The 144179-nt window shown below is 38.2% G+C and overlaps 4 protein-coding genes and 1 long non-coding RNA gene across 17 annotated transcripts in view; all 5 read left to right on the top strand.

Moving 5' to 3' along the window:
- The window catches only part of fpgs (folylpolyglutamate synthase), a 17028-nt gene extending 14251 nt beyond the window's left edge, over positions 1-2777 (top strand). Inside the window, exon 15 of the mRNA XM_079586988.1 lies at positions 1528-2777. Within this exon, the coding sequence (XP_079443114.1) occupies positions 1528-1904 (377 nt within the window). The 3' untranslated portion in view covers positions 1905-2777. The remainder of the gene's footprint in view (positions 1-1527) is intronic.
- Positions 2778-2951: 174 nt separating this feature from the next.
- On the top strand, positions 2952-9608 carry cdk9 (cyclin-dependent kinase 9 (CDC2-related kinase)). Its single transcript, XM_079586879.1, has 8 exons — positions 2952-3061; positions 3424-3537; positions 3665-3746; positions 3842-3932; positions 4522-4688; positions 4784-4955; positions 7896-8044; positions 8565-9608. The coding sequence occupies exons 1-8, from the start codon at positions 3021-3023 to the stop codon at positions 8928-8930; spliced, it is 1182 nt and encodes a 393-aa protein (XP_079443005.1). The 5' UTR covers positions 2952-3020; the 3' UTR covers positions 8931-9608.
- A 17388-nt stretch (positions 9609-26996) lies between these two features.
- On the top strand, positions 26997-109187 carry fnbp1b (formin binding protein 1b). Of its 13 annotated transcripts, none has more exons than XM_079587182.1 (20): positions 37657-37787; positions 63938-64053; positions 67438-67488; positions 67626-67773; positions 74348-74410; positions 75871-75975; positions 79952-80080; positions 80313-80459; positions 82721-82915; positions 87433-87528; positions 93794-93808; positions 94083-94118; positions 95698-95718; positions 96524-96633; positions 97701-97833; positions 97921-98054; positions 98859-99010; positions 99471-99629; positions 101867-101902; positions 106021-108521. In XM_079587182.1, the coding sequence occupies exons 1-20, from the start codon at positions 37740-37742 to the stop codon at positions 106026-106028; spliced, it is 1902 nt and encodes a 633-aa protein (XP_079443308.1). In that variant the 5' UTR covers positions 37657-37739; the 3' UTR covers positions 106029-108521. The 13 variants fall into 13 exon arrangements, with proteins under 13 accessions (XP_079443310.1, XP_079443309.1, XP_079443314.1 ...); XM_079587187.1 differs by lacking the exon at positions 37657-37787 and adding an exon at positions 61355-61533; XM_079587188.1 differs by lacking the exons at positions 37657-37787; positions 95698-95718 and adding an exon at positions 27468-27858.
- A 3112-nt stretch (positions 109188-112299) lies between these two features.
- On the top strand, positions 112300-122337 carry cenpt (centromere protein T). The gene is made up of 13 exons (XM_079586987.1): positions 112300-113068; positions 113529-113628; positions 113716-113851; positions 114706-114802; positions 114875-115017; positions 115870-115978; positions 116172-116320; positions 117061-118068; positions 119756-120061; positions 120386-120485; positions 120566-120709; positions 120800-120904; positions 121943-122337. Exons 1-13 carry the CDS (start codon positions 112980-112982, stop codon positions 122070-122072), a joined length of 2616 nt encoding a protein of 871 aa, XP_079443113.1. The 5' UTR covers positions 112300-112979; the 3' UTR covers positions 122073-122337.
- A 4893-nt stretch (positions 122338-127230) lies between these two features.
- LOC306984505 lies at positions 127231-129057 on the top strand. The gene is made up of 3 exons (XR_013794557.1): positions 127231-127284; positions 127318-128034; positions 128932-129057. It is a non-coding gene; the product is annotated as an uncharacterized lncRNA (long non-coding RNA).
- Positions 129058-144179: the final 15122 nt, after the last annotated feature.

Genomic DNA, 144179 nt, shown 5'->3' with positions numbered 1-144179 from the left:
GGGCCATTGTCCTGCAGTGTTTGGCTCCAACTTGCCTGGAAGTTTGTAGTATGCCATTGCCAAGTAAGACCTTGATTAGCAGGTTCAGGTGTGTTTAATTGAGGTTGCAGCTAAACTTTGCTGGACAGTCAGTTGGCCCTCCAAGAGCAGGATTAGGCTACGTTTACACGTGGATGGCTATTTTCATAAACGGACTCCATTTTCAAAAATAACATCGTGCACACCTGTCAGTTTTTAGAAAAGTGGTCGTTTACACGAACCCGTGTATATTCCGTCAAGAGCATGCCAAACCTGTAGGTGGCAGTCTAACGAGAAGCTCAAGCCCACGTTAGCCAATAAGAATCCAGAAAATAGTCACATACTGTGATGTCGGCTGCCTAAAACTCTTTTTTTTGTTTTTCTCAGTTTACATGCAAACCTGCAAACAAAGTTTTCTAAAATCTCCACTCTGGTCGGAGTTTTTAGAAAGGATCATTTTCAGAGGCGAATTCTCCGTTTGCGTGTAAACGAAGGGCACAAAAATGTATTTTCAAAATAACCATGTACGTGCAAACGGGGCCTTAGACACCCCTGAACTAGTCTATCAGAAAAACAGGTGATGACTATAAATGTTATAGCTGGATCAGCTGGACCATTTATGTACTTTAATCAGGACTGCTTAAAGAACTGTGTTTGTGTGTTTTTAATCACCACAGCTTAAGCACTCTTTTATGCTGTCTACCTAAGCCACATGATTGTTTCTTTCCTAATGCTAATAGTGAGCAACAAAATGATGCCATTTAGGCCCAGAATGTGCTGCACAATCAGGCAATCCCATAATGCAATGAAATGATATTGGAGATTTCCATTAATATTATGATATATGATTTAATATATAATAAATTCTAAAATAATAATAAACTTTATATACATTTATTTTGTATTATTTTATATTTATTTGTGCTTTTTTAAGCACTGTAAAGTATGCAAGCTTGTTTTCATAACGGAACAAAAAAAGGTAATTGCGACTTTTAATGTCCCGCATTTGTGAATTTACATCTCACAATTCTGACTTTTTTTTTCTAAGAATTGAAAAGTTGCAATTGTGAGTTATAAAGTCAGCAATAAACATGCAATTGCGAGAAGTTAGAATTGTGAGTTTATATCTCACGATTTTGAGGAAAAAGAGATAAAAAGTTGTAATTACCTTTTTTTTTATTGATTTTTTTTTATTCCATGGCGGGAACGAGCTTCCATAGAAAAACATTCATTAACATATTTCAGTCCAAATTAAAATGTTCTTTCCCCCCCCCCCCCCCCCCCCAATATAGTTTTTTGCTTTTTAGAGCATCAGTTTTTTTTGCTGAGCAAAATGTCAACATCAGACTAGTGAGTTTTAGTTTCTCATGTGCTGTTTTTTGTACGTGGCTATTAATATTTAAAATGAGTCAGTTGTGAGGTTTTATGTCAGTTACGCTGCCTTACAAAGTCGTTTTTGTGCTGGTGTGGAAAGTTCAGTGTATTTCACTAACATATTCTGTCCTTCAGATCAACAGAACTTTAACGTTTCCGTGGAGAACATGCTCACACGTTGCCTGGACAACCAGCAGAGCTGGCGCGTTATGAATGGCCAGGAGAAGAAGCCAGAGGCGGAGCTTCTGATTGGTGGAGGTTTGCCTTTAGTGGCAGAAAGGCACAGCGACACACTGGTGTTTCCCTGCATCCTCAGCGCCCTGCAGTGGATCAGTCAGGGAAGAGACTCGGTTCTGTCAGACCCAGACAGATGCGTCATACCCGTTAAACCGAGCATAAACTCGAAAGCCGCACCGTTACGAGAGGCCGTGAACATACACGTCCTCATCACAGGTAGCTTACACCTGGTGGGAGGGGCTTTAAAACACTTGGACCCTGCTTTAAACTCATAATGGACAAATGAGCATCAGACATTCAGACAAACACAAGTGCGCCACCTAGTGCCTAAACCCTGTCACACTACATTTCAGTCTGAGAAGATTTACTGCCCGCATGAAATCATGACCGCTTCTTCTAGAATCCATGCATTCATTGGACCAGTTCATTGAGCATTCATCCGTTTATGTAAAGAGCACATAAATTCAAAACTTCTTGAGCTTTTCATGTTTACTTTGATTTGAAGTGCATTCAGTTCATTTTCTTTGTAAGCTTCTTTGTTTTACATTTCAATTTTGATGTTTTTAACCGGATCTTTCCATTCATGAAATAGAAAGTCAGGTTACTTATCCATCAGTGTTTGTGTTCTTTTTTGTATTGTGCCATATATAAAACACTGTTACTAATAATGTAATATTAATGTGTAATTTCTAACACATGTATGGGAAACTTTGCATTCATACATTCAAGTGGATGCAAAACGATGTTCAAAGCATTTCAACACTGAGGTGCCCACATCTGTTCATAGTAAAATGGCATAAATCATAAGTTAAATGTTTTGTGTGTGTGTGTGTGTATACATCAGAGGACTGGTGGTGTATAAAAACAGTTTTCCATTAAATATGCATATTAGTGTAATCATTTTTTTTTTTGCATTTTTTGTACTGTTGTTAAGACAGGAGAGTGTGTACTAGTCTAAATAGCAGTTTTTCTATCTTTCATTTATTTGTTATCTGTGAAAGATTTGATAATAATATAAAAATATGACTAACTATTTTGACCAATAAAGATGCCATTCTTGTCTTAAAGTGCCATAGGGTGCTATTAAAATGATCTTAAAGTACTGTACATACCACAGATGGAAACTGAATAAAAACAATATAAAGATATTTGGTCTGTATTGTTCAATCATATTTTACCTACGGTATATATTTTTAAATATACGTTGTTTAATTCCCAGTTGAGCTAATGAGATATAATAAATGCACACATGAATATATAGTACAATAATTGTAAAATGTTTTGAAATATATTTGACTGTAAAGCGCTGTGACTTCCGGACGGCAGGAGGCGGTAGAGTTTTTCTTGCCGGGTTTGAATCCGTCCTGGGAATCCCCAGAGGAACAGCAAGGATGCAGCGCGACAAAACCGGAAGCTCCGCCGGCGCGGAAAAGTACGAATATTTTAATAAATTTCTATCTCTAATCAGTCATTTAAAGTATTTAAACATCACTTTTGTTTATATTGAACATATCAAGCACCCAGTTGTACTGGTTAGATATATTTAGTCTTTTAAACGACGGCTGTGAAGCTTATATGTCTGTGTGTGGGTCTGGTTTTGTGTCTGTCAGGCCCGAATGAACAACATGAAATCACCAAAACAGCCTCATAAAAGGCTAAATATTGCCTTAATTAAAACAGAATTCTGCCTAAATGCGTCTGTAAGAGTATGGTTAAGTAATGATCTCAATGTAATAACGGCAGAAGGCAATGAGAGCTCCTCGCCGTGTTTAATAACAATCTTGTGTGTGTTAGGCCGGACAGAGAGACGGCCATCATGTCTAAATACTATGATGGAGTCGAGTTTCCCTTCTGTGATGAATTCTCTAAATATGAGAAGCTGGCGAAGATCGGCCAGGGAACTTTCGGGTGAGTATGTGATGCTTGTGTAATGACTATGTGGGTCATTGTGATTAAACCTCTTGTTATATGTGATTGCTGGCTGGGTTATCATCAGTGAGGCTTAGTGGATCTCTGATGTGTTGTCTCTCTGTAGCGAGGTGTTCAAGGCCAAACACAGACAGACTGGGAAGAAGGTGGCTTTGAAAAAAGTACTTATGGAGAATGAGAAAGAAGGGGTGAGAACATGCAGCTCCGTTGTACGGTTGCTTATGCAGATGTCACACACTTAAGCATCTCTTTTCATCCTGTGTTTTGCTGCTTTTCTCCTCAGTTCCCCATCACAGCTCTGAGGGAGATCAAGATCTTACAGCTGCTGAAACATGAGAATGTGGTGAATCTCATTGAGATCTGCCGAACAAAAGGTGTGTGTTTAAGTAAATGTGGCATTATAGCATTGATGTGCTAATCTATAAATTCCCACAGTCATAGAAAACCTGGGAATGTCAAGGAATTTTTATATTGGTGGGTTTCAGACTAGAAAAAATGATTTAAATTACCGGTAGTCAAATTGAAATTAATAAAACTCATGGGCATTTTTTTTAGTTAATGTTTATTACTGTTTTAATCCACTGTCAGCTAAGGTTCACACAAGGTTCTGCTGAATTTCTTTCTTTTTTTGTTTAGACAAACTGGTGAAATTAAGACCCTCAATGGACAGACTGAAGACATTTGTAATTATTATAGTTGTGGTGTGAAAGTGTCTATTTTAAAAAAATTAGATAAATTATTAAAACTTCATTGTTATAGTTATTGCCCTTGGTGTGAACGGTAATGCAGTAATCATAAAAAAAAAAAAAAAACGAATGAAAATTAATGAATCAAAAAGTGTGGGAGTCTATGACTCAAAATATATCAATAGACGCTATGTTAAATGACCATTATGTCTAGGTTTTGATTGAAGGATTATAACGCCAGTAACGGAGTTTATTGTGCTCACCTCTTTCTCTCCAGCCACCCAGTTTAACCGCTATAAGGGCAGCATCTATCTGGTGTTTGATTTCTGTGAGCATGACCTCGCTGGACTGCTGAGCAACGCTAATGTTAAATTCACCCTGGCTGAGATTAAGAAGGTCATGCAGATGCTGCTGAACGGACTTTACTACATACACAGAAACAAGGTAAGATGTGGCAATTTACATGGCCAGATTATCCGGCACAGGGTTGTCATGATGTTTATAGGCTCAGACTGAAGTGTTTTGTATATTTGTGTCAGATCCTCCACAGAGACATGAAGGCTGCCAATGTCCTGATCACCAGAGATGGCGTTCTGAAGCTGGCTGATTTTGGTTTGGCCAGAGCGTTTAGTTTGGCCAAGAACAGTCAGGGGAACCGCTACACAAACCGGGTCGTCACGCTGTGGTACCGACCGCCTGAACTACTGCTGGGTGAGTGAAGAAAAACCCTGTTGAGATTCATAAAAGATGTAAAAAACATTAAAAATAAGTGTAGGCGATTGTGATTGTCAAAACATTTGATAGCCTAACTATCACTAACATACACATAATTGTATTAAGTTTAGTGACAGCATGGGGCAATAATTGGTATAGGCTATTGCTTGTATTATTGCTTGATACAAATTTTACAATTTCAATTTAATTCTTGTGGTTTTATTCCGATCTTGATTCAATTTGGATACATATTAGGTACAGTAGATGTTAATTTTTCTCAAGAAAGAAAACCTCACCTAATGCTGTAAACATAGACTTCAGAGAGCCCTGTCAGCTTGTTAAAGGTTAAACATAACAACTCAAAGTAAATATAGGCCTAATGCGGTTTTATTACAACAACTTTATAATATTTTAATTAATATTTTAATGATACAAGTAAAAAATGGAATAAATATGAAATACAGTGCACATATTTAGCAAAATACTAATTTATACTAATACTAAATATATTATAAAATAAAATAAAAATTCTAGCCAACTTACGTGCTATGGTCATTAAATGGCTTTCCTGAGGTAAATGTAACATTGTAGTCTACTCCAGCTATTTTATTGACCTCTTTCCGCAGTTGAAAAACACCAGTGTTTCCGCTACATTCATTCAGCCGTGGTGGGCCGCCACACCAAAAATCCTCCCGCCACGGCTGCAGCTTCTCAGTGAGGTCAGATATTGTGCATACTAATGTGTTATTGTTAAGCCCCACTAAAGGCATAAAAAACATTGTAAAGCACCATAAAGTTTTCGTGCACTATATTCCAAGACTTCTAAAGTCATTCGATAGCATAATGTGAGGTAAAAATTTATATTGAAGTCGTTAAGTTCAAGTTAATGAAAACTCATCTCTCCTCAGTCATTCTCCATTCAGAACTCAAACAGCGCGTCGCGTTCGGTTACGAGTAACACGATGACACTCTCCAAGATCAATGTTCACATTATTATACTTTATTTGTAGATAAAGGTCTATGGTTTGCATAAAATGACTTTATCTTACTGTTTGCTGGAGTTTATTGCGTTAGTTCTGTTAGATTACAGCACTGGAGTAGAGAGCACTATGAATTGTTCTTCATGCGCACTGTAACTGAAATGTAAAACTGTTAAAATAAAAGGCTCAATAAACTGTTGCATAGATATAATACAGTAAGCATCAAATATCTCTTCGCTTTGTGCTTTTAACTTTTCAATGCGACGCGCTGCACGCTGTGACTTCGAGTTGCTTCAAGTGCATCATTCGGCGCACGGGATGCGCATAATCGCATTGCCGCTGTAAATTGGAACCTTTCATATTATAACTAGAAAAACTATTTTTCGATTAATCGTTTTTTAAAATGTGGTCAATTCAATATCGATTCTCAAAGGCTATGAATCGATTTTTTCCCCCCATATTTATGTATATATCACTCAAAAGCCAGTATTAGTTTTCCTACACTTCATAGGCTTGCAGCCTCCATGTTACTCTAATGCTGTGAGATTTTGTGTTTGTTTTATCTTAAACATAAAATAACCTGATCCTGTTTGATCAAGGCATGAGACACTTCTGACTTTTTCAATAATTGATTTTTCATCTTGCATCAAAATCCTGTCTCTTCATTGTATGCATTTGATATGGTTGGGTTCTCTTTTAATGTACCCAAGTGTACCTAAAATAATAATAGTTTAATATACTGGCTCTTAATTTCTTTTTATTAATTAACCACTCGTAAACTTAAGTTCACAGTTCTTTTTTATAAATATAGGTTTTGTGTTAAATCTATATTCATTGAGTCGAATCGAGAATCGAAATTGAATCGAATTGAGAGCTTGCGAATTGAAATCGAATCGGAACATCTGAATCGATACCCATCCCTAATTATAATACTTAGGGGAGGTTTAAACACCTGGGGCAAGGGGGCGTGGCCCATGGGAATATCACTCATGAGCGGCGCCCTCTCCCCCTGGGGAAATGGGCCTGCCACCACAGCTGTAAAAAATCCTAGAGGAAACACTGAACACTGATTGGTCGATATTATGTATGAGGCATATATACATTTCGGGAAGTTGTAGGCTACTGTATCTTTCAACACACGTTACACACCTATTGATCATTCGTGTTTATTTACTATTAAGTAGGCTAGTAAAGAGAGATGATCGGTTCACGTGCCATTTGAACTGAGGCGCTACAGCGATCTGTCACATTTAAAAGCGCCAAAACAGTATTTATTGTTTAAATTTCGTAATAAAATTGACAGAATCTGAGAGATGAGAATTTGTTCCACATCAAAAGTAACCTTCTCTGTCTAGTCTGTCGGTGTCCTCTTTGCTTTGCGATTTTTCTCTGCGTGAGAAAATGGATGTGGCGTGAGCGTGTGAAAAGGGTCAATGCGTGAGAGTTGGCAGCTCTGAGATTCTGAAGTGTGCATACGATAAACACTTTAGTATCCCATGAGGCCACAGCAGAGGATTTATGAATGTCAGTGAAGCAATGTAACTGGCGCTGTAGGTCACATGACAATGACAACATGATGAATGTAGTACGTCCAGATTACTTTCGTACTACACGCATTCATACTATATAGAACATACTTTTTTAGGTTGTGGTGAAGTAATTACTTAAAATAAGTACCTACTCAAGCGAGTATGCAATTTCGGACGCAGTCGCTGTTTCTGTCACATACTCGTGTGCATGCATGTGATGAAGAGAGAGGCCAACGTAACAAATAAAGATAAAGAGAGTTGACAGGTGAACTTTTCCACTGTTTATCAAGTGTGACAGGAAATTATATAATTCTTTTAAAAGGCTACTCTTCCTGTTTTTGAATAGAATTGAACTTATTGTTTTCCATTTTTTTGTGGGATTAAATTGATTGTTTCTCACTTTGTGTATTTGTTTTGTTTTTTTTCAGGGGAAAGAGACTACGGGCCTCCTATAGATCTGTGGGGTGGAGGGTGTATCATGGCGGAGATGTGGACCAGAAGCCCCATCATGCAGGGCAACACAGAACAACATCAGCTCACCCTCATAAGCCAGCTGTGTGGCTCTATTACTCCTGAGGTAACACACACACACACACACACACAACATTAGAGGTCCATTAACATCTGTTGTGGGTGATCAGATCACAAATAGTCAACCGAGAACGATTACTGTTTTATCTGATATTAGCATGTTTCAAATGTGTCTGAAGTGTCCATTTGTGATCTGGGGCCATATGTATAAAGCCACTTAATCCTAGATTTAGGAATAAGTTTGATTCGTAAAGCTCCATAAGTATTAAAAATGCTCTCAGCTCCTCGATTAAGAAGTATCCTAACCTAGTTAAGAGTTGTAGGATGGCTGTATTGCGCGCTCATAGGACCTAAAAAGTTTTATACATACAACCCATGATTTTGACAAGATAGCTTCACATTTCATTATGAGACACAAATGCTCGTTTTATTTTCTCTTTCTCAAGTTCTAGTTTTATTTCTTAATAGTTTCCCTCCAAACCATGATTCACAGATTCAAAACTTGAATCCATAATAATTTATGTATTTATTTGCATATTTTTAACCTGTATTCTGTGCTATCTCAGGGTTGGCCCGGTGTGGATAAGAAGTATGAACTCTATCAGAAGATGGAGCTTCCTAAAGGTCAGAAGCGGAAGGTGAAGGACAGACTCAAGGCGTATGTGAAAGACCCGTACGCTCTGGATCTCATCGACAAACTGCTGGTTCTGGATCCGGCTCAGAGAATCGACAGCGACGACGCGCTCAACCACGACTTCTTCTGGTCCGACCCCATGCCCTCTGACCTCAAAAACATGCTCTCCACGCACAACACCTCCATGTTTGAGTACCTGGCACCGCCACGCAGGAGAGGTCACATGCCCCAGCAGCCAGCCAATCAGAACAGAAACCCGGCCACCACCAGCCAATCAGAGTTTGACAGGGTCTTTTGATTGAATTAGTCCCGCTCGGACAGTCTGATTGGTCAGGAAGGAGAGAGAGACTTTGGACTAAAACTTTAGCGGTCTCACTCAATTATGAAATATAATACTTTCCCACCGATATTGCTTCCTCATAGTGATGTGTTGGACATCTATGAAGTAGGCAGATAAAACTCCTGTTGTTTAGTGTTTGCGCTCACAGAAGCTTTATTAAGATTACAAAAAACTCTGATCGAGGATGAGATTAATTGATGTGACTTGATGCTTTACTACCAGAGCTGATCAAGGAACAGCTTCAGCACTGAGATATGAGTGTCTTATTGTGCTGCCAGTGCATTGTGGGAGAGAGGAAAAAAAGTGTTCTTAGTGTTTTCATGGTCAGGTTTCTGTTTTTATGCACAGATTCAGTCCTGTATTAGATGTAAGTCTCCTGATAAGATGATTTTGTATTGAAAAGCTATACTGCTTTTTGTGTAGGAGACTATTTGACATTTATTTAAAGCCCTAGTTAACTTCTCTGTTCAGATTTTATTGTTAATTTACGTTCTTGTTATTTTTAAAGATGGTTTTATTTGTAAGATCGTGTGTTTGGGTTCTTGGTGTTTAAGTTACTTGTAAGTATAATACACCAATAAAACATTCACATTTCCTACCATTCTTTTGTCTTATTTGGGTCATAAATAATACTGGAAACAAACAATCTAGATTACTCTTGTTGTGGTTCTAACAATTATTAGAAAAGCATTGACAAGTGATTTAACTCTGACTTCGCTTTATATAAGCATACTTTTATGGAGACATACTGTGGTAACACCTTAAATTCTGCTACTATTTTTGGTATTTCATAAAAGATCAGCTATGTAATCATAATTGGGCAGATGTCCATAGTATGAAAATGGTTATGAAGGAACTCAATCAGGGCCAGTTTGTGGGGCTTTGCAAAATTATGAAAGAGTGCCCCATGGTTAAAAAATTATCATGACCAAAAAGATCTGTAAACCCACTGCAAATGTGACGGCCATTTTCCTCTGAACCCTTTAAACACCAGATAAACTATTACATTGGTTCTGCTGTAGGCCTATAACATAATTTGTTTTCAAAAAATGTTCATGTACCGTGGTCTGACTCTTCATTGTGCTCATAAATTGCAAGTACAAATATAGCCGCAAGCAGCGATGACAGACCCAAGCCCTAGTGCCACTGCCGCCCCAGTGTCTTTCTTTAGGAAACTGTGCACGACGGGCAATATGAATTTAAACCCGGTAAATGTAAAAGAACGAGACACAACAGTCGTCTGAAAACGCCACATTTACTGCAGAAGATGGTGCCACTATGGCCCTGTCCTAACTGGCACCCTAAAACACTCGCGGTCTTCCTACGAGTCAGCACATTCGTGCCGTGACGCCGCTTTGACTGTCGGGAAGATGTCTGCTGCGGAGCTCACATCAATGCGGGCTCGGTAAAAGTCACTGTCTGTGGTAAAAGTGCGCATCGAGGGCGCATATCGACCTCACAGGGGGCTCTCGCGAACACCCTTCTGAAACCTAAAATGACAAATAATGAGACAGCCTACGGCAGGGGCGGAGCCAGACGATGTAAACATCCAAGTGGTTTCTAGATGCAGAACTAGTCCATTGGAGGAGCTAGAGCCAGCTCCGAGATTGGTCTGTAGTGGGCGTAACTTGAAGTTGTCCATCACACAGAACCACGCGATATGTCAAACTCAAAACGAGATGTTGTCGCTGTCGGCATTCGGCAATATGCCAGCTCGTATAGAGCTGGTAAGTCCCGCCCCTCCGTAAAACCCCGCTGGACCTCAAAGTTGAAAAAGCGTCAATGCAAGTGAATGGGAGAAAATAATTATTTTCTGGTCCCGTTTGAATTGTGCCATGAATGTGAACATATGTTGTCTGTGAATTTTTTATATAATCTTTCGTGTGAAGAATGCTACAATTTAGCGTGTAGAAGTTTGATACGGGTAGACTTTGTGTGAGAGCACTTTGTGGACTACAACTCTTCGCTGCTTTCGACGCGTTTGAAACGTCAACACCACTAGCTCACGGCTCTAGCTCACGGATCCCGCTAGACATGGCTGTGTCTTTGGTGCACTTCACCGCCTTCTTTCAGGGAGAGGACAAAATCGTTGAGGTTGGCGAAAATCACGGGTAAGTCAACTTTATGGGGTGACGTCACATAGGCGACATGTAGTCTTTCTCGTTATGTCTTTTCCACAACTGCTAGCCGACGAATCATACCATATACTGTCAAACTTGTAACATGAAAGATTATATAAAAAATTCACAGACAACATATGTTCACATTCATGGCACAATTCAAACGGGACCAGAAAATAATTATTTTCTCCCATTCACTTGCATTGACGCTTTTTCAACTTTGAGGTCCAGCGGGGTTTTACGGAGGGGGCGGGACTTACCAGCTCTATAGAGTCAACGGTAATAATAGTTTCCAGAGGTATAACCGTGTAAATCGAAGTGTATAAGTAATATTGCTGCCTTTAACATTGCAGCAAGGGCAGAGCAAAGCGTCTGGAACTTTGAGCTTGTCAATCTGTCTCGCTGAGTGTCACACAGATGCCGTCATTCTACAGAAACGTCCACTTCTATGGTAAGATGTCTTAAAATTTATATATTTTTCTAACGTTTAAACGACCATACACCATTTTTTGTCACTGGTGTTACCTTACTTATTTGTTAAAATCAAGTAATGATGCAATCCTTTAAATCTTAATTTTTGAGTGTAGCAGAATTAAATGGATGTAAAATTAAAAATAATTTTACAATATGTAATTTTACAAATAACATTGTTTTGTTTTCAAATGTAAAGAAATTGTAACCCTAAAGTGTCTTTTAAGTGTAATATTTCTGTAAAGGCTAGGGACAGAAAATGGATATTTCCATAGAATGACCCAGTAGTAGATTGCCCTGGAGTGATCGCTTTCCGTTTAATATTATATTATTATAATGCATGGGTAAGATGTCACCTAATAGATGTAGCCTACATGCATGGGTCGCCTAATTTATTTTTTGTGCAGCTGTGGTGCTTTTGAGGTGACAATTATTCATTGTCCTTTAACCCTCATTGTGTTGCCTTTCAATTAAAATATTTTGTTATGGGTGTGCAGTGTGCTTGTTGTTCATTTGTCTCAAAAGTATCATACGATTTGTTTGTCAGCGGTGCATTTAGCTGTTCATTGGTGCTGTTGATATCAGTCAACATTTTGAATCATCTGCAAATCAGGAATACAATAAGACATCAAGAGATGTTTAAAATTATTTATTTAAAAAAGGAAAAGGAAAAAAATTAGAGTTTTCAATTCCAACACGATATATTAGAGCTTGCTCCACACTTTAGTTGAGGTGGGAAGAATAATTGATAGAACGATTGCAATATTGTTTTCTTGCAATACATTATCAGTATCTGGCAGGCACTAATGCAGATTACAGCTTGCTTTACTGTATACCAAAACAAGTATTTCGGTTCTTGAACAGCTAAGAGTCAGTTTAATCAACTCTACGCGAGAGCGATTCAAAAGCATACGGATCTGTCTGTTCTCAAATCGCTCTCGCGGTACTTTAATATCCGACCAGTCTGTGCAGCGCTGCTTTAAGTCGAAAAAACAGTGAGCAACTTGAAGTGGACGTAACTTGAAGTGGCCGTAACTTGAATTGACGTAACTTGAAGGGGCGTAACTTGAAGTGGGGCGTAACTTGAAAAGGCGTAACTTGAAGTCTTGCAGGATGCAGACAGATACTATTATTGACAATTCCTCCTTTGCTGGCTCTAGTTTCACCTCGCTGGCTCTAGTTTCACCTCGCTGGATCTAGTGTGCGCAGGCGCAGGTATAGCCTAGTCCGTTCGAAGTTGAACTACCTCATATCTAACTTATATCTCACGGTAAGAAAACTCTGTACTTTAGGGATAAACCGAACTTTGATATGTATAAAATCTTAATCTTACATGTATTGCTGTCTTGACATGACACTATTAATGTTATTGTTTCTGACTCCCTGAAATATGAATCGGTAATAGGGGAGACCAGGGACAGTTGTAACGCTTTTAGCAATTTTTAGCAATACATCAAAAACCATTTATACTGGAATAACCAATTTATTATATTATAAACTTCAATCTGTCAACTGCTGAAACAATGTATTTAAGTGGTTTTATGAAATATGTACAGGTTGTAAAATTGATTTTAATACAGTCTCTCCACTGTTACAACTGTCCCAGTGTACAGGGACGGTTGTAACATGTCAGGGACGGTTGTAACATGTCTAAAATATACATAGCCTAATGAATCAATCATATACGCAAAATGGAAAATATTATTTATCAATCATGTTATTGTGACTATTAATTTCATGTTTTTAAGTAATGATTACCTTTTTTTCATGCTACATGGCAAAAAAAGAGGTGCAACCGTGAAATTATAATGCAAGACAATGATTTAATGGGTAGAACACCTCAAAAAAGTTTACATTTAAACTTTTACATTTAATTTGCAATGCACAGTGCTCATTTTACTTTTAATTAGCAAATTAAAGGGAATTTTTTTTTCTTGATTAGTTTTTAAAATATAGGCCTAAATGACACTTGGTTGGTGATACTGGGACAGTTGTAACGGGGCGTTACAACCGTCCCAGTAACACCAACCATGTTTTCATCTCATGTGAGCTAGCTTGACTGCAAGTTTGACACTTGTTAGCTATTTTTATTTTTAGCTTACAAAACAGTGATTCTAAATAATACTTGTTTGAATTCATAGACATTTGATCTTATAACAGTATCCAAAAAAGTACATCAGAAAGAAAAGTATTTTTTTTACTCAAAAACAACCTTTTGTAGATAACTCTGTCAGGAAGTTTCAAATGTGGCTCCCTTTTTGGCAAAAATGGAGGGAAACTAACTAAGCATGAGCACAGTGAGTGTCATCACTCTAGGTTGTTTCTGATGGGAGGAATTCAAGGTGTTACAACCGTCCCCCGTTACAACTGTCCCTGGTCTCCCCTACTCAGTGGCGGGCCGTGCATTTCACACCTAGACCTTCAGTGATGTCCACCCTGAATTAATAACTGTTAATAGTGTAGTAGCAGCGCACGCACATAGCTACTCTCTATAATTGTTGTGAAATTCCTGTTTTTATTTTGCACCGGCAGTTATAGAGAGCCTAAGTCCCTCCCCTTCCGGTCGACCACCATGGGACCTTATTTCGGAAAAATATTGTATGGTAGTCAATGGCGAGAGACAACAAATATTTTGATCTCGTTTGAATTGTGCCCTGAATTACACATATGATGTTTGTCAATTTAAAAGATACATTTTAAAGTCAAGAAAGTCGCAGTTTGATGTAAAACTGTTGAGGTATAAGACTGTGAAAATACGTAATTACAAAGACTACAAACCCAGAAGGCGCACATGCGACGTCATACCTTTTCTCTCAATGAATGAAGCTAACTTTACTGAAGCTAACGTCTGTCATTTTTTCTATAGTCTTACATTATAATCCTAACGTTACGCCGTCATGCCTGACTCGTGTTTTGAGCCAGAATACACACATACGAGCAACGGATCTTGTGACGTAGGCTACATAGTGCGAGACGAGAGATGTAGTTCATCGAGCGATTTTCACATACAACTAAACGTTACTCTTCTGTTTTATGACAAACTGCGACTTTCTTGACTTTCATATTTACCTTTTAAATTGACAAACATCATATGTGTAGTTCAGGGGACAGTTCAGACGGAATAAAAAGATAAGTTATCTCTTGCCATTGACTTCCATACATATTTTTTCCGAAATAAGGTCCCATGAGCCGGAAGCGGAGGGGCGGGAGAAAGGCCGGGTAGAGAGAAACGAGCGAGTCAGTTCGGCTTTTGTGTTCAGTGGTTCTTGCGTTCCGATTATAAATTCAGAAACGGATCCTCCCTGTCTTATCCTTCAATGGCTACAATAGTAAATGTTTGAAAAAAAGAAGTTGTTTCGATCATAAATTTACAAGAAAAATAAGGAAGAAAATCATATTCAGCACGGACAAAAACGGGGGCAAAAATGCATTAGCCTACTCTCCAAAACGGATTATTTTTTACACAAAATCCATCCTAATTTCTTTCCTCAAAAAGACTTGAATTACTTGGTTGTTGTCTGTGCTTTTCAGTCCCAACAACCTTTTCTATCGCCATCGAGGTTAATGTGCTGAAAGTTGAGTCTGTCCCGTCGTATTTCTGTCATAAGTTTTAATTCGCTTTAGTGCTGAGAGTGTCTGCTCGATAGAAGTAGTAAACAGGGAAAACACCACAAAACATGACGATGTGTTGCCGACTTTAAGCCCCCTTAGCCCACCCCTAGCGCCGCCCCTGCCCTACGGTCTCATGGACTTAACGGACACGTGCACGCAGCAGCCAGTTCACAAGACTGAAGGTGCATAATGAAGTGTGCCATTTGGGACAGGGCCTATGAACGTGAACCACAGCCACATCCATGGGCTTGTCTAGGGGAGGCTGGGGGAGGCAGTAACGTGTCTCATTACTCTGAGAACTAACGTAGGCTACGCTCGCTGGAGAAGAACGTAATCAACACAGGATTGCTCTTTCTTATATAAAACTTACTAAGATATTGGCTGCTAATTAGTTATAAAGCACATATAATACCTTATTCTGCATGACCATGTTTTACATCCCTTAATCCGACCCAATTCCTAAATTTAACAACTACTTTACTAACTATTAATAAGCAGTAATTAATAGGCTACTTAAGCAGATAGCCTATAAACTAAATGTGCATTTCTCTCCGGCGCGTACTGCGAAGATCACGAGTCAGCATCGTCAACTTCATCTCTGCAGCCGACAACACACTTGTTTATTAATAATTAACTATTAAAATGACTCCCTGCTATATTTGACATATTCATAATCATTACTTTTGTTGGTTCTTTGTGACAGCTTTTAGGTGCTTTATTGGTAGCGCCACCCTTACGTTACATGAACAGGTCACCACTACTGCATCAGCACTGAAAACATGGAGATTTCTTTTTAATCCCCCAAAAAATCATTATACGAACCGAATCGTGGGTCAACAATCGTGATACAAACCGAATCGTTTGGTGTGTCGTTACAGCCCTACTAGCAACCCTAAAAAAGTGGTGGGTACAAAATGACTCATGACGAAATCGTACTCGGTTACTAACGTAACCTCGGTTCTCTCTAGGAGAGGGAACGAGTACTGCGTCGAAGAACGCTACGGGAAAGATATTTCTTTGTCGAGATTGAAGCCAAAAATTAATCCTTAATTTTGTAATATTGTAAAACGCTTTTCTGAAGCATACAACCTAGGCGGAGCAATACAGCTCACCCATTGGCTGCTCTGCCAGAAAAGCACAGCCTATGCGAGGCCAGGACGCTGACCAATGAGGACGCTTCGCGCCCTTCTGCGTCACCTCCCGCCCAAACAGGCGTGGCCTAGGCCTATAAATACGAGCATAGCTGTCTAACACGCCGATTTTCGTCAATGAAGCGACGCAGCGTGGACACGCACGGCATGAGACGCAGTACTCGTTCCCTCTCCTAGAGAGAACCGAGGTTACGTTAGTAACCGAGTACGTTCTCTTACGTAGAGTTCTCTCGTACTGCGTCGAAGAACGCTACGGGAACCCTATGCAAACCGCCGTGCGTGTTCTTGGATCGACACAGACACCTAAGGGCGCGCGCGCCCTGGTATACAAGCGCCTACCCCAAGAAGTATAGGGAGAGCGGCTAAATAGCATCATCCCTTATAGTAGTGCCTCTTAAGGCATAATAGCATATATATGTAAATATAGATATATATGAAGGGTAATAGCATGCTCATGGGACACATTGTCAGTGAGTGATGCTTAAACATTGAAGTGACCTGGGCCGCAGCGCGGGGCAGGAACACTTATACATATTAGGCATTGAAGTGACCTGGGCCGCAGCGCGGGGCAGGAGCACTTGTACATATTACCATTGAAGTGACCTGGGCCGCAGCGCGGGGCAGGAACACTTATACATAGTCTTCTAGACCGAGAGCAGTTTAGCCTGCAACGCAGGAACCTCTAGGTTACAGAACCTAATAAATGTAGACGGGGAGGCCCAGCCTGCCGCCATACAGATATCATGTAACGAGATTCCGCTATACCAAGCCCATGAAGAGGCCATGCCTCTCGTGGAATGTGCTCTGATGCCCAAAGGGCATTACAAGCCTCTAGATGCGTAGGCTAGCGCAATGGCGTCCACTACCCATCGAGATAGACTCTGTTTCGTTGCGGCTCGTCCCTTGGAGCGCCCGCTGAACGAAACGAAGAGCTGCTCCGTCTGTCGAAAAACAGCGGAGCGGGACACGTAAGCTCTTAATGCCCTGACCGGGCAAAGGGAGCTATTTCCGTCCTCTGAGGCCGGCATGGCCGACAGGGAGATGACCTGAGCCCTGAACGGTGTGTTGAGGGACTTAGGCACGTACCCATGCTTCGGTTTCAATACGACTATAGAGTCGTTTGGCCCGAACTCCATACAAGAAGCTCTCACTGAGAGCGCTTGCAAGTCTCCCACACGCTTCGCTGAAGCGAGAGCCAAAAGAAACACGGTCTTGAGAGACAGGTGTTTCATGTCAACTGAGTGAATAGGCTCGAAAGGGGCCCCTTTCAAAGCGTTCAACACTGTAGAAAGGTCCCAAACGGGGACTGAAGGAGGCCTTGGAGGGTTTAACCTCCTGGCGCCTCTCAGGAAGCGGACCACCAGGTCGTTCCTGCCTAGTGAACGGCCAAGCGTTGGATTAACGAACGCTGATATGGCAGCCACATAGACTTTGAGCGTGGATGGGGTTCTTCCCTTATCCAATAGCTCTTGCAAGAAGGAGAGAATCTCCGGTTCTCCACACTGAAGTGGTGACAGACCTTGATCTGAACACCATCCAGAGAACACCGACCATTTGGAAGCGTAGAGCCGTCTAGTAGACGGAGCCCTAGCTTGTTCGATCGTGTCTAACACTCCTCTTGGGAGGTTAGCGGGTACCCGTTTATGGCCCATACGTGTAGGGACCAAAGCTCGGGGTGAGGATGCAGAATCGAGCCCTTGGCCTGTGAGAGGAGGTCTCTCCTCACTGGAATCGGCCACGGGGCAGTACTTTTCAGTCGCATCAAAGCTGGGAACCAGGTCTGATTCGTCCAGAATGGAGCAACTAGCAGTACTGAGCATCCGCTCTCCTTGATACGCTCCAGCACTTGAGGCAGGAGTGAGACAGGAGGAAAAGCATAGAGCGGGCGGCGGGGCCAGACTCTGGCCAGCGCGTTCGCGCTCTTCGAAAAGAATTCTGGGCAATGAGCGTTTTCCTGGTTTGCAAACAGGTCTATTTCCGCTCTGCCGAACGTTTTCCACAGCAGACGCACTGTCTGTGTGTGTAGGGACCACTCTCCCGTAGGAACGTTGTTCCGTGAGAGTCTGTCCGGGCCTACGTTCAAGTGACCTGGCACGTGCATTGCTCTTAACGAGCGCAGGTTGTGCTGGGCCCACACCAGTATGCGTTCCGCTAACCTGAATAGGTTCCGGGATCTCACGCCACCCTGGCGGTTTATGTAGGCTACTACCGACATGTTGTCCGAGCGGACCAGGACGTGGTGTCCTTTTATCCGGGGACAGAAGCGCCTCAGCGCAAAGTCCACTGCCATCATTTCCAGGCAGTTTATGTGCGGTAGTTCGGCTCGCTCTGACCACTGGCCAAAGAGCGGACTGCCGTCGAGCAGTGCTCCCCAGCCTGAGGTGGACGCGTCCGTGGACACCACCTTCAGGCTCGAGGAAGTCCCCAGGCTTACACCTGACCGGTACCAGTCTGACGCTCTCCATGGTGTCAGGGCTGAAATGCATTCCTGAGTGACCTTGAGGCGATAACGACCGTGTAACCATGCTCGGCGCGGTACGCGCGCTCTCAACCAGAACTGTAGTGGGCGCATGCGCAGCAGGCCCAACTGCAGCACTGTTGAGGCTGAGGCCATGAGGCCCAGCATTTTCTGAAATCTCCTGAGTGGCACTATGTGGCCGCTGAGGAAGGATTTCGCCATTGCAGGGTATTTTGCCTGCGCTGTGATGACAGCTGTGCTGTCATAGACAGTGAGTTCAGATCCAGTCCTAAAAAGGAGATCCTTTGACTGGGAAACAGTGAACTTTTCTCCCAATTGACTCTCAGACCTAAGCACTCGAGGTGATCGAGAATTAGGGTCTTGTGGCGGATGCGTTCTGAAGGTGATTGAGCTAGAATCAGCCAATCGTCCAAATAATTCAGAATTCGAATGCCGCGGAGTCTCAGGGGTGCCAGCGCCGCGTCCATGCACACTGTAAATGTACGAGGTGCTAGAGACAGGCCGAATGGCAGGACTGTGTACTGATATGCCTGGCCCCCGAAGGCGAATCTCAAAAATCGCCTGTGACGTGACGCAATTTGTATGAAAATACGCGTCTTTCAGATCTATTGCCATAAACCAGTCTCCTCGGCGAATCTGCGCGAGGATAGCTCTGGTCGTGAGCATTCTGAACTTTCGCTTTGTCAGCGCTTTGTTCAGATGCCTGAGATCTAAAATGGGTCTGAGACCCCCGTCTTTTTTCGGTTCCAGGAAATATCTGCTGTACAGACCCCCTTCGCTCTGAGCTTGAGATAAAGGCTCTATGGCCCCTTTGCTCAATAGTTTCGCTATTTCGGCTCGAAGTAGATGTGCTACTTCTGTTTTCACCGTAGTTTCGACTTTCTCCGTGAAACGGGGAGGGCGTCGATGAAACTGTAGCGAATAGCCTCTTTTTATAGTCTCTAGCACCCATTCTGAGACCCCTGGAAGTCATTCCCATGCATCTGCACGTGTGACTAGGGGTTGAATGTAATCTGGGCCCTGGTCGCGAAATGGCGGCGACACGAGAGCAACCGTGTGCTGTGACATGGACGCCGTGGCGTGTGAGGCGGGGGGCATGTTTAACACAGTATGCATCCCGCGCGCGCTCAGCTCTCTGTGTCGAGAGAGAGCGCGCGGGACGAGTCCCGTAGGGCTCGTGATGTTTGTGAATAAACGTGGGCGCTTGGTGGCGGGCACATTTATAACACCGGGAACACTGTTTTTGTGTACTGACTGACCGTTCGTTAGTTTCGTTTTTACAGAAAACCGCGGAACGTGCAGTGTGTAGTGGTTGTGGGCACTTGGCAGTGGGTCACGCTCACTACATGTAAAACACAATCGGCATGAGCCGATTTTATGTGTGCAGACCCTGTGTTGTTCAGGGCTGTGCTTGCACGGGTTGAAAAACCGGGCTCTGGTCGCGAAATGGCGGCGACACGAGAGCAGTCGTGTGCTGTAACATGGGCGCCATTGCAGCGTGATGCGGGGGCGCGCTTAATCGAGCGGGCAGCCCGCGCGCGCTCTCAGCTGAAAGAGGGAGCGCGCGGTGCGAGCCCCGTACGGCTCGGCATGTTTGAGAATAAATGTGGGTGCGTGAACGCGGGTACATTTATAGCACTGGGAAGTACTGTCTATTAGAACTGACTGACCGTGCATAGGTTTCGTTTCATAGAAACCGTGTGACATGTAGCTTGTAGTGATTGTGGGCGCTTGAAAACGGGCACGCTCACTACATATAATGCACAATCGAAATTAGTCGATTTATGTGTGCAAGCCCTGTATTGTGCGGGGCTGTGCTTGTGTGTACAGATGGGCACTGGGTCGTGGGCATACAGTTACACACATTACATCATCGGCCATGGCCGGGACACCGTGTAGCACAGAGAGTACTGTCTATCAGAACCGACTGACCGTACATTCGTTTCGTTTTTACAGAAACCACGGGACATGCAGTGTGTAGTGATTGTGGGCACTGAAAAGCGGGCACGTTCACTAGCTTACATGTGAAGCACAACCGACACGAGTCGATTTCATGTGTGCAAGCCCTGTATTGTGTAGGGCTGTGCTTGTGTGTACGAATGGGCACTAGGTCGTGGGCATTACGGATACACACATTACACCATCGGCCGTGGCCGGGACACCAGTAAATACATTTTCAGATTTACCTGGGGCGTCGTGAAAACGGCGTCTGTGTGCAGGCAAACGGGCATTGATGCCGATTTGGTGACTGCAAAATACACTGGCACGGTCGCGAATGTTGGGACTGTGCGAGCGAGACATTTTAGTGAAATCCGGCCGCGGCGGGATTTTAACACTGTAGCTTTCCTCGAAGCAGAAATGCGCATCCTGGCTGAAAACGGGGCTTTCCGGGACTCCGCGATTTCTTCGTGAATTCAGGAAGAAAAAGGCGCGGGTCGTGAGGACGGTAACGTACGTTCCTCTGCAGAAAAGCAGCCATCCAGCCGGTAAGCGCATCGATGCTGGTCTTTCTCCGTCGACGCTCACGAGCGGCGGGGGAGGGGAGATCCTCGGAGCTCGCCCATCCCTCGCTACCCGAAGCGAGGAGAGAACAGCAGTCGTCCTTCACAGACACGGCTTCATCTTCCTCATCCATGACGGACGCGGCGGCACACAGCGGCCCTTGTCCGTCGGTCAGAGAGTCCAGCGAAGCGGGCGGAGGAGCTAGCGGCAGCAGCGGCGAGCACCTCGTGGTGAAGGGAGGTTCCGGGCTCCGCTGAGCACGGCGCTTTTCACGGCGCGGCACTACAGCGGGCGGAAAAGGGTGCAGCTTCAGTAAATGAACGCCAGGCGAGTCCGCAGAGTCACCGTAGGCATCAAATTACAGCGATGGCAGCCGCCATCGACGAGAGCTGAAGCTGCGTGATACTCACAGGCAGGAAACACAGCACGTGGTCCCTGTCGCTGAGCGGGGCTCTACACGAGCCACAGGAGGTGCGAGACATCTTGAAAAAGACGCTCGGCTCTTTTAGTGTGAAAAACTGTGTGACGCGACGGCGAACACACACACAAAACACACACACATAATGTAAAGGATATTCCACGCCGGAGAAGCGCAGCAGGGAACGGCGGCTGAAGGCGGCGATGACCAGCGGCTTCAGGTAAGAGGCGCGTCCTGCTGAGGTGCTTGTATCCAAACGGCTGTGGTGGCTCGAATCCAATCCAACGATGCGTGCAGCTTCGTGAATTTAAGAAAATCGGCGTGTTAGACAGCTATGCTCGTATTTATAGGCCTAGGCCACGCCTGTTTGGGCGGGAGGTGACGCAGAAGGGCGCGAAGCGTCCTCATTGGTCAGCGTCCTGGCCTCGCATAGGCTGTGCTTTTCTGGCAGAGCAGCCAATGGGTGAGCTGTATTGCTCCGCCTAGGTTGTATGCTTCAGAAAAGCGTTTTACAATATTACAAAATTAAGGATTAATTTTTGGCTTCAATCTCGACAAAGAAATATCTTTCCCGTAGCGTTCTTCGACGCAGTACGAGAGAACTCTACGTAAGAGAACTGGTGGGTACGCGTCCGCAGTCCCACCGTCCCCACCGAAATCGACTCCTATGGTTACCATTAATAATAGTGCATTTATTAATTTTTATTGGGAAATATATATTCACATGAAAATGGGCTCTTTGTAAACCATAATTTTATAAATTAATTATTCATATTTATTTTGGTCCATAAACTTAAAGCCATAAGATAAAACAAGAAACTGTATACAGAGGCTTATCACCTACACATCTCAACTCTCAATTTCAAAATGTACATTCAGTCAGTCTTAATATTTTAGTTATCCACTCATCAAGCATCTCAGGCAACAGAAAACGGCCACTTAACAATTTATCATCAACAGCTTTAATAGATCGGACACATTTTCTTATCGGTCTGATAACGATGAAAATGAACATATATCAGCTGATACCGATATGATGGCCGATATATCGTGCATCCCTATTTTAAATACAACAAATAATATATATTCATGTTCAACATGTAAACAGATTTATTGATGCACATGATACTTTCTTACCTCTTTTGCTTCTATTGTCAGAATACACTGACATGCAAGAGAGATATGACTAATAATAATGACTGCACACGCATACACTCCCACAAAATTTAATTCTTAATCTTGCATTTTATGTATATTAATCAAAAAGTAAATTATCTTTATAAATTGTACAGTGAAATTGTCAATGGAAAGAAGCCACTGCAAAACTGGAGAGGAGATGGAGAACAAACAGGAAGAACCAAAAGCCAAAGAATCAAGAGAGACAATGAAACTCCAGAGACGTGGCAGCATGGGGCATTCAAAACCAAACTGTAAGTATTTTATTACATTAGCTCTCACTGCTCTGATCAATTCATGATCTCTCTGTTAAATAACAGATATAACTCAACTGTAAACATACAATGTGCATGTAAATATGTTAAAGGGGTTATTTCATTTTATCTTCAGTCTCTCTTGATCCAGTTAAACTTGAGTGTGATGTACCAAAGACAGTTCAAGATGAGGTGAGTTTATGTCACTGACAGATTTATGACATGATTTAAACTGATCACCGTGTGGTAGATACATATTACTTTGCACTGGCTAATATTTGTGTTTGAATAATATGAATAATTAAACTCTGCTCTCTCTTTTAGAGATAGAGATCTCAACCATTCCCGTTCCTCTGGCTTCCAAAGCCTCTGTCTTTATCGTTTGTGAGAATGGTGATTAATGGCTGGGATCATCTCTGAAGTCTCTCATAGACCCGTTTGCACCCGCCGTTTAAGTAGATCTCAGGTGAAATAATAACTGTACTGGTTCTTTGCTGACTACTTGTGATGGGACCAGTCGAGTCCCACAGAAGCTGTGGTGTAATGGGCTCAGTACAGGACTAGCCACTTTATTGGATTTTTTTGTTGCATTTATTTCCACATTTGTACTGTTTTCAGTATGTATACTTATGTATACAATTAATTGTACTTTTGTATTGATACAATAAATAATGTTTATTAGAGTATAGTTTTGCTTCCTATTGTTGTCATTATCACAAGTACACATTTGAGTTACCACAGCTGGTAGAAATGCCCATTAGCAGGCTTATGTTTCCATATGATTAATTGTCATGTGATCTCTGGTGATCTCTTGATCTGATTTTTTGATCTGAAACTGCTTTTGTGAAACCTCATTTGAGTGTAGGCTACATGATTTCAAACATAGCTTTCAAAAGTATTTTGTTTGGTAAACTTCTGTAAGTGAAAAACATTGCCTTTCACGTGTTGCATTTAACTCATACTGCATATCATGCGTGGGTACTACTGATATTATTATTAAAACGGTAATTAATTACCATAATGATTTACTTAAATAAAACCAGTCCGTACTGACTGAGGGTGGCAAACACAAGGACCTAAAAACAAAAGCAGAGCCTTAATCGAGTTTGTCACTAGATGGAGCTGTAGCTGATCTTTTATCCTGCAAGCATGAGCTGCAGCCGTCAGTATTCAAATTCTCCTGACAAAATGATATTACATCTTTGTTCATGAGAGCGCATTTTTTTAAATTCAGTAAATGTAAGTCTTCCAAATTGGAGGAAGCTTTAGTGTACTCACCCAATTACTCCTGATTTGACCCGAACAGCTCAACACACGAAGACTTCAGAGAACTACATCAGTGTGTGTGACTGATATACACTGATATCAACAGGCCTAGACAGGCTGGGGGAAATATTAAGATATTTGATACCCAACTGGAAATTGACCCAGTGTCATTGCAGTGACCCAGTGTCTTAATTTTTGCTGCCAGAAAAAAAGCAGTTTCTAGCTGAAAATCCTCCTTAAATTAAAGGGTGGCATGAAGTTATTTTTCAATTGATTCCACTAGAACATCTTACTAATGGATTTGAAAACATAAATTCTGTAAGCTTTAGACCCACTTTCTGGATTATTTAGACTTATTTAGACTTTACCAAAACTGAAGAGGAGACAGAGAACTAACAGGAAGAACCAACAGCCAATGGTCATATTGATCATCTTGTATTGGTCATCTTGGTCATAGCATACAAGGAGCCACAATCACTATATAGGCATTACTGCGGTAACATTTGTGTAATTTTTGAGCTATGTTTTTTTTCTTTCCTTGTCATATGCTGAAGTTCAATATCCTAAATATAATAAGTAGGCAAATATAATAACAAGAAACACAGAGTAATGCACATCTGAAGTTTGCTTATAGGCTCTAAGCCACCAAATTAAACAACAGACAATTCATCACGCTTATTAAAGGGATAGTTCACTTTAAAATGAAAATTCTGTCATCATATACTCACCCTCAAGTTGTTTCAAACCTGTATGAATTTCTTTCTTCTGCTGAACACAAAGGAAGATATTTTGAAAAATGTCAGTAACCAAACAGTTACCAGGTCCCATTGACTTCCATAGTAGGAAAAAAAAAAAAAATACTATGGAAGTCAATGGGACCTGGTAACTGTTTTGTTCCTGACATTTTTCAAAATAGATTTTACAGAAGATTTTGTCTGCAACTCTGCATTTGTTTATATATATGTTTTTTAGTTAACCAACAGACAGTAGCAAAGCTCATGGTCATTTATTTTATGTCACACTCTAATAATCTGTGGTAACTTCATAAGTCCCGTTTGTGAGTCACTTGAGTTGGCACTTGGCAGATTCTACAGCTTCAAATGACAGATTAAGAGTATAGTATTGTATTATCACTACTGTCTCTGTTTCACTATTATTTAAAGCAGGACATTCATTTCCAGTGTCAATAAATGCTCAAGTCAAGTGTTCAAAAACCTCATAATTTAATAAAAAAATGTTTAGAAACAATGAAGCCAAAACCCAGCATGCTTACAAGTTTCCCGATTCATGGTCATTTTATCATGCTAGCCACCATGAGAATGTGATCAATGCAGAAATGTGTTACATATACATGTCATTTTATTCTGCATATCATTTAGCATTTAAAAAATACTGTTTAACCCGAATTATAGTAGTTAGTCAAATTCAGATTAGTAGGTTATCTGCTCAAACCTTCAGCAGCGGCCATAACTAAACTTGGCCTGTGTATGAGGCATACGAACTAAAAACAGAAACAAAATCTTTGAAAAAGTGAAAAAGAAAGTCTAAAGGTCATTTGTTTCAGTACAACTAAATGCTACCATCTAGAGATGAAAAGAAGACACTGCCACAAACAATTACATACTATAAAACTATAAACTGTACTGTGCAAAAGATACATTTTTATAGCGCTGCAATTTAAATATTGTTGTATTTATAATTCATGGTTACACATTAACCCTTAATTCAGAACTATACTTACTTGGTACAGCACTTTGGTCAGTCTTGTGGCTGTTTTTAAATGTGCTATATCGGCCTTAAATAAAAGCTTGAACTTGAATGAACTAAACACACATCATTAAAACGCAGGGACAATTGAATGATTTAGGGTTTATTAAGCCGGTGTTTACAAAGGTTGTGGATGAAGTGGATCAATATCACTCACTTGAATACGTGCTTCAATACATTTGTTTGGTATTAAAAACAATAATTTTCTGTAGACCATGCATGCGCCATAACGGCCTCTGTCCACTAGATGGCGCTACACGCTCGCCTTGACCCTGAACTCCTCAGCCTCAGCTGTCATCATCCACGCGCTCCTGACAAAATCACATTTCATCAGTTTATCAGTGTGCACTGCAGAGATGACTGCAAATCTCTTCATTCAGTTATGTAAATCTTCCAAACATTTATAAGAGTTTTGTCATAGTGCAAGAGTCGATCTCTGAAATAATCTGACACAATCCGAAATTAATTCACATCACACAGCTGCAATTATAATTTACGCGGGTTTTTTTTTTTACAGTGAAACCTCTCCATAGTGTTTTAATTCCTTAATTACAGTGAGCCATTTATATCAACACCATGTTATGCATTATATTATTAGTAAATATTTATGCTAATATGTCACATAATAATAATCTCACAATATTTTGTAGTCATTGAAATCCCAACATTATTTGATATATTTATGAATTATTTATATATGTAGTATAACACACTTTTCAACACCCAAATGGAAACATTGGATACCACGAGAAATAAAAACTAGCTCTTATTGTTCCGAACAGGCTCGCCATCTGTCCAGCGAGTGAATGATCATTTATCGATTTTCCCCTCCGATCTCTTCGCGTTCTACGGCGTGCGCGCTCCCGCCAGTGCAGCTGTCACCGGGGCCGTGAGGCGCGTGGCCGAGCTCTGCGTCTGTCTCTCTGAGAGTGTGTGTGTGTGACTGTGACTGACGGCGGTGATCCACTTGTCCGTGCGACACTTCTGTCGCGCTGCACTCCACTATATTCCTATGGGTGACGTCAAGCGACTTTGACGCGCTCGCAAAGCATTCCGGGAAGGCGGCGCTTCATTTGAAAAAATGCCGCGCGTCAAAAAGCTGGCCGATGCCCATCTTTATGCAAATGAATTCCGTTGAACGCGAGGCGTCTATCCAATAGAAGCACGCACATGGAGACGGAGGGAAGTCTCTCGCGGGTCCTTTGTTTTTGACTGGCCGCTGGCTCAAAACCACGCCCATAGCGGTAAACTAGAAGAACGCCCATCAACGTTCACATGTGGGGAGGCGTTGCGACACCACACGACATTCGTGTCGGACAAGTGGATCAGTACCGTGACTGTGTATTTGAACATGATGCTTCTGCGGTTCTGTGCCATTTTCAGGAAACGAGCGTGAAAAGTCGCCGCTTTTTAGGCGCCCTTCTCATATCAGGAAGAACTGAGAGAGGCAGTACTCGAAGCCTCCGGAGACACACACACACACACACACACACACCCACCCCCCACGCAAACACACGCGCACGTTCATTCGCGCAGAAACCGAGGAGCGACACACACGGACTCTGTGCTGCTGCTGTGCTTTGGAGTACCAACACGCATCCGAACGCACGAATCGTGGATTATTACGCGAAGAACGCGCGGAAACCATGAGCTGGGGAACCGAGCTATGGGTGAGTTCACACCGCGGGGGTCGAGTATCTCGGCCAAGGGCTCAGATAACGGGTTCACGGGCACCAGTGTATATGTGCACTGGAACTGCATCTGTACACATCTTAAATTGAGCGTGCGCGTGTATAATAAACAGAGAGTGCGCGTGTATATATTACATATATAATGCTCAGTAACTCAATATATGTTGTGCTGTATATTTGCATTGCATATATATAGGCTATATATATATATGCAAATATACAATGTGTGTGTGCATTGGCAACCCCAATATATACAAATATATGCACTTTTAAGTGCGGTGTTTGTGTGTAGCTGTCATTGCTGTGACATTGTTGCAGATGTTTCGATGTGTTTCGTGTTCTGGTGTTGTTGGATGTGACCCATCTTGGCTCATGGCTGAGGGTTTCTCTTCAGCCTGCTGTTGCTTGTTATCACACTGGTCTGTCTATCTCTGCAGGCCTGTTGTGAGTGTCCATGTACCTCAGGGTATTTTTAGTCCATAGCGGCCGTGGAAAGGAAATGTCAGCCTCACCACCTTGTGTGTTGCGAGTGAGGCAATGCTAATTTCGCCATAAGAAAGCAGCTTCTGTAACAAAGCATGTATGAGATGAGAGATCATATGTCATAGAAGCCCAGAGTGACTGTATAACTGTAAGATAGTAAAATAGTTATATGCAATTCAGTTTATGAACACTAGGACAATCTGACGTCTTTTTTCAATGTTTTAATTATAACGATTTTAAAGATATCTGAAGGCTTGGCCTTGCTTTTTGGAAAGTACTAGTTTGTTTAATAATAACTTGCAATAGTATGTGAAGTATATACTATATTATTTGGCTTTTGTCTGAGCTCTGAGGGGGAAATATAACCCTTATAAAGGCCTATACTTTCTAGTTTCATTATAGCAAATTACACATGCACTTAATTGCTGATTTATTGTTCATTAATTAGTCTAGCTGATATATTTTAGTGTGTCGCCACTCACTAAGGGTTTGTAATTTGCTTTAGAGACATTTATAGTATGAAAAGCACTGTACAAATAGATTTGAAGGAAGTATTAGATAAGTAGAAGCACAAAGATAAAGATGTTTGTTTCAAGAGTCTGATTTAAAGAGATAATTAATCTAAAAATGATTTTTTTGTCATCATTTACTCACCTTCATGTTGTTCCAAACCTTTATGGGGGTAAAACATTTCTGCCAAATGCATAAATGAAAATGTAAAAAAATGCTATGGAAGTCAATGGGTTTCATCAACTGTTTGGTTACCCATATTCTTCAAAATATCTTCTGTGTTCAGCAGAATAAAGAAACTCATAGAGGTTTGGAACAACTTGAGAGTTAGTAAATGTTGAAATAATAAAAAAAATTGGGTGAACTGTCCCTTTAATGCAGGTCAGGCCGGAGAGACCCCTGATGCCGGGGCCCGATTGATCGCTAACTGAATCCTCCCAGTCTTTGTTGGTATTGATCAGCGTTTATAGACTGCATGACAGTGGCTCAGTGACCGGCACTGGAGGGTGATGTGATTATTATACGCAGGGATGTTGTGCATTTTACTTCTATTCTTATCCACAGCCACAGGATGACAGTCGGCTGCATCAGAAGCCTAGAACTAGACTGAGATGATTCTAGAGTAACACACTCACGGTTGAGCACTACAGGGATTTTACCACAGATTAAGAGGGGGACATGTGGCTCATCCAGTCAGGTTTAGAGTCAGATGTATAAACATTACATTAATTTATCATTTAAATAAATAAATGTTCATCTAGAGCCTGCGTTTACACTTTGGTGCTTAGAACATGTTGCATACAAATATAGCTGTGCATTTACTATCTGACTAGTGCATCACACACACACACACACACACACACACACACACACACACACACACACACACACACACACACACACACACACACACACACACACACACACACACACACACACACACACACACACCACATTCTCTTTCCTCACTCACTCACTCATTCTCTCTCTCTCTCTCTCTCTCTCTCTCTCTCTCTCTCTCTCTCTCTCTCTCTCTCTCTCTCTCTCTCTCACACACACACACACACACACACACACACACACACACACACACACACACACACACAGTACCTGAGGGGGCCAATATCATGCGTCACGAACATAAGTTGCCGTCTGGCATGATGAGGATGTCCACTGGCACCAAACCAACACACACACACACACACACACACACACAAACAAACACGTAAACAAACATGCACCGCTTTCTCTTAATCACACGCAAACGTTCTTTTAATTGGTCTCTGTATTTTTTCCATTCAGCAAACTTAAACTAAACCTTCAGCAAACACATGATGACCCTGCCTAACAATCAGCAAAAAAATTTAAACCAGCAACATCCTTTTTGCTGGACAGAAAGAAGACCAGCTGAATACTGCTTTCATGATTTCTGCTACATAAAGATAAGATAAAAATAGGAAGTGTATTAGTCTATTTTATTCCAAATTCAGCTAATGTACATGTGGATCTATTGTTCAGAATAACATCTAACACACTAATCTTACTATCTCTGCCATCTATAGGAAGTGTGGTAAGGATTTACCCTATTAGTGATTTATACAGAAAAGACTGAATTATGAGGTGGATGCTTGTTCTTCTTTCCCCGAAACACTCGATCACCTGTTCTTTTACTGTGAGGTTACTTCTAAATGTTGCTTTGATATTGATATACATTGCTGGTTGTCAGTAAATATGAACACGATTCCTTCTATTGTTCTACAAAATATCCTCTTTTTTTTTTTTAAAGTGTGATTTAAATTCCCTTTTCTCTAATGTGGTAAACGTTGTTTTATTTCTGGGTAAATATCATATTCATTCATGTAAATGGAAAAAATGCAAGCCCTCCTTTAATAGCTATATTTCTATGCGAGTTTGTGAAAATATTTCATAGCTTCAAATGTTTTAAAAAACTAAATAGAAAGTCTATTAACTTTATGTTCCTCTATGTCAAAATATGTATTATTTTAGTGTCTTAAGTTCTAATGTCTCTATCTGCCTCCTGTTTGATCCTTGTTCATCCTGGTGGATGTGTCTTACATTTCTTGAATGTTCCCTGTCTTGTGTTATACAATCTGCAATAAAAAACAACAAACAAACAAAAAAACTTAGGACATTTTATGCATTTAATTAAAAAAGCAAAATAACTGTAGAACTGTACAAACATTTACGTGCAACACGTGACAGCAATGTAGCATATTACTGATTAAAACATGGTTTTATATTGCTTACTTGTGCATAAAATATAGTATACAGTGCATAGTGTGCAGTTAATAGCACACTAGTTTCCATTCTGAGCACAGCCGGTATTTTAAACGTGGAACCGTATGACTGTTGTGTTATTGGATGCTCAGTGAAAGCCTGATAAAATCTTATAATGACTCTAAATTTTCCCTTTCCTGCTTGAATAAACACACGCGCACGGCTAATGAGATGTTATCATTTCAACGACTAGTTTCTCATTGTCTTTAATTTCCCTGTTTAAACAGCAGGTCTCTTTAGCAGGTGAACCGCATTTTCAATTTTCACCTAATTTCATACATTCTCCCATTCTGTTTAATGTTTTCCTCTCTTAAGTTTTTCTTCTTTCGCCGTCAGACTGTGTGTGAGACTCCCGCTGGGCTTCAGCTCCACAGGCTCGTTGTAGGAGAATCAGATCAAATGATTCATCCCTGCTGATCGTTTAATCTCAGTGATTCAGAGGTTCATCCCTGCTGATTCGCTAGTGTTGACTCTGTGAATCAGCAGGAAGTCCAATAATACAGGAGAGCAGTAAAAAACAAGTGGCCGCACAAAGACGGCGAGGAATGCTGGAACGCAATTGGCCACCCGGTTACAAAAAGCTGGAGCGCTATTGGCTGTTCGAAAGAGGAATGTTATTAGACCTCTCTTGCTTATTACAGCTGCAAAAGGGCAATCCATACCCTGTAATTTGACTTATTAGCTTTTTGTGTGTATGTGTGTGTTGCATGTCTAGTTTGTCTTACCCAACGCACCACAACCACAACAGCTTGACCAAACTAGTTCAGCAGCGACCACACTTTTTACATTTTTTTAATCAGCATTCATTATTGTGCAGAATCCCAGTTTCACTTTCATTAAATCCAAATATGGACCATCAAAACGCAGACAAAGGCGACAGGTAAATTTAGTTAACATAAGCTTTCTGTATGTTTATGTTAGTACGTAGAGTATATGTAAACTATGTGTTTACACAGCTTTTTAAAAATGGCAGGTGCCGGTGTTTCGTATGGCATGTTTTCAGCCAATCTATGCACACTTAAAGTCGACATGAAATCAAAATTGACCCTATTTACTTATTTAGCACATATTACTAGTCTTGTGGTGAACAATTAATCCTTGCAAGTTAATACACAGAAAAAATAGTTTGCTGTGGTAATCTTTAATCAAAGTCTGAAAAGTTACTTCCGGTCTGCAATGGCGTTCCTTTTCTGATGACGTCAGTTTGACGGCTAAACGCTTAACCACTCCCCTCAAACCGTTACTCTGCTATGAGCAGAGATGGAGAGGAGGAGCGCTAGAGTAAAACCCTGCCCTCTGTTCAATATTCCCTTTCACTTGGAAATACGTCACCACACTGGAGAAAAGTCGTTTGCGACTTCCGGTTTCTGCGGACTTTAATGGGCTTTTACACTGGGTTCGTGTGCTGCCGTTCGAGCCCGAGAGCCTCGATTGTTCCCGGCGCCCCCCGCAGCGTTGGTCTGGTTTCACACTCGACTTGATTCTATTGGATCCTGGTGCGTTTGCGTGCATATTACGTCATCGCAAACGTGCACGGCGCATGATAGAAAACAGAACGCGGGTCAATATATTGTGTTTTTTATTAATTCGGTGCTATTATGCGCAGCTGAGTGAACAAAGGTTTACTGTGTGTGTGTGTCGCATAAGGTGGCCTTCTGCTGCTTGCAAACGGACTCTTCTGAGGAGACAGTGGATTTCCAAATTTGTTTCCCTGATTCCACGCGCTATGCGCGAATACACTGCAGGCTCACTCTCGCTCATATCCAAGGTATATCATCAACACTATCATCCCTTACATCGTTTTATTTAACTAAATGCATAATAATCCGCTAAAACGCATGCGCAGGTCACTTTACTTCCTGAACAATCGCGCACCCGAGTCCATGTTGCTTTCACATTCATGCGAACCGCTGCATGGTTCGGGAGAAACCGAACTCAGACCACCTCCTCCAGGCAGTCTCGAGTTCGGTAGCCCAGTGCGCAGCCGGCTCCGCATGACAGCGTTCACATTAGCGATTTTTCATGCGAACCGTGCCCCGTTCCGAACCAAACTACCAGTGTGAAAACCCCCTCAGTCACTGGTGGTTGGTTCCTATTGTCCTGGGTTAGACCCTAGTCTGAAGTAGGAACTAATTTAGTCCTCCCAAAAGGTGTTCCTAGAACTAAAATCGTTCACAGTTCTTGTGGTGCGAACATGCCAAAAAGTGGATTCTTCCGGCAATAGTTATAGGGACTACGGGAATGTTCCCCAGTGCAAAAGCCCCTTTTGATGCACTTGCAAAGGATGACGACTCGAAGCTCGAATTAATGGGCATTTTGTTTCTGACCAATCACAATAGACTGGGCCATCTGACCAATCAGAGCAGAGTAGACCAATCACAACAGACTGGGCCATCTGACCAATCAGAGCAGAGTAGACCAATCACTACAGACTGGGCCATCTGACCAATCAGAGCAGAGTAGACCAATCACTACAGACTGGACCATCTGACCAATCAGAGCAGAGTAGACCAATCACTACAGACTGGGCCATCTGACCAATCAGAGCAGAGTAGACCAATCACTACAGACTGGACCATCTGACCAATCAGAGCAGAGTAGGCTCTCGGAAAGGAGTGGCTTAGAGAGACTGAATCTTCGAATGAACCATTTTTCAGACTCTGAGGAATGAGGTGATGCTGCAGTGTGTATTATGAGAAAATGAAAGTGTTTTTGACACTGGATGCATGTAAACCTGTAGAAGCCTTTAAAAGCCTGTAGTAATCTTTAAAATAGCATAATAGGGGCAGTTAATAAAGGTTAATAAATGTTATAAAAATACATTGTTCATTGTATGTTAATTTTAATTAATGCATTAACAAATGAGACCTTATTGTAAAGTGTTACTGTAATATGTCACTGTAAAATAAAAAAAATAAAAATTAAAAAATCATTTTAAGGTACAGCATAAATGATGCACTGTACCTTTAAAACACTTCTCCCTACTTGAGTGTGTCATCCTGCAGTGGCTCTATAATGAAGAAAGCTTCTACTGTATCTGCATCCTACTTTACAGTCCCTGCGGGTGTCGTGGATGTGTGTGTGTATGGAGTGTAAGTCCTCAATCTCTTCAGTGTATGGTGAATGATTAGCGTGCGGTTAAATCCAGCGAGGGGGAAGGGCTCGACGTGTGAGGAGACGCAGGAATGTTAAAAGGGATGATAGATGGATATGTTGGATGTGAAGACGCTGTGTGTGTGTGTGTGTTTCGTCTCTGCGGGGGTATTAAAGCTACGGTGGAAGGTGAACGCCGGTGCAGTCATGCTTTAGCAATGACGTCATAGCAAATAAGCACACACAGTTCGTTCTCGGTGTCTGAACGCGTACATTAGGGAGAGTAAAAGTGCAGCTTTTGTCTTTCTTTATGTGAAATCCTTGCAAAGATAAGAAGTCTCACGGATGGTGATGTGTGTGTGATTCATTCAGGAGGACACTTACTATAAGCCAAACTGAAAACATGTTTGAATGTCATTTCATTAGATAACAAAATATCAAACCATCACTTTTCCGAAATCACACACGGATTTGTTATCACTCGGATGATATGCACTTGAGGCCCCTGTACGTGCGAGGCCCCGTCACTCTGTGCTGACACACACACACACACGCACACACGCACACACACACACACACACACACACACACACACACACACACACACACACACACATACCCTGAACTATATCATGATTTCTCTCTGGTGAGTAGTCATGTTAGCGGAAGGAAGTGGTATGACAGGAAGTGATGTCGTACATCCTCATGAGAATCTGCCTTGGTTTCACCCGTTGTGAAGTTGTGGAGGCCCTGAATGACTCTCAGACTATTGCAACGGAGGAGGTTTAACTGTCGGGCTCTCTGACGGCTGTATTATAGGTCCAGCATTTCCTCTGTGAGCCACACTGCTAAAGAATGTTGTGCCGCCGAGTAACAATACTCCTCTAACAACACATAATGACTGTTTTCGTCTCTTTTTGTAACAGTAAACATGAATCATGTGTAGTCCTTTTGGCACCAACTGATGACATCATCTCCGATACAGTGGCACTTTCTAATGACATCACCCGTTTGGAATGCTTGTCTGTCTATCTATCTATCTATCTATCTATCTATCTATCTATCTATCTATCTATCTATCTATCTATCTATCTATCTATCTATCGTTCTATCTATCGTTCTATCTATCGTTCTATCTATCGTTCTATCTATAGTATCTATCTATCTATCTATCTATCGTTCTATCGTTCTATCTATCTATCTATCTATCTATCTATCTATCTATCTATCTATCTATCTATCTATCTATCTATCTATCTATCTATCTATCTATCTATCTATCTATCTATCTATCTATCTATCTATCTATCTATCTATCTATCTATCTATCTATCTATCTATCTATCTATCTATCTGTCCATGCATACTGCATTTCAAGTAACGCGAGTTATGTATTTACAGTAGATTACTTTTTCCAAGTAACAAATAAAGTAAGGAATTATATTTAAATGTACAACAAAATATCTTTTACTCTTTCAAATAAGTAACGCAAGTTAACTTGTTTTCCCATCTATTGATTGACAGCTCTCCTGTCCCCATGTTGAGGGAAATCGTGAGTGCAGAGGCGGTGTGTGAACATGATGGTTATTGTAGTTCTAGACTAAAAGTGAACATACTTTTACTCATCTCACTTGCACAAAAAAAGATTCAGTATTCCTCAAAATGAATAAAAAGAGTGAAATGCAAACTCACCACAAACCTGCAATAATGAAATGTTACATTTAAATTAAACACAAATATTTATATACTTTGTGTATTTAGACTTACTTTAATAACCTATGCCTTTGCTCTTGACCTTAAATACTTATTAGCAAAAAATAAACATCACATTTTGTTTTTTATTGCTAAAGTAAGATTGTGGAACTTTCTTCTCCTGCGTCCTTCATTTTTTTATTTTATTATCCAGGCTTTTTCATTTTACTTTAGGTGTGAAATGGCCTTTACATTAGCCATAAATATAAGTTTTGTTTGTTGATTTGTTATTAAAAATCAAACAAGCAAACCCAGCTCAGATGAGAAAAAGTCATGCAAAATAACTTTCCATTAAAAGTAGCTAACTAATGCAATTAGTTACTTTTTTAGGGAGTAACGCAATATTGTAATGCATTACTTTTTAAAAGTGACTTTCCCCAACACTGTAGGTTGCACTGGATCATATTAGTTCAAATCTCAGAAACCAAGTATGCTTCAGTTTTGAGAAAGAAAACAAGAGCTTTCCAGAGGAGAGTGTGTGTGTGTGCCCCCTCCGCCTGGGACGCTCACAAATGCATCCATTCAGAGAGGAAGTCAAGTGTGGCTAAACATGTGATTGTTTCAGAGACACACACACACACAAAGAGAGAGAGAAGCATATTTCATAACTGCAGCACATTTGAGAAGCTCCCGCTGAAACCGAGTAATAGGATGAGTCACGTCACTCACATTTTTGGCAGATCAAATCTATACCATAACCTATAATCCATATCTACTACATCATCATTTTTCACATCTGAGTGGTGTTTTCCTGTGCAAAAAACTGTGAAGATGCTTAGTGGTTTTAGTTAGTTGCTAGGGTATGTAAACTATGCGGTTGCTAAGGTGTTCAGAGTGATTTTAGTCCAGAGTTGTGGTTGCCAGGATGTTGCTATGCGTTTGCTAAGGTGTTCAGAGTGATTTTAGCCCAGAGTTGTGGTTGCCAGGATGTTGCTATGCGTTTGCTAAGGTGTTCAGAGTGATTTTAGCCCAGAGTTGTGGTTGCCAGGATGTTGCTATGCAGTTGATAATGTGTTCTAAGTGTTTTTAGCGCAGAGTTGTGGTTGCCAGGATGTTGCTATGCAGTTGATAATGTGTTCTAAGTGTTTTTAGCCCAGACCTATGGTTGTCAAGGCGTTGCTATAGTGCTATAGCTCTGTGTGATCATAGGGAAGTTAATTGAAATAAAGCTGAAATAAAACAAAATATAAATATTAGATGAAAAATGTTGCCTTGAACCAAAAAAAAACAAAAAAGCTAGGTCAGATCGTAATCATATCTAAGTATTAAATGAAAGGCTGTTAAAGACCTAAATCTCTGTTCTGCTCTGAAACAGGAAATAAAACAAAGAAAAGCATTTATTACATAACCGATAACCTTTACTGCAACCTTTACGGCTTTCACTTCTATGTGCATGTAAATGTCCATACGTGTGAGAATAAGACAAGGCGGACACACACACACACACACACACACACACACACACACACACACACACACACACACACACACACACACACACACACACACACACACACACACACACACACACACACACACACACACACACACACACACACACACACACACACACACACACACACACACATACACACACATACACACACACACACACACACACATAGTCATAGTCAGATTTGGACACTGATCGGACGTCTCAGCTGTCTTGCTCGGGTGTGTAGTAATAGCAAAGGCAATCAGACTGTTGAACACTTCGGGAAGTCATGGACGCTATTAAAGTGGAGACGCTGATAAAAGTCCAGCAGTTACGGGTGAGTTAGGCTGGAGTTGAGTGTGTGTGTGTGTGTGTGTGTGTGTGTGTGTGTGTGTGGGGGGGGGGGGGGGGGGGGGGTTGTATTTGGAGCGCTATGCTATATTTTGATATGAAGTTATATAGTCATATCAATCAAAGGCACATTGAACTGACTGATTGAAGCATGGTTATGACTTATAGTTTAGATTTATAAGAAAAAATAATAAATGTGAGTTTTAGCAATTGATCTATCTATCTATCTATCTATCTATCTATCTATCTATCTATCTATCTATCTATCTATCTATCTATCTATCTATCTATCTATCTATCTATCTATCTATCTATCTATCTATCTATCTATCTATCTATCTATCTATCTATCCCGCCCCCCCTCTCTCTCTGTCAGTTTTTCTGGAAGATGTGAGCAGTTTTTAGGGAAACCGATTCGAAAACAGTATTATTTTTGCGATTCACTTTCGTGACACTAACGACAAAAAAATTTTCCCCCCAGTTTTATTAAACATACAATAATTTTGGTTATTTACAAACTTCAAAAACATGATTTTTTTTACAGTGTACCTTTTAAAGTGTTTAAAAGTAGGGATGCACTGATTTAAATTCTGAATAATACATATAATTATTCAGCATTAACGAGCATAACACGCTTTAAATTTGAATCAATGTTCCGATGTGAATTTAGACTTAATCTCAACATTATGTACAGTATGAAATATGGATAATTTTTCATTTTGACATGAAAAAACATTGATGAGAAAGTCCATTTAATAGAGATTGGATATCTATGGTAGGAAAGCGCATTTCAAAAAACATTGTTCTTAAAGAGTTAAATCTTTGACATAAAGTTAGCACTACATAACAACAAAACTAATCTAAAATCTACAAATAGGCAACATCCATAATTAAATATTCAATGTCCCCTGATAGCCGATGTGGTAGATATCATGCATCCCTAAGTGAATGTGATTCCTAAGTGGAAGTGTTGCAGGAATGCAGGCATGCAGTGCATACTTGGTGTGTGTGAATGAAGTGAGAGGTTTGGTGTAGCGATCAAGTTGTTTAACTAGCCACATGCTTGCAGACCAATGAAATGCATGGCCAGACGTGCATGACGATGTGGAGGTTAAATTTGTCCCGTATGGTGGACGTTTGCTTCATCTGGATGTTTAGTTTCCGCCGAGGCCAGACGATTGTTTCTGAAGACGAAAGATAAAAGATTCCATGCGGCTTAACACGACCTGCAAATAGACTGCGAGTCTGGGACAGGCCTTCCCCTTCCATAAACACACACACACACACACACACACACACACACACACACACTCTGTCCTGCTGCTGGGGTCACTCTCTGCCCTGTAACTGGAGCCAACATGTTTCCTGCTGCATGTGTGTGTATGTCTTGTGTGTGTGTGTGTGGGCATGTGTCTATGGTCACGCACAGACAACTCAAAAACAGTGCATGTATGGGAAATAATTAAACACGTTCCCAGAATGCATTGTGGAGCTGTGCTAGGTCATGAGGGAAATGTGCACCTGAAGTTGGACACCTGATCGGAGAAACACACACACACACACATGCACGCACGCACGCACGCACACACACACACACACACACACACACACACACACACACACACACACACACACACACACACACACACACACACACACACACACACACTGTGGTGATGTTTTGCCTTATCTGTATGAAACTTGACACTTTTAAAGATGTAGCTTTTTCATTTAAAGAGATAGTTCACCAAAAAAAAAAAATTCTGAAGTATAATTCCACTGACTTAAATTTTTTTCATTGGAACATGAGGAAATTTTTTTTTTAATTCCTCTTAATTTTAGATTAAGTTTAGTGAATTTATGTGCTGTCGTCATTTTTTATTATTATTATATATTTTTTATATTTCTATTTATTTTTATTTTCAGGTTTTAGTTTTAGTATTTTAGTTTATTTTAGTACTTCAACTAATATATTTATCTAATGTTTATATTTTGTTTTATTTCAGTTTTATTTAAATTAACAAAACATTATAGAATAGTTTTAGTTAGTTAGAATAACACATACAATGACAGTGAATGGGGACTGGGTCTGTCTGGCTCCAAAAATGACATAAAGCACCATACAAGTTTTACAAAAGTACTATATGACTCAAATTTAAATATAATATATGTTGAAGCCAAGCCACACAATAACTTTTATAGGAGGAACATACAGAAATCTAAGACCCTATAGCTAGCTGGAAATCTATTTTGAGATTATGATCAAATATGCATCATGGCACGTCAAGGAACTTTTATTCTATTGTTGTTTTTTAAATGAACATTGCTGTCAAACCTAGAATGGCACATTTGAGTTATGTTCTACTTTTATATTGAGCTCTCATGCTGTTTTTCCCCATTTTTAATTTTTGGAGCTCGGCAGTGCCAGTCCCCATCCATTTTCATAGAATGAAAAAGAGTAATCTATAAAGAGTCATCTTTTGTGTTGTTCTATGGAAGAAACAAAAGTCATGCAGGTTTCAAAATACAATAAGGTAAGTAAATAATTAATGAGGTGATTTTTTTTTAGGTTTTTTTTGGAGAACTGTTCCTTTAAATGTGAGTTTCAGCCGTTTTAACTACCGCAATACTGTGAAATAATCCACCTAATGCTCGACTGTTAATGCTCTTCTGTTTTTTAATAACATTTAGTCGAAGGCTAGACATGTTTATGCACATATTTGTTCGTGGGACTTTTTGTCAGGACATTTTAGACTTCCGAATTCCTTAAACATCTAAGTGTGTGTTGCAGAGGCTATTTACCTGTAGAAATTACCTTTATTTTGGCACCTCAAATGTGTGTGTGTGTGTGTGTGTGTGTGTGTGTGTGTGTGTGTGTGTGTGTGTGTGTGTGTGTGTGTGTGTGTGTGTGTGTGTGTGTGTTAGAAATGACAGATGAGACAAATTACCGTATTTGACATCTTAATGCCACATGCCGTCGCAATGCCTTTAATAAAGCCTGGACTGTGTGACTCCTTTAGATAATGTGTGTTTTACACCTAAATGCATGACTGTGTGTTGTTATGCTTCTCTGGAATGTGTATAATTTGTCAGTTTTCAGAGATCTTTTTTTTATTGTCAATAAATCTTGACATCTGAAACGGGACATTAATGTAAATTCCTGAGAGAAATGGCCACATCTGATTTGTGAATGAATTGTTCTTTTGATTTGAATCGGTTCAATGAGTCAGTTGATTCAGTTCTGAGTGATTCACAAATCATTCCTTAGTTTAAGGCTAGTTTAAGAAATGTTTACTTCTTCCTTAAAAATAGTCTTGGTATTCAGCCAACAGAATGTCTCACAGTGCTCAATCTTTTCTTTTGTGTGTGTGTGTGTGTGCAAATACCATTTGCATAACAGATTTTGAAGCACCGTTATCAGCGGTGTGTGTGTATCAATTTGATGTTTCCTTCTTCCTTCGCTGTTGCATAGCAACCCTTGAGGTTGCAAAATAAATATTTGTGTGCGGTGTGAGCGCTGCTCCTAATATATGCAAAGGTGAGAAAATATACATCACTGCTTCGAATTTAGGAAAGTATCTTGAACTCTACAATCAATGTTTCAAAAAGTGTTTGCTCATGCAAAAAATGTGTTAATATGAAAACTGTGAACTGAGATTAGCATGCAAATTTATAATCAGAGCTGTTGCACTCACAATGGTACCATGACATTACCATGAAAAAAAAATTAAAAAAAGAAAAAAGTATATTCCATGGCAATACCCTACTGCAGTACAGTCTTTTTTTTTAAAGTAAGATTTTATTTTAAAGAAATTAATCTTTTATTAGCAAAGATGCCTTAAATTGATCAAAAGTGACAGTAAAGTTATTATATATTTACAAAATATTTATATTTCAAATAAATGCTGAACTTTCTATTCTATTCATCAAAGAATGCTGAAAAAATTAAGGTTTTCACAAAAATATTAAACAGCATTGATAATAATCAGAAATGTTTCTTGAGCAGCAAATCATCATATTCAAATAATTTCTGAAGGATCATGTGACACGTAAGACTGGAGGAATGATGCAGAAAATTCAGCTTTGGTCACAGGAATAAATTACATTTTAAAATATGTTCAAATAGGAAACAGTTCTTTTAAATTGTAATAATATTTCACAATATTGCTATTTTTATTCTATTTTTTAATCAAATAAATGCAGTCTTGGTGAGCAGAAGAGACTCAAAAACAGGAACGACTCTCACCAACTTCAAACGTTTGAACCATAGTGTAAAATTCGGCAACATGGTGTATATCGAAGTACCATAGTTTTTAGATTATTGGACGTTTCATGTAAATACCTTGTAAATAAGAAGGTATATGTAATATATGAATATGTTATGCATTCAGTGCCATGATATATCGATGTACTGCAGTTTTTGTGGGTTTTCAGAGTTCAGTTTGTTTCATTGGCAATGATTGAGTTTGCCCGCTGCTAGCATTACTATAAACCTACTACAGTATCTTAGATTTGTTCAGGTTGATAACGCAGTGTAATCTTTCTGACGACACACGTGAATAGTATGTATGAATAGCAGCTTTGTGAGTTGAGAAAGTGTGGGAAACTCTGATAAAGCTGTCAGTTCCTCTCATTGACGGTGATCCCACCTTCTTATTCCCAGGCTGCTTTTGATTGGTTCATCATAATGTCAATCACTCTTGTCCTGTTGCTTGGCTGGGTATATACTGGGTAAATACTGAGTCAAAAAGATGCATAAAGTGCATTGCATTATGGGATACAGTTTTCCATGCAGTTTGCCTGGTTGTTTACTGCACATTTATGCATGGCTGTGCAATAACCATTCCACTTGGCTATTCAATACAGTATTGCATGCATACTGAACATTTGCATACTGTGCACACCTTACATAGTTAAGTAATAGCATGTACTTACTATTTCTGTAGTGCACACTAAGTTAGCATGCTATTTTTTGTAAGGGTTGTCAAGTGCACTAAAAATCAAGGTATGACACGTGCACGTTTCCACATTTGACCTTTGTCCATTTTTTAAGAGAAAAACTTCTCGTTTCTCAGTTCCGTGTTTGTCCTTGTTGTGGACTCGATGACTTCCTCTTTCAGAACGTGGCATTTTTTCCATCTTGCCGTCGTCCAATCATAAAGCGCTTCGTTACTTTGGAAACCGTGCCCGTCATGGCCATGGCAACCATGCTTGTTTTGGCAGTGCCAATAAAAACAGCGCTAGTCAATTTTTGTCATGCTTAACTGACACAAAATATGGTATTTAGATTACTGTGCAGTCTGAAAAATATGCTAATATTGTTGCACCTCTTTATAAGTTTTGTCACTGTGGATTTCAATATTCACAATGATTCTTAGTGGGTTATTCTTGATTTTGCAGCCAAGGTGGAGATTATGTATTTTTTTCGTTTTATGTATTTTTCGTGTCGTTTTGAAAGAGGAAGTGAGAGGCAGAAACAGGAAGTAGTTACAAGCACCCGTTTCAATGAATTAGACACAAAGAGAAGGCAAGAACGAGACAAGAACTAGAACACAAGTGGTTTATGGGCTTTCGGCCTTAATGTGATGTAGATTTACAGGTAAACTTTCTAAACGTGAGAGAAACTGTTCGTCGATCAAGAAAAACGTACCCTTAGCCATAGTTTCTGCCAGTGAAACTGTGGTAAGTGTTAACCATCGGTGTCATCAAAGAAAAAAGAAATGAAAATGACTTAAAGTTTCGATACGAATGTCACGTAACGTTACATTTACCTCAGCAAAGCCATTTAATGACCATAGCATGTCAGTTAGCTAGAAAAATTTGAGAGGATATATTTTGCTGCAGTAAATATATGCACTATATTACATATTTTTATATTTTTACTTGTCATTAAAAAAAATTATAACGTTATTATTATAAAACAAACGCATTATATTAATTTGAGTGGTTCATTTGAACCTTTAATAGCAGCTGACAGGACTTCCTGTTTGTTTACAACAGGACTTCCTGTTTTTTTATTAGTTAGAGTATATATAGAGTTATATAGTTTAGTAATAGTAATAGATTTTTTTCCTTAAGAAAAATTAACAAGTAGCTTCTGTACTGTACCTAATATTTATCCAAATGAATCGATATTGAATCAAAATAAGAATCAAATCGCAAGCTTATGAATTGAAATCTGTGAAATTTGTGCCAAGCACTAACAACATCAATCATTTTACCATGTAAACACAGTAAAATGTTGCTGTAATTAAACTTAATAAAATATTTTTGACCATCACAAATACTCTTATTGTGATGCAAGGTTTCTTTTCAACAACGTTTACCATGATAAATCTGTTTTAGTCCCGTACTCAGTCACAGCAGTGTGTGTGTGTGTGTGTGTGGGGGGTTAATAGGGTTGCCAGATGTTGGTTATTTGATGAGCGAGTGGATGGATGGAGGTTTATTGATTTGGCTCTGTGAATTCAGCACAGTAAAAAACTAAAAGACCATTACATTTCCCTTCACTAAAAGCAGCTGAACAATAGATTACCTCACCCTACATGCCTCTCTTCCTTCTGTCTGTCTTATCCCCGCTTCCTTCTGTTTTCTCTTTTACTTTTTATGTCATTCTAATTAGTACGTTAGTTGATAAAACAATAAGGAAGTAATTAAATGAACAGGCCAGACTCCTTACTAAATAAAAGTATTCATTTAAAAATCTGACCCCAAACTTTTCGCAAGTGAACTGCAAGTGAACTGATACAACAAATACAACAAACTGATGCAACAAGCCTTCTTCAAAAGTTACTTTTTTTTCAAATTTTTTCTTTGTCATAAACATCAGGCAGTTCTGCATATTTCTGGATTGTTGGACTAAATTAATTTAGAAATGCCTATTTTGTTCAATTTACATTTTTTACACATATTCTGTTCAGCAGGATGCAAACAGCGCCCTCTCTGGTCTGGGGGATTAGTGTTTCTTTCTCTTTTTTGCAGTGACATCTTCCATTCAGCATTAATAAGGATGCATTGCTGTTCTCTTAATGCATACTCGTCTTTAAATCTGATTACTAGCTATCTATATCCTGAGCGGAAGAGGAGTTTACTTCCCTCCTTCAGTATCTAAGTGCTTGTGATAATCTGAGTACCGTGTTTGTGTGTGTGTGTGTGTGTGTGTGTGTGTGTGTGTGTGCTTGTGCTTGTGCGCGTCTAATTTTAGTTTTTCAGTCCCACCTCTTCAGGTCTGTGAGCTGAATCCTTGGATTACCATCCAACCTTTAATCTTAAAGCATTCCTGCCTAAATTCAGTCCACGCCACGGTCATTGCTATCAAATGAATGTTTGTGTGTATGTGTGTTTCAGGTTGTGTGTGTGTGTGTGTGTGTGTGTGTGTATCAGGTTGGAGAGCTGAGAAAAAGCTGAGAAGGCTTCTCTTCTCACACACCACTGAACATAAGCAATGCCCTGAACATCACACTGAACAGACAGCAAGGAGTGTGTGTGTAATGAATGTGAATGATCAATAACAATTTGTTAGTTTGTCATCATGCCAGAGTGCAATTGGAGCCGCAAGATCTGTGTGTATCAATTTAAACTCTTTAATTGACTTTAGGGTCAATTCTGATGTCATGTTGATTTTATTCACTTTTTCTCAGCACACGTTCATGGTCTTATCGTGTGCGATCCGTTGCGTATCGTGTGTCCAAAGAAACAAACCATTGTATAAGGGTTATTGTAGTTTTAATGTAGTTTTTATTTCTATTTTCTTTTTAATTCAGTTTAGAATTCCCTCTATCTTTGGTAGATTTTAGTTTAGTTGTTCCCTCAGAGTTATATATGTATGTTATACATACAAATGCTACATATATATAGGTTTTTTGTTAGCATTTTAGCCAAAGCTAATGCACAACTTGTACCATTTTAAAATATTTATTTGGGGTTAAATTTTCCACAGTGACATTTTCATTTTCATTAAGTGGGTTGTAAAGGTTTCAAGTTGTATAATACATCAAGTATCTAAATATAAAATAAACATTAGTTTTAGAGTCATGAAAATGTTAGTTTATTTTATTCTAATATTTTTTTTTTTTTTTTTTTCAGATAAGGAAAATGCTTTCATTTAGTTTTAATTTTAGTTTTCGTTAACAATAATATCACTGGTTTGTCATCATGATCTTTCATCACTAACTTGCTCGGCCACTGAGACGACTTTCCTTTTCCACTGACATCATCGAGCCCTGTAATGTTTAAGCCCCTCCCCTCAAACGGCCTTTTCATATAGAAACACTTTATGTCCAATCAATTCTCAAACAAATCCTCATAGAAAATCACGTTCACTTGTAACTCTGTCACCTTACGGAAGTAAAATGAGTTTCAAACGTTGACTTAAAATGCTTCACCTTGTAATAGTTGAGAACACATGTAGGAAGTTTAAAAGTGCCCGTGTATTTGGCACATGGAGGTGTGTGTGTGTGTGTGTGTGTGTGTCTGGGTGAGTGTGTATCAGATTTCCGCTGGCACACATACCGCACATAACCAGTATAGTTTTCCCTCTCACTATTAAACACTCTCTCACACACACATTCAGGCTTGCTGTGTTTCCCCTGTTATAGAAACACACATAAATGTGCACTATTCTCGAACAGCTGTTAGTGTGTTTGTAATTCCTGAAGGCTGGGCAACCTCCTATAAAGATGTGTTCTCAGAGGCAACCCAAAGACGACAGGACAGATACCAGCTCGCCGCACACTGTCAGAGCAAATCATGAAGTCTAGACGATTCTAGTCTTGCCAAGCCAGACTTTTAAGTGTCAAAGTAAAGTCTGGGCCAATGTGATGCTTATTCTGGCCAAGAACTGCCTTCTTAGACACAGGAAGACACTGTCTGTACGATTTATCAACATGTTAAATGACCAACCACTGGAGTTTTTTGTGTGTTTATGTACATTTACCGGTCAAAAGTGTGGAATAATTATGATTTTACATTTTTTTGTCTCTTATGCTCACCAAGGCTGCATTTATTTGATCAAAAATACATTCAAATCTGTAATATTGCGAAATATTATTAAAATTTTAAATGACTGTTTTCTATTGTAATTTATTTTAAAATAATATATTCCAGTGATCATTACTCCAGTCTTCAGTGTCACATGATCCTTCAGAAATCATTCTAATATGCTGATTTGCTGCTCAACAAACATTTCTGATTAATATCAATGTTGAAAAAAGTTGTACTGAGCAATGTTTTTGTGCAAACCGTGATAATTCAAAAGTTTGGGGTAAGAAATAAACAACAACAACAGAAGGAGAAATTAATACTTCTTCAGTAAAGATGCATTAAATGTATCAAAGCTGACTGTAAAGACATTTATAATGTTACAAAATATGTATATTTTAAAAAGTGCTGTTAATTGAACTTTCTATTCATCAAAGAATCCTGGAAAAAAAAAATATAAAAAAAAAGTGTCAAAAAACAAAACAGAAGAACCATTATTAATAATTATATACACCAATAATATTTGAGCACCAAATCAGCATATTTTTGAAGGATCTGAAGGGCCAATATTTCACAATTTTACAGTTTTTACTGTATTTTTTCGAACAACAGCCTTGGTAAGCATGAGAGACTTCTATAAAAAACAACATAATTATTCTAAACTTTTGACTGGTGGTGTATAAAATCAGGCTATGGCCCACCACATCTTCTTAGTTTCATTTCTGAGTTTCACTACCTGTGAAAATCTCAGTTTTAAGATCCTCAGAGATGAAGTCAGAACTCGTGTTATGTAATGTAATAAAACAGGATCATTTGACACGGAGAACAAAATGGATGAAAGCTGTAAATGCAACAGTAGGCTATACCTGAACAATGAGGGATGTGTGTTTGAGTTGCACAGATCAGCCTGAGGATTGTGTGCGTGTGTGTGGAATGGATGAAAGTGTATTGTTGATGCAACTTCTCAGTGTTTGTGTGTTTCTTCGAGCTGAGTTCTAGCTGGTAATCGGCTTAATAACAAAAACGGCATCAAGCAAAGTTCACTGCGTCACTTAATCTCCCAGTGCATGATGGGTAATCACGCACATTCCACAGTGGATCAAAGCTCATTTCTTTCAGTTCTCGTCAACTTTTTAGACCATTTGTTTATCAGTCCGTCATAGAGAAGTGTAATTATTAATCTCCTATTTCTTAGTTTCTCGTAAAAATTTCTCATTCTTTGCTTTCTGGCTGCATTTGTGCATCTGGCTCATGATGATGCATGAAGAGCTGTTTGATTACTTGAACAAACGTCAGTCGATGGGTTCGCTCCGCTGGTTCCTGGAGGACCCGGACCCCCCGACCCCTCTTCCTCTCACCCCGTTTCAGGAGTACCTGCAGAGGCTCCTGGAGATAAAGATGATCAGCAATGTGAGTAGTCATAGTGACTGCATCCCTCATAGGGCTGGACAAATTTTTTTTCTTTCGATTAATCGTTTTTTAAAAAGTGGTCGATTCAAAATCGATTCTCAAAGGCCACGAATCAATTTATTTCCATAACTATTTATCTATCACCCAAAAGCCAGTATTAGTTTTCCTGCACTGTTTGTAGCCTCCGTGTTACTGCTAATGCTGTGAGATTTTATGTTTGTTTTATCTTAAACTGATCCAGTTTGATTAAGGCATGCGACTGTTGTCCAATTTTCAACATACATTTTTAATCTTGAATCAAAATCCTGTCTATTCATTGTATGCATTTGAAATATAGAGTTGGGTTCTGTTTTAATGTACGTACCCAAGTGTACCTAAGATAAAAAGAGTTTAATATACAGGTTTGTGGCTCTTAATTTCTTATTATTAATTAACCACTTGTAAACTTATGGTCACTGTTCTTTTTTTATAAATATAGGATTTGTATTAAATCTATTCATTGAGTCGAATCAAAAATCGAATTTGGAATCCGAATCGAGAACCGGAATCGGAATCGAATCGAATCGAATCGAATCGAATCGAAATCGAAATCGAAAATCTAACCGAGAATCGAATCGAGAATCGAAATCGAATCGAATTGGAACATCTGAATCGATACCCAGCCCTGATCCCTCAGTGACAAAACTTATATAGATTTACTATTGTATATAACATATCAAACGGCTCTTTGGAATTCTTGATTCTGATTGGTCAGACATGGCATTCTGCATTGAAATATATTTGTAAATTGGCTGCAATGCTATATAATTAACCATTGTCTCAGACTGATGTCACATGCCTCTGCACCATTTTTAAAGCAATATTTTGTTTGTTTATTTGGTACAAAAAAACAAATTGTGTAAAAATGTCCAGTCGGCTTGAAATAATCTTAAGAATTAAATTCTACATATTGTTTTCTTCTTCATTTTAACATTAAGAAAATGTTTTGTATTGCCCAAAAATCACTTTGTATTCCCTTAAAGTCCTAAGAATGAATTTGTATTTAAAGAAGAATTCAAATCTTTGAACAAAACCATTAAAAACCTCTTAAAACCATTCTAAATAGCCATTCAGTAAAGTATTATAATATTAATAAATTATAAGAAGTTTGTAAGAGTGTTCCTAAAAACCCTTTCTTAATAGGCTTTTTTTAAAACAGGAGTACTTACTAAAACCATTTAAAGACAATAGAGTTTATAATTTTACAGTTTTGGCTGGAAACAAATGATATTAGCTAATGGAAAGATTTCACTGGCTTGTGAATGTTTCTTTTGCAATGAAATTGCCACACTTTTCCACGAAGGCTTTAATAGACAACAACTAATTGAATTTTATTCAGTTAATTTTTTTTTTATTCATCGGAATAGATTAATTGTGTTCTAAGTGAATTTCATTATAGATCTCTCAGGCTAGTTATCAGGGAGGTTAGTCCTGTGTCAGCTTGGACACTTGAGTTTCCAGCACACATCAGCAGAGCTTGAAAGTGAGTTTGTGTGGCTGAGATAACACAGGATGAGTGTGTGTGTGTGTGTGTGTTGATGTGTCATTCTTCCAGTCAAAGTGACTCAAATTCCAGCTTTCACTTGTGGGTGGGACTTTCAATGTGACAGACTCACTCCACCCAATACCACTTCATTTTCTTTTTTTGAAAACTGAAGCTGCTAGAAATGTGTAAAAATGCAAATTACCTTCAATCTATTCTCTCTCTATCTCTCTCAAATACAGTTAGAGGAACCCTTGCAACCACCCAGAACAGCCTGATAACAGTCTAAGGCTATGTTCACACTTAGCGTCTTTTTTCAAACTGCCAGCGTCTGTTCTACATTAGAACCCTATGGAGTAAACCGTTTTTTCAAAAAAGTCCTGAGCGCTTTTTTAAACGCCACCGCCGGCGTCTTTTTCTGCAGCTCAGAGCGTCTTTTAAAGTTGAAAAAAGTTTAACTTTTCTGAAAAGAACGCCCTACGTCAAGCGCCTTTTTGACAGCAGACCAATGACAAGCGAGAAGCGAGACCTGTCGTTTCCATAACAACAAGAAAAATGGACACGGTGCCGGTATAAAAACTAATCGTCCTTGTTTCGGAGCACAAGGAGCTGTTTGATATGAGTACACAACTCTATCATAACATACATCACAAAGAGGCTGTGTGGGCACACTACTGTTGCAGCTGTTGTTATAGCAACAAAAGACGCGCTCGGCTGCTATTTGTAACCGAATGCGCAGCGGGTTTTTTTTTTGCTAAAAAAACGCCGTTGTTAACTTTTTTTTGTCAAAAAAGACGCTAAGTGTGAACGTAGCCTAAAACACTCTAGAAGCCACATAGTAACATACTAAAAACAATGTCCACCCAGATTACTCCAGCAACCACATAGCAACGCCCTGTCAACCACCCAGATCACCACATCAACTGCATAGCAACACACTAACCAATCAGATCACCCCAGCAACCACATAGCAACACCCTAACAACCACTCAGATCACTCCAGCAACCACATAGTAACGCACCATCAACCATTTAGATCCCCCCAGCAACCACATAGCAACGTGTTAACAACCACTCTGATCACCCCAGCAACCGTACAACATGCACTCAGAATGCCCTAGCAACCTTACAAAACTACATGGCAATCACATTGCAATGTGCTAATGTACACACATACTCAAAGCGGTAATTTCAGAACTGAAGTCTAAAAGCCCACCGTTTTTGGTTGTGTTGAGCATTTGTGTATGTTTATGAACATCTGAGACCTTCTCTCAGAAGCGGAAAGGGATTTTCGTGTTAGCAGTAGAGATTTATGATGCTAGCAGTGTTTATGCAGCGGTTGTGGTGATGTTCTCTTGGTCGTTTTAAATCGGAGCAGTGTACTTGTTATGATGCACTACTGTGTGTAGTGAAGAGGTTTAAGTTCATGTTGGACGTTTTCATGTCACAAAGACAAATGTTGGTGATAGGACCATCCAAGTGTGTGTGTGTGTGTGTGACCCGTCTGTGTATCATGACTAAGAGGTTACAGTAGCTCTGTTCTGCCTGTTTCTGCAGCACAAAGACCCTGTGTGAAAGACCAATGGATTGGCATTCACACACACACACACACACACACACACACACACACACACACACACACACACACACACACACACACACACACACACACACACACACACACACACACACACACACACACACACACACACACACACACACACACACACACACACACACAGAGAGAGAAAAGCACACAAACTGCTCGACATCTCACACAAATATTTCTCCCTGAATGCAAACCGCCTACGAGCTCCAGCCACAATGAACAACAGAGGCTATTGAACAAAGAGAGATGATTCTATTTTCCACAATAAGCATAACCTCAAAACATCTCATGATGATGATGATGATGATGATGATTAAAACCCCCTCCACACACACACTAAGTGCACATAATGCACAATAGATATGTTTAAATGCGAATCAATGGGAATTAATCCAATCTGATTTCAGATTCTGACAGTAATGTTTATACGAACACTAAACATTTAAATATATATAGATATATATTTGTTGACATGCAGTATATATATATATACCGAGCAAAGGTCTGGTGATAATTATACAGTGAGAATAATTGTCGGTTTTGCCTTGATGACATTTCTAAAAAGATTATGAAATATTTAGTAATTCATTAACTTTAGTAATAAATAAATAAATTAATTTAATGACATTAAAAGACTGAAATATGCGGTTGTTCTAAAGACATAAAAGTGTTTTCCAATCGTTCGGACTAGAGATGCTAACGATTAATCGACAATCAATTATATAAGGGATAATATACATCCAGCCGGTTGTTATTGCAGAATAAACCCCGACGACAGGGTGATCAGGATCCTGCATCACCCTGAAGGGGTTTATTCTGCGATAACAAGCGGCTGGATGTATATTATCCCGCTTATTACATGCACAGCTACTTGCAACATAAGTAAATAATAAGACACGAAATATTGACTTGAGTTTAAATATTTTATTAAGTCTTTGAATGCAAAGCTTCCGCGGAGAGAGCTGTTGCTAGCTTGGCAAGTTCAAACGAGACGGACATTTAAGGGATACGGTATTCAGTCATACCACTTAATACTACGGCATTTCGCCACATGAATAAGAGCGAGACTACGACACCCGGTTGACATAAATAATTGTACACAAAATATTAATTCGAGCTTTAATATTAATAACTCCCCAAACGCAAAACGTCCACGAAAAAAAATAGTTCCTAGAAAGCGTAGAGCGCTGAAAACTGTTATCAGTTTTTACCGGCTGTTATCGGGAATTATACCATGGTCTGGGTGAATACTCGATTCTGATTGGCTGCAGGGTGTCCATTAAAAAGTGAACCGTTAGATTTCGATTGTAAAACTAATTAAAATATAAACTAATGTTTTAAAAATGTGTTATTTGGCAAGTGAACATGGTATAAGCGGGTTAATGCCCTTATACATAATGCTGCCATCACATGCTATTGGAAATCTTCTACTTCTGAAGTCATGAATACGACCTCATCGCATTAAAATTTTGACTTGAGAGGGCGTTCAAGTCCAATTTTTTTAACTTGGAAACTAGTATTTATGATAATTCCTATTGCACGTGAAGGCAGCATAACATACTGCTGTATGGCGTGATTGACCAATCAGAATCAAGTATTCCACAGAGTCGTGTAATAATTGTTGATAATAGCTTAATCGAAAAAACTTATCGATGGCTGCTGATTAAGCTAGGTCATCATAAGAGTGCGTAGTTTTGAGGTGCGTGCGGCTCATGCGCAATAACACGTACAGCAGAAACACGAAGAAAAATTAAACGAACGTATGCGTGTGCATTTATGTCTTCAAGAAACCAGGCAATGGATTAGGTTGGGTTGCCATTTATTTATAAACATAATTAACCAAGGGTCCAAAAAAACATCCAAACAAGTGGTTTTCCTGAACATAAGAACTTCTTACTTGTGTAAACGGCACAATTAACTTACATAGAGTAAACAAGGAATACGATTCTGGATGATGAGTGATGATCTTCAGCGGTGTTTCAGCGGTGCACTCCTATTCAATGACGCATGGATTGGTTTGATCGCTCAGATTGACTGGTCTTGATTTACCAAGTGCTTTCCAGCTGTAAAATGGTCTCTACACATGGTCTCTACCAACTATACCCACACCCAAGATCCAGTTTCCATTGGTTGAACTTTCAAATGACGCTGGAAGTCCTATAGCTTTAGCCAAGAAGCATGTCATGTCATCTACAGCATTGGCTTATGTTGTGTTTGGGCTTGTTCGAGACCACCTGCTCTATATTAACATATGCTATCTATCTACGTTTTACTAATGTTGGGCGAAGCTACAAACCACAGATCACGTTGTCATGTGAAGCACTTGTTAAATGATGACCATATTCACTGTAAAGACAAGCTTCTTAGCTTTAAAACGACTCCTATTTTGTGCAGGTTAAGCAAGTGGCTGTTAAGTAACATGGTAACTTAGTAGCGGCCCTGCTTCGGATTTAAGAGATTAGCGATTGATTGATTAATTGATTGTTAATTTAAACAATGATCGATTATAGGAATTTATGTATATTGACATCTCAGGTTCAGACTCCTGTTGACCACGCCTGTCAATCTTATTGAAACTTCGTTTGGATCAAGCTCAGTCGGAACGATTTATGTGTTTACATGAAGGCTTTTCAATCCAATTGAGCCATCTAATGGATTATTTGGTTGCATGTAAACATAGCTAATGTGTGCATGCGACTATAACTGGACTAACTTCTCAACAGGCCATGGCGTTCGAGGTTTCATTCGTGTCTGTTTGAGCAAAAGGCACTAATAAGATCATCACACTGACCTCATGTGTTAAAGAGCCCATCCGTCACCACTGACACACAGCGCTGAACATCTGCACCATCTCAAAGCCACTTCCTGTGCCAGCTGTTTTTAGGTCAGCGGGATTCTGCTGAGTGTTATTTTAATGTTCCTCAGAGGCAGAAAACTAAAATAGAACAAATTACTAAGTGCTAATTTAACGTGATATCAAATTCTGACTGAAAAATGAGCTGATATAGTGATGTTATAAGGTGTTATAAGGCGCTCTGATGTGATGCTCTGGGTTGCATGCATACATGAAAATTATGTCATTGTTAAGTTCACTATGTTAGTATTGTTGGATGAGTATGAAACAGCCTTTACACATGGTATTGTGTGCGTGCACACTGCACTTTTTGTTCCCTTGAAGCAGTTTTTCACAGTCATTTGTATACCTGTGTGAATCAGACTGTGTGAATCAGACTCTGTATATGAGGGGTTTTGAGGGGAATTTTGGGGGAATTGATGAACAAAACAGAGCCTTTGAGTGTGTGTGTGTGTGTGTGTTTGGAGTTTCGGAAACTTTCGGTTTGTTGGTAACTAGGCCTAAATCACAAGCTCACATCAGAGATTATCTTCTAGATTATTTTGGTTGATTGATAGTTCAGTGATGTTAAAAGTTGCTGTCTACTGCTCCAAGAGTTCGGCAGTGGAACTGCAGGTGTCACAGACATTTCCTGTTTCCCAATGAGCAGACTTAAGGGTAAATTCCTTTTTCTTCTTCTTTTTTTTTAACTTGTTTACCATTCACTATATATTTTTTTCACAATATATATTTTTTTATATACCATTCACCATTTCATTTGATTTTATTTTATTACTTCCTAGCAGTGACCATCATATGTACCCTACCCTTCACTATTTTATTTTCATTTTATTTTTTAGCTTCTTAGAAGTGACCATGAAATGTACCCTTGCATATATATTTTATTTTTGATCTTAACTTCCTAGAAGTGACCATCATCTAATGAGCAGCCTTGTGTACAAGAGATTCCTTGCGGGATTCATTTGCTGTTTTGTGTTTAGTACAGGGTCGATGTGTGGCGTCCCCAGTGACCTTCAAGAATCTCATTTGGTATCTGTCCTGTGTTAACCAAATACACTTATGACCACTGTCTGTAGCACACCTGTTTGTGTTTGGCATACACAGCCACATTCCCCCCCCACACACACACACACACACACACACACACACACACACACAAAAGAGTGTTGGCTTATTAGTGCTTATATCTGTCAGTAGCAATATTTTGTGTAAGTAAACACGCATGTCTATCATCTCAATCAAATGATGGCATAGATAAGATGTTGTTCATTACAACTTTTTATTCTCAAATGAGCAAGAAACACATTATGTAAATAAATATGATAAATGTAATGGGCTTGTGCATACGTTATTTTGGAAGAAATACTGACCTGTGATCAGATCGCTGAAACTGATCTGAGGTCAGTAGTTTGGGATCATACATCCAGATGTGTTCAGCTTTGCATTCTAGTTCAAGTTTAAAATGACATTAATGTTCAGAAAGTGTCCGCCAGTGATATATTCGGCTCTCCGTGATGTGTATGAATGAGTGGTGTTCTTCATTAGCATCGTGGTTAATTGGACTGTACCAAAGTAACAAAGCAGAAGCCTGATGAGTCCCGTCCTGTAAGGCTAAATTAAGGCCAGATTTCACAAGGACCGTGAGTGAATCATGTTGAGAGTTTGCTGAGTTCATAGCAGGAGGGTAGATTAAAAACACATTTACGTATTTCAGAAACGATGAGAGAATAACACATGCTTAATGTACAGTTTCCACCAAGAATACCGCAGTTAGTGTGGTAATTGTAAGTCTCTGGTAATAGTGATGGTTGTCAGACTCGGCTGTGTTTACAGACAGGATCTCAGTGTCTGACTAGTGCTCTGCTCTTCTGAGTTTTTGGATTTAATGAGTTCATGAGAGACGGGTGAACTCTAGGATTGCTCTGTGTCCCATCAGAGCACGCAGTGCCTATTTATAGTGAGGGAGGAGGCGTGTGTGTGTGTGTGTGTGTGTGCATGTGTTTCTGGATGATGAAATACACGCCATACAGCTATTCTCATGCTCGTGTTCTTGTGCAGCTGTGTGTGTTTTATTTCAGGCTGAATTGCAGCCATCTACCGTGCACACAAGAATAATTCAAATGAAAAATGTTCATTTCTTCCATATATAGATTATGACCTCATTTTTTGATTCAGAATCCACAATGACATCATCACATCGATTATAAGTGTGTGTGTGTGTGTGTGTGTGTGTGTTAGTGCATCTTAAAATAAAAATTCTGTAATTTTTTTGCTCACAAGTAAACTATGACTACTAACCTTTCAGGTATGTTCATGCATGAAAGTGTGCTAGTGTTTCTTTGTATTGAATATCAGACGTCTTTTAAATTCCTTTCTTTGCCTCCCTCTTTCTCTCTCTCTGAGTCATTCTCTCCATATTTCCCTCCAGTTGCTCAGTCACCACCTGGCACGGCTTTGATTTTTACACGCGTGCAGCTCAGACGCCTACAGCCGAGTGTGTGTGTGTGTGTGTGTGTGTGTGTGTGTGTGCTAAACCTCTCCCTGATCCCTCGTTTCCATCCAGTAGACTCGTTCACAGCGGATGCAGGTGCTCTGCGATCTGTTCTGTCTCTGTCCAGACTCCAGGGTCAGCTGGCGACCCTTCGTGACCCTCATTAATCCACACAATAACAGACGTATAACGGACATAATGACTGTATGTTCCTCCTTCAACTAATGCAGAACTTCACAATGCAAACAGTGTGTAAATGTTGGGATCAAACGTTCCATATGATGCTAATAGTATTTTGATAAATGTTCTCACAGTGCTTGGAACATAAAAAAAATAATAATAATAATAATTTGAATGTCCATTATATTATTTTAAGCTGATAATGAAATTGGCAAATTAGGGCCAAGTCATGAAACATGCAGAACACATTTCTGTGTAAATTTTTGGTTAACTCTTTCCCTGCCAACGTTTTTATTTATTAATAAATTTTTTAATAAAACTTGCTCCAGCATTTTTGATTATTTTCACAAAACTTTCATGGCCCCCAGAATATTTAGTTGAGCATATGAATACCTGAAAATATTATATAATAATCATGCATTTTTTTTTTTTATCAACACTTGAACGTGGGTAAGTTTCATTAAAAAAGCAACATTTTAAACGAAAAGCTGAGAAAATATAATTTTTGTCAAAGACTATCTCCAGATCGGATTCAGAACATATATGATCAAATGATCAAAAGCATATATTGAGTAGATTGAGATCCATCAACACCCCCAAAGCCTGAAAAGTCCAATATCTCTTCATGGGTCGACATTTAATTCGGTAACATTAGGCAGTTTTGATTTATGTGCTGTTTAATATTTGATGATCGCGTTATTTTACATGAGCATAAGCAAGCAGTGCTTTTATCACTTGTTTCTGCTTGTTTTTGGATCCAGAGATTCTGTACTCTTTCAGAAGATGCGTGATAGCGCCCCCTATCGTATTACAGTGAAAATTACAGAAAATTCCCTCAATGACGGAGAAAGAGTACTTATATACTATCTTAAATTGTTACATTAAATTCCATGCAACAAATGATAGTTTACACTGAAATTCTTTCTGCATGTTTTAATGAGCCACAATATTTTAAGTGCCATGTTAAAAGAACATACTTGTAAACATGGAATTTTTACACTTGCCAATATAACATAACATAAAAAATTTGTTAAAAAACGGCACGTTTACAAAAATTAGCACACGTAAAATGAAGCACACAGAACGTTGCGAGAACTTATAAATGTATAAAATACTTCAACTACGATGTACCATTCGAAATATATTGTTATTATTATTATATATTAGTGTTTGATAGATTTTCACTTTGTAAATGTAGTTTTTTTTCCCATGAAACTGTAGTTCTATACATTAAAGCAACACTAAGGAAGATTTTTTTACCTTAAAATAATGTTTCCAAATTCGATTTAGTGGTTCATCAAGTGTTAACAGGGTGAAAGGCACTTCTGCCTCCGCTTTGCGGCCCTTTATCTGCTATAACCACACGATGTAAGATTGCCAGATCGGGTCGCGTTTCTGTAGTTCTAATGAGTCATGAGAAAACTACAAATTTGACTTGCTTTACGGCAAACCTTACAATAGTCATTATTTTGTTTTTCTTCGTTTCTGATGTCACAATACATCATATTTTCATAAAACCATGCATCATACTCTACCTTGTCTGTAGACGTCGTTCATTCCAAAGCCGGTGCTGGATAAACAGCGAGCGTGCGTGCGACAGTAAGCGGCGGTAGGCTAAATTATTTACTGCAGCGGTAATGGACAATTCCGCTTCCAACCTGTAGGACGACCGCAGAGGAAAAGTTCCTTAGTGTTGCTTTAAACAACACAATTTGCAATTTGACCATTACAAATCAACGTTACAAGAATGTTAAAATGTTTGATCCGTATGTTTGCGGTTTTAGGAACATTATGGTATGCTTATGTAACTATAACACATTAAAAAATGATATTTTAACATTTGCACAGCCCAAGTGGAGTGTTTAGAGAAAACGTTTTAATGCTTAAAAAATGTAGAACTCAAATTCAATGTAACGCTACACCAGACGCTGTGAATGGCCTGTTGTTGTTGTTGACCTATTCCTAATTTGTATGTAGCTTTAAATAGAAAGTTCAGTTAAATACCAGGATGTAAATATGAATGGAAATTTGCCACCAGGAAGTGTGTTGCATTTATCTGGTGCTTTTTGGTCATTGCTAATGTCTGGACTTGAATTAAGTAGCAGAACTACTGTAAATCTGGCGCCCAGACGCTCATTGGATCAGCTCCAGATGTGCAATATATCTGCATGGTGTTTTGAGGGGTTTAATCCGTGGATAAAGACAGAATCTGGATTATAATCCACCATTATCATACTGGAGCAGGCAGACGGACTCCGACTGGTTTGGACTGGAGAATTGTGCCGGTGGACTGACCGACACTGGTTTGAACTGGACAGGCGGTTCTGACTCAGTTCTGACTCTAGGATTTGTTGGAAACTGGCTTGAGCGCAGTGGAGATGGGGGCCACTCCATCATTCAGAAACATGTGGACTAATATGTTGTCGACTCAGAGGGTAAATGAACTATGCTAATGCTTTTGTACTGCATTACTACACTAAATATGATATTATGTTGTGTTTTAAGAGGAAACATATTTTTTTATTTACAATAAGGTCCTATTAGTTTACATTAGTTAATGCAACTACATTTGTTACAGTGTTTATTAATCTTTGTTATAAAAATACAATCGTTCATTGTTAGTTCATGTCTATTAAATAATATTAACGGATACAACTCTTGATTTGAATAATGTATTAGTAAGTGTTGAAACTAACATTAAGAAATGCTTTAGAAGTTTTTTAAACTGTTAACAAATGGAACCTTATTTTGAAGTGTCTGCAAATTGTGTATAGTTTGTGGTTGTGTTTATAGTATTTCTAAGTGAAATTACTCGGCTTGTTGTTTAATGGTAGTGTATCTCTATCAATATAAGTGTGATATCATTATCAACCTTAAAAATATCTGCTGTTTCAATATTTTTTTCACTTTAACATGTATAATTTGACTTTTTATTGTACCTTTTTCATGGATGACTCACTTTTGTTGTCTCTTTGGTTGAAGTCACTTTGGTTAGAAGTGTCTGCTAAATAAATAACTGCACATGTAAACTGGATGATACATTACAAACCCTAACCTTCTTTTTTAATATTCAACCAACTGAGTAAAAAATACATTCTTACTATTTTTAGATGTAAAATAACAAAAATTATGAAAAAAAAATTCCACGTGGGGACGTCCCCCAAGTTTTGATGTTTTTTTTTCTTTTTCTCGAGAATGGCGAAACCTGCCCACATTAGCAGCAACATAAATATCTTCACTTCTGGGTACATCTTCAAAGAAATAGTTTGTGGATGGACTAGTTTTTAGACAGAAGGGGCGGTCTTACAGAAACACCCTGTCTGTTTAGGAACCATGGTCATTTTACTTATTAAATTTTAAATCAGGAATTAGGATGGGACGTTTCATATAGCCCCAGATGCACTTGGAGCACCTCATAGACGTCTTACTTTGCATGGCTAAAAAAATGTTAGACACCTAGACATCCGTTTATTGCATAATACGCAATCTCACTGATCAAAACCACAAGACTATATACGTTCAAACAGGAGATTTTGGTTTTGCTCTCTTTAAACCTTCAGCTGCTGGGGTTCTGCTGCTTTTGTAGTGTGTACTAAAGACTGGGTTGTGTAAGAGGAGGTGATCTGTGTTTAAATGAGTCCGGCTAATCGTATTAGGTAATTTGAATTACCCAGATGCTGAGAGGGGACTTTGGCACTTTGTGTGTTTCTTAGCTCTATTCTTCCATTGCTAGTTTTAATAGCCTTAATGGAATAGCTAACCAGAAATGAAAATTCAGTCATTAGGGGCATTCGTTGTTATAGGAACTCAGTTACGGGAACTAGGCTCCCTATGGCCATTTTCCTGGTTGCATTCGCACTGGCAGTATGGACTCTGAATGAATGAATGAATGATTCAATGACTTACTCACAAATACTTCATTAGTTACATAAGATGTGCTCTGTTTTGATCGCTACTGCAGACATCAGTGTTTATATCCAAGCTGTAAAGCTATTCTGTGTGATAATTTGAATATTTGTAACAGAAATAGTGATACTGTTTGGTTGAAAAGACAGCTAATGAAGCAGTTTCATACCTATCGAGATCGTGATCTTTTAACGATTAATCGTGCAGCTCCAATTTATAATGATCACAAAAAAATAATAATAATAAGTTGGTTTGTTCCTCACTCACATTACTTCAGAAAACATGGAATATAGCAGTCAGGTCGTATGGACTACTTTAACTGTACATTTATAATACTTTCTTTGGTTTCAACTGCTGTAATTTAAAAAGAGCTACGTAAAGATTATTGAAAAATTTCTCCTCAGATGAAATTAAATTCATATGGGTTTGGAACGACATGAGCAAATTACCTGGTTTCATTTTTGGTGAACTATACCTTTAAATAATCGATCTTTTTTTTTTTTGTGGAGAGCAGAAATCAGCAGATCATCACCCACATGTACATCCTGTGCACACAAACACACACACAAAGGTTTGCGCGCTCATCCTGTCTGCTTGCTGAATGCATGCGGACGGTTTGCACGAACATGAATTAAACTAGTGTGTTCTTACACAAGGAGAAAGTGAAATGTTCTTTTGAGTCGAACTCTCACTCGAGAGTGTGTGAGGGGAAATCTGGCTGAATTCTTCAGACTTCGAGATGGTTGAAGAGAAAATGGGGGGATGCTGGAGTCAAACGAAGGTGATTGAAGCTTTACTGCAGTGCCACTTTGGTGTTTTATCTAGTGAAGTTTCTATCTAAGTTCTGATGGTGTGATTTTATTGTGCTGAGAATGGGTTTTTGAATGGTTCTTTGATTCGGCAAAGCAATGTTTGGTTTTCAAGACGCATTTTGGATGTGTAGGATTCTTAAGTTGCTTTCTTGAGCTCTTTATTTCATTATAGGTTCTTCAAACCAGTGTTTTGGTTTCTGTGTTTTCATTACATGGATTTTTCTAAGGAATTAGAAGTTCATTGTTCTTAAACGGGCTCTTTTATGACATCAGGCTGTAAAATAAGTTTTGATTCGAATTGGAACCTTTATTTTCCATAGTGATGTGATTTGAAAAGGATTCTGAAATAGTTTAGAGGTACATTAACATAAAGTCTAAATATTTTCTTTACCCAGCATGCATCAGGCTCTTAAACTGAGCATGTCACGTCTCAAAATATGTGATCCGTTTTGGTTGAGGTAAAAATGGACAACATTTCTGTGGTGTGTATTTGTGTGTCGCAAAGAGGTTTTTACCGGAAATCATCTGCAAAGGACAAATTAAAACCTAACACACTCCTCCTCATAATATATAATCTATAGATGACCACAGCATATTAATACATGAAGAAAACTTTCAGGCCCATTAAGTTAAACACTACTGACGTAATGTGCCACTGCCTCTGATTGTGGTTAGATAACAATTAAAAAAAATATATATATATATTATTTACGTATCCCGGGAAAAATAATAGCACCTGTATTGACAAGATTTCAGTTGTATAATAAAACTTGGACCGTACAGTCTATAAATCTGGTTTCTTGTGTTTTTATGTTAGGAAACTATCAGAAACATCCCAAACATGCAGTGGATGATCCAAGCTAGAAACCATTTTATTTGGTTGTATTTACACTGATTATGCATTTTACAATTTATCTGTACAATCATTTGCTCATAAAAGAGTTTTGCTTGTAGACCAATATGGGTAGGTTGTTTATGTTTTTACTAAAAACCTGGAAATTTGACAACTGCATATAAAACCAATAAAGTGTAAACACATTTTTTTATAAGAGCTGATACAGTTTGCACTTAGTACTTTAGAAATATCACTTCAGCACATCAAGTGAACATACAAAAATTATAACATACATTGAAAAGTTCATAATTTTTGACACAGTAGTATTCACTTTCATGTCAGTATAAAGGGGTGGTCACAAGTAGGCATGCTGCGGTAGTCGATGGTCGATAGGCCGAACACCGATTACAATACTTGCCCACCGCGACACCGCCACCACTGTCATTTTGCTTTTTTATTGAAAGAAACACCATTTAGTTCAGTTGGAGAACGGACGCTATAATTATAAACTGAAAGCGTCTTGTCTCCATACAGCATGAGCTGCAGGAGTCAGATTTCACTGATCACATGACATGAGTAAAGAGAGATGACTGACGGATGATTTAGTCAATGACAAATATCTTATTTTAAAAATCTGCGTTCAGTGCCACCGCTCCCGACATAGAATATGCGTGATTGCGAATTCAAAAGTGAAAAGCAAGCGGCTTTGATGGCGACATCTTCATTTTTGGGTGAACTATCCCTATTAAAGGGGTGGTATAATGCCCTTTCCACAAGATGTAAAATAAGTCTTTGATGTCCCCAGAGTGTGTATGTGAAGTTTTAGCTCAAAATACCCCACAGATATTTTTATATAGCATGTTAAAATTGTAATGCAAAACGGAGATTAACTGCTGCACAACTATGAACAAAATTCAATGACGTCAAGGCTGTAATGTAATTGGTTATCAAGGCACACGGGGGTCTAAGTTAGCTGTTATGCTTTCTCCAGTGTCTCCACTAACCCTTGTATCTCCCAATACAAAGACCATCTCTGGTGTCGCATTTCTCTGCGTTCCAAAGTTCAAGTTGGTGAACTCTGACCTGCGAATTGGTAGACGAGTGGCCAATAGAAGAACAATAAGCCACGGCTTGACCTCTGATTGGCTGATTTAAAAGAATGCAAATTTTCTCAGTAAAATGGACTAGATTGTATATTTTTACTTAAAATGTTGAATTTATGTTTATAAAAAAGATGCCGCAGAGTGTGACGCCATGCCATGGATGATTGAGGATTTCACGTACTCAAAGTCCAGTGGGTTAAGGGTGGGCTCTTCCTGTGTTACTTCCCGTTGACCTCAGCAGAACGACGCCTTTGCTACTGACCCCGTGCACTGGCTGCTGTCATCAAACGTGTGTTGTTCTGCCTTTTTGGTGAACCTTTTTTGGTGTGGAACATTTTTGGATTTCAACAACTGATTCAAGGTGTTGAAACATCAGTTTTCACTGTTATTGTGCCAACTTTAACATAGTTCTCTCTCTGTCACTCTCCCACTCAGGATCAGTTTGATAACCTGGAAAAGCACACACAGTGGGGAATCGACTTTGTGGAAAAATACACCAAATTTGTGAAGGAAAGGTCAGAGATCGAGCTTAACTATGCAAGACAGATCAGGTGAGTATTACATTAACCTCACTGATTAATTAGGTGCACTAAATCACTAAAGACTAATGTGTGTGTGTGTGTATATATATATATATTTTTTTATATTAGAGTTTTGATGCATATTGTATTGATTATACTGCAAAATGAGTAAGAATTACTAATTCATTTCTGCAACATTAGTTCACAGTGCAATAATGTTAACAGATACAACCTTTGATTTAAGAAACGTATTATTAAATGTTGAAAACATTAACAAATATTATTAAATGCTGTAGATATATTGTTTGATCTTGTTAACAAGTGAAACCTTATTTTAAAGTGTTACTGATGTTTCTATCGTGCAGATGTAACAAAACATACCAAAAAATGGCATTGCGCACCTATAAATAACATTCATAAACGTAACAACATATATTCATGCTTGTATGTGTGTATTTATCTAGCTTTCTAGTGAATATGTTGCCTGGTGTAAAAGACAGATTATGCCATTTTAAGCTGGTTTGAGTTGGTTTAATCTGGACTCTCAGCCTTTCCAAGCTGGTGAAAACCAATTTAAAACCAGTTAACAGACTACCGGTAGACTGATCAGGCTTGGAGACCTGTTTAAGCAGTTTTTTTAACATTGGAAATTAGGTGGAATACTTTTTTGGGGATTAATAGGTCAGAGGTCAAGTCTCACCTCGCCTTGGGCACCAGGATCTCCACCAGATCTTAGGGTTCGACTACCACCAAAATCCCACTGTAACCTCTGCAAACTAAAGCGTGTGTTGTGTGTCTGTACAAATGAACACAGGTGCAGCTGCTTGTACTTTATAGTGTACTCGTGTGAAAATAAAGGCCAGACAGCTAAACACACAAACACACACACACTAATTACAGATGTGATCTTGCTGCTGACAGCTCAAGGATACAGGAAGGAAGGGCAACATTTGTATTTTCTCTCTGTGTGTGTGTGTGTGTGTGTTTAAATTTGGGAAGAAAATGCAGGTTACCGTGGTAACAAGGTGTCTGCATGGTTTTCCTCGTTGGTGACCTACATTTGCACGGGCCAATCACGCGCCTCGACCCCACCCCCCATTCCAGTGATAGGATTTAAAGCTCTCAGACACTGGAGGACACACATCCACACACACTCACTGTACATCAACCCCCTCCAGATAACAGTGGGAAACCCCTTTAATTCCCAGACGCAGCAGGGGTTCAGCCGTCTAACACACACACACACACACACACACACACACCGGTCTGTTACTGGATGTCATGAACTGCACTTATAACCTCGAATACACTGTGTGATAGAATTGCGTTCTGTGGGCACATTCCAAAGAAATGAACAAATGAATACATTTTAATCATGTACAGAAAAAGTACTGTGGCAGTACCTTGATTCTTTTGATGCACCACGTTATCTTTTGAGCATCTTATTTATAAAGGAGGGTCTTTAAATTGGGCTGTGATGGCATTTCCAGTATGGTAACTAAATAAAACATAGTTTTGCCCCCCCTATGATTATTTTTATAGAAATACCATGGCACTATTGTATGGGATACAGCTTATAATTGTGTCTATATACATGCACTATAGCACTTATAGCTTTTGACAAACATACATGCATGATGTGTACACACACACACACACACACACACACATATTAAAGCGAGCAAACACAGACACGGATATCCCAGATATCCCAATCCAGACAGGGACTTGCATGCATGGAGAGAGAAAGAGAATAAGATAATAGTCATTATTGTGTGTGTGTGTGTGTAGGACAGGAACAGAGTAAATATCCAGGGAGGGAAATTGCAGTGTTGCTGTAGCAGAAACAGTCACATAAAAATGTTGTGCAATAGAAAAATACATGAATATGAGATAGATAGATAGATAGATAGATAGATAGATAGATAGATAGATAGATAGATAGATAGATAGATAGATTCAGTAGATAGATATATAGATAGATAGATTCAGTAGATAGATAGATAGATAGATAGATAGATAGATAGATAGATAGATAGATAGATAGATAGATTCAGTAGATAGATAGATTCAGTAGATAGATAGATAGATAGATATACTAGCAGATAGATAGATAGATAGATCGATAGATAGATAGATAGATAGATTCAGTAGATAGATCGATAGATAGATAGATAGATAGATTCAGTAGATAGATAGATAGATTCAGTAGATAGATATACTAGTAGATGGATGGATGGATGGATGGATGGATAGATGTTACTTGTAGGTCATTCATCACATTGGAAATGGAAGGTGAAGTCGAGTGCATTGCATTGTGGGATGCAGCACTCTATGTAGTGTGACAGTTGTGCACATTTTGTCAAGAGTAGTACGTCACCAGTGTGTGTTATATGTGTGTAGAGAATGCTGTGCAGTAACAGAAGCAGCGTGTTAGTGTGTTATTCTGGACACAGCTGTAGAATATGTGCAGAAGACACACAGTGACAGAAGGGCTGATGGGGGACGAGCTGTAGGCGTGTGCGTGAGTGTGTGTTTATTTTAGTGTGTGTATTTTACCCTTCGGCGAGGTGCAGTATGAACACAAACACACATGCACACATGCATGCAACACACACACACACACACACACACACACACACACACACACACACACACACACACACACACACACACACCTTCCTCGAGGCACTGATGACGGGCTTTATACATGCTGATAATAGAATACAAAGAGAATAACATCTGGCTGTGACGAGAAAGGCTACAAAGAAACACGGCATCATTTGTGTCAAAGTTTCAACACACTGGCATTGAACCTCACATTCATTTTAAATACATGTACAAAGGCAAAGACAAAAAGTTCTCTGAAGTTCATATTTGAATATGTTGATTGGTTGTTAGTACTAATATATAGTTTTTGATTGGTCGCTTTTCTTAATTGAGCTTTCTGATTGGTCTATAAACATTCCAAACATGCTTGTCTATTAAAATGACACTGAATATGTATTTTTATAGTGTGTGAAACAGTATACATGGTATTTAATTTCAAACAGTAGTATGCTACTGCACATTTATATTATGCGGCATGCTTTATTCTGCAATGTATCATTTTTAATTAATTCGTATGTATTATTTTCTTGGAAATAAATTGATTATTTTACTTTTGGTTACTTATGGTTCATTTGTGCATTTAATGAAAATAAAAAGTCAGATTGATCACATTGCACTTTGGGATATGGCAGTGCACAAAGCATTTGCTGGTCATATACTAGACATAAAATAAATAAAAATAAAAATATCACTATCATATAATATTCCTGAATGTAGTGAACCCCATAGCAGTACTTGTAGTATGAGAAGTATGTTAGTATTTCAAACATATGCAGTCATTTGCCTCTCTTTCATTTTGTGCAGGAACCTGTCCAAGAAATACCAGCCTAAGAAGAAAGAGGAGGACGAGAATAAGTATGTTTAACTTTTGATATTATATTTGTTTGGTATATGTCCAGATGGATGACATGTACCCGATGTCTGAGTCAGCATTTTACTAGTCAAGATAGATTCATGACCTCTTATATCGATGATGTCACTTCCTGTCGTAGGTACACTTGGTGCCGCGCGTTTTATTCGACGCTAAACGAGCTGAACGATTACGCCGGCCAGCATGAGGTGATCGCAGAGAACATGACGTCACAGATCATCGCTGACCTCACGCGATACGCACAGGACGTCAAAACAGAGAGGAAATCGGTGAGTGAAGGATCGCTGTTAAAGTTACAGCTGTGAGATGTGCAGTTTGGTTAAAATCCTGTCTTCCGTTCCAGTTTAATAAACAGAGACTACTTGGTTGGGATGACTTACTGAAGGATGTGAATAATGCGGCACCTTTAACCACTTATAAACACACACGTTCCTCCATTTCTCATGATATCACACTTTTTCATCCTGCTTGCCTGCAGCAAGTTGTTTTTTGAATGTTTTCCTCGCTGATTAAGTGAATAATAAATAAACTATTCATTTTAAAAGTAAATTGTGATCAAATGATAAAATTATCTTTTGGTTCAAGTAAAACCGTTAATATTTTAATCACTCAATATTTATAAATCAAATTATATAAATACATTTATTTTATTATTTTAAACTATTTGAGTAATTCCCTTGATCATAATAAAAGATCAAGTATATATATATGCGTGTACACGCACGCACGCACGCACGCGCGCGCACGCACGCACACACACACACACACACACACACACACACACACACACACACACATACACACACACACACACACACACACACACACACACCTTAATGATCAGAGAAATTACTCAATGTATATAAAATGTAAATTGCTTTATATATAAATGTAATTGTTAATACATTAGTATATTATTATTGCTTTAGTATAATTATAATATGTGACCCTGGATCACAAAACCAGTCATAAGTCGCACGGCTATATTTGTGGCAATAACCAACAATACATTGTATGGGTCAAAATTATAGATTTTTCTTTAATGCCAAAAATCATTAGGATAATAAGTAAAGATCATGTTCCATGAAGATATTTTGTAAATTTCCAACCGTAAATATATAAAACATGTATTTTTGTGAGTGAATGCCGCAGAATCGCGAACATAAATGCACAACTTTAAAGGCGATTTTCTTAATGTTTCGATTTTTTTTTGCACCCTCAGATTTCCTAATAGTTGTATCTCTGCCAAATATTGCCCTATCCTAACAAACAACACATCAGTGGAAAGATTATTTATTCAGCTTCCAGATGATGTATACATCTCAATTTAAAAAAAATGGACCCATGTGACTGGTTTTGTGGTACAGGGTCACATGTTGGTAATATCATTTATGACTTTTAAACAATATGTTTATATTGTTTCATTGAGTTTATAAGTTCATCATCAGGACAGTTTTCTCTTCTAAAAGATGATATTTGTCAGAATTATAGCACACATCTCGCTCGGCTCCCTTCACTTCCATAAATAGAGATGCTGTTGTGTGTTTAGACTGAAAGTGTCTGGGTTGTGTATATGAATTACTCTCATTTGCGTGGGTTTTCATCATTACACACACACACACACACACACCAGAATGACACTGAGCTCTCGTGGTGGTCGACTCTATGATTTATGTCCAGACAGAGCTGAACTAATGACATGAACAGTGTCAGAACACAACGTTCATCTTTCATTTATCAAATAAGATAAAGGCATTTTAGTATTAACCTGAAGAACGCAGATTTCCCATAATTCAACACACACACACACACACACACACACACACACACACACATACACACACACACACACACACACACACACACACACACACACACACACACACACACACACACACACACACACACACACACACACACACACACACACACACACACTGAGCAGGGCTCCATGGTGTCTGTCTGGCCGTTTTCCCAGAATGCTGCTTCTCTCCTGTTTTATAAACCTCTTCTTTCACTCTCTTTAATTGTCTCTCTGTCTATCTCTCTTCCGTCTACCTCCGTTCATCGGTTCATTCTGTCGATTTGAGACACACCTGCCATCTTTGGATGTGTTTGTGCATTTAGATATATGCTGTATATATATGTGTAAACCTATTATTTATTTTGTCGTTTATGCACTGTGCAATGGAGAATTAATTAAAAACAGTCTTGCTCAGATTTTTCACGCTTTTAATCCAGACAGCATATGGTCTGGTACTGTAAATCTCTATTAAACCCATTGTTGAAGAAGCTGTAGACTCACTGGGCCTGGACCGTGTGTGTGTGTGTGTGTGTGTGTGTGTGTGTGTGTGTGTGTGTTTGAGACAAGCTCCATCTGTAGGCGCTGCACAGTAGTTCAGGTTATTATTAATCCAGAACCGGAGAGGTGCTGCTTCAGTTCCTCAGACTGATCCAGAGACAGGCACTAGCAGAACAAGAGAAGAACGGACACAAGAGCTCTGCGTTTCAGGACTAAGGCCAGACTGGTTTTGCACAGCCAGACTTTGACTAACAGCATTAAGTCGTATTCAGGCCAGGAACGCCTTCTTAGACATGAAGAGACAACTGACGGACATGCAAAGTGACCAACTTCAGTTAGTTTCGTGTTGTTTATCGGTTTATCTGAAATTGAAACCCAGAAGTTGCAGTGAATTTAGTTAATTTCAGTGCTCAGTTCTTTTTCTGAAATTAACATTTTATTTTATTTTATTTTATTTTGTGTTTTTAGTTAATTTTATAATTTTTAATTTAGTATTTTTTATTTTGTTTTTAATTAAAATTTAAAAAATATTGTATTTTTTATTTACTTTTATGTTTTAATTTAATTTTGTTTTGTGTTTAGTTTTTTAACTTTTTAAAAAATATTTAAACTTAATTTTTTATTTTATCTTATTTATATATTTTCTTATCTTATTCTGTTTTTAATTTTTATGTTTTTTAATTTAATATTTTATTTGATGCATAATAGAAGAGTTATAATGTCAGTGCATTTGCTATTGTTCAAGATAGATCAGTTGCTTTTTGTTTTTCTTTTGTTCTGTTTTTGATCCACGGGAAACAAGTCTGCATTTATCTTCAGTGTGTGTGTGTGTGTGTGTGTGTGTGTGTGTGTGTGTGTGTGTGTATGAAGCATAAACGATTGAAATCCTCTCTGAAGTAGCACAGTATTGTTCAGTCTAGTCTCTTTCATCTGTTCATCAGGTCATATTTTTCTCTCTGTTATTTATTTTCTTTTTCTTCTAACAGTGAAGCTTGATCTTTTAAATCAGCCAGAGGTCAACTTCCTCTTTGAGAACAGGTTGACTTCCTCTGACTGGATGAAATAGTAAAGACGATAGAAGAAGATTTCCGCTTCTACGTTTATTTTAATGGGCCGCAGCTGTTTTTGTGTGAATTGTCACGTTTATCCGTTTTTAGAAAACTGAGAGAGTCAATACAGGTCGAGCACAGTAAGAAATGTTTTAAATACCATAATAGAATGATAAATATACCTTCTTGTGTGTGTGTGTGTGTGTGTGTTTGTGAAAGCACACTCTGAAGCCTTGATCGCTATGCTAGACACAACTGGACTCCTTCACTATTGACTGACTGTGTGGTTTTGTACCCATGATGCTCTCTATAGAGGTTTTATCCGCACGCTGCATGCCTGCATTTCTTATTCAGCCAAGATTCTCAGTGATGAATACTGATCACATTCACACTCGTTCATTCATTCACTTGTTTTCTCACTGTCATTCTGAGCCGTCAGCACAGAGAAACAGCAGCTCGTGATACACAGATCCAAACATCTTCCTAAAGTCCTCCTCAGTTTCTGAAGCGTGGCTTTACTGTGGACTCATGAGATTCAGAAATATGAGTGTTTTAATTTACATGAATTTTTGCAGCAGTATTCTAAATAAAATGTGTGTGTATATATATATAATGTAAAATACTTATTTTATACTTAATGACATTTTTATTTTGGTAAGTAATACTTATATATATATATATATATATATATATATATATAAAAAATCATAAATATTTTCAGGAATATTCTAAATAAAATTATAAAATTAATTAAATAAAAAATATATATACAGTGCTGCTCAAAATTTTACACAGGAACTTTTACTAGGACAGTACTAAATAAAAATAACACGCATTCTGTGTTAATCTGTATTATCCCTCTTATTTTGGAAAAATATTCACATTTTCACAGATTCTGCGAGGGGTGTGTAAACTTTTGAGCAGTACTATATATATATATATATATATATCATTCAAGAATACTCTATATGTTCTCAAATAAACAGATCAGTGTTTTGAAAGTGTCACAGAACCACAAAATGTAGCCTACAGTCTTCAGGAAGTCAGACACCACATGATTGGTAGTTGACACATTTAAAAAACTGGAAAGTACGTTTGACATTTGTCAGAGGAACCATATACACTGTGCTATTCAAATACAGTAAAATATTCAACAACAATAACCTATAGTCCAGTGGTAAAGGACAGTGACGTGCTGTGTTGTGTGGTAAACAGGATATCGAGTGTAATCTGACCGTCTGGCATTCAGTGCGGGCGTCAGTGTGTTTTACACACAACATTAGACTAGACTAAAACTTATTAAAGGGAATTCATTTTACAGGAATTTCTAAGGATTGTTATTTTTTATTATTAAAATAAATCATTTGTTTTTAATTAATGTCATACATTTATTAATTTAGCAGATGCTTTTATCCAAAGTGACAATAGAGGAATATTTATATTAACTGATTATACGTTATATTGAGGACATTTTGAAGGATATCTGGTTTATTAATGCCCTTTTTGAGCATTTGAGCATTTGTGTTTATAGACATTTAAGAGGCTGTTGTTTTGATTGCAATATTGAGATGTTCAGTTTTATTTAGATTTCTAGAAAAGCAACATGTTGATTGCTCTCCTCACACATCTAGAAGCGCTGTATTCTGCTGCCAGGCCAGTAGTTGGCGATGTATACCATTTTACAAATGTAAACAACACTGGTCCAGAAACACTTCCTGTTTCAGTTTGTAACTGGTTTCTTTATTTCACATGTAAAGAAAACATCTTAAAGATGTTTGTTGAACTTTTTGATTCAGTTTTATATGTTCTGTTGGTTGTATTTTATCCCAACGTTTATGTAGTGTTAAAAAACTGAAACAGGAAGTGCTTCTGGACCAGTGTTGTTTACATCTTGCAAAATGGTCTATACACTGAACACGTAATAAACATGAGCATGAAGTCACGGTTTTCTCACAAATTCATGTTTTTGTAGTTTATACTGAGAGGATAATGGGATCTTTTTCAAAAACCCGTTTTCAAAAGTTTTCAGGCTCCCACAACACGTTGTTGTGTAAATGAACGGCCAAAGCACATAAAACGTTTTCTGTTTTTAGTAAGAAGCGGTCTCGTGTAAACTCGTGTAACTCTTAGATGTTGAGGACTAGTGCATCTTTGAGCCTACATTCAGTACGAGTAAAATATAAATATTACTGTTAAAATCAGATGCTCTCAGATAGACTTTTACTCATTAGTGACTTGTAATTTGTAATGGAGTCACATTCGGCGTACTTTTACTGAAGTATGGTTTTCAGATACTCTTTACATCTCTGGATGCAAAACATGTTCGTGATTTGATGTGTTGCATGACTGTATCAATTCGTCTTCTTTGAGCTGTCATGTGTTGTCATTAAGCTGATGACTTCAGCTGATCTCAGACCTGCATGAGAAGCAGGTCTTTATCTGTGTGGCACACTGAGCTCTTTGTGTGAGCGATATTTGAGTGTTGGCCAAGCGAACACTTTCCCTGGAGTGTTGAGGCCAAGAGGAGCCGCTGAGAGAAACACACAGACGGCCTCGAGTGTGACGACGACGCGCACAGGATACACAGAACACGCCAATATGGCTTCCTGGCTAATCGCGCACACACACATGCACGCACGCGCACACACGCGCACACACACACACACACACACACACACACACACACACACACACACACACACACACACACACACACACACACACACACACACACACACACACACACACACACACACACACACACACACACACACACACACTATTTTTGGCTAATTCTGGTGCATTTGCAGCAATGCTAATTAATGTACACTGTCCTTGTCTAAAAAAAATATATATATATATATATGAAATAAGAATTTTTAATAATCTTTTAACAGTGTCTCAAACATTTCTCATCAAATTCTCAAACTGATCTTATTGAACAGTGTTATTGTAGTATTGTTTGTATATTTTGAATTAGATTTTATTATTATATTTCCAGTTATCATTTGTTGGTTTTAGGACTTTTCTTACGTTCTTGTAATTTTTATTAGCAGTTTTTTAAATATATATATTTTTTTACTCTTTGGTTTTTATATTTATTTCAGTTTTAGTAATTTTAGTACTTCAGTGTACAACTTAATTTTCAAGTTTTTTAAGTTTAAACTTTATATTTTATTTCAGCTTCATTTCAACTGACAAAAATAATTGTAATACTTTTAGTTTCATAAGTTTGAGTTAACAATAAGAACACTTTTCTTTATAGCTCTTTACTCTTTCTTTATGGCAACTACTGACTCAAATAATATTTATTTCTCTTCAGGAATTTTAGGGAAAATATCTGAGACAAAACTGATACAGAACTGAATCATAATGCAATTTGTGTGCATTATCATTTTCTTGTGGGAATGTGTATTTGCTTTTATGTGCATTAAACTCTTCATAAATCATGATGAACAAGTGATACATTTTCTCCATCTTTCTCTCTCACAGCATTTCCATGATGGCCGGAAGGCACAGCAACAGGTCGAAGCCAGTTGGAAACAGCTGGAGTCGGTGAGTTCAAACAAAATCAATAATGAATCAATATTCCATAATGACTCATAAAGAAATCACAGTAATACCATGGTACTATAATCTCCAAAAGTCTGGGATTACTAGTGAAAAGGCTTTTGTTTTGCATTATTCAATACAAAATAATGTATTCAAATATTTAAAAAGTTTAATATATATTTTTTGTCAATACAAATATTATTATATTATTATTGTATGTATTTATGTGTGCATTATTCAATACAAAATAATGTATTCTAATATTTAAAAAGTTGAATATATATATATATTTTTTTTCAATAAAAATATTATTATATTATTATTTTATGTATTTATGTATGCATTATTCAATACAAAATAATGTATTAAAATATTTAAAAAGTTTAATATATATATATATTTTTTTTTATTAAAATATTATTATATTATTATTATATGTATTTATGTATTTAATTAAACTTAAGTTGTATACCATGCTATTATAATACTAATGTTGTATTTACTCTTGTAAATTTTAAATTTGATTAAACTAGCATTATTCAATACTATATTTAAATACAAATTAAATTATTCAAATATAATTAAATAATTAATTTATAAATTAAAATATATTATTAATATTGCATTTATTTTGTATTTATTAATTTTTTTTTTTTAATTCTTCAATTTAACATTTTAATAGAAATTTAATTATAATATTAAAATGAAATGAAATTTTTAAATTAAAATATTTTAATATTATTATTGAATTTATTTATATATCAGTGAATACTATGGTATTTCCAAAAAAGATAACCATGGTAATTTTTTGTTAGCGAAGTGATCTGAACTCAGTCCACTAGATTGTGTGTGTGTGTGTGTGTGTGTGTGTGTGTGTGTGTGTGTGTGTGTGTGTGTGTGTGTGTGTGTGTGTGTGTGTGTGTGTGTGTGTGTGTGTGTGTGGGACGTCACACACACTGAACCAGACAGGATATATCGCGACTTTCCTCTGTACGCCCACTGTCTGCAGAGTGTGTGGCGTTTGAGATGGATTGTGTTGTTGTTAGCTGTCTTCTGGCTGTGTTTGTTGATTCAGTGTGTGTGTGTGTGTGTGTGTGTGTGTGTGAGAGAGAGAGAGAGAGAGAGAGAAGAGAGCACTGCCTGTGTGTGTCAGTGTGTAAGAATGATCTCATTGTGTGTGTTTGCGTGATCGGGTGATTCAATGGTCAGTGTGGACACAAATGTTGATTGTCCCTTCAAATAAATGAGTGCAAGAGAGAGATGAAGGATAAACAATGAGATTTTGGATGATGGTTTATTGTACGGCAGAACTTCACACACACACATCTGTGTGGTGGGTTACATGTGTGAGTGTGCTAATTAAGATGTGAATGTTCTGCATCAGAACATCTGTAAGTACATTCATCCAGATCTATGAATGTTTTAACACGTGTGTGTGTGTGTGTGTGTGTGTGTGTGTGCAGTGTAAGCGAAAGTTTGAGCGGGATTGTAAAGAAGCAGATCGAGCCCAGCAGCACTTTGAGAAGATGGACGCAGACATCAACGTGACGAAAGCAGACGTGGAGAAGGTAAGACCGGCTGTGTGTGTGTGTGTGTTTGCAGACCTCATCAAATATAATTATGTAGAAACCACGAAAAAAATTATCATACCCAAGTTCCTAGTGAAGATCTACAAAACCCAAATCCCAAAATCCTAAAAAGAAATCCACCAATCAGTGAACTCATTATTTCCATGGTCTGTCTATCACATAGACTAGATAGATAGATAGATAGATAGATAGATATATACTGTAGATAGATAGATAGATCTGTAATTCATCTGATCATGATGTCATTGATGTCATCACCTCTCTTTGTGTTATTTTATTTATACAAAATTAATAAGTGATACATCTCCAGTGATTCACATCATGTGTCTGTTTTTCACTTCATCTTAACACATCCCTCGCTGTCTCACACTGCTGCCGTGGCGTTGTGTGGAAACTCGACCGTGTGTGTGTGTGTGTGACTGTGGAGTCTCACAGGACACATAACATCGCCTACGCTTTCGATGAGCCTCGCTCATTTTTAATCTTTCTTTGTTCCAGAGCGTGTGCTCGGCAGATGTCTGCATGATAGCTTGTATAGAACAAAGACATTTCCAAAGTATTCAGATGTGGAAAAGAGCGCCCGCTTCCAGGAGTCCAGAATCTAGAGTGTTTTTGTCATTTAACGGTCAGATACTGAGAAAGTTGAGGTCTTTTAGGTAGCATGGTGTGAGTGTCTATGTAAAGTCAAACGCATGTCAAAGCCAAACGTGCAGATCTGTTAAAGACGACCTGTTATGCTTTTAAAAAAGGTCTCTAAAGTCCCTCCAGCAGGAGTTATTCTCTATACCAGTGTCACTGTTCCTGAGCTCCCTGAAACGCCTCCATTGTAGTCTTGAGTTTCTTCCTGGAACGAACACGTCACAATATTCCTCATTTGAATAATTCCCGCACAAGGCATACGCAGAATACATCTTTAATGCAGACACAGATGTGTCAGTGTCAGTGAAGGTACATACGCTGTATTGGACCAATTAGAGAGTGTCTGCATTCAGCATAGTACATTACCATACTACTCTTTTCTGCAATTTACTGTGTACTGCATTTGAATTGTGCATGAATGGAATAGCTGGATAAGCTTCAGTATATATAACCAGAGAACTGCATCCCACAATGCAACTTTATCTTCCATTTACCCTGAGACTCATAAACCGGAAGAAATATCAACCACAATTTTGATCTCTTTTATAGATGCATACTGCCAAAAGTTAAGACTTCACTCACTGAATTAAACATGCAACACAATGAGGTCGTATGACATAAACATGGCATTTACTGCAGTTTGAAAGTTACTATATGATAGATAGATAGATACAGTTCATTTTGAAGTGTACAATGTATGCTTGTATTTCATTCTGAATGCAGCGAGTATGTTTGTGTGTTCAAGGGTCGAGGGGTTTTGATGCATCTCGTGTGACTCTGATGTGTTGTCGAGCGGTTTGTTTTGGATGTGTCGCTGTCATGACGAACTCATTAGTAGTCTAAGCTAACTAATGTGTATATTTGTTTTTTTTTATATCATGCCGTAAAGCGATGTTACCTTAAGGTAGGTGCACCGTGGCAGGTCTGTGTGTGTGCGTGTGTGTGTCTGTGTGTCGGGACACTGTTGCTTCCTGTCCAGCCATGGCCACGCCCACACGACACACCTGCTGAACGGCCACCCAATCACAGGCTTGATGAAAGTGTGTCTGCGTTGCTACCCCACCAGTCACATCGCTCCAGGCATGAATATTTAAACATGTAAATCTCAAAGCTTCCTGTTCTGCTGGCCCATATATTAATGTCAGCTCACCATATTACAGTTTATGAGGATGTTTGTGTGTTTAGGAATCATCAGTATCTGGTCGTCTTGCAATGTGTCCACATGAGTTTTACAAAATATTTTAAATACTTGTATTTTATTTAATATAATATAACAATATAAAAAACAATGCTGTATGTTCACCATTCGTTTGAAATTTTATTAATTTCAATATTTGTAATATGTATAATTAATATATATACACACACACATATATATATATATATATATATATATATATATATATATATATATATATATAATATAGTATATGTATATATATTATGCTTGATTAAGATTAAGAATAAATATTGATTTATTTAATTTGTCATATCACTCAGTGCTTGTGCATTACAATATTTTTCTTAAATAAAAGAATATTCAAATGTAAGAATATTACATTCAAATAATACAGGTGAAACTCAAAAAATTAGAATATCGTGCAAAAGTTCATTTATTTCAATATAATTTTGATGATTATGGCTTACAGCTTATGAAAACCTTTTCACAATATTCAAATTTTGAATTTGGGGTTTTCATAAGCTGTAAGCCATAATCATCAAAATTATAACAAATAAAGGCTTGAAATATCTCACTTTGCATGTAATGAGTCTATATAATATATTAGTTTCACCTTTTAAGTTGAATTACTGAAATAAATGAACTTTTTCACGATATTCTAATTTTTCGAGTTTCACCTGTATTTATTTTATATACATCTTAATATAAATAATAATATAAAAAGAAAATATAATATAATAAATATAATATAAATGATAATATATTAACTTATGTTTTATATATTTATACATTTTATATTATATTATACATATTATGTAAATGTTTTTGAATGCAATATTCCTACATTTGAATATTCTTATATTTAAGAAAACATATTGTAATGCACAAGCACTGAGTGATATGTCACAGTTCATTTTTATTTAAATAGTCTAATTACATCAATAAATCTGCAAAAACGTCAGGACTTATTTTGATAAGTTTCCAGTGAGAGCAAATGTAATTTTTAGGGTATATTTTGTGAACTTCCCGTCCGCTCATGCTCTCGTCTGCTGTTGATGAGCTGGTGTTGGAGTCGGAGTGTTGCCATGGCAACACTGAACCTCAGGTTAACCAGTGTGATTTCCTAGAATCGGATCAGGATGTGGTTAACATGACACTGCTTTCTCTGTGTCGTTCTCTCGCTGAAATGATGTGCATTAAAATGCATTTGTACGCTTTAGAGTTGCAGTTTTTCAGCAGGCAAACTGATGATTTTTTTTTCAACTCACAAGAGCTCTTGAGCAGTGGGCGTTTATATAGTCTAGTTTTTATTTTAGCTTTTCACTCGTACGTCATAGCTACTTTTTGACATAAGTGTGAGTTAGTTATAAATACGTCTATGTAAATGAGGCTAAAAGGTGATGATACTCTGATGTGTGAGTCATGTGGGAGTGAGCAACCATTTTTATGTGTATTTTGAGGTTGCACATGTGCATATATGTATGCGTGTAATTTTCGGGGAAGTCATTGATACTCAGAACAAAATTGCGTGTGGTCTTTATGTTGATTTCCGCACCATCACACTGGTTAGCTCCGCCCACCGATGAAATCTCATTGATCAAAAATCTCATTCCGCATATCTCGATATTAGACATCAGATATGTTCAAATAATTAGAATCTAATTGGTTATGACTTGAGATAACTCTATGAATGGGTGTTTTGTCACAAAGATGTAGGAAAACACAAAGATTTTTTTTGTGTGTGTGTAAATTGCGTCCTAAATGACGTACTATACACTATGAGCTCATCCGTGTAGTGTATGAACTTTATAAGGTTATTTTGTCATTGAACATCGGAGTCTGAAGCCCCTCCCCCTCTGCTACATCATTAAAGCTCCGACAGTTAATGCATGAAGTGTCCAACATTCCAAACTTTATCCGGGAATTTAAAGTGAACTTATTCCATTTGGAATTTTTTAGTGTGAACACACTACTCGCACTATTTACACAAAACGGCATAGAATAGTGCAAAAGTACGCAAATTGGGACGCACCTTATGTGTTTAAGTTTATGTGGCTTTTAGGTGTGTAAGTACTATATATTTTAATAATATTGCAAATGCATAATCAATGATATTCCATTCTCTTTCTCTCTCAGGCACGGCAGCAGGCTCAGATGAGACACCAGATGGCTTCTGACAGCAAGAATGAATATTCCTCATACCTGCAGAAGTTCAACCAGGAACAGAACGAACATTATTTCACCATCATCCCTAATATTTTCCAGGTGCGCACACACACACACACGCACGCACACATAAACATCCACTGAGAATGAAGTCTGGCTACTGATATTGTTGTTTATTTGCATGCACTGGCTGCATTGTTTTTGAATTCACTGAATTATGCAAATGAGTTAACAGCGTAAACACGCAATTCCTGATTTTGTAGCTCTCTACTCAGAAATACACTCTGTAACTCTTTACCTCTGTGTGTGTGTGTGTGTGTGTTGTGAGCAGAAGATCCAGGCGATGGAGGAGAAGAGGATAGAGCGGATGGGCGAGTCGCTGAAGACGTTTGCCGAGGTCGACCGACAGATTCTGCCCATCATCGGGAAATGCCTGGATGGAATGACACAAGTGGCCGAGTCCATTGAACCCAAGAATGTTCGTAACACACTCATACTGCCTCTTCTTGACCGGGTCTAGCGCCTCCTTCTGTCTGAAATAACTCTTGCAAGTGCTGCTGCCCGTGGGACAGTTTTAATCGAAGAGACAAGGCTGTGAAATGTCATACACCACCGTTTGGGGTCTGTGAGATTTTTTTGAAAGAAGTCTCTTCTGCTCACAAAGGCTGTATTTATTTGATAGAAATCTAGTAAAATTGCAGCAATTTCAGCAATATTGAAAAATATTATTACAACTTAAAATAATTGTTTTTGATCCTTCCTTCAGAAATCATTCTAATATGATGATTTGCTGCTCAAGAAACATTTCCGATTATTATCAACGTTGAAAACAGCTGTGCTGCCTCATATTTTTGTGGAAAACTTATTTTGTTTCCCTTTTGTATAGAAAGTTCAAAAGAACAGCATTAATTTGAAATATAAATATTTTATAACATTATAAATATCATTTTTTTAATTAATCTAAATAATTTGTTTAATTGAGAATTCATTTTTTACAAATCTTACAGACTCCAAACTTTTGAACGGTAATGTAGCACACATTTAATTTTTGCAACTTATGTCGTTCCATATAAAATTATCTACTTTAAAATTGTGGAAATACATATTTTCATAAGCATAACATTGAAATAAAAATAATAGTGACATCCTGGTATGGCCGAGTACAACATATCGAAGGGTTTGTATTTCACAGCCTTATAATCATTTGAGCCAAATTAAAAATGGTTTCTGCTCCAACTAAGGACTCTGATATAGTCCAGAATTAAAAAAAAAAATTTTGAATGTATATTCTGTGTTTTTAATTGATAACTGAAATTGCAGTTGCAGAAATTATGTATTTATATAAAGATATAATAGTCTGCAGAGGAAATTGCAAATGGCCGTGGTCCCCGACAATAGCTTTTTGGGACAAAACGTCTCCAGAAATGACATAAACCGGACAAAACTTTCTTTTATAGGCATCCTCAAAAAAGATTGTACACATTTCTGTCTGTTAAATGCTCTGTCAGAGCTTTCGTGTTTGTGTAAGCTCCAAAAGTGTGTGTTGAAGTCCATCCTTTTGCCAGCCAAAGTTGTATATTAAACTTAAATGCTAAATTGCGAGACGCTTCAGAGAGGACATTATGCTAAATCTTCTTGATGACAGACTTTGGCTCAGGCATTTCAGAATAAATAAACCAACATTTGAGATGCTGTGTGATGCGATTGGTCCACTGGTTAGTCCAGTTATCCAATCACATCCTCAAATGTCACATGAGTTTTTTTGTTTTGCATTGAGGTTTTAATTCAGTAAATGCGTCCATCGTAGTTTATCCGCATGTCGTCTAATCGAATAAAATGTTCTTGTATCTGGCCCAATTGCAAAGTTCACAAAGTCCCGCCCTCTTTAGTTACTGTTGCTATGTCCGACATGCTCCGCCTCTCTCACGACACACCATGTTCTTTCGCAGTGAAAAATATATCACGTAGCAGATAGGACACTGACAACACGCTGACAGACTTTTGTGTTACTTTTCATATGAAACAAAGTCTCACCTTTCAAATTTGGTCATTTTTTAAAAGAAATATAAACAATAAATACCGTTTTGCGGCTCTTTAATGTGTCTGACAGATCGCTGCAGAGCATCAGTTAAAGCTGCTCGTAAACCGGTCATCTCTTCCTTCTAGTTAATTTATAGCATCAAATAAACATGAATGAACATAAGAAGGAATGTTGTTTTAACCGCGGAAAGGCGTCAGTACACTCCGCTTCTCAAGTTCAAATCCTCCCATGTTAATCTACTATCTCTCCTGACTGCTTTGTCGGACAAAATGGTGCATGGCGAAGTATGATTGGTCAGATCACCCGTCAAATTGAGCATTTCTTTTTAATGTGCATTTTTAAAATGTATACACATTTTGGGATTTCCACCCAGCGTTGTTTATGCAATATCCCAACATTTGCATAAAAATAGGTGGATGGAAACAGTTTATGTGGCTAATTTATGAGAATAACTAATAATATTTAATTCTCTCTCTTCTTCTGCATATGATACTGCAAATGGCGTTGCTGCAATATAGCTATATTCTTCAGAAATTACCTAAATCTGACAAAACCTCATTTTAGAAGCATTCTCAACCTTAAAAAAATATATTTTTTGGGAAAGGTTTATTTTAAAGCAATACTAATGAGCTTATTTTTATAGGCTCGAAACGAAATCATTGTGAAGTCCCTATTCAGAGACTCTCTTTCCCCGGCAGGACTCCTCTCAGGTCATAGAGTCGTATAAGTCTGGGTTCGAGCCTCCTGGCGATGTGGAGTTTGAAGACTACGGTCAGGCGATGAAGAGGACGGTGTCTGAGACCAGCCTCAATAACTCGCGCTCGGACAACAAAGCCGAGCGTACCAGCAAGGGCAAAAGCAAAACTCTATGGCCTTTCATTAAGAAAAACAAGGTAACACACACACACACACACTCACTGCATTCGCTCGCAGTTACTTCGATTTGACAGAAAAACTACATTTAAATAATATGAACGCAAAAATAGAGATCTGAAAGCTCATAAGAAAGATTGTTTCATGTGTTTATGTGAGTTTTGTTTTCAGTTTGAGCTGGTTATTTTCATTTGTGTAGGTTGTGTTTGTCTAGTTTTATTGTTGTACTTGTAGATGCTGTCATTCGTTTGCCACCATCGTTCTCCTTTCCCTTCCCCGCACGAAAATACAAACGTTCCTCGTTCATCCTGACGCTCCACCGATAACGTACTAATGCACCGGCCCGAGAGGCCTCACCTTTGACCTTTGACATCGCTGAGAACTGTAACCCTAAACCCTTATTTCTGTATTGTCCTTTTAAAACCGAAAGGTAATTTCTTCTTTCCTTCACTCATCGTTGCTGTTCTCATGGTAACCACATTCTTCTTCCTTCTCCTCGTCTTCCTCTGTCTTCTTGTGACCTTTGACATTTGTGTCAAAGGCTCCACTCTTACTGAGCATGCTCAGTCCAAACCCCGCCTAACCTCGCAGGACCAGGATGTGAGCATTAACACTGTGATACTTTATTTTTTGAGGTGTGTGTTTGTATGGCTATGGGCAGAATGGAAAACTACTGTATTGCGTATTTCATACTGTGCAGTATATATTGTACTATTTTTTTAGTATCGTTTAAATGTTTGGTGACGGTAGGATGTTTATTTATTTTTTGAAAGAAATGTATACTTTTAATCAGCAAGGATGCATCAAATTGATCAAAAGTGACAGTAAATTAATTTATAATGTTAAAAAAGATTTCTATTTCAAATAAATGCTGTTCTTTTGAACTTTCTATTCAGCAACGAATCCTGAGAGAAATTTATCATGGTTTCTACAAACGATATATAATTAATTAGGGATGCACGATTTATCGGCCATCATATCGGTATCGGCCGATATATGTTCATTTTTAATGTTATCGTCATCGGCCTGATAAGAAAATTTGCTCGATATATTAAAGCCGATAAATAATTTCCTTCAGCTGAGAGACTTCAGATGCGCACTGTTGGTTTTGCAACATGATGGTTTTGAATTGCTTTAAATATGATTGGAATCACAAAAATACATTTAAGTGCAACATGTGCAGTGCAAGTCTGTCATATAGGCGTCATAAAATGACAATGAGAACATCATTATAATTGTGATTGGGACATGGCTTTTAATGGTTAGACTTTTGTTTTTGTAATCAGGCTCTCAAAAATTAAATAAAAATTTGGTATAGATTTATCGGCCAATATATCGGTTAACAGCTTTCAAATTATCGGTTATCGGTCTCAGCCAAAATGTTCATATTGGTGCATCCCTAATAATAATAATCAGAAATGTTTCTTAAGCAGATCATCATATTATAATGATTTCTGAAGGATCATGTGACACTGAAGACTGGAGTAATTTACATCGCAGGAATAAATTACATTTTAAAATATATAAAAATAGAGGAGTTATTTTAAATTATAATAATATTTCACAATATTACTGTTGTTACTGTATTTTTGATCAAATAAATGCAGCCTTAGTGAGCAGAAGAGTCAAAAACAATTATTAATCTTACCGACCCCAAACTTTTGAACGTAGTGTATTTCTTAATAAATGTATATGTTTATGTGAAGCGTTATGCAATGATACAGTAATACGCAAATGTATTTCGTTGTCACATGATCTCATCACATCATGTTTAATTTGCCAATGGCGCCCAGTGGTTACAGTATATTAGAAATGAATATGATTATTTTACATTTTTAGTCCAGTTTTTGTGTAACTTTGGCAGATATTGCATTTGGTATCACTTGCAATTCTTTTGATTTACACTGAAAATTGACCTTTGGCGCATTGCATTATGGGATATTGTTCTCCGTGTAGTGTGCTTTGTTGTATACTGCACATTTTGGCAAATGAAGTACAGTAGGCCATCTGAGGAGGACTAGATTTGCATATTGCCCTTAGTATACATACTATGTAAAATAGTACGAGTAGTTTGTAGATTGCTGTTCCGATCATAGCCTGTGTTTGTCAGCTCACGTGTGTGTTTTTGTGTGTGTGTAATGTCTGTTTGTGGTCAGAAGTAACACAAGACCAGTATTAGGAGACTTTTACAGTCTTTTCTTAGAAACAACATTCAATAATACAGACGTCTAGCTAAACGCACATAAACGGCTCATGCTAAACTGTGTCGGATTAATGGTTTTTATGCATGAATATATGTTGAAAGCAGACGATATGATGAAATTAGGTTGTTCTAGAGGGTTATAAGAGGCTTTCTTGTGTTAATGTATGCTGGTAAAGATTACAGGAATCTTCTGGGTTCAATGCAAGTTAAGCTCTGTTGGCAGCATCTGTTCAAACGCTGTCGATTACCACAGGAAATCAATTGGTTTTGTAAAAACAAGCAGACATAGTGTGTACAGTAATGCACTTACAAAGGAAGTCTATTTGCTAGTGTTATTCTTAACTAAAACTATTAAAAATCATGTTAGTTAATTGAAATAATGCTGAAAAGGGAAAAAAAATATTAGATGGAAAACTTAAACCAGACATTCTTGGAGGGTTTAAAAGCTTGGAGGGTTTCAATTCCATATTTATGTTGAAGCGATTACATTGTTTTGCACAAAATATGTTTTTTTAACTTGTAAGGTTTTAGTGGTGGGACTAGTCTACTGGTCATGCAACACATTTGCTGCACGGACTTCCATTGTAAGTGCATTATTGCACACATCATTTTTGTGGTAATTATTTCCGGGGGTATATTTGACACAACTTGATTTTTGCTAATGCATAAAGGCGAGACACACCAAGCCAACGGCCGGCCAATGTCTAGGTTTTGTGGCGTGGGTCTTGTCCGTTAGCCGAATCAGTTGAATCTGAAATGAAGAAAGTGATAAGCATGATTGATATTCAGAATGGTAAGAAGACGCTGCTTTATTTTACGGTTTGTACATCTGCAGTCCTAGTTTTGGTTTGCCTTTTTAAATGATGAATATAGACAGTTATTTCCTGACGCGCATATGCTAGTGGCCAGTCAGCTGTACAGGTGTTCAAGGGAAGCGTTTCGGCCCAGACGCAGCTGACGAGAGGCGACGACACACTCACTGCTAGTTCTTTGACGTCGGCTTGGTGTGTCACGGCCTTAAAAGACAGATTTAGGGTTTCTAGTCTGTTGGGAACTGAACCGTTAATGCGAGCTGTCCCAGAACGCACGTTCGTTAATTTCTCCATTATGCCGTAGGGAGCTAGCTAATAAGAAAGCGAGAGAGAAAAAAAGCAAATGGTTGACCTGAAATTAAAAAAAATTTTTTTGTACTTTAGAACAGTGTGTGTGTGTGTGTATGATGTGCATGTGATGTTTGTTAAAGGGACAGTTCAGCCAAAAATGAAAATGCTGTCATCATTTACTCACCCTCATTTACTTACGGTAGTTTCTTCCATGGAACACAAAAAGAGGAAATGGCAGGAATATTCACACTGCTATTTTCCATACAATGAAAATGGATGGTGAACATGGCAGATTTTCCTTTACGTACCTGACTCCTAATTACCTGGGGCGTCTCCAATCGACACCCAATCATGGTTAGTTTAAAAGATAGTTTACTCTCTTATCTATTAAAAATCCATCACACTGTCAAGCTCCAAAAAGGCAAGAAATTCTTGGAAAACTCATGCCACAGTTTTACAGATCTAGTACATGAAGTCATATGTGAAACTTTTATAGGGATTTTTGCTAATTTTTTAAAGCTTGACAACCCATGGTCCCCATCCACTTCCATCATATTGAAAAAAGCAGCATAAACATCCCCTTGTGTTCCAGGGAAAAACAAAAGTCCTTCACACGATGTCATTCTGTTCATTTTTGGGTGTACTGTCCCTTTAAATGGTTCTGCAGTGATTCGACCCCTGCATGTGACCCCTGATATCCCGAACCGAGTTTAACGCACTAACTCTCTCGCTCACAGGGTTAACAACACCACAGCTGCAGCGTGTTTCTTTCAGTTGGCATTTGTTTTACGTTCCGTTTTATTTATTGTTTTTCCTTTGTTCTATTAATTGATTAATTGATTAATTCGTTGCTTTAGTTCTGTAACATTTTTGGGTCCTTATTTCTCTTGTTTTGTGTTCCCCCTCCTTTTTTGTTTACCTCTTTCTGGATCGATTTTGTCCCCACCCTCTCTCTCTCTCTCTCTCTCTCTCTCTCTCTCTCTCTCTCTCTCTCTCTCTCTCTCGCTCTCTCTCTCTCTCTCTCTCTCTCTCTCTCTCTTCTCTCTCTCTCTCTCTCTCTCTCTCTCTCTCTCTCTCTCTCTCTCTCTCTCTCTCTCTCACTGGTCGCTGCTCTGTGGCACGTGTCTTACCGGTAGCTTATGTCCCTGTTAACATCCCCCATACCTCGCCAGCCCCCCCTGACCCTCCCTCACCTTCTGCTGTGACCCCTGACCCCTGCCCCACTCCCCAGACCCCCAAACAGTCCAAGGAGCCCCTGTCCCACCGATTCAACGACCTCATGACCTCCAAGCCCAAAATGCACTGCCTCAGGAGCCTGCGGCGAGGGGTAAGTATCCGTGCATGCTGGCGTTTCACGTCTTCAACATCTGTGTGTTCATGTAAGTGTGCGCGTGCGCCGCTCTTTGCCTGTGTCATCGCCTGTGCTGTCATGTCAGTGTACGTTTGGATCATGGAGAAAAGGAGCCGAATGATCCTTTTAGTTTTTTTTTGTTTTTTTTTACATCATAATCTAAATATAAAACAACGTTGATGTCATAACGTGACTAATTCTGCCTTTAAGTCATGAGTCATAACTGAATGATCGTATTTGACTGAATCTTCAGTTAGGGGAACCTTCCCTAGGATGACATTTAGGATAAAAAATTAAAATAAAAAATTAAAATATATATATTATTTAACGATCATTTTATAGTTTTAATGAATAGAATACAATGGTTATATTATTAACTTTGTTTCTTGAATCATTTTTCCACATTTTTAAGACTATTAATAACCGTAAATTTGCCTGTAAATTTAATAAAATATTAAAATTCTTTTTAAAAATGTTTTCTTAAGAATCTTATTTTTTATTTATTTTCAATACATTTGGTATTTATTTATATATTTTTTTATAAGTATTACTAATTTGAATTAGATTTTTATAATTATATTTTCAGTTATATATATATATATATATATATATATATATTGTGAACAATTATTTTAGTTAGATGCTAAGGCAAGATTTCTATTTTTTTAAGTTTAAGTTTGGAATCTAATATTAATATCTTATTTAATTTCTAATGTATTTAAATGAATAGTTTTAGTTTTAGTTGACAATAACAACACTACAGTAGCAACGCCAAGCATTTCGAATTTTTACAAAAAAGCTTAAGTTGGATTATTATATTATATTGATATATATATCAAATTATATTAAACTAAATAATATTTTAATAATTATATTAATCATATTATTATATGCTTTATTCTGTCAAAAAAAGCTTCCTGTCTTAGTGGAAATGTGAAATTGAAATGTTTTTTCTCCCAAAACATGGCCGCACGTTACTAAACTACGACCTATAAGGACTCGAAGACGACATCAGATTCGGAAGCGATGATGTCATAGTGTGACTCAGATTCTTGAGGCGATGATGTCATGCAGTGACTTAGAGTCTGGAAGCAGAAGTGTGTCCTTCGGCTCCTTTTCCCTCCACCTCACGCAGCCAATGAAATTCACTCTCTCTCTCTCTCTCTGTCAGTCAGTCTCTCTCTCTTTTTCTCTCTCTCTCTTTTATGTTTCGTTGTTTGCGTTTATCATGGTTTCACTGTCTCACGTACAAACACAGTTATGCACTCAACACGTCAGGAGGCCTCGAAGGGACCCTGCAGTGACAGATAAAATAAAAACGGGTGCTCAAACATAAAGCTTTATCCTGAGTAATGCGATTACATGTACACAAACATTCAGAAACAATGTCGTGTGTTTACACAAACACTGACGTGTGCTTTTCTGATCGAATCTGACCAGAGTCACCTTCCCCTCAGGAAGGCCATCCGCATGTTTCCGTGTGTGCGAGCAGAGATTCGGACTTCTGAATGACTCTCTTAGATAACAGAGGCAGAACAACAGATAACGCAGTTTCCCATGTGCCTGTGCAAATCTCACACGGTTTTATCTTCTCACAACGCGCCGAACACAGATACTGCTCTCCGTCCAGCTCACTGATGCCAGGACCGATGCTCAGTGAACAGAAACACAGAACAGATTTATCAGTTCCTATTTTTGTCTGTTTATCCATCAAACAGGAAGTGTCCGGTTGAGTTCATCCTATTCTTTCCAGTTTTCCACATAACGTACACACTCAAGATTTTAGCCTGACTGACATTGGAGCTAGTGGCATAAATCAGGTCGCAGTGAAAGAAGAAAGGATGTTAAAGACACAAATGGTTTAATATAGAGATATTTAAGCTCAACATATCAAGGTCTTTGACACATTCATTCTCTCCATTTGTGCTCCTGGCTTGTTTATAATGTGTGTGTTTATGCTCGACATGATTTGATGTATACTAGCGTTCAAAAGTTTGGGGACTGTACGATTTTTAAAGAAATTCATACTTTTATTTATCAAGGATGCGTTCAATTGATCAAAAGTGACAGTAAAGACATTTATAACCTTACACATTTCTACTTAAAATAAATGCTATAACTATTTAAACTTCTATCCATCAAAGAAACCTGAAAAATGTATCATGGTTTCCACCAAAAGATTGTGCACCACTACAGTTTTCAACATTGATATTAATCAGAAATGTTTGTTAAGCTTAAAATCTAAAGAGGATCATGTGACACTGAAGACTGGAGTAATGATGCTGAAAATACAGCTTTGATCACAGGAATAAATTACATTTGATCATATATTCAGAAAATAATGTAATAATATTTCACAATATTTCTATTTTTACTGTTTTTTTTAATCAAATAAATGCAGCCATGTTAAACATAAGAGACTTCTCTTTTAAAACATTTTTAAAAATCTTACCAATCCCAAACTTTTGAACGGGTTAGTATTAGAGCATTATTATTGAAGTTGGATTTGTTTTAATAAAATATGTTTGTTTTTTTGCTGTCTACGCTAGAACGTGTCACATACTTGGGTCAAGTATGTGACCCAAGTATGTGGGTACAGTACATACACTATTTATAATGTAAGACCAGTATATATATGAATAATAGATGAATAATCAGTGAAGAATAATGTCAGTGTGTTTTGGTGCCTGATAGTCAGTTAGGTGTGTGTGTGTGTGTGTGTGTGTGTGTGTGTGTGTTTGAATTGTATATGTTTGCTGGTTTGTGAAGCAAAGAATTTGCAAGTATGTGTGTTTATCTGTGTGTTCAAATGTTTTTTTTGTGTGTGTATTTTTGTGTTAAAGTGTGTTTGTTGAGTCACGGGGTGTGTGTGTCTGTTTGTATAGTTTCGTGTGAGTGTGTGTTTAATTAGGGTTTATTCTTTGCTGCAGTCTGCCCAGTCTCTCTATTATAATAAAGAAATCATGAAGAGGACTCTCGGTCGGCCTACGTATGCTTTCGAGGCCAGGCAATATGTCGTAAGTGTGTGAGAGGAGGCAAGAGTGTGTGTGGGTTTTATTTAGATATGCTAGATATACAAATGTATCCAAAGAAGAGAGCTAAATATGCCGACAACCTCTTTTTGAGGGTCATCTTTATTTTGAAAGCTAAGTAAATATTTTTTTTAAGTATATATGATTTGCATTATTTTATATTATATATTTATATATAATTTATATTTTTATTCAAATGTTCTATTAGGCTTTGGGTCAGTGTATGTTAATTATTATCTTTATTTTATAACAATAGATGTCTATGGTATTAAGTGGTGTGTGTGTGTGTGTGCGCTTGAATGATGAGATTTAGAGTAAAAATACAGTTAACAGACTTAACCTCATTTAGTGTTTTTGTTTTGTTAAAATGAATGAATTAAATTACTGAATCAATATCAATGAATTGATATTGTTCAGTAATATTCAGTAACATAACTCTTTGAATTCATCCCTTTGAATGAGGTTAATGTCTGATATTCAGTATTAAAATGCATCTGTAATTGAAAAAAGTTACATCATCATCAAATGACTCTCTCATTGGCTCTTCTGGCTTCTGACCCCACCTCCCATGTGCACCCCCACAGCCTGGCTCCGCCCCTGTGCTCCGGCAGCAAATCAGCTTGTGTGGGAGGGGTTAATTCTCGAAGTGTCACGAGTGCGACTCCTGAATGCTAGCCTAGCGCATTCACGATCAACTTTGACCCTTCCGGTGCTCGTAACACTTTATCACACACACAGATTCAGAATTCACCCCTTTTGGTGTCATTTCGCTGCTTTGATATATTGGATGTTGTGCAATCACGTTCACACAAACAATCTTGTCTGTATTTGATATCTATGTCCGTTACAAACACGTTGATTATCCTGTTTTGAGAAGTGTTTAAACATGTTGAATCGTACGTCCTGTCAGTGCGTTTATGCGTTTGTCAAAATACATTTGCCCAATTTCAGACAATAGCTCCATAGTTTGAGCACCCTAAAATATGATGTCCCAAGTCTTATGAAAAATAGCTTCACAAGGTATCTCAAAATCAGTGTTGCCCTCACTGCTTCATTTAAATTAGAGTAGGCTAGATATATTTATGTAATATATAAAAATAATATTTATTTGCATTATTTGCACACTTTATTCCAAGGTGAACAACATAAATAAATGAATGAATGAATATATATATATATATATAATAGTTGATTTTTAACGACATATTTAAAAAAAAAGTATATATATATATTTTTTTAATTATATATTAATTTTTTATTTTATTTGCATAGTTATTTACATACATGCTCAATTTATGTTATGTTTTTATGCCTGGTATTTTCTTATGATGAATAATTTAGTAATCTCAGGTGTTCACCCACTTATTCACATATTACACGGTTGAAACTAGCCTTTTACTTCACATTTTACCACACTTTTACCTTTTCTTCATACGTAGTTTTGATTTGAGATCTCTACTCGGGTACAATTACCCAGAATCCTCTCTGTTGTGATGGCTGTCTCAAAAACGAGCCCATCTATAGTATATATTTTCATTTTTGTTTCTTTCCTCTTTCCTCTGTCTTCTCTCTCGTACACCCATCCCTGTCGTGTTCTGTTTGTTGGCTGACTATTGCGTTAGACTGATGATGTCATCCTCATGTGACCCTATAACATTCTGCGTAATAATCGGTTCATTGGTCCCTGCTGAAGTTCACTGCATCAGAGGGGAATGCCAATCAATTCCTGATGGAATAAAATCAAATTGCATCCTATTTTTTTTTTTCTCATTACATATCAGTTTCTCTCGAATACAATACAAATACAAAATTATGTTTTGAACTTTGTTGCATAATTGGGGTACAATATTGTTATTTGTTTTTAATATTGCATTATTTAAATGATCAACTTAACCTCCTCTGTGCATTTAAACAAATATTTAGAACATTCTGGAATATTTGAAAGGTTTTAAAACAAATTGAAAAGTCATGTGTCCACCAAAGTGTTTTTAGCCAGACATCAACACAAATACTGAAATTAGCTTTTTGAGTCTTTTTGCGCTTGAACAGACATATTCACACAAAATTATGTCAATAACTGTCCGTCTCGGCGAGTATCCTAGTAAACACAGTCGATTATGGATTGAGTGAACGTAAACAGTTGAGAAAGACAACGCATGTGTATCAGTACTGGACCCGTGCATCAGGTCTTAAAGGGACAGCAGCCTAATATTCCTGCTTTTTTAATGTTAATCAAACAAAAAAGGGCAAAGAAAAAATCATTTACTGCTCTGCTCTCGACTGAAATTGAAAATTTAATAAGGATTAATCTCTGTTTAATTTATACAGTAAAGACTATCCAGTGATATTTTACATTTGATTACTTTATTCATTGTCCCTACCTAAAAACTACTGTACTTGTCTTTATTAATGTATTATATGTATATTAGTTAGGCTAGTAGTTTTAGCTGTGTTATTGAAATTAGAATAGAGAATTGTGAATTTTCACTGGTATCTAAAATTTTGGTGTCAAAAAAAAAAAAAGTTTAATGGCCAGTAAAATATATTTTATTATTATTTAAAGTCACTTGCCATTGACAGGTGTGGCAAAAAGTTAGTTTTAGGCTTTGGTTACTAGTGTCTGATTTTGCAGATAGTTGGTTTCTAAATATAAAAATGTTGACATGTTTTGTTGTCGCGCTTGTTGTTGTCATGTCGTCGTTATACAAGCAAGATGTGGCGGTTGGTCAGGGTGATATTTGTCCCGCCCCTCCTCCACTGTGATTGGATGATTGGTTAAAAAGTGACAGTGATGAGCTCTTCGAGTTTCACCCGAAGTTAAACATTTTTCAACTCTCGCCGACCAGAAAAAAACTATAAATAGACGCTCAGCGCTTCTTCACGCTTTAGTGGACACACGGACATGTATTTAGAAGGCTTTTACTTCCGCTAATGCGATATTTTCCTCGTTCATGTGCCAAAGTGAGGCTTTCAGCTAAATTTCACGTGGCTCTGCCAGCGAATATCTGTCTTATGACGGCCAGCCATGTTTGAATTGTGTGAGGAGGTGATGTAGTGAGCTTCACCGGTGACATCATCATAACCCATGAACACACCTGCATGTGTGTGTGTGTATGACGTGTACAGCGGTCTGATGTTTCTCCCTCTGATGTTTTCTCTCTTCTCTCGGTTCTTTCCCTCGATCGCTCTCTCTTTTCGCCCATGAGAAGCTCTCTCTAAAGCTGGTAAGCATGACCTCAGTTAGCATAGTAGTAGCGGCATGACCGTAGCATGTCCGTCGCTATAGTAACACATGGTCCTTTAACATCACTTTGTTCCTTTTGTGTTCAACCTGTATCAATATTTTTGCTTAACGAAACTGTTGGTCTTTTTTGTATAATTTTACCTTTGTGTGTGTTTAAGTTCAAAACCATTTTGTTGTCTCATTTATCTTTTTTTGTTGATGTCTGTTTTTGTTTTGTTTTGTCTTGTTGCCGTGGTGACTGTCCCTCTGTGTAGCTCTCACTCAATGCCCACGTGCGGAACCTTATTGAGGTGATCTGAAACCCGCTTTTTTTTTTGTCCTCGTGTTTGTTTATCTGTTCAGTTTTCCCTGATAATGTATTTCGAACAGCTTGATTAATTTTGATCCCTAACCAGATGTGCTGAAGTGTGATCGTTTTGAATGTATCTTTTGCTAGGTTCAGACTACACAATATTTTTGTCTGTTACAATTGTAGATTATGCGATTTTGACTCTTAAATTCTTGTTGTGTCGTGGACAAGAAACATGTCAGATTACACGTTACTTCCCGACCGTGCGTGATGTCTTCGAGGAGGTGGAACTAGCGACTGACTTCCGGAAACAAGAGCGTAAACAAACATTTAATAGTGCGCTACAATCGGGTTTTCTGAAGTACAAAAAAAAAAATTCTCCATACGGAAATTGGGTACTCACCGAGTTGCTGAAGTGCCTTCGCTATCGCCACTTTTATCTTTTATTTACTCTGTCATGATAGTCCATCGAGGAAACATCATACAGGCAGGAGTAATACCAATGCCATCGTCTTTCTTTCGTTTCGCCCTGTTTGAAAGCAAGCTGTGTACGGAGGAGCTTCTGTGCTTCTTTTGGTCAATGTCACAGATGTGACTAAATGAACCCCCCCCCCCCCCCCATTTTTTTTTTTGCACATGCTTGTCTTTCTTTTGGGACGCCATGATGTGGCATCTTCGTCCACTACGACACACTATACGAGATAAAACGATCAATTCTTGTGTCCCGGCGGCCATTGTCATTTATGAATTACGGCGACACCCTATGAAGTCGGGCTGATATCATGTAGTCTGAACCCGGTATTAGAGATTCTGTTTCATCAGTTAATAACTTGTAGTGTAAGTTAATTTCACATGCCAAATAAATATTCAGTCTTCACTTGCTTACCCTCGTGTCATCCTCAACCTGTTTGACTTTTATTTTATTTTCCTTGGAACATAAAAGGAGATGCTCACTTTCACTTTCCTTGTATGGAAAAGAGCAGCGTACACATTTTTCAAAATATCTTCCTTTGTGTTTCACTGAAGAAATTAAGTCAAACACTCTTTAAATGATATGAGGGTGAAAAAATACCATTTTGTGTCAATTATTTCAAGTATTATAATTATCAGTGATTAGAATATATCAAATATCTTAACCAATCACAGAGCATCTTACTACTTTAGCCCCGCCCAAAGATTTTTACATCTGATTATTGAATCGTAAATTAGTATGATTTACAGTTGAATATTATACCACATGTAATGTCTGTTTTTAATGTTATGTTTATAGATATGTGTATATTGATCCATATAATTTAATTCTAAAATGGTTCAGTTGATTTCTGAGATTCTAAATCACATTTTTTTCAATAAAAAACATTTTTTAAATAATCAAATGTTACACAATTAACATTTTATTTGAACAATTTGTCTTTGTTTTTGAAGAGGGTGAGTACAAAAGTGATTGTAGCATGTGTGTTGTGTGCTTGTGTAGATTCAAGTTTGCCTGGGGTGAGTTTGTGGGTTTATTTAACTGTATTTTCGAGTGACAATGCAATGCATGCACAGTCAAATCTGGATGTTTGTTGTTTGCATGACAGTACGGTGGCGTGGAAGAAGGGGTAAGGTCGCTGTGCCTGCCTTGTGACCTTTGACCTTTTAGTTAGACATTTGCATTGAACAGTGGGTGAGATTAGAGGAAAAGACACAGCCATGCACCTATTCAGTCCAAGCTCAAATGAGAGATGCCGTGAATAAATCAGGTCCAATTTTAGGCTAGAATAAGTATTGCAGAGGCTTTAACGTCCCCAAACGCACGGCTCTTTAGCACCACCATGAGATTGCGATCAGCATGGCCAATACTGCCAGTCAGAGAGAACTAATGTGGAAAAAAACACAACTCGAGTGTTCAGAGAATCGATACATTAATGTAGACAGGAGGAGGAAATTAGAGAGAGTGAGAGAGAGAGAGAGAGAGAGAGAGAGAGAGAGAGAGAGAGAGAGAGAGAGGGCACATAAGGACAGATGCAAACCACATCCGATCAACCAGAATCAGGTTTCAGAGATGAGCGAGCAAGATAACAGTTTATTTCATGAGAACCGTTTAATCAATGCTGTTGTTGGCATTGGACTGAATAGGTTCTGTCAATCATTGATCTTAGATGTAATTAGCTCATCTAGTTTGCCTTTGATAAACACCTGCTTTGAAAGCTGATTGGCTCGTTACCAAAGTTAGCTAGCCAACCAGATGACAGGAACAGAAGAATACGTAATATTCAGTTGATGTGTTTGGATGTGGCCTGGTTTGACCCTCCCTATTTATACATAGGTTATGCATATTTTTTGTTTATGTATTTGTAGATTCTAGTGTTGTTTTTTAAGGTTCAAATACTCATTGTTTGTCTCCCTCTCTGTCTTTCCTCTCAGGGTTCGAATCCGGAGGACTTCAGTCATCTTCCTCCAGAGCAGAGAAGGAAGAAGCTTCAGGCCAAGATCGACGACATCAATAAAGACATACAGAAAGAGATGGACCAGAGGTATGCTGACAAAACACACACATAACAGAAACACACACAAAAAATCCTAAAGGACACATTCACAGTGTTTAAAGACTCTTTGAATAAGAAGACTATAAAAACTTTGTGAGTTTACAAAGTGTCTATTTGGTAACACTTTACAGGAAGATTACATTAGTTAATGTTAGTTAATCCATTAGCTACAAATGGATAATACATTTATTACAGTATTTATTCATCTTTGTTAATGTTAGTTAATAAAATGCATCATGTTCATTGTTAGTTCATGTTAGCTCAGGTCCGTTAGATAATATGAAGATATGCATCTTTTGATTTTAATAATGTATTAGTAAATGCTGAAAATAACATTAACTAAGATTATTAAGTGCTTTAGAATGATTTTTCATTGTTGGTTCATGTTAACTATAATATTGTTAACTAATGTTAACAAATGGAACATTATTGTAAAGTGTTATCATTTGTTTTATATTTTCATACCCAGTTTTATTCCCAGCACTTTTTTTTTTTTTTTTTAATTTAATTATTGTATGCATAATTGTATAATATTTAATATTTTCATTTGAACAAAAGTGCATGTATAATGTTAATGTTAAATAACATAATGTTAAAAAAAATCCTAAAGGAATCCAATTGGAATTTTTGTTATAATTTGAAATTAATTCTAAAGGATCGAATTTCTTTTCATATTCCAACATGACATCAAAGAAAACAAGATTTATTTTTAAAAACACATGGTTTCCAATTGCATTATGATTACTAAGAGAATAAAATATATCTTTAGGACATCAAAATTCTATTTAAATCAAATATTTTGGGCTTTTAAAACCTCATATAACTCCTCTTTATTTTTCAATACGATATAAAAATGGGTTTTAATAAAAACCATAAACAATATTCAATAAGACTCAAGAAGATCAAGTCCTTTAGAATATTATTTGATTCTTCAGCAGGATTTTTATTTGATTCCTAATTATGAAATTCCAATCGAAATGCTTTACATATTAATTTTGACTAGGCCAGGGTTTGATGGGCAAAAATGTGTATTTATGTGTAATTTTTCTTGGCAGAGATGCTTTGACTAAAATGAAGGAAGTGTATATAAAGAACCCACAGATGGGGGATCCCAACAGCGTGGACCCTCGGTTAGGAGAGATCGCCAACAACATTGAGAAACTGCAAGCGGAGGCACAGAAATTTGAGGTGCGTGAAAATGAACATCTTGAAATATATTTAGCACAGGCCTGGATGAGTAGTTCAGTTCAGTGTAAATGAGTGTGTGTGCTCTAGGGCTGGTTAGCGGAGGTCGAAGGAAGGATGCCGGTGAAGAGTGACCCTCCGCGGCGGACAAGTGTCCTGTACGAGACCCAAAACAACACGCCACCCACCACCAACAACAACAACTGCGCGCAGGATAGAGAGAGGTACACACTCACACACACACACACACACACACACACACACACACACACACACATTGTGTGCCTCAACTTGTGAGGACTGCCTTAGCTTCGTCCACAATGGAATTTCATTGTTTTTATAATCCATTAAAAATGTCCTGATTATTGCTATAGTATTTCACTTAAAGGGATAGTTCACCCAAAAATGTACTCACCCTCAAGTTGTTCCAAACCTTTATGAATTTATTTCTTCTGCTGAACACAAAGAAGATAGTTTGAGGAATGTTTTTAACCAAACAGTTTATGGACCCCATTGACTTCCATTGATTATTTGTTTTCCATTTGTTTTTGTTTTATTTTGTTTTTGTTTGGTTACAAACATTTCTCAAAATATCTTCTGTTGTGTAACATTAAATGTGAATGTTTCTTTTATATATATATATATATATATATATATATATATATATATATATATAAAAGAAACATTCTAAAATGTATAAAAGCATGAGGTGACGTTCATATAGCACTTTGTAAACACTTTTTGTGCTATATAAATAAAGCTTTACTTATTTTCACTGAGGACAGAGCAATTACTTGAAGCTGAGAACTTGTCACTTTGCATGTAGCTTTTAAAGACAACATTTTTAGATTTTAATTAGGACATTAACTAGTGACGTCAGTCCTTGCATATCAGTTTTAAGATGCTTTACAGTATTTTTGAGGACATTTTTCAACAATAATCCCTAAAGCAAATACATGCACATACTTTCAAAACAGTTGCTATAGTTATTGTCTACGTGTGTGTGTGTGTGCGTGTGTGTGATGGAGCAGTCCGGATGGCAGTTATACAGAGGAACAGAGTTCTGAGGTCCAGAGTAAAGTCCAGCCAGAAACAGCGGAGTCCGGAGATGAGTTTGATGACCCAGACGAAGAAATGCTACCGACCATCGGCACCTGCAAAGCCATCTACCCGTTCGAAGGTATTTCATGTATAAATGCATAAACAAACATTTATAGCAAAAATATGGGCTTTGCTTCAAACCTTGTGAACTGCCTCTCTGTCTGCTGTCTACATACTTGCATCAAGGTGTTTATTTGATGAAAAATACAGTAAAAAAAAGTAAGACTGTTAAATATTATTAGTATTATTAGTGGTAATTTATTCCTGTGATGCAAAACTGAATTTTCAGCATCATTACTCCAGTCCTCAGTGTCACATGATCCTTCAGAAATCATTCTAATGTGATGATTTTCTGCTCAAGAAACATTTCTGATTATCATCCATGTTGAAATCAGTTGTGCTCAGGATTCTTTGATGACTAGAAAGTTCAATATAACAGCGTTTATTTGAAACAGAAATCTTTGGAAACTATGTAATATGTCCTTGCTGAGTAAAAGACTCCAGATATATCTTTATTTCCCCATCTCTTTTCTCTGTAGGTCATAATGAAGGCACCATCGCAGTAACAGAGGGTGAGCTCTTGTATGTAATAGAGGAAGACAAAGGTGACGGATGGACGCGTGTTAGAAGAAACGAGGAAGAGGAGGGTTACGTCCCCACGTCCTACGTCGAGGTCTTTCTGGACTCCAACGCCAAAGGTGCCATAACCTACATATGAACGAGAGCTTTAGGTCCTTTGAGCTCATGAGTCTGTTTGTGTTTATGAACCCTAAAGGAGACATCTAGCGTGTGTGTTCGATCCTGACTCTCTCCAAGCCATGAATGTGACCGTTTTTATTAATGCGGACAGACCTTTTTCTGAAACTGAATGACTAAATGATTGTACTGTGTAGAGCTGCACGATTCATCGTTAAAAGATCGCGATCTTTATATTCGAACACCCACGCGATCTCATTCTTAAATGGCGAGTATCGATATTTCTGTGTTACAAATATTCATATTCTCACAGAAGTACTGAGATCAAAGATTATAGTTTGGATATAAACACTGATGTGTACAAAAATAGAGCAAATCCCATTTTGAAAGTAACTTCACTTCAGCGATTGTATTGATTACATTGTTACGCCACCAGGTGATAAGACTTCTGAACAAATGTATTTGTCATTGAATCATTCATTCAAGAGATTCGTTCAAAAACACTGATTCATCCAGTAATGAATCAAGTGAAGTATTTACAGGTGAAACTTGACAAATTAGAATATCGTGCAAAAGTTCATTTTATTTCAGTAATTCAACTTAAAAGGTGAAACTAATATATTATATAGACTCATTACATGCAAAGTGAGATATTTCAAGCCTTTATTTGTTATAATTTTGATGATTATGGCTTATTATGAAAACCTTTTCACAATATTCTAATTTTGAATTTGGGGTTTTCATAAGCTGTAAGCCATAATCATCAAAATGATACCAAATAAAGGCTTGAAATATCTCACTTTGCATGTAATGTCTATATAATATATTAGTTTCACCTTTTAAGTTGAATCACTGAAATAAATGAACTTTTGCACCATATTCAAATTTTTCGAGTTTCGCCTGTATGAGTGAGTCATTGAATCATTCATTCAAATGTGCTGATTCATCCAGTAATGAAACAAGTGAAGCATTTATAAATGAGTCATTGAATCAATTCAAATGAATTAAACATTTTAAGTGGACTGCAGCAATTATCAATTAGTAAATTACATGTTATTTTGTTTAGTTGTCTGTTCAGACTCGTGATCTCTGTGTGAAAGTAAAACGTGGTGATTCTCAGTTTAACCAGAATCGTGCAGCACTATTACTGTATGTGTCTTAGCACATGATGGTTTTAGATATTAGCCCACCATAGTTTCATATGGCGGTAGTATCTTGTCGTATTGAATAGCAGTGCATGTTAGATCGCTCCAATAAAATGCAACACACACATACGAGGAGATACATGCAAGTTTTTGTACTGTTTTCATATATAATAAAGTAATTGTAAATTAAGATCCAGCCTAGCTCTTGGAGGAAAACGTCAAATCAGGGGCCGTTCACACAGAACACATTCCTCCATTCCACCGCTCTACTTTTTCATTGGTTTTCAATGTAACACGACTGTCGTCTCGCATCTTTTGCAGCGTCTCGCTCATGACACAACATGATAAAAAACACGGCACTCAGGTTAAAATAAGTTAAACTTTAAGAACGAGTCTCTAGACCTTGCTTTTTTCTCTCGCTCCACTGACCTGCATCTCACGTTTTAACCACAAAACGCGCTCTGTGTGAACCGGACCTTATGCCGGTGTTTCCCCCCCCAAAAAAGATGATCAAACATTGACATCAGCTCAAGCACTAGTAATAATAAACAGTTTACAAGTAGCATAAGTAGAATTTCTTTAGTAAACCATCATCATGCCTTTAAATATATTTGTGAAAAGCACATCATTTGCTAATACGTGTTAGATAGAGACTGCCGTTATGGATCTTTAGCTGTATTATTCGTTCACACTGTGTTCAATCTTAATACATACACCTAAAAAGTTGGTGTAGACATTTTTTTCACTCAGAAGTACTGTAACATATTTAATTAAACACATTTTTTTTACTTCAATAATCTTTAAGATTCAAAAAATCTTTTTTTTTACAGTGTATAGTTGATGTAGATATTCATAACAAGAAGAAATAACCTTGGAAAAAAAAACTTATGATACATAAAAGTTTACAGAAAAACACAATGCAACCATTTAAATGAGTAAAATCACTATATTCATTCAAGAATCACAATCATATAGTTTGAGTCACGACGACACAATCATGTTCGGTGCTCCTCATCTTTATTCCTGAATGAGAGCTGAGTTGATTTTAGCTGTGAAATGTGACGCATGAAACGTTTCTGAATGTTTCCTCACAGAGCTGTTTTCCTGGACAAGGGTTTATCTTTCTGAGGGTGAGACGGAGTACTAGATGAGTGCATTAACTGTGTGTGTGTGTGTGTGTGTGTGTGTGAGAGAGAGAATGAAGAGATCTTGAATTTCTCTTCCATTTTAAGATGCCTCAAATTGCATATGAATACCTTAGACATTTGAAACAGTTGGAGTTGAATATTGCACGAGTGTGATTTCCTGAAGTTTATTTCAGTTTAAACAAGCATGAACCTACTTACTGTACGCCGCATTTAAGTTATAAAAGTCTGCAAAATGACGTGCACACACACACACACACACACAAAAAAACATCCAGTTCACAAACCAGCAGAGAGATAACCTACATGCTGATCTGATTATTGATATAAACACATTACACGTCACCTGAGTCCTCTGGTTCTGCAAACCTGCCTGTCTGAGTGAGGGCTTCTCTGCATGTTTGAGTGTTTCAGGACGCATTTGTTCTTGAATTCAACCGAGAAGATTTCATTACTCTTGCCAACAATTCATGCATATTCTAAATCACACTACACACAATCCTACGTGTTTATCTTGTCATTTTTCAGTCCATTTTGTAATTGTACAGCTCATATAAGCATATACATTAAATCTCATATGTGTGTGTTTTTGGTGTGCATTCAAATGGGCTTTTCACTCTTGTAATCGTGGCCATTTTTAACCTGGGATTCTCTTGTTCCATGTTTCACACTGTTAGTTTATCCTGGGTTAATCACTGTATACATTTGATTTTAAAATTACAAGCATGAAACTGTGTTGTTATTACAGTATATATGTTAACTTAAACTAAAACCATTAAAGTGCCCCTATTATGCTATTTTATAACTTCCTCATTTTGTTTTGGAGATCTCCTACAATAAATGTACATGCATCAGTCTCTTATAATATACATTTTACATCACCTCATTTCTCAAAGATTTAGTCTCTCTAAACCCCTCCTTTCCGAGAGCCTACGTTGCTTTGATTGGTCAGATGGCCCAGTCTGTTATGATTGGTCTACTCTGCTCTGATTGGTCAGATTGTCCAGTCTGTTGTGATTGGTCTACTCTGCTCTGATTGGTCAGATTGTCCAGTCTGTTGTGATTGGTCTACTCTGCTCTGATTGGTCAGATTGTCCAGTCTGTTGTGATTGGTCTACTCTGCTCTGATTGGTCAGATTGTCCAGTCTGTTGTGATTGGTCTACTCTGCTCTGATTGGCCAGATGATCCAGTCTGTTGTGATTGGTCTGCTCTGCTCTGATTGGTCAGATGGTCCAGTCTGTTTTGATTGGTCTACTCTGCTCTGATTGGTCAGATGGTCCAGTCTGTTATGATTGGTCTGCTCTGCTCTGATTGGTCAGATGGCCCAGTCTGTTATGATTGGTCTACTCTGCTCTGATTGGTCAGATGGTCCAGTCTGTTTTGATTGGTCTACTCTGCTCTGATTGGTCAGATGGTCCAGTCTGTTATGATTGGTCTGCTCTGCTCTGATTGGTCAGATGGTCCAGTCTGTTTTGATTGGTCTACTCTGCTCTGATTGGTCAGATGGTCCAGTCTGTTATGATTGGTCTGCTCTGCTCTGATTGGCCAGATGGTCCAGTCTGTTATGATTGGTCTGCTCTGCTCTGATTGGTCAGATGGCCCAGTCTGTTATGATTGGTCTACTCTGCTCTGATTGGTCAGATGGTCCAGTCTGTTTTGATTGGTCTACTCTGCTCTGATTGGTCAGATGGTCCAGTCTGTTATGATTGGTCTGCTCTGCTCTGATTGGCCAGATGGTCCAGTCTGTTATGATTGGTCTGCTCTGCTCTGATTGGTCAGATGGCCCAGTCTGTTATGATTGGTCTGCTCTGCTCTGATTGGTCAGATGGCCCAGTCTGTTATGATTGGTCTGCTCTGCTCTGATTGGTCAGATGGCCCAGTCTGTTATGATTGGTCTGCTCTGCTCTGATTGGTCAGATGGCCCAGTCTGTTATGATTGGTCTACTCTGCTCTGATTGGTCAGATGGTCCAGTCTGTTTTGATTGGTCTACTCTGCTCTGATTGGTCAGATGGTCCAGTCTGTTATGATTGGTCTGCTCTGCTCTGATTGGCCAGATGGTCCAGTCTGTTATGATTGGTCTGCTCTGCTCTGATTGGTCAGATGGCCCAGTCTGTTATGATTGGTCTACTCTGCTCTGATTGGTCAGATGGCCCAGTCTGTTGTGATTGGTCTTCTCTGCTCTGATTGGTCAGATGGCCCAGTCTGTTATGATTGGTCTACTCTGCTCTGATTGGCCAGATGGCCCAGTCTGTGGTGATTGGTCTACTCTGCTCTGATTGGTCAGATGGTCCAGTCTGTTATGATTGGTCTACTCTGCTCTGATTGGTCAGATGTTCCAGTTTGTTGTGATTGGTCTACTCTGCTCTGATTGGTCAGATGTTCCAGTCTGTTATGATTGGTCTACTCTGCTCTGATTGGCCAGATGGCCCAGTCTGTGGTGATTGGTCTACTCTGCTCTGATTGGTCAGATGGTCCAGTCTGTTATGATTGGTCTACTCTGCTCTGATTGGTCAGATGTTCCAGTTTGTTGTGATTGGTCTACTCTACTCTGATTGGTCAGATGGTCCAGTCTGTTGTGATTGGTCTACTCTGCTCTGATTGGTCAGATGGTCCAGTCTGTTGTGATTGGTCTACTCTACTCTGATTGGTCAGATGGTCCAGTCTGTTATGATTGGTCTACTCTGCTCTGATTGGCCAGATGGTCCAGTCTGTTATGATTGGTCTACTCTGCTCTGATTGGCCAGATGGTCCAGTCTGTTATGATTGGTCTACTCTGCTCTGATTGGTCAGATGGTCCAGTCTGTTATGATTGGTCTACTCTGCTCTGATTGGTCAGATGGTCCAGTCTGTGGTGATTGGTCTACTCTGCTCTGATTGGTCAGATGGTCCAGTCTGTTATGATTGGTCTACTCTGCTCTGATTGGTCAGATGGTACAGTCTGTTGTGATTGGTCTACTCTGCTCTGATTGGTCAGATGGTACAGTCTGTTGTGATTGGTCTACTCTGCTCTGATTGGTCAGATGGTCCAGTCTGTGGTGATTGGTCTACTCTGCTCTGATTGGTCAGATGGTCCAGTCTGTGGTGATTGGTCTACTCTGCTCTGATTGGTCAGATGGTCCAGTCTGTTGTGATTTGTGCACAGAAATGAAACATCCATTACCATATCTAAATTTCAGCTCTGGATCTTCCTCAGCAGCTGATACACAGTTATACGAACTGTAATGATGAACAGTACAGTAACAAGTATTGATTCATTCTTTTAGGAGACAATAACTCCCATTGATCTGCACTTTGATCTCTGAAACTATAATATTGAAAAAGCATAATAGGGGCACTTTAATTGCAATAAAGCTGTAATAAATTCAAATATAAATATTAGATGAAAATGTTGCCTTGGCATCTAAATAAAGATGATGTACTAAAATGACTAAAGCTATAAAAAATTATCATCAAAGCTAAAAAAATTTTTTTAAAGAAAACTAATAAAAATTACAAAACACATAACAATTACTTAAGCTTTAACTAAAATTAAAATGTTAACTGAAAACATAAAAATAAAAGCTAATTCAAAATATTAATATACACTATAGCCTAATACTATATATATAATTCTACAATAACACTGGCATGAAATGTTGCTTAACCCATGGATAAAAATGACATAAAAAGTATATAACACAGGGTTAAAGTTGATAGTTCACCCAAAAATGAAATATTCTGTCATCATTTACTCACAAAGTTGTTGTAAATCAGTATGAGTTTCTATCTTCTGTTAAACACAAAAGAAGATATTTGATGATAAGGATGTTGGTAACCAAACAGTTTCTGGTCCCCATTGACTTTCATAGTATTTATTTTTTCAAAACTATTGAAGTCAATGGCGGACCAGCAACTGTTTGGTTACAAACATCCTTCGAAATATCTTCGAATATTGCGGGTGAGTAAATGATGATGTTAAATCAAAATATTGTTTTTGGGTGACCTATCCCTTTAATTATAGCGTGAAAAGCCATTCATAGGGGGCATGAATTCATCACTTCACCAAGTCTAACATGTCTTTTCTTTTGTTTTTCATATGTTTGTTTGTTTGTATGACTGCAGATTCGTAAAGTATGGAAGGAGGACTCAGTGGTGCAGGGCAAACAGCAGCCACATGTGAGGAAAACTACAGCCTACCCTCCATGAACCGCCCTAGAGTGAGACAGATGAGAGACAGACACAAAATAAAGAGAGGAACAGTGAAAGAAGAGGCTATAGAGACCTCTCGGCCTAAATTCTCCTGCTGTAGAGAGGAACTTTAACAGCAAATCAGAGAAATATTATGACATTTAGATTTATTACCTGTCTGTTCTTTTATAATGAGGTGAATATGATCTACATTTATCATTTTGCTTTACGGCTCTTCATCGCTGCTGAACGGCTCTAACGTTTCTTTCAGCCTGGTGCGAATGAGTGTGTGTGTATGTATGTGTGTGTGTGTGTTTTCGTCTTTAACAGCTTGAAAAACGGTCTTGCTTCCGATTCCCTGACCTATCCTGAACTGGGAACGTGGTCTGTAAAAGGAGCTGAATTTGCGGTACCACTTCAGTGCTGCGTTCTGTCCGTATTCCTACTTGACATCTACATCTTGATGCTTGGAAGATGATGCACACTAACAGTTTGGAATAATTACGATTTTTAAATGTTTTTGAGTCTCTTATGGGTGCATTTATTTGATTAAAAATACAGTAAAAACTGTAATATTGTGAAATATTATTACAATTTAAAATAACTGTTTTCTGTTAATATATGTTCAAATGTAATTTATTCCTGTGATCAAAGCTGAATTTTCAGCATCATTACTCCAGTCTTCAGTGTCACATGATCCTTCAGGAATCAGTATAATATGATGATTTGCTGCTCAAGAAACATTTCTTAGTATTATCAATGTTGAAAATATTTGTGCTGCTTAATATTTTTGTGGAAACTAATGTATTTTCTTCCGGATTCTTAGAAAAATAGAAAGAAACAAATCTTTTGCAAACATACAAATGTCTTTACTGTCACTTTTGATTTAATTTAATGTGTCCTTGCTGAATAAAAGTTTTTTTTTTTATGTTAATTACCATACATTTTTAATGGCAGTGTATCACGTTTTACACAAAAATATTAACTGTTTTCTACATTGTTAATAATCAGAAATGTTTCTTGAGCAGTAAACCAGGATATTAGAATGATTCCTGAAGGATCATGTGAAGAATATTTCACAATATTACTGGTTTATTGTATTTTTATGCCTCAGCTTAAAAGACTTCTTTCAAAAATATTTAAAACACATAATTTTTTCAAACTTTTGTCCGGTAGTGTATAAAGAAACAAAATGGGGAAGCAAGCATATGTTTTACAGGTATATGAATATCAACATTATGTTTTACACCGCTAAAAACATATAATGTAGGAACTTATTGCATTTTATGTGCTTAAAAGCTTTTGTTTAACATTAACCACATGTCCCGCTTTGTTTGTATGATGTGAAATGTCTTTAAGTGTCCTTCTGTTGCACTTTTCCAAGTTTCAAGCTGAATTTTTGCCGAGTTGAACCGAACGCAGCAATAGAATTCTTCATAACGTCAAACATTCTGTCTCCTTTATCAGGCCACACCCCCTTTAGACTCTTTGACTCCGCCTCCCAAAGATAACAGCTGCGGGGCGGGGCTTCACTGGCCAATAGCATGTCTGCTTGCCCTGGCACCTCCTCTGTCTCCGCCCTTCCAGTGCAATTACTAATACTCTGTCTGTCTGCCATCTTTTCTAACTCATTTTTATCTAACGTCCCTTCAGTGATTCACATTTTCATTCATTTAACGACTTCCTTCACCAGCTTCACCGTCCAATCGTCATGCTCGAGCGTGAGCTTTTTTTTTTGTCGTCAGGCAGGGGAGGAGCTATATTTACACACATGAATATGCTAATGTCCTGTTGATATGGGTATGTATTTATTGTGACAGCTGTTTTGTTCATGCCTTCATGGTTTTACCCTGTGGAGAACCCAGCCGAGAATACCGCAACCTCATTGGCCGGTTTCGGTTACCTTGGCAAAAAGGTATATATATACACACGTAGGGGTTTAAATGTACTCTGAGCCAAATGTACAGGTTAACCAGACATTTAACATGCATCATGTGATCTGTGTTTGGCATTTGTATGGTTGTCTTAACCTGAAGAATGGACTCCATGCTTGAGGTTTTGAATTCAACTGATTTTTTTTCTTCTTTTTAATGTAATCACTGTGGTTTGACGAAGGGGAGTTTTTCTTTCTGTAATGTCTGTCGTGAAGAGATAATATTTTTTAATTGCATCATCTTCCACTGACTACTCACCATCCTTGAGGCACATAATAATTTTAACTTTTCTTTTGATATATTTTTAAATTCACAGTCATATTGGGTTCAGGAGAGGTGTTAGATATTTTTTATTTTCTCTTTATTGTTAAGTAGGTTTGAAGCCCAAAACATCTACATCTCTACAGGCAGCATCATGGAAATGACAATTCGCACATGCCACAAATCTGCTATTTAATGCTGAATGCTTTTATTATGTTCAATAAAGCGCTTATTGATGAATTGATATTTTTATGTTGAATGAATTGAGCAGCATCTCCTAATAACTGACTGACTCGCTATCGACGAACCTACAGTATAAATATGGAAATGTGTGATCATTGAGAAAAGGTTTTGAAAAGCGGAGAACAACATCTTAAAGAGGAAAGCATCATTACGTCCGTCTTCCGAACATACACACTGTCTCAAGTGCTCTGGTTCTCTTCAAGAACAAAACAACTTTAACATTTCATCCTTTCAGCACTGTTATACCATATGACATCTACACACACAGCTGTCTTATTCGGCCTATCAGTGATAAGAAACATTTGCCCTCGGCCCCTATCCTGCTCTGTTTGGGGCTTCAAAACACCATTCCCAAATCAGAGTTTTAAATATAAATATATATATGTATATCTATACGTACACGTCTATAAATAAGAGTGAACTACCAATCCATGGTAAGAGTCTATTTTTAAATTTTGATTAATAAAAACATCCCAGTTTCTTTTCTCTGCTTTGCTAATTGAATTAAACTTTTTTTTTGGTCTTGTTTGGTGGGGTCTGCCAAATGTTTGTTTTGCACTTTTTGTCTTTGTGTTCTGTTTGTTATGCTTGTGTTTTTGGAGCACTGAATACTTTGTATGTGTTAATTGTGCCAATTAAAGATAGAGGGGAAAATCAAAGCAATATTGTCTCAGTGCATCTGTGTGTGTGAGTGTGTGTGTACTGGTTTGTCTATATGTGTTAGGGCCAAATGTCCTCACACTTATAGTGAAATATTATGACAACTGACTAGTGAGGACATTTTACTGATCTTAGTTAAAAAGGCTTACAATCGGCCAAAATGTTTTTATTTACATCTACCGGTAGTGTTTTGCACGTTCCTGTGATGGGTAGGTTTAGAGGTAGGGATTGGGTTAGGCCATAGAAAATATCATTAACCGGATATGAAATCAATTGAAGTCTATGCAATGTCCTCACAAACAAAACAAAAAAACGTGTATGTATGCATAATATGAAACTACTTGCATGACCTTATACTTTTTACACAAAACAAAATTAATCCACTAAAGTAGGGTAAATGATTTAAACATTGACAATTTTAACTTTATAAACATGTATTAATTAGGACTGTAACGATTAATCGCGATTAATCGAAATCCAAAATAAAAGTTTGTGTTTACATAATATATGTGTGTATTGTGTATAATTATTTTGTATATATAAATACACACACATGCATGTATATATTTAATAAAAATGTGTTATTTATATATAAAATATTTCTATTTATATATAATATAAATCATATAAAAATATATATGCAGTATATAAATGCAAATAATTCTCAAATATATACATGCATGTGTGTATTTATATATACAAAATAATTATACACAATACACACACATATACTATGTAAACACAAACTTTTATTTTGGATTTCGATTAATCGTTACAGCCCTAGTATTAATACAAATATTAGCAATTCATAATAAAACATCCTATAGGTGTATGTGACTGACTTCTTCCAGCCAAACACAATCAGAGTTATATAAAAAAATATCCTGTTTTTTCTAAGCTTAATCTTTATAATGGGAGTGAATAGATTTTAAAGGCCAAAAAAGCACATCCATCCATCATAAAAGTAATCCTTATGGCACCAGGGGTTAAAAAAGGCCTGAAGCAAAGTCTGTTTGTAAGAAAATATCCATATTTAAAACTACATGAACTATAAGTACTGGCTTCCGCAATTGGAAGTGTGACGACGCATGACATATGATTTAAAATATAATAACTCCGATTGTGTTTGGCTGAAAGAAGAAAGTCATATATACACCTATACGCTTGAGGGCGAGTAAATTATGGGAGAATAATTTTTTTGGGGGTGAACTAAACCTTTAAAGCAAACAGTTTTGTAGTCAAAGATTGGAAAACAATATGGTTTAAATCAGAGCTGTTAAAGCCATATATATATATAAAATAATCTGCCATTTAAAGAGAAATGTGACTCAAGAATTTTACCAGTAAAATGATGGTAAAATAAAATTATGAACGAGTAGACTCATGTGCAAAGTTTTACCTCCACACTGTGCTGACCAAAGGCTCATCATTAACACTAGAATGAGTTTATTGTGGAAAATAAACCTCTTATTTTAGAATTACAAAATAAAAATGAGACTTAGTTTTGTAAGGTCACGAATCCCCCAAACATTAAGAGAAAAACATGAAATGTTAAAAGACATCGAATGAGAACAAAGAACAATCTGCCCTGTAACCGAGCAAAGAACAAAGTACAAAACCTATCAAATGGCTTAGAATTTGAAAATATAAAAATCTATAAAATAACTAATGCATTATGCCATGTGAGAACAAAAAAGACACCATCTTTGCAAACAGGTAACAGCCGTGCTTGAAGAATGAAGATAAAGTTCAATGTCACTTTTTTAATACTCAAAAGGATGAAGAAGAGCAAATGTTAACATGATTCACAAATCCTTCACTAGTCTTCTTTCCATCTCTCCTGGCTTGACTTTTACCAGCGGCCGCAAGTTTACTCTGTCGTGTCAGATCTTGTTATTTTGATGCCTTTCTGTTTGAGGATGTCAGTGTTTGTTGCGTCCAACCAGATGCGATTTCGATGAGTGCGTGACAAAAACTGCACAATAATCCGCCTCGGATCGATTCTGTGTGCGACGTCAATGGACGTCTGGAGAACATCCCGGCGAGACAAGAGAGAAAAGATCCATTGCGATCATTTTCACATTTTCTCCAGCCTCCTCCGGAATACCAGACATTTTCAAATTCCAGCGTCTTTTATAAGCGACATCATCCAATTCGTCGACTCTTTCCCACAGTTGTTTGTTTTCAGAGATCACAGTCTCTACTTGAACACTCACTTCGTCCGTTTTAACTAACGTTACAGCTCTCTTCGTTTTATCGTTAATCGAATCAAGTTTGGTGAAAAGTTCGGATATTAGGGTCGAATTGGATGTAACAGTCCTTTCAATTTCCAGTAACTTCTCCATGATACCATCTTGCTTTTTTCCCAACCTCTCGATCGCCTTCAGTATATCCATATTTGAGGGCTCAGATACCCGTCGCATTTTCGGAAGAGGGCTGCTGTTAGTCGGGGTTTCTGAAAGTGGTAAACAATCCCTAACGTTACTTAATTCCTCTTCGGGAGTGAGTTGAGCATACTCATGCACACGCTTCACACTTTCCGCCATTCCTTCCATTTGTCTCGGGTTATGTTTCTGCAACACACGAGTTTCAATCAATCAGCCGGCCGCGACAGACGTTTAGTTCTTCTATCAGTCTAAAAAAAATGAGATAAATATTCTCAACTCAATCTTACAAAGTTGCACAATCATTCAGAACATAAAACTACTTGTATAAATAACGTACAAAGATCCGGTTTTCCACATTAGTTAATGATAGACAGACGATACCTTGTTGCTCCCGCGTCTCGTCTTTTATACCGCATGGTCTCTACTGTTTACTTCCTGGACAAGAGTCTGTGACGTATCCTCTCGCGTCGTTATGATTGGTCGGCAGATGCGAGATGCAAATGAGAAAGCCATGCAAGGCGCCTCGGGATCGCATAAACAACCTTTAAAAACATAAATCAAGCATTAATCCAACTAATACGCGTGTAACGTTTATGTAAACAGGTATACACAACGATATGTGATATATAACGTATGGTAAAAAAATATTATTTTTAAACTGGTCACCGTTGTTGCGAATTACAGGCACACTTTCCCCTATATATTCTTTGAGAAACCACGTGTCAGTTGTGTTGTATGAAAGGAGAGAAGGTTAGCACTCCCCTTGACAAGGATGGAAGAGGTCCTAGTGGCCTTCAACACACATACGGTTAAGGCATTGCCACTTACTTCGTGGCATCTCTAACCAAGTTTTTTTTTCATATTATTGGCATATTTTTGCACATAGGCTAGTAATGCATGATGCAGAACACAAACTCAAAACTACTCAGTTTTTCTCGGTAGTAATTAACGTGTTATTTACCCCATTCTATGGTTAATACAATGCTCTATTAGAAGCAATTATATTCGTCTTTTCTAGAAAGTTTGAATCAGTTTATATAGATTAATGGAAATGTTTTCAATATGTATATTAGGTAGGCTATCAAATTTATTATACTTCACAAATCGCACTGAGATTTGAATGCAGCTCAATGGAGGATTCAGGTTTCTGAACCGCTGTTGTCGTGCGCCACCTTGAGGATAAAACTGGTACTACAGTGCTGTAAACCTCACCGCCAATGAAAGCAAGCGACAAAATATCGCGAGATTCACTTAAACGAACGAGCGGGAGTGTGACTTCCATTTTTTCAAACCTCAGACGTATGGAGTCGACGATGTTTTTCTTTGTTGTTTCATTTCAATTTAAAGTAGTTTAGGGTTTTTAGCGGTTGTAAATCTTTCATTTAGTGATAAACTACGATAAGAAACGATGGATTCAACAGAAGAGGACATATCTGCTCGGGTTTTGTTGAGGAGAGTCCTGCACACAGAGTTACCCAGGTCTCCTGTAACCAGAAGGTACGTTAACGTTACATTTATTTCAAATGTCACTTAAATTACATTTTATAAACATATAAAATCTCCAGCCCAATTGTATATGTGTTTGCTTGCTTTAAAATCAGTTTACGTAATTGGTTTATTCACACAAATACATTTTATAAACAAATTGAGTAAATTGGGTAACAACTAAATACAAAAACGTTATAAGTGAAAAGTTATAACGTTACTATCTGTATACTGGTTGTGGGTTAAGTCTGTATTAATTTTCTATTTAGCATTACCTTTTAAAACTATACAAATTGTGAATTATAGCCATTAACTTAACATTAACTTAGACAACAATGCAAAACTTCCTTGGACTAATAACTTTCTGATATATATAATGTTATATATACCCATACCCGTGTATATGTATATTTTATATATATAATTTTCTGTACGTTTTGTATTGCTTTTCAATGTTTGTTATTTGTTTCAGTTCAACCAGTGTACGGCGGAGCATGAGGGTGAAAAATACCCCTGGTCTGGAGAGTCCTGGATCTGCCTTACGTCAAAGACTCAAGAAGAAGCTCCATGAGGTACGTGTGGTGTTTAATAAATTATTATATATACAACTGCATATTCTACATAATCACATCCTGAACACCTTCCTCTTTTTTTTCCAGAGTGCCTCTCTGTCACCCCTCCCTTCACCTAAACGCCGGAGGTCAACGGTGGCAAAGACGGACCCTCCTGCCCCGTCCCCGCTGTACGACGAGGACATCACGACTCGTGGTCTGCTCAGAGGAATCATTCAGATGGGTGAGTGGAAAGGTTTCAGTTTAATGAACTGATAAATGTCAAGAAAAACCGATGGGTGTATTAATAGAGAGATATAGTCTGAGGTTTTATTGCTAAGGAATACCTGGAAATATCAGGGAATTTTTCATTTTCAAACATGGAAAAGCCATGGAAAGTACAAATATTAGTTATATTTTAATTTAATTCGCTTTCATTTATATATATTTAGTTTTAATTTTAGAACTAAGTTTTAGTAATTTTATTACCGGTATGTGCTTTTTGTAATTTTTATTAATTAAAGATTTTTTTTTTTTACTTTTATTTCCGTTAATTGCCAAGGCAACATTTAAAATTTTAATTTATTTCTAATTTACGTAATTTTAGATTTATTCAAATCAACGAAATTCATTTTAATAGTTTTAGTTTTTTTGAAGTTTTAGTTCATGTTTTCCTTTTAGTTGTAGTATTTAGTTCATTTGATCTGTGTTTGTAAGTTTACACATTATTTCAGAATGCTTCAGTATACACCGTTATCCAGTTGCTTAATTACAATTTTATAATTATTAATGACTAACATAATTAATATTTACAATAATATGTACTACATTTTTTTTTTTTATGTAGCCTAAATAATTAACACTCAAGTTTTTAATGCTTAGCTGTAATTATATCTAATACCTAAATAATCAGAAGATGATGTTATTAATGTGACTCTAATGAGATTTCATTTAGCAAAATCTTCTTTGTGTCAAATATTACTACCGGTAAATTTGCTTCACCAGCCCAAATGTTTGCATTAGTAGTTTAAAACGAATTTGAAGCAGAAAAAAAAAGTTTTTTTTTTAAAGTTTCGCCCTTTTGTGTGTGTGTTTCAGAGACTGAAGCATCACTTCTGATGTCGGGTCAGCCTGCACTGCAAATAGCAGAACCGAATCCAGCCGAGTCCAGTGTGTCCAGTGCCGGAGAGAGAACGTTAGTAACTCTTCAGTCTCATGTACTTGTAGTTCTCTGCACGTTGTGTTCACATGTCTGTGTTTTCCTCAGTGAAGGCCTGTCTGGAGTGGAGCTGTCTGATCTGACTCTGAACACTGAACCCCTGACACATGTGGTCAGAGGACTGAGCCGCAGGAAACCACAGCGTGCCTTCAGTGTGTCCGCGTTTGAGAGACAGTTCGATCAACTTCCAGGTGCTTCACTCATTCTCACCTGTTGTATGATTTTGTTATCAAGACTATTTTGAATTGAAAACAGGAGTACTGCATATATAGTGGAATATCAATCAGCACATAATTTTAATTTGTCACATGTGCAACATAAGCCGCGTTTCCACCGCGGGAACTTTCCCCAGGAACTAGGAACTTTGGGCTGGTACTCGGTGTGTTTACACCGCAGGAACCAGGGTCTAAATGAAGTTCCGGGTAAATATTTCCCCCTCAGAAAGTCCCTGCTGGCGAGGTAGTACTTTTTCAAAGTTCAGGAACTTTCGGGGGTTGGACTTGTGCGCTGAACGTGCTGATTGGTTGTGTTCACGCCGCATTTTGACTGGATGATTCCACGCAGCATTCTATTTTAACCGGCATTTTTAAAAATCTATTGCGGTTCGTGGCTTCATGCGCGAGAGTTGTCCGTCTGCAAATATGGAATTTAATTATTTTTTTAAAACACAGCTGGACCGACGACGAGGTTACGTATTTGTGTAACAGGAAATTTTCTGCGCGTTCGTCCCAGCCATCTCACATTCATGTCCGCAATACATCACAAACACAACTGCAGCACAATTTTAATCTCCTCCATACTTATTATAAATGTGGCGCTCAAAACTGATAACTGTGCGTCGCAGACTGGGAGGAGCAGACGCGCGCAGTTTATAATCTTCCCGGTACTTTAGACCGCGGTGTAAACGCAGAAAGCAACCGGTCTGGGGCAAAAAAAGTTCCTGGGAAAAAAGTTCCTGGGACAAATTGTTCCGGGTAATTTCGGTGGAAACGCGGCTATACTTTATTGGAATGGTCTCATCTAACCCTTTTCTACATTCTCAGACAACACAGAGGACGTCTCGCATGTCTCTCACGTCTCTCACAGAGGTGATGGCCCTCAAGAGAAACCAGATACATCTCATGATTTGGATTTGTCTGCTGGCTCAAAGAGGTAAATGCTTTGTCCTTTATTTTCCAATAGACTGGCCTGGTCACTGAAACCGGCAATGGAAAGTAAATAAAATTGCTAACTTATTAACATAATTAGGAACTATATGGGAACTACATGGTTGACATTGAATTGTAAGATGTAAGAGATGATGAGGTGTTTTGAGTGTGATTAATTAAAGTTTATTTTCTGTCAGCGGGCTGAACCTGACCTTGAAGACCCCATTTGTGGATAAGCGCTCTGAGAGGGCGGGGCTCCAGCGGAAGGTGTCCAATCGGAAGCTGCCGTCTATGGATTCATTTGACGAGGCTGTTCAGAGATGCTTGGAGCAGGGCCCGAAACAAGGTTTATATACACTAAGGGGGCACAATTATTTGAAATAAAACCAAAATCGTGATATGCCTTAATATGATCATTAAATCTCAATGGCTGCAATTTATTTAAATATAGTATGTTCTGCATGTTTCAGAGTGAAGCATTCGTTTACACGTTTTTTGGTGTCTCAGAGCAGCTCGGTTAGCAACGGCATCTTTGCATCTGCTGAGTTTGGGTCGCTTATAACGTGCATATGCGAATGCAACATGCACCATCAATCCTCCCAAACTTTTTAGAAGAACTTATAAACCAGCAGTTGTCAACAAAATACGCTTTAAGGACTCCCTGCGGTTTTCCGACAAAAAATGAAAGCTTGATGGATTAGCGTTTAAAAAAGAATTAAGGCAGCCATAAATATTAGTGCTGTAATTTTACATTTGTACTGTAGTGTAAAATAAAATTATAATGCTTTTTTGTAGTTGTAGTAATAATACTAATTATTGCTACATAATTATTACTATTATTATAGTCATATTGACATATAATTTAAAAAAAAATGGCCAAATTGTGCCACCCTACAAATAAACACAGCAAACCTGGAGGTTTTCTTTTCTTTCTTTTTTTCATTTTAAATTGCAATGGCAAGCTTTATTGGAAATATCACACATCACATTTTCCCCCAAAATTGTGAAACCCTAATATACACTGAGTCTGATATTATGCATCCGTCTTGTTTGGTCTGTATGTTAAATAGTTTCTCTGTCCTTTAGATCACTCTGTGGTTCAGGATGGAAAAACTCTTGAAGATTCTTCATGGCAGAAGTTCACGCTCGGCCTCAGTGATGTCACAGAGCTTTACATCAACTCAAAAAAAGACGGGACAGTAGGACCGTCACAGGAAGAGGAAGAGTTGGTGCCTTCATCACAAGAAGCAGGAGATGATGTTTTTTTGAGTCCTGGAGATTATATTGTACTTGCTCCAACGCAGGCGATGACAGAATCACTTCCTGAATCTCAGGATGTGGAGCTACAAGATCGGGAATCCATTGTGGAAGTTGAGGGTGAGAACGTGGAGGAGGAAGTTGAGGATGATAACGTGGAGGAGGAAGTTGAGGATGATAACGTGGAGGAGGAAGTTGAGGATGAGAACGTGGAGGAAGTTGAGGATGAGAACATTGTGGAAGTTGAGAATGAGAACGTGGAGGAGGAAGTTGAGGATGAGAACGTTGTGGAAGTTGAGGATGAGAACGTTGTGGAAGTTGAGGATGAGAACGTTGAGGAAGTTGAGGATGAGAACATTGTGGAAGTTGAGGATGATAACGTTGTGGAAGTTGAGGATGATAACGTTGTGGAAGTTGAGGATGAGAACGTTGTGGAAGTTGAGGATGAGAACGTTGAGGAAGTTGAGGATGAGAACATTGTGGAAGTTGAGGATGAGAACGTGGAGGAAGTTGAGGATGAGAACGTGGAGGAAGTTGAGGATGAGGACGAAGTTGAGGAGGAAAACGTGGAGGAAATTGAGGATGAGAACGTGGAGGAAATTGAGGATGAAAACATGGAGGAGGAAGTTGACGATGAGAACGTTGTGGAAGATGAGCATGAAGAGGGTGAGGAAGCTGAAGATGAGAACATTGAAGAGAACCCAGATGCATCACATCATCCAGAGCGAATATCTCGCAGAGCTCACCGCTCGGAGGGAGGAGGAGCTGTCCCGGGAGTTCCAGCCTCCACTAGAGTCACAAAGAGTTTCGGAGCTGGACTGAATCCCAGAGAGAAAGGTGAGAACAATGAGACTTCCTGAAATGACAATCACAAGGTTCTACCTGATTATTAAAGGCTCAAATGAGTTTAGTGTCGGAAAGGATATTTTTTTAATATATATATATATGAAGAGTTTCGTTGCAAAACGAGATATATCCATTTTGAGAAATGTTGGTTATTTGACATTATTATTTAAGACATCAACAGTCAAGTTCATTCACAATTTTTTGTACATTAAACTATTACTTGAGCTCAGTAAAGGCCAGGGACACAATATTCTTCAAATCCAGGATATTTTTTATTTAATTTTATGTCCATAAATAAGTCAAAAACCATGCCAAAATGCAACCTATTTATCTTAACATTGTCAAACATCTTAAATTGGTTAAAAAAACAATACATCATAAATATATGGAATAGTATATACAAAGATTGATTAATAATAATAAGATTCTGAGTTAGTTTTGGCCAAAACATAGGCTACACAACATAATTATTTTTTTATTTTATTTTTTTTGCAAAACGCTATATATCCACCTTAGGCTATATTCTACTACTGTAATGCCATTAAGAAAAGCTAGTGAATCAATGTTTTGTGTGTGCGTGCGCGCGTGCGTGCGTGAGTGCGTGTGTGTGTCGTACGATGACCACAATTAATCTTTGGATGTTTTCCCTCCCCTGAATGCCTTGCCCGTTTGGTCTTCTCCCTTTGATGATTTTCTTTAAATGATGCCTTCCTCTTTCTCCCAACAGCAGCTGGAATGACCGGCTCCAATCGAAATCCATAACGTTAGCTTGACTCTGAAGCTTTGATTCTCTGACTGACAGGCAGCTGTTGATCAGTGACGTAGCCTACGTGACTGACAGCTCGCCTACAGTATAAACAATTAAATGGTAAACGTTTCTTAGTTAGCCTATTAAATCCTCTTTTTAAAAATATGTTTTTTGTTTAGATATTATCGTTAAATCACTGAGCAAACTCGGAGCACTTCACCGGCGGTGACTCTCTCCTCGCGTGACAGCCTGAGCTCGCGCAGCAGCCTAACCGCCTATATCGCACTTTGTAAAAAGTGGCTGGCGGATATTGCGTTTTGTGAAAAAATAAATTTTGTAGTAGGCTTAAAATGTACATTTTTAAATCGTATTAATGGCAGCAATTCACACATAGGTTAAGGTACATCTGAACAGTGATTTCCAATAATAAAATCCAAATGTCAAAAAATGGCGTTTATCGCGTTTTGCAACCGAACTCTTCATATATATATATATATATATTTAATCTGTCAAATAATATCTTCCTATGATGCAAAGCTGACTTCAGCATCATTGCTCCAGTCTTCAGTGTCACATGATCCTTCAGAAATCATTCTAATATGTTGTTTTGCTGCTCAAGAAACATTTCTAATTATCAATGTTGGATGCTAATCAATGAATGTACTTTTGAATATCAACCAATAATTGTTGTGTTTGCTAAAGATTGTGAGGTTCCTGGCATCAAATTTTGATTACGGTTAAATAAACAGAAATTGCACATTTATATTCCCCCAAAATGTCACGTTAAAACGCAAACTGTGTTCTGTTGCTTTACAAGGAATGTCTCTTCCTGTTTAAGTGGGCAGTTCTTTAATAGTATCTAAACTAAAATTAATTGATAATTTCAGAGGGTTTTTTTGTAGGTTGAAAAGCTAACGTGTTTCTGTTCAGATCATCTGGAGTTTGTTGACGGGAACAGAGAGAGTTTGCAGGACGTTACAGATGAAGAAAGAGAACAAGCGGGCAGCCCGTTGGCAGATGTCACGACGTTTAAGCAGAGGAGGTCATCACAACGTGAGGCGCGTCTGGCTGAGGAAGATTTGCCCGAGCTTGCAGAGCATCATGATGCCCCGGAGGAAGTGAGCCAATCAGAGGAGGAGATGATGGACTCTGAGCCAGCCTATCAGAGCCCTGAACCACCACCTCAGGAGGAGGAAGAGGACGATGATGATGATGACGACGACGCTCTAAGTGCAGGTGACTTCCACTTTCACACTTTTTATGTCTTCGTTTTGCATTTTTTCTTTGCAAATAGGTTCATTTGAATTGATAATTTCAGTGAACTGGTTTCAGTGAACAACCAATGCGCAGATGCCCTTGTTCTTGTACTAAAATAATGAAATTCTCTCTCTCTGTGTGTGTGTATATACATTTTATTTATATATGAGCAAGAGAGAGAGATTGTTAAATGTTTTCTTACATTTTTTGTAAGAGTCAGTTTTATCGAATCATTAAAAAGAACCTTGCAAATCCGATTCAGCTAATTTACTTTCGCATTAATTATATTTTTCATTATTTCAGAACTGTCCATGAAAACTCCTGCTTTCGTAAGACAGAGGAGAGTGTTCGCAAGTCCTAGTGCGCAGGCCATGCCCACAGTCCTTAAAGAAGTGAATGCTGGGTATTTACCAACAACAGTCCTCTTCCCTTTGTCTGTTTTATAGTGTATCCTAATGCAGATTTAAAACCCATTTATCTCAGTCCCCCTCAGGTTACCAAACGAGCCCCCAGAAAGAAGCGTCAGACGGGGGTTAATGTTCTCCCCAAGAGTTACGTCATGAGCGTATTCAAGCATTTCGCCAAGACCAAAGTGGCCGGCGACGTCTTCCCTGTCGTTAATGAATTGTAAGTGCTAAAATAAGGGTTATTTTCATTATTCAGCATGAACATTTGAAGTTACGTCTCCTGCAATGCTTTTATTTATTTATTCCTTAGTCTTAAGAAGTACTTTGAACGGCTAGCAGATGATCTGGATGTATACGCTACTCATGCCAAACGGAAAACTATTGAGATTGAAGATTTTGAGCTCCTCATGAGAAGGTAAACATTAAAGAGGATTATGCTTTTTTTTTTTTTTTTTTCACCTTTCTTTAGTGTGTAATGTTGCTTTTTGAGCATGAAAAAGGTCTGCAAAGTTACAAAGAACAAAGTCCCTCCAGCGGGAGTTATTCTCTATATCAGTGTCACTGTTTCTGAACTCCCTGAAACGCCTCCATTGTTCTTGACATTTTTTCTGGCAACATCACATCACAACATTCCTCCTTTAAATAATTATCACCCAGTACATGCAAAAAAAGGAAGGGGTGAGCTCTGGTTGAGTTATAGCCTAGAAATCTAGACGCACCCTAGCGGCAGCAAAATGTATTTTGCAGCCAGGGCAGTCTAGCAACTCTCCATAGACCACCTAGCTGCAAAAACCTAAATTGGGTCAGGCCAATCACGTCGTGTATAGAGTAGGCGGGGGCGGGCTTAACATATGACGACAGAGTTGCGACGGCTGCCACTTGAAAACAAAGAATGGCGGCTGCGGATGGAGAACAGCGGTCTTTCGAATCGGCTTTGGCCGCGACTCTGGAGGACTTGGAGTTAAGTTTTTTTCTAAGAAACGAGCAAAGAACGGCACTTAAGTCATTCTTAAAAAAGGAAGAAGTGTTCGGAGTTTTGCTGGACCGGATCTTTGTTGCTCTGGTTGGTTGTAGCGCTATCCTATTACGTGCAGAGGGATTTTGAGAGACAACCGTTGATCCCGCCCCTCGGATTAAGCCACGTCTATGGAGAGTTGCCAGACTAAACATCTTGATGTAAGTCTGGCTTGCCAGGCTAGTTGAGTTAACTAGTAGTGTTGAAACTCGCGGTTATGATAAAGGGCGTGACATTTTTTTTAACGCGCTCGAAGCCGTTGGCATTCAAGCATGAAAACCTATTCTAGTAGACCCCAAAAACAAAATCAAGACTTTGAAAAAGGGCATAATAGGTCAATATAACTTGTTTTTGTACACTTTAGCAGCCTTTCCCCCCTTGGAGTCATATTGGCTATGTTTAGCATGCTCGACTGACTGTTTGTGTTGTTTTTCTCAGGCAGGGCTTCGTGACGGATGGTACGCCTGTGAATATACTGATAGAGAAATATCTTCCGCTCGAGTATCGGAAACTTCTCATCCCGGTGGCCACCAGCGGAAATAAAGTCATCCCAACACAAAGAAGGTGAACATGCAGACGTGGCGTCCTCTTTAAACACTGGAGTAGATGGCTGCGCATATTTACATGTGCTCTTGTAAATATGTTGATATGTTCAAAACATAAATACCTTGTTTTGTAAATAAAGATTTGTGTAATATATATCTGTTACTTTTTATGCAGCACCATTAAGAAAACGAATAAACTTTCAGTTCACTGTATTTTTAGTCATTTATGTATGTTTTCAAAAAACGTTCTTCAAAGCAGACATTAAAAACCGCATGGTATTTAAATTGAAGTCCCTGTCTTATTGTGCATGATTCATCCGCACACAAATGCTTTCTTCTAAATTAATTTGCTTCAAAAATGTTTCTGCCATGGAAAAATATAAACCACAAAAATCATAGCCTTCTGATTCTGTGTTGGAAATTATTCGAAATATGCTAGTTGGAGTAGAGTATTGTTTACTTCATACTATACTTTATGATGTGAAACCATATGCATTACATAAACTGTAGTATTCTATGTTTTGATATTTTTATTGTTATTCTCATAACAGTTGTTTTACACTTTTTATAAAATTGTGTAAATCCAATGCTTTATTTGCCTCGCTAGAAATGAAAGTGTATTGCATTCTGGGATACACTGGTTAATTGACAAATATTGGGTATTCCATGCATACAGTATAGAATATACTGTGCATGCTATACATACAAAATACTATTAAGCAGGGATGGGATTTTTACGTATTTATATAGATTTCCATATTTTCCGACCTGAGACGAGACCTGACCAGCGGGAATCCAATGAGGAAAAAATGCTGTTTTTGATTAATTTAAAATGCATTTATTTCATGCCTGGATACTGTAGTTATGACAGCACTTCATGAGCTATATTTAAGGTCTCTGCAAAATAAAAGCTTTTTGATTTTGAAAGCAAAGAAAGACATCCATAAATATTTGTATTATAATTTTACTTTTGTTCTGTAAATAAAATTATTCATAAATACTTTATTTAAATAAAATTATTCATAAATACTTATATTACAATATTATAATTTCAGAATATTTTCTGTATTGTCTTATTTTTATAATTTAATAAACTAATATTTTGAATAATAATAATAGTATATTGAATGGTTTAAAACAAGTTTTCCTTCCTTGTCCTTAACTGTTCAATCGCCTGTCCAACCCTTTATTTATTGTCACTTGGAAAGTCACAGAAGATTAATGTTAGATTGGTGGCGTATTGTTGTTTGAAGTAGTCCGAATCTTTACTATGATGTACTCTGATCATTCCTTTGTCCCAAAGACTAGTTTAATATTCAAAAATACCAGATCTAAAAATGTGTTTGAGTACAGTGTCCACTAGGTGGCATTCACACTCCATCACAGAGCAGTTTAATAAGCGTGACGGTGGTGTTACAGTTGCAGGCTTTTGAATTATACACCACAAATTTTATGATAAAGTGGATCATAGCATTCTGATTTTGAATGCTAATTGGTCAATACGATGTTGCAAAATATGTAGTATAGACTATATCACGGGACAGCACTAGAAGAGACCAACTAATAACCTTACATGTCAGGTATAGATCTTATATCAGAAGTACAGCACGTTTTTGTTATGCATTGACTTTTATAAAAACATGAATATTTTGTGAAATTCCAGTTTTGTCTGACTCGAGGTGCAAATTTTGAAATTTGAAGTCTTTAGTTACTCAAACATTCTCAGTTCCGCTATCGAGCCAAACCTCGACATCTTATTCACAATATGTCACAGCCTCTTGTACCTCATTGTTAAAATAACTGCTTTAATATGGTGCAGTGTTGTATAGAAGAGTTTGGGTGAAGTTTGAAGTAACTAATGCTCCATTTCTTAATCTTTCCCTCCAGCTTTTTTCCTTTTGCTAATGACTGAAGCAGACGTGTATGTGTGAGTTTTACAAGGCCAAGTCTGTTTTTGAGATTTGCGGGCCCAGACAGACGCTGGATTCCTGTTCCTTTCTAAACCTCTTTCAGTATCTCTAGTATTTATTTACTGTCAGACTGGATTTAATCTTTCGAAGCTTTCACTTCCAGATCCGGCTCATGTTTCACACCCTTCTCATTGTGGTGTCACTACAGATTGATCCGGCTCTCCAGATGTTGGGTCCCTGTGGCCCTCTGGGGCCCCAACCTCCTCCTCTTCTCCTCCTCCTCCGGCTTGCAGTGACCCTTCCACATTCTCCACTGTATGAGTCAGCACTGCAGCCGCTCCAGCGAACTCCATCTATCATGTTGAGTTTCATTACAATGTAGCACTTAAACCAAACATTGCTCGAAAACGAGCCTCTGACAAGCCAATCTGTTCTCTGTCTCCTTCATAAAGCCACAAACGTGGGTCACACAGCCGCGCGGCAGCCAGAACGCTCACGTCATCTAGCGCATGACTCACCGGGTGAGAAATGATCCTCAGTGTGGCTGGATGTGCAAGCGAACACGTGTGTGAAATTAGCTGACTTGTTTTTTAAGATGAGATTTTCAGCGATGGAGAGAGTGATGTGAAACAAGAGAGCTGTTGTTGTGAAAGTGAAAAACATTGACCCTATCGACTTTCTTAATACAGTTATTCCAAAGAAAAGGTTGCTCTTTTTAATGTTTCAAGTGTAACAACTTGCTCCGCCTCTGAAATAACTTTTCAGCTGACGTCATCAAGCCCTCTTATTTTTTTTTTAGCCCCTCCCCTTCAACTACCTGCCATAAAGAGACACTTTTAACCATAGATATACATAATAAAGGCTAGATGTCTCGTCCGCGCTGCTGGCCAATGGAGGTCGACGTCCGCACCTGGCGGCCATCTTGTCACAGTCAGCTCGCTCACTCGTAACATTGTATTTTAATGGTGCATGTACTTTTTAAATAACCATAACTTGCTAAATTTTCGACCGATTTTCAAACGGGTTGGTTTGCTATAAACGTCAGAGATGTAGTTATGACACTGCGTACTTATGAATAATTATAATATTATATATTTCAACATGTTCAAGCATCCAGAATTATACACTCTAAAAAATGCTGGGTTGTTTCAACCCAATTTTGGGTAAAATATGGACAAACCCAGCAGTTGGGTTAAATTTTTACATTACATTTTTAACCCAATGTTTGGGTTTGTCCATATTTTACCCAAAATTGGGTTGAAACAACCCAGCATTTTTTAGAGTGTAGCCACGTTAATAACGTTTGTAAGAGACCAAACCGTTTGTAAATCCATCAAGATTCCAGCGAGATAAGAGTATTTGTGTTCGTGCAGATCACTCACCTTACAGAAAGCTTGCCTGTGACAAGATGGCCGCCGGGTGATGACGTTAGAGACTCCGCCGTGAGACATTTAGCCTTTATTATGTATATCTATGCGTTTAACCATCTAACCGACTGTCCTGCACAGTTCATCTCCAACCCGAATCAAACACACCTGCCTTTAATGTTCAAGTGATCCCGAAGACCTTAATGGGTTGCTTCAGGTGTGTTTGATTAGGGTTGGAGATGAGAGGATTGTTCGACTTGAACCGGCGCTGCACAGACCGATCGGTGAATGACATCAAAATACCGCGAGAGCGATTAGAGAGTAGACGGCTCCGTATGCTTTTCAATCGCTCTCACGGTAGGTTACTTTGATGTCATAAACCGATCGGCCTGTGCAGCGCCGGTTCAAGTCGAACAAGCCTGAACTGTGCAGGACAGTCCATCGGCAGGATTGGGCACCCCTGATCTAATCAGTTCCTGATGGAAAAACATTTTTACTTGTTGAAAAAAAAGATCACATTACATGAGTAAAATAGTTTGCAGATTTTTCCTGTTGACATTTCCAAGATATTTTTTTGTTTGGTCATCTGATCACAGTGAGCAATCATATGTAGACTAACTACGTTCCATTCCGGAGTGATCATCCCTATTCTGTTCCCTTTAAAGGCTCCACAATGAAAGCTTTGGAGGTTGAAGGGTTGGGGGTTGAAAGATTGCCCAGCAACATTGCTCAAAAAGTTGCCCTGTGTATCATCACCGTAAGAAGCCGTTCACAAATAACACCTTTTTTCATTCCGCTGCGCTGCTTTTACGTTGTTTTTCTATGTTAACATGCGCTAGGCTAGATGGACGTGTTTGACCGCTGGTCCTGCGAATGACACATCATTCTAAAAAAATATATTGCTCAAGTTCAAAGAATAAAAAATAACCCATCTCTAGACCTTTCGTGACCTTTTGCGTGAGTGCGTGTTAGAATTCAGGAATGGTGAGAGAACATTGTGCTTGGTAAGTTTTTCGTCTTCAAACCAAACTTGGGTCTTCAGCCGACAGTTTAAATCCTGTCTGGCTAGAGCGCTTCACGAAATGTTTACACATTAGGTCAGTAGGCGGATAGTAGGCGGTCTTTTGTGGCTGTTTGAACACATTCGACCACATTAGTGTTTACACTACAAAAGCAATCCGGTCGAATGCGTTTTCGACTACCTCTGGAAGTGGTTGAAAGTGGACAAGCTCAAAAGTTTTAGACCCTGTTTACACCTGTATTTAGCGTCGTCCACTTGTGATCCGATCGACCAAAACGCATCTTAATACCAGGCGTAAACAGGCCTTAAGAAGCCATGCTGGTTAGTCCCGCCCATCGTGGAATCTCATTGGTCACATTTTGTTCCATATAGCTAAATATTAAACATCAAAAGTGTTCTGATTGGCTGATTGAACTTCTGAATAGCTACTATAGATATACAAAGATGGTGCACTCCTATTACTTATGAATGGGCTAAACTGCAACTTGCAATCTGGTGGAATAAGCTCCGCCTTTCAAATAAAAGAGCCAATCACCAATTGGTAAAGTTATTGCGTCACTGCAGCTGCCTTTATAAGCGCCGGTTCGCTGGTCTAGCCTGAAAAATACGCTTTTTCCAACTCTATTTGAACATAAGAAACAACATTTATGAGACAATTCATGTCAGATTTGGTTGCTGATTTGAAATATGTTATTTAATTGCGAGCTCGTCAAGCAGTTTTTGAGATTTCAGGATTCCCCCATTCAAGTAGATAGGACTTGGTCTTGGGCACCAAATATAGCTGCCCGGAGCCGTTGCAAATATGGCCGCCGTGTGAACAGACTTTCCTTGAAAAGGGACTTTGATAGCTAGTAATGTTGTTTTGTTTGTAAACACTTAGTCTAGCACACAAAATAGCACATATTATGTGGATCATAAATTATAGACTGAAAATCATGTGTGACATTTGATGACATTCTCTATTGGTGAGGGGTGACATCAGCCTAGAGCTTTTTTTGGGACAACGTAGAAAATACATTAGCATGTCGTCCAGCTATCTGTCCTAAATCTCTAAGTTTGAACGGTCGACTTATCCAAAACAAACAAGTGAAGCTCAAGCAGAGTTGTGGGGTCTCTCGTCCAGCGCTGGTCACTAGGCGCGGATGTTTTCGTGTTAGTCTGTATCTGTTTTCACAGTGTTGTGTGAATGTTTTCTGCTCTTCTGGCTGCAGGGGAAGTTTCCGTGTTTCTGGCACTTTTTCTCGTCCGTTCTTGCCAGAACTTGGACCCAGTGGACCCGCACCAATTTCATCATCAATGTGTGACTGAGTCACACTGCTACTTAGCAAAGAGAGTGAGAGAAAGATCTGCTCGGCCAAAAATACATGAATACTATACACCAGATGGTAATAAAGTGAAAGGTAAATAGCAAAACAGAATGAAGGACAAAGATCTAGAAGGGTCTTGCTTTCTGGTCTGCTAGTCAGACCTTTCCACAGGCAAGTACCACTCATGTTTTCTTCATAACATGTCATCTAGTTAGTCATACTATCCTCCGGCAATGTTAGCTAATGTATTCTAATGGTGTAATATGGCTTTAATTACACACACAAACAATTTTTTTCATAGGTTTCAGGCAGACGACCATGACTTTTCAAATCCCAAGTCTCAAAAGCCACAAAACGAGTCATTTCCAGGGGAGACGAGGGTGAGAACTACGTTTCCCAGAGCACAATGTGGCCTCTGTTCACCGAGTTGACTTTGTAGTGTCCCGACATAATTTAGTCTTTATACAGTAAGCTTCCTCTCGTAAAGATGCCACAGTCCAGATTCCTTTTCACTGGTTCAAGTCTGGAACATTCTTTTCCATTTTGAGGTTTATCCCTCTTTAAAGGGATAGCGTTAACACTATTTCGTGTTATTTAAACACTATTCAAATGAGCGTCTCATTTGTTGACATTAGTTAATGTATTAACTGTGAACTAATAATGAGCAATGCATTTGTTGCATGTATTTGTTAATCTTAGTTTATAGAAATACAGTCTTTCATTGTTCGTTCACAGTGCATTAACTAATGTTAGCAAATACAACTTTTGATTTTAATAATGTATTTGTTAGTAAATGTTGAAATTAAAGGTTTCATTAGTTAACTACTTTAGTTAACATGAACAATATTTATACAGCATTTATTATTGTAATAATGCTGTAGAAATATTGTTCATTCTTGGTTCATGTTAACTAAAGTAGTTAATTTAATTAATAAACCTTATTGTAAAGTGTTACTGGGATAGTTCACTTAAAAATGTACATTCGGTCATTATTAATGTCCTTCCAAACCTGTATTTTGTTTGATGACCTTGTTTCTTTCATAAAAAAATTGAAGAGATATTCTGGATACTGCGCTGGTCGCTGTTTTCCGCACAATTACAACGGAGATTGGAGATTTCAAAATAAAAAAATAATGCGTAAGTACTTTAAAAATATATATTTAAATAATCATAAAAGTGCACCATATGATTAATGCACTATATTTAAAGTCTTCTGAAGTCATACAACAGGCGTTGTGAAATTTAATCCGTTTTTCATTGGTAATCTGTCTTTGCAGTCGGAATGAGTCAGTGAGTTGAATTCGAGAACAGCATCAGTGATTCATAAACCGTTTCGTGCATTGGATCAACCAATTTTTTGAATCCGACATCGCTACTCTTCTCCTGAAATCCCCCAGGCCGCATGTCAAGATTTTCAGTGAGTAGATATGATTACAATTTTCAGCTGCTCTTCACAAAACATATCATATGGATTTCGACCACCCCAGTCCTCATTCACTTTCATTGCATTGAAAGCAAGATATTTATCAAAAATTCATCTTTTTTTAGTTCCACAGAAGAATAAAAGTCAGTATGTGTGTGTGTGTCAGACCACAGTAGGGCTATCTGTATCATCACGTCTAGCACTAGACAGACAGGCCACCTCTAGCATACTGAGCGGTCCCGGCCAGTGACCACATCCCCCCGCCCCTCCTCAGAAAGATGGGGTGATGGATGGAAAGTCGGGATGATGGCTGTTTTTCCTCTATTCCGCTCTCTCCGCACCATGTACCCCCCCCCCCCCCCCCCTCGTCTTTCTTTCATGTCCTGCTGAAGATATACAGCTTCCTGCCTGAATGTACACGTGGAACTCCTTTTCCTTCTATCCCTCTTTTTCCTGTCTTATATTCTGTTTCCTGTTCCTATTCCTTCCCTTTCTTGTTCAAATCTTCTTCCCTTTTTTTTATCCACAAATATTCTCTCTATCTCTCTTAGTGCGTCCATTAAAAAGAGGTTTGAAACTGTGCCATTACAGTTAATTGGATATGTTTGGAATGGCATACTAATTAGTACTTCTGTAAAAAAAAAAAGTATGTAGTATGCATACTGCACAGTGTTTGCTGTATGCATGGGATACTTTGTTTACTAGTTCATACAACAGACCAAACTGCATGGAGTACTGTATCTCACAATGCAATGAGCTTGATTTGACTTTTGATATGCAGTTTTTAATATTTGAAAAAATTGCCAGACGTTGCGGCGTTTTTACACAAAACTGGATTAAAAATGCAAAATAACAGTTCTCATTTCCAAGGAAATATTGCTGACAGCACTTGCTAGATTAACAACGTGCAACATGATGAGATCATGTGAAAGCCATACACTGTTAAAAAGTTTGAAGTTACCTTTTGAAAGAATTAGAATGCATTACATTGACTAAAAGTGACAGTAAAGACATTTGTCATGTTACAAAATATTTGTTTTAAAAGGAACCTATAAAAGCTTATTACAATGATTTCTGGAGGATCATGTGACACTGAAGTAATAATGATGAAAATACAGCTTTTACATCACAGGAATGAATTACATTTTAAAACATATTACAATAGAAAACAGTCATTGTAAATGGTAATAATATTTCACAATATTACTGTATTTTTGATTAAATGAATGGTGAGCAGAAGCAAAAACATTAAAAACGTACGCCGACCTCAAACCTTTGAACTAGTTTGCAGTATGCAGTGATCAGTACACTAGTTTTCCTTTCTGGACACACATTTCTCAGGCTGTGGCTCTGTCACCAGTTTTACTGCATTTGCTGCTTGATGTCCCTTTACTGAGAGGAAAAGACCGAATGGCTTCCTCTCTGGGAATAATTTAGGATTGCTGCGATGACACATTTACACTCCTTTTACTCACTATGTACAATTTTTTTTTTATTGTAATCGAAAATTTTGATTTTCTAGGTGGGTATATCAGACTTCTGTCTCCATCCACGTGTGTCCGCGTGCGCCAGACTCGTGCTTTACCCAGGCCTGACCGATCCAAGGGTCTCAACTCCAATGAAAGCCTGGGTGTTTACCTTTCCAGCAATATCTCATTGATTTAATTAGCTGTGATTAGTTGATGGTCGGGCTGTTTGTGGGAGAAATGTTCTGCTCATGTTTATACTGGCACAGAGACGCTAAACCAAAACGGCTAACCGCACTACTTCATAATACAGACACAAGTCATTCAACACAAGTTTTTGATGAAAATCTGAGAGCTTTCTATCCCTCCATAGACAGCTACTCAACTACCACTGTGATGCTTCAATAAGTTCATAAAGAGATTGTGAAACTAATGCATATGAATGGACCGGTTCAGTCTAAATTTTGACTCTTGCATTGTAAATACAAGATTTTGAACAAAAAAAGATCTTGTGGTGTTATTTCCATCAAGAAGTGCATCAATGTTTGGTCAAGATCTTGTATTGTCGATGCAAGAGTCCAGCACTCTGTAAAGTCTCCTCCAGCACATCCCAAACACTTGATGTTCACATTCATGTGTGAAAATGATTCCTCATGCTCCTCACAACCATTTCCTTAACAGTCTGAGTCTGATGAATCTTGACATTGTCATCCTGGAATATGGTCATGATGTCTTCATGCATGGTTGTTTAAAGCTACACTGTGTCATTTTTTTAAAGTTGATTTTTAGCAAAAACCACTTTGTTCTTTCAAAATTATATGTGCTCATTAATGTATAATTACTTCTACCAACTAATTAAGTATTCCCGTAAGCGTAAATCTGCCATTTATAATAGGCCTACATACGGGTGAGCTGCTCGAATGGCGGAAGCCATCTTGAAAATACATTAGCCAAAGAGGGACAAGCCTGGAAATTCAAGCTTCACCTTTTTTAATTTTTTGGCCGGGTAGTGTACACACACACACACAGTGTTAAAACAGCTGGTTTTGGTAATGTAAAATATAAATAAAATCTGAAGTTTTGCACCTTTAATGTAAAAATTACAACCTTTGTAATGCCACTGAAAACCAAAATGACACATTTCAGAGAAAAAAATAAAAGACTTGGAATAATTGCGTGTGCACCCTCCTAAACTAATCATTTTTTAATTAGTATATAATTACTCCATGTTTTGTACACTGTAAAAAAAAAAATTCAAGTTTTTAACTTAAAAAAGCAAGTTACCTTGTTGCTTTAAAATTTTTAGTTCGTTGTAATTAAAATTTTTAGTTAATACAATGAAGAAGAATTTTTAATAAACAGAAACTCAAAATAGTATGTTATCTTCACACATTAGTTATCGAAGTTGATTTGACAAAATATAAAAAGTTGTGATAACAAATCATGAAAATATTTTTGTTACAGTGTAGATACTAATATTTAAATATTTTTTAAAAACGTAATGCTCCATCAATATTAAAATTACATTTTCTGAAGAAAAAGTTCTGGTTTGCCCATGCCAATCTTACTGTTATGCAGTTGCCAGGGTATTCTGGATTGTTGCTAACTGTTTCCCCCAGTTTTCAATTGTCAGTCATAAAATAACTTAAGAAAAGTAATATAAATAAGCCAGATAATTTGAGTAATCATGTATATCTGGAGCGCAAGCGGTGCGGGGCTGCGTGCCAAACTTTACTTAGTTTTAGAGGTTTGTTCAAAACACTAACCCTCAGTATGAGAAATACTAAAGTGATGCTTGACATCACTAATGAGATCATCTGATGAGCGATTTATGTATTGTTTATAAGCCTTTTGTGTATTGTTTGCATGTTTGAAGGCACATGTGAGGTTTCTTCACGCTGCAGAGGCCTGAAGGAAAACCTCTCAACCTTTAGACACCCAGATCTCACTTACTTTTTAAGGCAGAACCGCATGAATACACTGCAGCTAAGACCATCTTGTTGCTTAACCAGGGAAGACCTCCTTAAAAGGTCATTGAGGGTGTATACTTAATGCATTTTTATTGCCCAATAGAAACAAATGCCCCCTGCTCACTTGCAAAGTATTTTCAAATGCGCCGGAGGCTGCCAATGGTTGAGTAATCGTCCGGAGTCTTCAGTGAGGATGGGCTGTATGTGGGAGAGAGAGAGAGAGAGAGAGAGAGAGAGAGAGGTTCAAACATGGCACTATACTGGAAAGTGTTTTCATGAATATTGGTGTTGGCCGCGGGTCCTGACTCCCGGATCACAGTGATGGGCTGCTTCTCTGCTGAGCTGTCAGTCTTCACTCTGTAATAAATACAGTGTGAGGTTTTTCTGTGTGATGGTCCAGTCACTCTGCTGAAAAATGACTCAGAGCTTCAGCTGTTCTGATTTCCCTTGAAATAACATTTGCTTGAACATTGCTTTTAAAAAGACACTTGTTTCAAGCATGACAGAGCTGGATAATATCATACATAGTTGCGCTTATTAAAATGAAAGACCTGATTTCATCAAAAGAGACCTGAAAGACTTTCTATTATATATATATATTTTTTTTTTTCAGCCTTTGTTTTTTATTTAGGCTGTTTATGTATTGATTAATTGACACAGTTTTTCCTTTACACGTACTCCATAACATGGAAACGACATAGTACTTTGTTTGGATTATTCATATTCCATGGCTACTTTCACATTTACCCGATTCACTTACAAAAAAGTTAATTTACTATGGTATTCTCAGAATTATTTTGTAGTAGGCTACCATGTAAATACTGTGGTAAAGTCATTTCACCATATTATATATCTTTATTTATTTACCGTTGTGTTTAAATATCTTTTTGGTTATGTAAGGTAAGATATTTCTTATTGTTCCATAGTAGCCTATATTTTTAGTTTGAAGGCCCGTTCACAAAGACGATAACTATAACGATTAACTATAACGAGTCCACACCACAAATAACGATAACTACACAGAGAAATTATCATTGGAATCACTTTCAGACAGATTTTTTTTTCCAGCTGATAAACGATAAAAACATTGACAGCCAATCAGAATCCATCCTGCTTTAAAGAGCTCGAGCATTTAAAACTGCAGACGACAAAACTCGTAATCTTAGATTAAACAGACCGACAAGGTAATGGTGTGGAAGCTAATATTGATAATTATAGTTATCGTTCTTGGTGTTAATGGCTCATTCATATTCTATTGAAATGTTAATTGATTTCCCACTCATTTTATCCCTTAGCAGGGATTTTGATTGACATGCGATCTGACCAATCATAAGCCGCCATTTTTATCCGACAAAGCAGTCAGGAGAGATAGTAGATTAACATGGGAGGATTTGAACTTGAAAAACGGAGTGTACTGACGCCTTTCCGCGGTTAAAACAACATTCCTTCTGATGTTCATTCATGTTTATTTGATGCTATAAATGAACTAGAAGGAAGAGATGATCGGTTCACGAGCAGCTTTAACTGATGCTCTACAGCGATCTGTCACGACACATTAAAGTGCCACAAAAACGGTATTTATTGTTTAAATTTCTTTAAAAAATGACCACATTTTAAAGTTGAGACTTTGTTTCATATCAAAAGTAACCTGGTCTGTCCTGTCTGTCAGCGCGTTGTCACTGTCTGCTCCGCGATATATTTTTCACTGCGTGAGAACATGGTGTAGCAACAGTAAGTAAAGGGGGCGGGACTTTGCGAGCGGTTCATTGATTATTGACTAGCACACTGTTCTCCTTGCCGTTAAAATAAGTGTTCATATTGACTTGAGTGAAAACGTCATCTAAAAATGTGCATGTGTGTTTGTACCGTGCATGCTTTTCTTTGTGCATCCTTCAGCCAGATTTATTTACGGTGGTGTTGCCGAGTGACGATCCAAACACGGCCTCCTCTCTACAGAATCCCCATCAGCTCTGCCCATAAATGCTGCTGACCCATTTAACTCCACACACACACATCTGGACTGAGGCAACTCAATGCCTTTGGGATGTCCAGGTGCAGTTGGGAGTTTGAAGTGAATGAGAGAGAGATTGTCTGCATGAGAAATACGGAAAGACATATTAAATGTGGTTTTCATGTTCAATGTTCAATCCATTACTACTACACTCTTCAAAAACAAATCTTTACACTCCCTGAAGAAAAGTGAGTGATGCTTTTGTATCTATATCTATTCACCGGCCACTTTATAATGCTGCTAGTACCAGGTTGGACCCACTTTTGTCTTCAGAACTGCTTTAATTCTTCGTGGCATAGATTCAACAAGTTGCTGGAAACACTCCTCAGAGATTTTGGTTCATATTGACATGACAGCATCACGCGATACTGCAGATTTATTGGCTGCACATAATGCTGCGAATCCTTTTCCAGCACATCTCAAAGGTGCTCTGCTGGATTGAGATCTGGTGACTGTTTGAGTTTAGTGAACTCATTGTCATGTTCATGAAACCAGTTTGAGAAGATTTGAGCTTTGTGACATAACGCGTTACCGCGAGGTAGCCATCAGAAGATGGTACTCTGTGGGATGGACATGGTCAGCAACAATACTCGGCTAACAAAACTGGTGTTTTAATAACTCTCAGGCTATGTTTACACGGAAACGATCTGAAGAGAAAACGGAAAAGTGGCGTTGCGTTATCACTTTTTATTCTGCGTTTAGACAAGCGTTATGGGGGGGAAATCTGCATGCATATGGTGACGCAAAAGTGTGTGAAATTCGATGTAGTGTGCACTCCAGGTGGCTAGGTGGCAATGTGAAGCACTGAAAGTGAAAGAGACGCTGACACAGTTTTTCATGTTTAATACGGTAAAGCTGCTGCTTTAACCCTCGGTGCTCTTCGCGTGTTTAAAAAAAAATTTGTCAATGAAATTAATGCTATATTTTAGTTTGATAATGTTCTGTTATTTTCCTGTACTGGCGCATGCCTGTGACGTAAACGTGTACGCGACGCCTTCACTGTCTAGCAGACTTTTGCGTTTTCACAGTTTTTACCCTTTAGACGGAACGCGATGGTGAAGCGTTTTTAAGATTTCCACTCTGGAGGGTGGTTTGACTTTTTTGTGTTTTTAAGCCCCAAAAACGCCGTCGCCTGTGTAAACGAAAGGCACATCCGATAAAATATTTGTACGTTTTCACCCGCGAGCGTTCTCGTGTAAACAGGGCCTTAGTTGGTACTAAGGGGTCCAAAGTGTGCCAAGAAAAGATCCCCAACACCATTACACCACCAACAGCCTGAACCATTAATACACGGCAGGATGGGTCCATGCTTTCATGCTGTTTATGCCAAATTCTGACCCTACAATCTGAATGTCGTAGCAGAAATCGAGACGCAATGTTGTTCCAATCTTCTATTCTCCAATTTTGGTGAGTTTGTGTGAATTGTGGCCTCAGTTTCCTGTTCTTATCTGACAAGAGTGGCACCAGTGTGATCTTCTGCTGCTGTAGCTCTTCTGCTTCAAGGTTTGATGTGTTGTTCGTTCAGAGATGCTCTTCTGCAGACCTCGGTTGAAACGAGCGGTTATGTGATTTACTTTTGCCTTTCTATCAGCTGAAACCAGTCTGGCCGTTCTCCTCTGACCTCTGGCATCAACAAGGCATTTTCACCCACAGTACTGACGCTCACTGGATATTTTCTCTTTTTCGGACCATTCTCTGCAAACTCTAAAGATGGTCGTGTGTAAAAATCCCAGAAGATCTGCAGTTTCTGAAATACTCAGACCAGCCCGTCTGTCACCAACAACCATGCCACATTCAAAGTTACTTAAATCACCTTTCTTTCCCATTCTGATGCTCAGTTTGGACTTCAGCAGATCACATTAACCATGTCTACATGCCTAAATGCATTGAGTTGCTGTTGCTAGTCTGTACTGTGAAGTCGCTTGTGGGTGTTGGTAGTGCTGTCGCTCTAATGTTATTGGTTGACTGGACGTCTGGCCATATCTAAATGCCATCACAAGTGATACAACTATATCATTTTAATTTGACTAGAAATTATAGGCTCAAAAGAAACGGTATGCTGTTGGGAGAGTGTTTTTATATTACCATAGCAGTATTCAGTGGATTAAAGGGATAGTTCACTTTGAAATTAAATTTTGATATGTTTTAGCTTACCTGAAGTGCATCCAAGATGTAGGTGTCTTTGTCTCCACAGTAGTTTCAATTTTGATATTTTTAGGTCAAACCGTTGTTGTCTGTCAGTCATATAATGGAGGTCTATGGGTACAGACTCCAAGAGCATGCACAGAGACGTCCAAATTAAACAATTCCCCATCGTTAGTGCACATTGATGGCCTAAGACACGAAACGAGCGGTTTGTGTGAGAAAACGAACAGTATTTATATAGTTTTAATCTATTTCAAGCAACCACGTCCTAGTGATCTGTTTACTTAGTCTGCGCAAGCGCCGTAGGGCGCCGGAATGCTCCGGAAGTGCTCTCTCGCGCATGTACGTCACTCATTGTGTACACAGAGATTTCTGCAGTATTACCTTTCACTGAGAACATCTAAAGTTATTTAGACGGAAAAGAAATCGCAATGGAAGACGATTTTGAGACATCAACAGACAACATTGAATTTTTTTCACAACCGTATTTATTTTAGGGATGGCGAAAACTAATAAAATTCTTGACCGACCACCGAGCCTCATTAGCCGGTTGAAACCGGTTAACCGATTAGTTTAAAATATGCTACGCTATTTGAAATAACAGCCATTTCGAGCCGCGCCTGCAATTTCACAACTCTGTCGCATCTCTCCACCGCTCTGCCTCCCGCTCTCTCACACACACACACACACACACACACACACACACGGCGCCGGCGCCGCCCTTCCCCAACAGCGTGAAACATGAGTCCCGCAAACGCGGCGCCGAGGAGCTTGTATGTAATCGGCGGACAAATGGCTCCTTAGTTTCGAAATGGTTTGGGTACAAGGTGATCGCGTTGAAAATAAAGGCGTTTGTCTAGCATTAGAAGCTCATTTAAAACATTGCTCATTTCAGAAAATGACAGCTCCGAACCGAAGAGACGCCGCTTTAGTTTGAGGTAGTGCTAACAATAATAAAGAAAGATGATGATCATCATCACCTTATCTGTTACCACTGAAATGTAGATGTAATGTATTTTCATATTTAAGCGCTGTATCACACAAGTTGCAACTTACATCTGTGTCATTCTGTTTGGTGAAATGGTCCCACACACTACTATTTTCTGCACGCATCCTCCTGTCGTCTGCCCTGGCTCTAACCTCGAGTGTGTTGTAGCCTTTACTTTCTGCAAACCTTGTGAGCGCGCGATCCCAAACGCTGTGACCTCGCGCTGAATGTTTTTATTGGTTTATTAAGTACAAACGGGCGAGTTATGAAAGATTGAGTGAGAGGGATTTGTTCACTTCACACAAAAAGATATTGGAATGAGATGCTAACTGTAGTAGCGTTTAGTCCACTGTCTATAATAGACTAATTTAGAGATCACTTTTTTTTTTTTTTAACCGACTGCCGAAAACTTTGATCGGTTAACGTTGATACGGTCAACCATCGGTCAAACGGTCATCGGTTAACATCCCTAATTTATTTGAACCAGAATATACAGATCAAGAACTGAGAGCACTTCCGGAGCATTCCAGCGCCCTACGGCGCTTGCGCAGACTAAGTAAACAGATCACAAGGACGTGGTTGCTTGAAATAGATTAAAACTATATAAATACTGTTCGTTTTCTCACACAAACCGCTCGTTTCGTGTCTTAGGCCATCAATGTGCACTAACGATGGGGAATTGTTTAATTTGGACGTCTCTGTGCATGCTCTTGGAGTCTGTACCCATAGACCTCCATTATATGACTGACAGACAACAACGGTTTGACCTAAAAATATCAAAATTGAAACTACTGTGGAGACAAAGACACCTACATCTTGGATGCACTTCAGGTAAGCTAAAACATATCAAAATTTAATTTCAAAGTGAACTATCCCTTTAAATCATTTACTAGATTAACGATCGATCAAGCAACAAATAAAACTCACTCATACGGTCATAAATCACTAAAACGTCATTCGTATTTGACAAATAATACATTTTCATTTTCTAGACTGTCGACAGTTTCTTTTCCATGCATTATTTTATTATATCCATGAATGTGGTTAGTCAAATCATATAAGTGAAATCGCCCTCGAACTCTGTCTTGCCTGCACTCCGAGATGGTGACGTAACTTGAGCTCCACTGAAAGTCTTCTTTCCTATTGGTTGTCGCTCGCGAAAATCGGTTCTCATTTGCATAAAGTTGAAATTTCTGAACTTTTGTCGCTTGTCTCCTGTCGCTTGACACGCCCAAATTCTGTCGCCAACGGTCACTGTTGCTCGTGTCGCCGGAAGTCGCCAGCGCTCCATTGAAATGAACGGGATCTTGTCGCTTTGACGCTGCGTGTCGCTGGCGGTGTGAACGGGGCTTTAGTGTGTTGCTTTGAAGCGTGCATTTGCATTGTGTGGTTATGCAGTTTCTGGGGTGTTACTGTGCACATTTGTTGCTAAGCAGTTGCTGAGGTGTTAGAACTGCATAGTAATGTACTAAGTGGTTGCTAGGGTGTTGCTATGTGCCTGCTAAGTTGTTCTGAGTTAAAAGTGCAGTGGTAGGCATAGGCAATAGCTAGGGTATTCTTTGAGGTTATGCATTTAATGAGGTTTTTGAAATGTTAGTGTGTAGGGTGTTCTGGTTTTTCAGTGTAAATCTGTATTTGAGAACCACTGAAGAACTTTTATTTTGAGACGTGATTGAGTGGAAGGTCAAGGGGCCAAAGGCAACAAACCTCCAACATCAACGATACCTCCTCACTGTATTTATAGTCGCTTTCAGGTGCTGTTGTAGCAGTAGTGCTGCATTTGTAGATGTATTGTGGGAGAGAACATATTTTCACACCCTTAAACTGCTTTTCAAAACCATCTATCAGTCTCCTTCTTTTTGTTTCCTCCCCTTCTCTACATCCAAGGCAAATGTTACCCCCACCATATCTTCCTCTTTGGCGTGCGTGTGTGTGTGTGTGTGTTTGTGAGTCTGATTTTTGGATGCAGAAACTGTGCAGGAAGCAGAGCCCATGATGACATCACCGCCCCTCTGTTCCAACGCACATCTGGAAATGCTCAAGTTTCAGAAAGAGAGAGAACAGCAAGAACGTGAGGGAAGAGTACAAACGATCTTGGCATATCTGCACCACCAGCACGGATAGGGAAAGAAGGACGGGAGAGTGGGAAACGAGAGAGAAATTGAGGTGGGCCGTTGAACAGAATCAGAGTATGAATTATGGGGAGCTTTGACCCTCTATTTAAGGTTTGAACCCCTCCAGAGAAAGCAAAATGTTGAAGGGTGTTACAATTATATACTAAACCGTTTAAATTCTACATATTTGATTTTTGTATAATGACACTAAACTGTATAATTGACTATTTTCCCAGGCAACCGATTTCCTACATCACATTTCTATAGTCTTTCTAATCACATAATGAAATAATTTTAATTCAAAATAATATTTCATGTCCATTTATTTATTTATTTGAACTGCATTTTCTAATGCTTAAAGGGTTAATTAGAAAATTCTGTCATTATTCACTCACTCGTTCCAAACCTGTAAGACTTTTGTTCATCTCAACACAAGATCTTTTAAATGAAATCTGAGAGCTTCCGTTGACAGCTACGCGACTGAAACTTTGACGCTCCAAAAAGTTCATAAAGTGATCGTAAAACTAATCCATATGAATTAAATCTGTTCGTCATATAAAGCGATCGAGTCTCTTCAGAAACTTTGGACTAAACCCCTCAATATGGATTAGTTTTACAATCGAACATGGCCTCGTGACGGGAAGCAAAGATGCCTCCTCCAAATTCTCACGACTGATTCTGCTCCTTAAAATACTGGCCGGCTAAAGCTGTGACAATTCCAGGACTAAAACCCAGTTCTGGAGCGTCTCAGAGTTGGTGGGTGGGAATTGTGACAGCTGGCTGGAGGAAATCCTGTTTCCAGTTGACATGTTTCTTTCCCCCCGTCTCACCTCCACAGACATGCACACCTCTCCTGCACCCATTTGGAAACCATTAACTCAAGAAGACATCCAGTTTAGGAAACTAGACATATCTGCTCTGCTTTCATAAACAAGAATTGTGCTTTTCTCCCTATTTGGTACTGATCTGTGTTTGCCTTCGTCTGACCAAAGTTGTTATCGCACGCATCCAAAACTACAGCAGTACTTCTGTGTTGTTGTGAACTTTGTCATATTAAATTTGTATTATTTACAGCATGGTGCTGTGTGTCATCATACGCAGATGGAACGATTTGTGATGTTAAGTTTTTAAGGGATGCAAACTGAAACTATAAAGTAAGTCATAATTCAAAAATGTACAAATAAAATAAATTATTCATGCACCAGTAAAACCAACTCAAATTGAAGACCAAACCAAAAATAAATAGTGAAATTGGTGTGTTTGTAGCAGTGTGCTCTGTCTCTCAGTAACTGTGAGTAAAAGGGTTCGTATGGGGACCAGGAGAGCGTCTTCCTGCAGTGACTCTCATGGCCACTAGTGGGCAGATCGTCCTCAAACGCCACGCAGGGGTCACGTGACAAGCTCTGCAAATGAAATCATTACCACACAGGCAGCATCTGGGTTTGCCTCTCTCACGTTTTACTGGGTTTCCCACAATACATTTATTTGTAAAAAAAAGGACGAGTTTTAGAAAAGAGCATTTACCATAGATTTGGATAACTAGCACATCAAATATACATGTAAGAGTGCATACATCAGGGTGTTTCCTTTTACATTTCTCTTCCTCTGCTTAAAATAATTAACATTCATGTGATAAAATATATATTTTTTATGGTTCATAATTGTGTTTGGGTGCTTTTAAGTCCAGAGTTACTCATGAGACACATCATCCACTCCCTTACATGATTATATATTTGGAATAGGCCAACAAACTTTCATCTCTTGCTCTTTGTTTGTGTATGAAGGACATGGGAAAAACTAGAGAATAAAATTAGTCACCGCGAGCATAAGCAACGGATCTGCAGTGTAGACAGCTCGGTTGACAATATCTGTTGCGTTCTCTCTTTCTTTCTCCCTTTATCTGTCCTCAGCTCTCTCCACCTCTCTAAATCTGCACGTTTCCCGATAAACTAACTCATTCACTTAAAGGCAACACAAGTAAATGTGAATGTACACGCACTCCTTCTGTAGTCTGGGAGAGAGATGGGGAAATGATTTGCTTGACCCACGGGATAAGGTGGAAAGAATGTACCACAGCTGGTCAACACGTTAAAGACGAGAGAGGGAAAAAAGAGAAGGGAGAGAGAAAGAGGGAGTAAAAGAAGCAGATTGGGGGGTGGGTTGCTTATTTGTGTCATTATTTCCACATTCTTGTTCTGTGACCAATCCAGCCGCCAGTCCAGATCTCACCCACTCGTTCTCCTGATTTTTCCGTCTGTTTCTCGCTCCAGGGGGTCTCTGTGATGTGGCCTCTGAGAGGGGCCGGAGTGGTGCCCACGTGCCCAGCTGAAGCCCTCCGTCTGCAGAAGTGCTCCAAGCAGGGATTCCCCTGAGTCTTTACTTCTGTGTTCCACATTCAGACTGTTGGCTGTGAGTTCTGCACTTTTCAGGTGGTTGGCAGTGAGTTCTAGAAGATTAATGTGGGCTCCATTTCTTACACAATTATTGCTGACTAATTTGGAACTTTGAGTTGATTTTTGAATTCTAGAAGATTCCGATGGTTCACTGTTGGTTCTAAAACTTGGATTGGAATCCATGTGGGTTAAAGTTCTTGCACACGTATAGCGGTCTGATGTGATACTTTCAGTTGATTTTTGAATTCTAGAAGATTCCGATGGTTCAGTGTTGGTTCTAAAACTTGGATTGGAATCCATGTGGGTTAAAGTTCTTGCACACGTATAGCGGTCTGATGTGATGCTTTCAGTTGATTTTTGAATTCTAGAAGATTCTGACGGTTCACTGTTGGTTCTAAAACGGTCAGTGGGATCCATGTGGGTTCCAGTTCTTGCTCACACTTATTGCTGTATAATTTGAAACTTTGGGTTGATTTTTGAGTTCTAGAAGATTCTGATGGTTCACTGTCGGCCCTAAAACTGTCAGTGTGGTACATGCACCAGGTCTTGCACACTTATTGCTGTCTGTACTTTCAGATGATTTTTGAGTTCTGGAAGATTCTGACGGTTCACTTGTCGGTCCTAAAACTGTCAGTAGGCGCGTTTCCATTACAGATTTGCTCAAAACTTTTGGCGATTCTTAAATTTTTTTTGCTAAAAAACTATTGCAAAATGACGGCGTTTCCATTAACCAATGTTATGCGACTAAAACTTATTTTTTTCCTCTCACGATACGTCGGTCCAAAAAGCATGGCAATGGATAGGTTTATGTATATTTCCAGCCACCGCACTAGCCATTATTTTTAATCGAAGGAAACGTAGGTGTGTTATCCAAGCATTAATGGTGAGGAAAGCCCCTTGTACTTGAGAGCGGCACATGTGAGGTGTTTCTGGGAGTTTCTCCCTCATATCGGCTTCGAGGTCTTGATTGTGGCATTTCTTAGAGGTTTAGAATCCAGTATTCCTGTAATTCTTTTGTCTTTTATGAGTTTAATAAAGAACTCATCTTCTGTCCAAACACACCGCTCCATCTACGTCAGGTGACCAGTAAATGCGCAAAAACTGTTTCCATTGCAGTTTTGCGGAATATTCCTTTTTCGAATTGCCTGAAAAACCACATCATGAGAGCGTAAACACTTTTTTTGTGATAAATGGCAGTTTTTGCGAAATTGACGTGTTTCCATTGGCCGTATTTTCAATTCGCAATTTCAATTCGCGCAATTTGAAGGGTAATGGAAACGCGACTAGTGAGATCCATGTGGTTCTCAGTTCTTGCACACTAATTGCTGTCTAAGGGTGCTTTCACATCTGTAGTTCGGTTCATTTGGTCCGGACCAAGGGAGAAAAATTATACTTTGTTGCATTTTTCAGGCGTTTTGGTTCCTTTTCACACCACACTGATTGCTCTGGTCCGAATCAGTTTATGAAACGAACCAAAATGCAGTCACGTGACAACATCCACATCACTCGTTGGCCAGATGGGTCTTGAACGAATTTTCATAACTGCACTTTGATTGTCAGAATTAACGTGCGGGAAAAAAAAACAGAACTGACGGAAGTAAACAAAGAGGAGGAAAATCCGGCAGACAACACGCCGCTTTTTACTGTGGAGAAATGTTCTTTGTGGGCTGATTGTATCCCTGGTCATAGTTTATTATATTAGTTTGTCTACACCACTTTAGGCAAACAATAACATTTGAGAATGAAGCGAGAATGCGGCTTGAAAATAATTTAAATAAATAATGCACGCAGCGAGTCACTTCAGGAGGAGGCAGCGTGCATTAATGTTGCTAAACATAATGCACAGCGCGGCTGACTACGGCAGCTGGTGGTTTAGTCCAAAAATGCGCAGTTATTTGGCAGTTGGGTCTGTTCGAGGTCGGATCACGTTCTCACCACAAACGAGCCGCTCCAGAGTTCGTTTGAAAGCGTACCGAGACCACCTCTCCAAGGAGGTCTCAGTACGCTTATTTGGT

Source organism: Phoxinus phoxinus, assembly GCF_949152265.1.
Source record: "Phoxinus phoxinus genome assembly, chromosome: 17".
Classification (NCBI taxonomy): domain Eukaryota; kingdom Metazoa; phylum Chordata; class Actinopteri; order Cypriniformes; family Leuciscidae; genus Phoxinus; species Phoxinus phoxinus.
This window is presented reverse-complemented; position numbering and strand designations above follow the sequence as displayed.

Coding starts and splice junctions, on each gene's coding strand:
- fnbp1b (XM_079587182.1), top strand. CDS start 37,740: ATGGACGCTATTAAAGTGGAGACGCTGATAAAAGTCCAGCAGTTACGG. Junction 74,411..75,870: donor GTTGGAAACAGCTGGAGTCG/GTGAGTTCAAAC, acceptor GTGTGTGTGCAG/TGTAAGCGAAAGTTTGAGCG. Junction 96,634..97,700: donor CAGAAAGAGATGGACCAGAG/GTATGCTGACAA, acceptor TTTTCTTGGCAG/AGATGCTTTGACTAAAATGA.
- cdk9 (XM_079586879.1), top strand. CDS start 3,021: ATGCAGCGCGACAAAACCGGAAGCTCCGCCGGCGCGGAAAA. Junction 3,933..4,521: donor TGAGATCTGCCGAACAAAAG/GTGTGTGTTTAA, acceptor CTTTCTCTCCAG/CCACCCAGTTTAACCGCTAT. Junction 4,956..7,895: donor ACCGCCTGAACTACTGCTGG/GTGAGTGAAGAA, acceptor GTTTTTTTTCAG/GGGAAAGAGACTACGGGCCT.
- cenpt (XM_079586987.1), top strand. CDS start 112,980: ATGGATTCAACAGAAGAGGACATATCTGCTCGGGTTTTGTTGAGGAGA. Junction 115,018..115,869: donor ACAGTTCGATCAACTTCCAG/GTGCTTCACTCA, acceptor CTACATTCTCAG/ACAACACAGAGGACGTCTCG. Junction 116,321..117,060: donor GGAGCAGGGCCCGAAACAAG/GTTTATATACAC, acceptor TCTGTCCTTTAG/ATCACTCTGTGGTTCAGGAT.